Source organism: Cervus elaphus, unplaced genomic scaffold, assembly GCF_910594005.1.
Source record: "Cervus elaphus unplaced genomic scaffold, mCerEla1.1, whole genome shotgun sequence".
NCBI classification, from domain to species: domain Eukaryota; kingdom Metazoa; phylum Chordata; class Mammalia; order Artiodactyla; family Cervidae; genus Cervus; species Cervus elaphus.
Window position 1 is genome coordinate 832,420 of NW_025316783.1, and position 141,789 is coordinate 974,208.

The window sequence follows — 141,789 nt, forward strand, 5'->3', positions numbered from 1 at the left end:
GTATTCCTCTGGAGTCGAAGCCAGGGACTAACCTCTCATCTCGAGTTGATTTTTGGTCCACGGAGCTCTTTCGTGTTGCTACAGTGACCTCAGGATCCCTCTAGCCTTGAAACAGTGTTCTTGGGGTTTCTCTGGAGTGCCATCAAGGAAATCAAGGCTCCTTTCATGTGTGATGTGCAACACGGAATTGCTCTGCACGCAGTGCAGGGGAATCGGGCCTCATCTCGCGGCGAGGGGGAAGTCTCATGGTTTTTCTCGAGTTGCGGCGGGAACCTGGGGTATATTCTCGAGTTACGACGGGGATGGCCCTTCAACACACGTGTTTGTTCAGCGATGTCAGACTCCTGCCTAGTTGCGAGGGACAACTCGGGATTCTCCTCGAGGCTTGGCAGGGCAATTGGGACGCCTCTCCAGCTGAGGTGGGAGACCAAGGGTCCCTTTCCACGTGCCAGAGGAATCCTGGGACTCCGATCAAGTTTCACGAGGAGTCAGGCATCGTCTCCTTTGGAGGCACTGATCTCCGCGTACCTCTGGAGTTTTCAAAGGATGTGAGGCCTCCGGTCGCGATGAGGTGGGGAACTAGGTCATTCTCTGTGGTCTTCACAGGGGATTCAGACATCCTTTCGTCTTGGGAGATGCAAGACGAGCCTGCATTCAAGTCACTGCAGGAATATCCGGCCTATTTCGAGTCAGGGAATCGCGGTCTCCATTCCACTTGAGGCCGCAAACTCAGGGTCCCTCTCACATAGCTAGAGCTGAGAGAAGCCTCCTCTTGAGGTGCTTGTGGTAAGGTGGTATTCCTCTGGAGTCGAAGCCAGGGACTAACCTTTCATCTCGAGTTGATTTTTGGTCCACGGAGCTCTTTCGTGTTGCTACAGTGACCTCAGGATCCCTCTAGCCTTGAAACAGTGTTCTTGGGGTTTCTCTGGAGTGCCATCAAGGAAATCAAGGCTCCTTTCATGTGTGATGTGCAACACGGAATTGCTCTGCACGCAGTGCAAGGGAATCGGGCCTCATCTCGCGGCGAGGGGGAAGTCTCATGGTTTCTCTCGAGTTGCGGCGGGAACCTGGGGTATATTCTCGAGTTACGACGGGGATGGCCCTTCCACACACGTGTTTGTTCAGCTACGTCAGACTCCTGCCTAGTTGCGAGGGACAAATCGGGATTCTCCTCGAGGCTTGGCAGGGCAATTGGGACGCCTCTCCAGCTGAGGTGGGAGACCAAGGGTCCCTTTCCACGTGCCAGAGGAATCCTGGGACTCCGATCAAGTTTCACGAGGAGTCAGGCATCGTCTCCTTTGGAGGCACTGATCTCCGCGTACCTCTGGAGTTTTCAAAGGATGTGAGGCCTCCGGTCGCCATGAGGTGGGGAACTAGGTCTTTCTCTGTGGTCTCCACAGGGGATTCAGACATCCTTTCGTCTTGGGAGATGCAAGACGAGCCTGCATTCAAGTCACTGCAGGGATATCCGGCCTATTTCGAGTCAGGGCATCGCGGTCTCCATTCCACTTGAGGCCGCAAACTCAGGGTCCCTCTCACATACCTAGAGCTGAGAGAAGCCTCCTTTGACGTGCTTGTGGTAAGGTGGTATTCCTCTCGAGTCGAAGCCAGGGACTAACCGCTCATCTCGAGTTGATTTTTGGTCCACGGAGCTCTTTCGTGTTGCTACAGTGACCTCAGGATCGCTCAACCTTGAAACAGTGTTCTTGGGGTTTATCTGGAGTGCCATCAAGGAAATCAAGGCTCCTTTCATGTGTGATGTGCAACCCGGAATTGCTCTGCACGCAGTGCAGGGGAATCGGGCCTCATCTCGCGGCGAGGGGGAAGTCTCATGGTTTTTCTCGAGTTGCGGCGGGAACCTGGGGTATATTCTCGAGTTACAACGGGGATGGCCCTTCCACCCACGTGTTTGTTCAGCGACGTCAGGACTCCTGCCTAGTTGCGAGGGACAACTCGGGATTCTCCTCGAGGCTTGGCAGGGCAATTGGGACGCCTCTCCAGCTGAGGCGGGAGACCAAGGGTCCCTTTCCACGTGCCACAGGAATCCTGGGACTCCTATCAAGTTTCACGAGGAGTCAGGCATCGTCTCCTTTGGAGGCACTGATCTCCGCGTACCTCTAGAGTTTTCAAAGGATGTGAGGCCTCTGGTCGCGATGAGGTGGGGAACTAGGTCTTTCTCTGTGGTCTCCACAGGGGATTCAGAAATCCTTTCGTCTTGGGAGATGCAAGACGAGCCTGCATTCAAGTCACTGCAGGGATATCCGGCCTTATTTCGAGTCAGGGCATCGCGGTCTCCATTCCACTTGAGGCCGCAAACTCAGGGTCCCTCTCACATAGCTAGAGCTGAGAGAAGCCTCCTCTTGAGGTGCTTGTGGTAAGGTGGTATTCCTCTGGAGTCGAAGCCAGGGACTAACCTCTCATCTCGAGTTGATTTTTGGTCCACGGAGCTCTTTCGTGTTGCTACAGTGACCTCAGGATCCCTCTAGCCTTGAAACACTGTTCTTGGGGTTTCTCTGGAGTGCCATCAAGGAAATCAAGGCTCCTTTCATGTGTGATGTGCAACACGGAATTGCTCTGCACGCAGTGCAGGGGAATCGGGCCTCATCTCGCGGCGAGGGGGAAGTCTCATGGTTTTTCTCGAGTTGCGGCGTGAACCTGGGGTATATTCTCGAGTTACGATGGGGATGGCCCTTCCACCCACGTGTTTGTGCAGCGACGTCAGAACTTCAGCCTAGGTGCGAGGGACAACTCGGGATTCTCCTCGAGGCTTGGCAGGGCAATTGGGACGCCTCTCCAGCTGAGGCGGGAGACCAAGGGTCCCTTTCCACGTGCCAGAGGAATCCTGGGACTCCGATCAAGTTTCACGAGGAGTCAGGCATCGTCTCCTTTGGAGGCACTGATCTCCGCGTACCTCTGGAGTTTTCAAAAGATGTGAGGCCTCCGGTCGCCATGAGGTGGGGAACTAGGTCTTTCTCTGTGGTCTCCACAGGAGATTCAGACATCCTTTTGTCTTGGGAGATGCAAGACGAGCCTGCATTCAAGTCACTGCAGGGATATCCGGCCTATTTCGAGTCAGGGCATCGCGGTCTCCATTCCACTTGAGGCCGCAAACTCAGGGTCCCTCTCACATACCTAGAGCTGAGAGAAGCCTCCTCTTGAGGTGCTTGTGGTAAGGTGGTATTCCTCAGGAGTCGAAGCCAGGGACTAACCGCTCATCTCGAGTTGATTCTGGGTCCACGGAGCTCTTTCGTGTTGCTGCAGTGACCTCAGGATCGCTCAACCTTGAAACAGTGTTCTTGGGGTTTATCTGGAGTGCCATCAAGGAAATCAAGGCTCCTTTCATGTGTGATGTGCAACACGGAATTGCTCTGCACGCAGTGCAGGGGAATCGGGCCTCATCTCGCGGCGAGGGGGAAGTCTCATGGTTTTTCTCGAGTTGCGGCGGGAACCTGGGGTATATTCTCGAGTTACAACGGGGATGGCCCTTCCACCCACGTGTTTGTTCAGCGACGTCAGGACTCCTGCCTAGTTGCGAGGGACAACTCGGGATTCTCCTCGAGGCTTGGCAGGGCAATTGGGACGCCTCTCCAGCTGAGGCGGGAGACCAAGGGTCCCTTTCCACGTGCCACAGGAATCCTGGGACTCCTATCAAGTTTCACGAGGAGTCAGGCATCGTCTCCTTTGGAGGCACTGATCTCCGCGTACCTCTGGAGTTTTCAAAGGATGTGAAGCCTCCGGTCGCGTTGAGGTGGGGAACTAGGTCATTCTCTGTGGTCTCCACAGGGGATTCAGACATCCTTTCCTCTTGGGAGATGCAAGACGAGCCTGCATTCAAGTCACTGCAGGAATATCCGGCCTTATTTCACGTCAGGGCATTGCGGTGTCCATTCCACTTGAGGCCGCAAACTCAGGGTCCCTCTCACATACCTAGAGCTGAGAGAAGCTTCCTCTTGAGGTGCTTGTGGTAAGGTGGTATTCCTCTGGAGTCGAAGCCAGGGACTAACCTCTCATCTCGAGTTGATTTTTGATCCACGGAGCTCTTTCGTGTTGCTACAGTGACCTCAGGATCCCTCTAGCCTTGAAACAGTGTTCTTGGGGTTTCTCTGGAGTGCCATCAAGGAAATCAAGGCTCCTTTCATGTGTGATGTGCAACACGGAATTGCTCTGCACGCAGTGCAGGGGAATCGGGCCTCATCTCGCGGCGAGGGGGAAGTCTCATGGTTTTTCTCGAGTTGCGGCGGGAACCTGGGGTATATTCTCGAGTTACGACGGGGATGGCCCTTCAACACACGTGTTTGTTCAGCGATGTCAGACTCCTGCCTAGTTGCGAGGGACAACTCGGGATTCTCCTCGAGGCTTGGCAGGGCAATTGGGACGCCTCTCCAGCTGAGGTGGGAGACCAAGGGTCCCTTTCCACGTGCCAGAGGAATCCTGGGACTCCGATCAAGTTTCACGAGGAGTCAGGCATCGTCTCCTTTGGAGGCACTGATCTCCGCGTACCTCTGGAGTTTTCAAAGGATGTGAGGCCTCCGGTCGCGATGAGGTGGGGAACTAGGTCTTTCTCTGTGGTCTCCACAGGGGATTCAGACATCCTTTCGTCTTGGGAGATGCAAGACGAGCCTGCATTCAAGTCACTGCAGGGATATCCGGCCTATTTCGAGTCAGGGCATCGCGGTGTCCATTCCACTTGAGGCCGCAAACTCAGGGTCCCTCTCACATACCTAGAGCTGAGAGAAGCCTCCTCTTGAGGTGCTTGTGGTAAGGTGGTATTCCTCTCGAGTCGAAGCCAGGGACTAACCGCTCATCTCGAGTTGATTTTTGGTCCACGGAGCTCTTTCGTGTTGCTACAGTGACCTCAGGATCGCTCAACCTTGAAACAGTGTTCTTCGGGTTTATCTGGAGTGCCATCAAGGAAATCAAGGCTCCTTTCATGTGTGATGTGCAACACGGAATTGCTCTGCACGCAGTGCAGGGGAATCGGGCCTCATCTCGCGGCGAGGGGGAAGTCTCATGGTTTTTCTCGAGTTGCGGCGGGAACCTGGGGTATATTCTCGAGTTACAACGGCGATGGCCCTTCCACCCACGTGTTTGTTCAGCGACGTCAGGACTCCTGCCTAGTTGCGAGGGACAACTCGGGATTCTCCTCGAGGCTTGGCAGGGCAATTGGGACGCCTCTCCAGCTGAGGCGGGAGACCAAGGGTCCCTTTCCACGTGCCACAGGAATCCTGGGACTCCTATCAAGTTTCACGAGGAGTCAGGCATCGTCTCCTTTGGAGGCACTGATCTCCGCGTACCTCTGGAGTTTTCAAAGGATGTGAGGCCTCCGGTCGCGATGAGGTGGGGAACTAGGTCATTCTCTGTGGTCTCCACAGGGGATTCAGACATCCTTTCGTCTTGGGAGATGCAAGACGAGCCTGCATTCAAGTCACTGCAGGAATATCCGGCCTTATTTCGCGTCAGGGAATCGCGGAGTCCATTCCACTTGAGGCCGCAAACTCAGGGTCCCTCTCACATACCTAGAGCTGAGAGAAGCCTCCTCTTGAGGTGCTTGTGGTAAGGTGGTATTCCTCTGGAGTCGAAGCCAGGGACTAACCTCTCATCTCGAGTTGATTTTTGGTCCACGGAGCTCTTTCGTGTTGCTACAGTGACCTCAGGATCCCTCTAGCCTTGAAACAGTGTTCTTGGGGTTTCTCTGGAGTGCCATCAAGGAAATCAAGGCTCCTTTCATGTGTGATGTGCAACACGGAATTGCTCTGCACGCAGTGCAGGGGAATCGGGCCTCATCTCGCGGCGAGGGGGAAGGCTCATGGTTTTTCTCGAGTTGCGGCGGGAACCTGGGGTATATTCTCGAGTTACGACGGGGATGGCCCTTCCACACACGTGTTTGTTCAGCGACGTCAGGACTCCTGCCTAGTTGCGAGGGACAACTCGGGATTCTCCTCGAGGCTTGGCAGGGCAATTGGGACGCCTCTCCAGCTGAGGTGGGAGACCAAGGGTCCCTTTCCACGTGCCAGAGGAATCCTGGGACTCCGATCAAGTTTCACGAGGAGTCAGGCATCGTCTCCTTTGGAGGCACTGATCTCCGCGTACCTCTGGAGTTTTCAAAGGATGTGAGGCCTCCGGTCGCCATGAGGTGGGGAACTAGGTCTTTCTCTGTGGTCTCCACAGGGGATTCAGACATCCTTTCGTCTTGGGAGATGCAAGACGAGCCTGCATTCAAGTCACTGCAGGGATATCCGGCCTATTTCGAGTCAGGGCATCGCGGTCTCCATTCCACTTGAGGCCGCAAACTCAGGGTCCCTCTCACATAGCTAGAGCTGAGAGAAGCCTCCTCTTGAGGTGCTTGTGGTAAGGTGGTATTCCTCTGGAGTCGAAGCCAGGGACTAACCTCTCATCTCGAGTTGATTTTTGGTCCACGGAGGTCTTTCATGTTGCTACAGTGTCCTCAGGTTCCCTCTAGCCTTGAAACAGTGTTCTTGGCGTTTCTCTGGAGTGCCATCAAGGAAATCAAGGCTCCTTTCATGTGTGATGTGCAACACAGAATTGCTCTGCACGCAGTGCAGGGGAATCGGGCCTCATCTCGCGGCGAGGGGGAAGTCTCATGGTTTTTCTCGAGTTGCGGCGGGAACCTGGGGTATATTCTCGAGTTACGACGGGGATGGCCCTTCCACCCACGTGTTAGTTCAGCGACGGCAGGACTCCTGCCTAGTTGCGAGGGACAACTCGGGATTCTCCTCGAGGCTTGGCAGGGCAATTGGGACGCCTCTCCAGCTGAGGCGGAAGACCAAGGGTCCCTTTCCACGTGCCACAGGAATCCTGGGACTCCTATCAAGTTTCACGAGGAGTCAGGCATCGTCTCCTTTGGAGGCACTGATCTCCGCGTACCTCTGGAGTTTTCAAAGGATGTGAGGCCTCCGGTCGCGATGAGGTGGGGAACTAGGTCTTTCTCTGTGGTCTCCACAGGGGATTCAGACATCCTCTCTTCTTGGGAGATGCAAGATGAGCCTGCATTCAAGTCACTGCAGGAATATCCGGCCTTATTTCGCGTCAGGGAATCGCGGAGTCCATTCCACTTGAGGCCGCAAACTCAGGGTCCCTCTCACATAGCTAGAGCTGAGAGAAGCCTCCTCTTGAGGTGCTTGTGGTAAGGTGGTATTCCTCTGGAGTCGAAGCCAGGGACTAACCTCTCATCTCGATTTGATTTTTGGTCCACGGAGCTCTTTCGTGTTGCTACAGTGACCTCAGGATCCCTCTAGCCGTGAAACAGTGTTCTTGGGGTTTCTCTGGAGTGCCATCAAGGAAATCAAGGCTCCTTTCATGTGTGATGTGCAACACGGAATTGCTCTGCACGCAGTGCAGGGGAATCGGGCCTCATCTCGCGGCGAGGGGGAAGTCTCATGGTTTTTCTCGAGTTGCGGCGGGAACCTGGGGTGTATTTTCGAGTTACGATGGGGATGGCCCTTCCACCCACGTGTTTGTTCAGCGACGTCAGGAATTCAGCCTAGGTGCGAGGGACAACTCGGGATTCTCCTCGAGGCTTGGCAGGGCAATTGGGACGCCTCTCCAGCTGAGGTGGGAGACCAAGGGTCCCTTTCCACGTTCCAGAGGAATCCTGGGACTACTATCAAGTTTCACGAGGAGTCAGGCATCGTCTCCTTTGGAGGCACTGATCTCCGCGTACCTCTGGAGTTTTCAAAGGATGTGAGGCCTCCGGTCGCGATGAGGTGGGGAACTAGGTCTTTCTCTGTGGTCTCCACAGGGGATTCAGACATCCTTTCGTCTTGGGAGATGCAAGACGAGCCTGCATTCAAGTCACTGCAGGGATATCCGGCGTATTTCGAGTCAGGGCATCGCGGTCTCCATTCCACTTGAGGCCGCAAACTCAGGGTCCCTCTCACATACCTAGAGCTGAGAGAAGCCTCCTCTTGAGGTGCTTGTGGTAAGGTGGTATTCCTCTGGAGTCGAAGCCAGGGACTAACCTCTCATCTCGAGTTGATTTTTGGTCCACGGAGCTCTTTCGTGTTGCTACAGTGACCTCAGGATCCCTCAACCTTGAAACAGTGTTCTTGGGGTTTCTCTGGAGTGCCATCAAGGAAATCAAGGCTCCTTTCATGTGTGATGTGCAACACGGAATTGCTCTGCACGCAGTGCAGGGGAATCGGGTCTCATCTCGCGGCGAGGGGGAAGTCTCAAGGTTTTTCTCGAGTTGCGGCGGGAACCTGCAGTATATTTTCGAGTTACGACGGGGATGGCCCTTCCACCCACGTGTTTCTTCAGCTACGGCAGGACTCCTGCCTAGTTGCGAGGGACAACTCGGGATTCTCCTCGAGGCTTGGCAGGGCAATTGGGACGCCTCTCCAGCTGAGGCGGGAGACCAAGGGTCCCTTTCCAGGTGCCACAGGAATCCTGGGACTCCTATCAAGTTTCACGAGGAGTCAGGCATCGTCTCCTTTGGAGGCACTGATCTCCGCGTACCTCTGGAGTTTACAAAGGATGTGAGGCCTCCGGTCGCGATGAGGTGGGGAACTAGGTCTTTCTCTGTGGTCTCCACAGGGGATTCAGACATCCTTTCGTCTTGGGAGATGCAAGACGAGCCTGCATTCAAGTCACTGCAGGGATATCCGGCCTTATTTGGAGTCAGGGCATCGCGGTGTCCATTCCACTTGAGGCCGCAAACTCAGGATCCCTCTCACATACATAGAGCTGAGAGAAGCCTCCTCTTGATGTGCTTCTGGTAAGGTGGTATTCCTCTGGAGTTGAAGCCAGGGACTAACCTCTCATCTCGAGTTGATTTTTGGTCCACGGAGCTCTTTCGTGTTGCTACAGTGACCTCGGGATTCCTCTAGCCTTGAAACAGTGTTCTTGGGGTTTCTCTGGAATGCCATCAAGGAAATCAAGGCTCCTTTTATGTGTGATGTGCAACACGGAATTGCTCTGCACGCAGTGCAGGGGAATCGGGCCTCATCTCGTGTCGAGGGGGAAGTCTCATGGTTTTTCTCGAGTTGCAGCGGGAACCTGGGGTATATTCTCGAGTTACGACGGGGATGGCCCTTCCACACACGTGTTTCTTCAGCGACGTCAGACTCCTGCCTAGTTGCGAGGGACAACTCGGGATTCTCCTCGAGGCTTGGCAGGGCAATTGGGACGCCTCTCCAGCTGAGGCGGGAGACCAAGGGTCCCTTTCCACGTGCCACAGGAATCCTGGGACTCCTATCAAGTTTCACGAGGAGTCAGGCATCGACTCCTTTGGAGGCACTGATCTCCGCGTACCTCTGGAGTTTTCAAACGATGTGAGGCCTCCGGTCGCCATGAGGTGGGGAACTAGGTCTTTCTCTGTTGTCTCCACAGGGGATTCAGACATCCTTTCGTCTTGGGAGATGCAAGACAAGCCTGCATTCAAGTCACTGCAGGGATATCCGGCCTTATTTCGATTCAGGGCATCGCGGTCTCCATTCCACTTGAGGCCGCAAACTCAGGGTCCCTCTCACATACATAGAGCTGAGAGAAGCCTCCTCTTGAGGTCCTTGTGGTAAGGTGGTATTCCTCTGGAGTCGAAGCCGGGGACTAACCTCTCATCTCGAGTTGATTTTTGGTCCACGGAGCTCTTTCATGTTGCTACAGTGAGCTCAGGATCCCTCAACCTTGAAACAGTGTTCTTGGGGTTTCTCTGGAGTGCCATCAAGGAAATCAAGGCTCCTTTCATGTGTGATGTGCAACACAGAATTGCTCTGCACGCAGTGCAGGGGAATCGGGCCTCATCTCGCGGCGAGGGGGAAGTCTCATGGTTTTTCTCGAGTTGCGGCGGGAACCTGCAGTATATTCTCGAGTTACGACGGGGATGGCCCTTCCACACACGTGTTTGTTCAGTGACGGAAGGACTCCTGCCTAGTTGCGAGGGACAACTCGGGATTCTCCTCGAGGCTTGGCAGGGCAATTGGGACGCCTCTCCAGCTGAGGCGGGAGACCAAGTGTCCCTTTCCACGTGCCACAGGAATCCTGGGACTCCTATCAAGTTTCACGAGGAGTCAGGCATCGTCTCCTTTGGAGGCACTGATCTCCGCATACCTCTGGAATTTTCAAAGGATGTGAGGCCTCCGGTCGCGATGAGGTGGGGAACTAGGTCTTTCTCTGTGGTCTCCACAGGGGATTCAGACATCCTCTCGTCTTGGAAGATGCAAGATGAGCCTGCATTCAAGTCACTGCAGGGATATCCGGCCTTATTTCGAGTCAGGGCATCGCGGTGTCCATTCCACTTGAGGCCGCAAACTCAGGATCCCTCTCACATACATAGAGCTGAGAGAAGCCTCCTCTTGATGTGCTTCTGGTAAGGTGGTATTCCTCTGGAGTCGAAGCCAGGGACTAACCTCTCATCTCGAGTTGATTTTTGGTCCACGGAGCTCTTTCGTGTTGCTACAGTGACCTCGGGATTCCTCTAGCCTTGAAACAGTGTTCTTGGGGTTTCTCTGGAGTGCCATCAAGGAAATCAAGGCTCCTTTTATGTGTGATGTGCAACACGGAATTGCTCTGCACGCAGTGCAGGGGAATCGGGCCTCATCTCGTGTCGAGGGGGAAGTCTCATGGTTTTTCTCGAGTTGCGGCGGGAACCTGGGGTATATTCTCGAGTTACGACGGGGATGGCCCTTCCACACACGTGTTTCTTCAGCGACGTCAGACTCCTGCCTAGTTGCGAGGGACAACTCGGGATTCTCCTCGAGGCTTGGCAGGGCAATTGGGACGCCTCTCCAGCTGAGGCGGGAGACCAAGGGTCCCTTTCCACGTGCCACAGGAATCCTGGGACTCCTATCAAGTTTCACGAGGAGTCAGGCATCGAATCCTTTGGAGGCACTGATCTCCGCGTACCTCTGGAGTTTTCAAACGATGTGAGGCCTCCGGTCGCCATGAGGTGGGGAACTAGGTCTTTCTCTGTGGTATCCACAGGGGATTCAGACATCCTTTCGTCTTGGGAGATGCAAGACGAGCCTGCATTCAAGTCACTGCAGGGATATCCGGCCTTATTTCGAGTCAGGGCATCGCGGTGTCCATTCCACTTGAGGCCGCAAACTCAGGGTCCCTCTCACATACATAGAGCTGAGAGAAGCCTCCTCTTGAGGTCCTTCTGGTAAGGTGGTATTCCTCTGGAGTCGAAGCCGGGGACTAACCTCTCATCTCGAGTTGATTTTTGGTCCACGGAGCTCTTTCATGTTGCTACAGTGACCTCAGGATCCCTCAACCTTGAAACAGTGTTCTTGGGGTTTCTCTGGAGTGCCATCAAGGAAATCAAGGCTCCTTTCATGTGTGATGTGCAACACAGAATTGCTCTGCACGCAGTGCAGGGGAATCGGGCCTCATCTCGCGGCGAGGGGGAAGTCTCATGGTTTTTCTCGAGTTGCGGCGGGAACCTGCAGTATATTCTCGAGTTACGACGGGGATGGCCCTTCCACACACGTGTTTGTTCAGTGACGGAAGGACTCCTACCTAGTTGCGAGGGACAACTCGGGATTCTCCTCGAGGCTTGGCAGGGCAATTGGGACGCCTCTCCAGCTGAGGCGGGAGACCAAGTGTCCCTTTCCACGTGCCACAGGAATCCTGGGACTCCTATCAAGTTTCACGAGGAGTCAGGCATCGTCTCCTTTGGAGGCACTGATCTCCGCGTACCTCTGGAATTTTCAAAGGATGTGAGGCCTCCGGTCGCGATGAGGTGGGGAACTAGGTCTTTCTCTGTGGCCTCCACAGGGGATTCAGACATCCTCTCGTCTTGGGAGATGCAAGACGAGCCTGCATTCAAGTCACTGCAGGGATATCCGGCCTTATTTCGAGTCAGGGCATCGCGGTGTCCATTCCACTTGAGGCCGCAAACTCAGGGTCCCTTTCACATACCTAGAGCTGAGAGAAGCCTCCTCTTGAGGTGCTTGTGGTAAGGTGGTATTCCTCTGGAGTCGAAGCCAGGGACTAACCTCTCACCTCGAGTTGATTCATGCTCCACGGAGCTCTTTTGTGCTGCTACAGGGACCTCAGGATCCCTCCAGCCTTGAAACAGTGTTCTTGGGGTTTCTCTGGAGTGCCATCAAGGAAATCAAGGCTCCTTTCATTTGTGATGTGCAACACGGAATTGCTCTGCACGCAGTGCAGGGGAATCGGGCCTCATCTCGCGGCGAGGGGGAAGTCTCATGGTTTTTCTCGAGTTGCGGCGGGAACCTGGGGTATATTCTCGAGTTACGACGGGGATGGCCCTTCCACCCACGTGTTTCTTCAGCGACGGCAGGACTCCTGCCTAGTTGCGAGGGACAACTCGGGATTCTCCTCGAGGCTTGGCAGGGCAATTGGGACGCCTCTCCAGCTGAGGCGGGAGACCAAGGGTCCCTTTCCACGTGCCACAGGAATCCTGGGACTCCTATCAAGTTTCACGAGGAGTCAGGCATCGTCTCCTTTGGAGGCACTGATCTCCGCGTACCTCTGGAGTTTTCAAAGGATGTGAGGCCTCCGGTCGCGATGATGTGGGGAACTAGGTCATTCTCTGTGGTCTCCACAGGGGATTCAGACATCCTTTCGTCTTGGGAGATGCAAGACGAGCCTGCATTCAAGTCACTGCAGGAATATCCGGCCTTATTTCGCGTCAGGGAATCGCGGAGTCCATTCCACTTGAGGCCGCAAACTCAGGGTCCCTCTCACATAGCTAGAGCTGAGAGAAGCCTCCTCTTGAGGTGCTTGTGGTAAGGTGGTATTCCTCTGGAGTCGAAGCCAGGGACTAACCTCTCATCTCGAGTTGATTTTTGGTCCACGGAGCTCTTTCGTGTTGCTACAGTGACCTCAGGATCCCTCTAGCCTTGAAACAGTGTTCTTGGGGTTTCTCTGGAGTGCCATCAAGGAAATCAAGGCTCCTTTCATGTGTGATGTGCAACACGGAGTTCCTCTGCACGCAGTGCAGGGGAATCGGGCCTCATCTCGCGGCGAGGGGGAAGTCTCATGGTTTTTCTCGAGTTGCGGCGGGAACCTGGGGTATATTTTCGAGTTACGATGGGGATGGCCCTTCCACCCACGTGGTTGTTCAGCGACGTCAGGAATTCAGCCTAGGTGAGAGGGACAACTCGGGATTCTCCTCGAGGCTTGGCAGGGCAATTGGGACGCCTCTCCAGCTGAGGCGGGAGACCAAGGGTCCCTTTCCACGTTCCAGAGGAATCCTGGGACTCCTATCAAGTTTCACGAGGAGTCAGGCATCGTCTCCTTTGGAGGCACTGATCTCCGCGTACCTCTGGAGTTTTCAAAGGATGTGAGGCCTCCGGTCGCGATGAGGTGGGGAACTAGGTCTTTCTCTGTGGTCTCCACAGGGGATTCAGACATCCTTTCGTCTTGGGAGATGCAAGACGAGCCTGCATTCAAGTCACTGCAGGGATATCCGGCGTATTTCGAGTCAGGGCATCGCGGTCTCCATTCCACTTGAGGCCGCAAACTCAGGGTCCCTCTCACATACCTAGAGCTGAGAGAAGCCTCCTCTTGAGGTGCTTGTGGTAAGGTGGTATTCCTCTGGAGTCGAAGCCAGGGACTAACCTCTCATCTCGAGTTGATTTTTGGTCCACGGAGCTCTTTCGTGTTGCTACAGTGACCTCAGGATCCCTCAACCTTGAAAAAGTGTTCTTGGGGTTTCTCTGGAGTGCCATCAAGGAAATCAAGGCTCCTTTCATGTGTGATGTGCAACACGGAATTGCTCTGCACGCAGTGCAGGGGAATCGGGCCTCATCTCGCGGCGAGGGGGAAGTCTCATGGTTTTTCTCGAGTTGCGGCGGGAACCTGGGGTATATTCTCGAGTTACGACGGGGATGGCCCTTCCACCCACGTGTTAGTTCAGCGACGGCAGGACTCCTGCCTAGTTGCGAGGGACAACTCGGGATTCTCCTCGAGGCTTGTCAGGGCAATTGGGACGCCTCTCCAGCTGAAGCGGGAGACCAAGGGTCCCTTTCCACGTGCCACAAGAATCCTGGGACTCCTATCAAGTTTCACGAGGAGTCAGGCATCGTCTCCTTTGGAGGCACTGATCTCCGCGTACCTCTGGAGTTTACAAAGGATGTGAGGCCTCCGGTCGCCATGAGGTGGGGAACTAGGTCTTTCTCTGTGGTCTCCACAGGGGATTCAGACATCCTTTCGTCTTGGGAGATGCAAGACGAGCCTGCATTCAAGTCACTGCAGGGATATCCGGCCTTATTTCGCGTCAGGGCATCGCGGTGTCCATTCCACTTGAGGCCGCAAACTCAGGGTCCCTCTCACATACATAGAGCTGAGAGAAGTCTCCTCTTGAGGTGCTTCTGGTAAGGTGGCATTCCTCTGGAGTCGAAGCCAGGGACTAACCTCTCATCTCGAGTTGATTTTTGGTCCACGGAGCTCTTTCGTGTTGCTACAGTGACCTCGGGATTCCTCTAGCCTTGAAACAGTGTTCTTGGGGTTTCTCTGGAGTGCCATCAAGGAAATCAAGGCTCCTTTTATGTGTGATGTGCAACACGGAATTGCTCTGCACGCAGTGCAGGGGAATCGGGCCTCATCTCGTGTCGAGGGGGAAGTCTCATGGTTTTTCTCGAGTTGCGGCGGGAACCTGGGGTATATTCTCGAGTTACGACGGGGATGGCCCTTCCACACACGTGTTTCTTCAGCGACGTCAGGACTCCTGCCTAGTTGCGAGGGACAACTCGGGATTCTCCTCGAGGCTTGGCAGGGCAATTGGGACGCCTCTCCAGCTGAGGCGGGAGACCAAGGGTCCCTTTCCACGTGCCACAGGAATCCTGGGACTCCTATCAAGTTTCACGAGGAGTCAGGCATCGTCTCCTTTGGAGGCACTGATCTCCGCGTACCTCTGGAGTTTTCAAGGGTTGTGAGGCCTTCGGTCGCGATGAGGTGGGGAACTAGGTGTTTCTCTGTGGTCTCCACAGGGGATTCAGACATCCTTTCGTCTTGAGAGATGCAAGACGAGCCTGCATTCAAGTCACTGCAGGGATATCCGGCCGTATTTCAAGCCAGGGCATCGTGGTGTCCATTCCACTTGAGGCAGCAAACTCAGGGTCCCTCTCACATACCTAGAGCTGAGAGAAGCCTCCTCTTGAGGTGCTTGTGGTAAGGTGGTATTCCTCTGGAGTCGAAGCCAGGGACTAACCTCTCATCTCGAGTTGATTTTTGGTCCACGGAGCTCTTTCGTGTTGCTACAGTGACCTCAGGATCCCTCTAGCCTTGAAACAGTGTTCTTGGGGTTTCTCTGGAGTGCCATTAAGGAAATCAAGGCTCCTTTCATGTGTGATGTGCAACACGGAATTGCTCTGCACGCAGTGCAGGGGAATCGGGCCACATCTCGCGGCGCGGGGGAAGTCTCATGGTTTTTCTCGAGTTGCGGCGGGAACCTGGGGTATATTCTCGAGTTACGATGGGGATGGCCCTTCCACCCACGTGTTTGTTCAGCGACGTCAGACTCCTGCCTAGTTGCGAGGGACAACTCGGGATTCTCCTCGAGGCTTGGCAGGGCAATTGGGACGCCTCTCCAGCTGAGGCGGGAGACCAAGGGTCCCTTTCCACGTGCCACAGGAATCCTGGGACTCCTATCAAGTTTCACGAGGAGTCAGGCATCGTCTCCTTTGGAGGCACATTTCTCCGTGTACCTCTGGAGTTTTCAAGGGATGTGAGGCCTCCGGTTGCGATGGGGTGGGGAACTAGGTCTTTCTCTGTGGTTTCCACAGGGGATTCAGACATCCTTTCGTCTTGGGAGATGCAAGACGAGCCTGCATTCAAGTCACTGCAGGGATATCCGGCCTTATTTCGAGTCAGGGCATCGCGGTCTCCATTCCACTTAAGGCCGCAAACTCAGGGTCCTCTCACATACCTAGAGCTGATAGAAGCCTCCTCTTGAGGTGCTTGTGGTAAGGTGGTATTCCTCTGGAGTCGAAGCCAGGGACTAACCTCTCATCTCGAGTTGATTTTTGGTCCACGGAGCTCTTTCGTGTTGCTACAGTGACCTCAGGATCCCTCTAGCCTTGAAACAGTGTTCTTGGGGTTTCTCTGGAGTGCCATCAAGGAAATCAAGGCTCCTTTCTTGTTTGATGTGCAACACGGAATTGCTCTGCATGCAGTGCAGGGGAATCGGGCCTCATCTCATGGCGAGGGGGAAGTCACATTGTTTTTCTCGAGTTGCGGCGGGAACCTGGGGTATATTCTCGAGTTACGACGGGGATGGCCCTTCCACCCACGTGTTTGTTCAGCGACGTCAGGACTCCTGCCTAGTTGCGAGGGACAACTCGGGATTCTCCTCTAGGCTTGGCAGGGCAATTGGGACGCCTCTCCATCTGAGGCGGGAGACCAAGTGTCCCTTTCCACGTGCCACAGGAATCCTGGGACTCCTATCAAATTTCACGAGGAGTCAGGCATCGTCTCCTTTGGAGGCACTGATCTCCGCGTACCTCTGGAGTTTTCAAAGGATGTGAGGCCTCCGGTCGCCATGAGGTGGGGAACTAGTTCTTTCTCTGTGGTCTCCACAGGGGATTCACACATCCTTTCATCTTGGGAGATGCAAGACGAGCCTGCATTCAAGTCACTGCAGGGATATCCGGCCTTATTTCGAGTCACGGCATCGCGGTATCCATTCCACTTGAGGCCGCAAACTCAGGGTCCCTCTCACATAGCTAGAGCTGAGAGAAGCCTCCTCTTGAGGTGCTTGTGGTAAGGTGGTATTTCTCTGGAGTCGAAGCCAGGGACTAACCTCTCATCTCGAGTTGATTTTTGGTCCACGGAGCTCTTTCGTGTTGCTACAGTGACCTCAGGATCCCTGTAGCTTTGAAACAGTGTTCTTGAGGTTTCTCTGGAGTGCCATCAAGGAAATCAAGGCTCCTTTCATGTGTGATGTGCAACACGGAATTGCTCTGCACGCAGTGCAGGGGAATCGGGCCTCATCTCGCGGCGAGGGGGAAGTCTCATGGTTTTTCTCGAGTAGCGGCGGGAACCTGGGGAATATTCTCGAGTTACGACGGGGATGGCCCTTCCACACACGTGTTTGTTCAGCGACGTCAGGACTCCTGCCTAATTGCGAGGGACAACTCGGGATTCTCCTCGAGGCTTGGCAGGGCAATTGGGACGCCTCTCCAGCTGAGGCGGGAGACCAAGGGTCCCTTTCCAGGTGCCACAGGAATCCTCGCAATCCTATCAAGTTTCACGAGGAGTCAGGCATCGTCTCCTTTGGAGGCACTGATCTCCGCGTACCTCTGGAGTTTTAAAAGGATGTGAGGCCTCCGGTCGCGATGAGGTGGGGAACTAGGTCTTTCTCTGTGGTCTCCACATGGGATTCAGACATCCTTTCGTCTTGGGAGATGCAAGACGAGCCTGCATTCAAGTCACTGCAGGAATATCCGGCCTTATTTCGAGTCAGGGCATCGCGGTGTCCATTCCACTGGAGGCCGCAAATTCAGGGTCCCTCTCACATACCTAGAGCTGAGAGAAGCCTCCTCTTGAGGTGCTTGTGGTAAAGTGGTATTCCCCTAGAGTCGAAGCCAGGGACTAACCTCTCATCTCGAGTTGATTTTTGGTCCACGGAGCTCTTTCGTGTTGCTACAGTGACCTCAGGATCCCTCTAGCCTTGAAACAGTGTTCTTGGGGTTTCTCTGGAGTGCCATCAAGGAAATCAAGGCTCCTTTCATGTGTGATGTGCAACACGGAATTGCTCTGCACGCAGTGCAGGGGAATCGGGCCTCATCTCGCGGTGAGGGGGCAGTCTCATGGTTTTTCTCGAGTTGCGGCGGGAACCTGGGGAATATTCTCGAGTTACGAGGGGATGGCCCTTCCACCCACGTGTTTGTTCAGCGACGTCAGGACTCCTGCCTAGTTGCGAGGGACAACTCGGGATTCTCCTCGAGGCTTGGCAGGGCAATTGGGACGCCTCTCCAGGTGAGGCGGGAGACCAAGGGTCCCTTTCCACGTGCCACAGGAATCCTGGGACTCCTATCAAGTTTCACGAGGAGTCAGGCATCGTCTCCTTTGGAGGCACTGATCTCCGCGTACCTCTAGAGTTTTCAAGGGATGTGAGGCCTCCGGTCGCGATGAGCTGGGGAACTGGGTCTTTCTCTGTGGTCTCCACAGGGGATTCAGACATCCTTTCGTCTTGGGAGATGCAAGACGAGCCTGCATTCAAGTCGCTGCAGGGATATCCGGCCTTATTTCGAGTCAGGGCATCGCGGTGTCCATTCCACTTGAGGCCGCAAACTCAGGGTCCCTCTCACATAGCTAGAGCTGAGAGAAGCCTCCTCTTGAGGTGCTTGTGGTAAGGTGGTATTCCTCTGGAGTCGAAGCCAGGGAGTAACCTCTCATCTCGAGTTGATTTGTGGTCCACGGAGCTCTTTCGTGTTGCTAGAGTGACCTCAGGATCCCTCTAGCCTTGAAACAGTGTTCTTGGGGTTTCTCTGGAGTGCCACCAAGGAAATCAAGGCTCCTTTCATGTGTGATGTGCAACACGGAATTACTCTGCACGCAGTGCAGGGGAATCGGGCCTCATCTCGCGGCGAGGGGGATATCTCATGGTTTTTCTCGACTTGCGGCAGGAACCTGGGGTATATTCTCGAGTTACGACGGGGATGGCCCTTCCACCCACGTGTTTCTTCAGCGACGTCAGGATTCCTGCCTAGATGCGAGGGACAACTCGGGATTCTCCTCGAGGCTTGGCAGGGCAATTGGGACGCCTCTCCAGCTGAGGCGGGAGACCAAGGGTCCCTTTCCACGTGCCACAGCAATCTTGGGACTCCTATCAAGTTTCACAAGGAGTCAGGCATCGTCTCCTTTGGAGGCACTGATCTCCGCGTACCTCTGGAGTTTTCAAGGGTTGTGAGGCCTTCGGTCGCGATGAGGTGGGGAACTATGTCTTTCTCTGTGGTCTCCACAGGGGATTCAGACATCCTTTCGTCTTGAGAGATGCAAGACGAGCCTGCATTCAAGTCACTGCAGGGATATCCGGCCGAATTTCAAGCCAGGGCATCGTGGTGTCCATTCCACTTGAGGCCGCAAACTCAGGGTCCCTCTCACATACCTAGAGCTGAGAGAAGCCTCCTCTTGAGGTGCTTGTGGTAAGGTGGTATTCCTCTGGAGTCGAAGCCAGGGACTAACCTCTCATCTCGAGTTGATTTTTGGTCCACGGAGCTCTTTCGTGTTGCTACAGTGACCTCAGGATCCCTCTAGCCTTGAAAGAGTGTTCTTGGGGTTTCTCTGGAGTGCCATTAAGGAAATCAAGGCTCCTTTCATGTGTGATGTGCAACACGGAATTGCTCTGCACGCAGTGCAGGGGAATCGGGCCTCATCTCGCGGCGCGGGGGAAGTCTCATGGTTTTTCTCGAGTTGCGGCGGGAACCTGGGGTATATTCTCGAGTTACGATGGGGATGGCCCTTCCACCCACGTGTTTGTTCAGCGACGTCAGACTCCTGCCTAGTTGCGAGGGACAACTCGGGATTCTCCTCGAGGCTTGGCAGGGCAATTGGGACGCCTCTCCAGCTGAGGCGGGAGACCAAGGGTCCCTTTCCACGTGCCACAGGAATCCTGGGACTCCTATCAAGTTTCACGAGGAGTCAGGCATCGTCTCCTTTGGAGGCACTGATCTCCGTGTACCTCTGGAGTTTTCAAGGGATGTGAGGCCTCCGGTCGCGATGAGGTGGGGAACTAGGTCTTTCTCTGTGGTTTCCACAGGGGATTCAGACATCCTTTCGTCTTGGGAGATGCAAGACGAGCCTGCATTCAAGTCACTGCAGGGATATTCGGCCTTATTTCGCGTCAGGGCATCGCGGTGTCCATTCCACTTGAGGCCGCAAACTCAGGGTCCTCTCACATACCTAGAGCTGAGAGAAGCCTCCTCTTGAGGTGCTTGTGGTAAGGTGGTATTCCTCTGGAGTCGAAGCCAGGGACTAAGCTCTCATCTTGAGTTGATTTTTGTTCCACAGAGCTCTTTCGTGTTGCTACAGTGACCTCAGGATTCCTCTAGCCTTGAAACAGTGTTCTTGGGGTTTCGTTGGAGTGCCGTCAAGGAAATCAAGGCTCCTTTCATGTGTGATGTGCAACACGGAATTGCTCTGCACGCAGTGCAGGGGAATCGGGCCTCATCTCGCGGCGAGGGGGAAGTCTCATGGTTCTTCTCGAGTTGCGCCGGGAACCTGGGGTATATTCTCGAGTTACGACGGGGATGGCCCTTCCACATCGTGTTTGTTCAGCGACGTCAGGACTCCTCCCTAGTTGCGAGGGACAACTCGGGGTTCTCCTCGAGGCTTGGCAGGGCAATTGGGACGCCTCTCCAGCTGAGACGGGAGACCAAGGGTCCCTTTCCAGGTGCCACAGGAATCCTGGCAATCCTATCAAGTTTCACGAGGAGTCAGGCATCGTCTCCTTTGGAGGCACTGATCTCCGCGTACCTCTGGAGTTTTCAAAGGATGTGAGGCCTCCGGTCGCGATGAGGTGGGGATCTAGGTCTTTCTCTGTGGTCTCCACAGGGGATTCAGACATCCTTTCGTCTTGGGAGATGCAAGACGAGCCTGCATTCAAGTCACTGCAGGGATATCCGGCCTTATTTCGAGCCAGGGCATCGCGGTGTCCATTCCACTTGAGGCCGCAAACTCAGGGTCCCTCTCACATAGCTAGAGCTGAGAGAAGCCTCCTCTTGAGGTGCTTGTGGTAAGGTGGTATTCCTCTGGAGTCGAAGCCAGGGACTAACCTCTCATCTCGAGTTGATTTTTGGTCCACGGAGCTATTTCGTGTTGCTACAGTGACCTCAGGATCCCTCTAGCCTTGAAACAGTGTTCTTGGGGTTTCTCTGGAGTGCCATCAAGGAAATAAAGGCTCCTTTCATGTGTGATGTGCAACAAGGAATTGCTCTGCACGCAGTGCAGGGGAATCGGGCCTCATCTCACGGCGAGGGGGAAGTCTTCTGGTTTTTCTCGAGTTGCGGCGGGAACCTGGGGTATATTCTCGAGTTACTACGGGGATGGACCTTCCACCCACGTGTTTGTTCAGTGACGTCAGGACTCCTGCCTAGTTGCGAGGGACAACTCGGGATTCTCCTCGAGGCTTGGCAGGGCAATTGGGACGCCTCTCCAGCTGAGGCGGGAGACCAAGGGTTCCTTTCCACGTGCCACAGGAATCCTGGGACTCCTATCAAGTTTCACGAGAAGTCAGGCATCGTCTCCTTTGGAGGCACTGATCTCCGCGTACCTCTGGAGTTTTCAAAGGATGTGAGGCCTCCGGTCGCGATGAGGTGGGGAACTAGGTCTTTCTCTGTGGTCTCCACAGGGGATTCAGACATCCTTTCGTCTTGGGAGATGCAAGACGAGCCTGCATTCAAGTCACTGCAGGGATATCCAGCCTTATTTCGAGCCAGGGCATCGCGGTGTCCATTCCACTTGAGGCCCCAAACTCAGGGTCCCTCTCACATAGCTAGAGCTGAGAGAAGCCTCCTCTTGAGGTGCTTGTGGTAAGGTGGTATTCCTCTGGAGTCGAAGCCAGGGACTAACCTCTCATCTCGAGTTGATTTGTGGTCCACGGAGCTCTTTCGTGTTGCTACAGTTACCTCAGGATCCCTCTAGCCTTGAAACAGTGTTCTTGGGGTTTCTCTGGAGTGCCATCAAGGAAATCAAGGCTCCTTTCATGTGTGATGTGCAACACGGAATTGCTCTGCGCGCAGTGCAGGGGAATTGGGCCTCATCTCGCGGTGAGGGGGAAGTCTCATGGTTTTTCTCGAGTTGCGGCGGGAACCTGGGGTATATTCTCGAGTTACGACGGGGATGGCCCTTCCACACACGTGTTTGTTCAGCGACGTCAGGACTCCTGCCTAGTTGCGAGGGACAACTCGGGATTCTCCTCGAGGCTTGGCAGGGCAATTGGGACGCCTCTCCAGCTGAGGCGGGAGACCAAGGGTCCCTTTCCAGGTGCCACAGGAATCCTGGGACTCCTATCAAGTTTCACGAGGAGTCAGGCATCGTCTCCTTTGGAGGCACTGATCTCCACGTACCTCTGGAGTTTTCAAAGGATGTGAGGCCTCCGGTCGCGATGAGGTGGGGATCTAGGTCTTTCTCTGTGGTCTCCACAGGGGATTCAGACATCCTTTCGTCTTGGGAGATGCAAGACGAGCCTGCATTCAAGTCACTGCAGGGATATCCGGCCTTATTTCGAGCCAGGGCATCGCGGTGTCCATTCCACTTGAGGCCGCAAACTCAGGGTCCCTCTCACATAGCTAGAGCTGAGAGAAGCCTCCTCTTGAGGTGCTTGTGGTAAGGTGGTATTCCTCTGGAGTCGAAGCCAGGGACTAACCTCTCATCTCGAGTTGATTTTTGGTCCACGGAGCTATTTCGTGTTGCTACAGTGACCTCAGGATCCCTCTAGCCTTGAAACAGTGTTCTTGGGGTTTCTCTGGAGTGCCATCAAGGAAATAAAGGCTCCTTTCATGTGTGATGTGCAACAAGGAATTGCTCTGCACGCAGTGCAGGGAAATCGGGCCTCATCTCACGGCGAGGGGGAAGTCTTCTAGTTTTTCTCGAGTTGCGGCGGGAACCTGGGGTATATTCTCGAGTTACTACGGGGATGGACCTTCCACCCACGCGTTTGTTCAGTGACGTCAGGACTCCTGCCTAGTTGCGAGGGACAACTCGGGATTCTCCTCGAGGCTTGGCAGGGCAATTGGGACGCCTCTCCAGCTGAGGCGGGAGACCAAGGGTTCCTTTCCACGTGCCACAGGAATCCTGGGACTCCTATCAAGTTTCACGAGAAGTCAGGCATCATCTCCTTTGGAGGCACTGATCTCCGCGTACCTCTGGAGTTTTCAAAGGATGTGAGGCCTCCGGTCGTGATGAGGTGGGGAACTAGGTCTTTCTCTGTGGTCTCCACAGGGGATTCAGACATCCTTTCGTCTTGGGAGATGCAAGACGAGCCTGCATTCAAGGCACTGCAGGGATATCCGGCCTTATTTCGAGCCAGGGCATCGCGGTGTCCATTCCACTTGAGGCCCCAAACTCAGGGTCCCTCTCACATAGCTAGAGCTGAGAGAAGCCTCCTCTTGAGGTGCTTGTGGTAAGGTGGTATTCCTCTGGAGTCGAAGCCAGGGACTAACCTCTCATCTCGAGTTGCTTTGTGGTCCACGGAGCTCTTTCGTGTTGCTACAGTTACCTCAGGGTCCCTCTAGCCTTGAAACAGTGTTCTTGGGGTTTCTCTGGAGTGCCATCAAGGAAATCAAGGCTCCTTTCATGTGTGATGTGCAACACGGAATTGCTCTGCGCGCAGTGCAGGGGAATTGGGCCTCATCTCGCGGTGAGGGGGAAGTCTCATGGTTTTTCTCGAGTTGCGGCGGGAACCTGGGGTATATTCTCGAGTTACGACGGGGATGGCCCTTCCACACACGTGTTTGTTCAGCGACGTCAGGACTCCTGCCTAGTTGCGAGGGACAACTCGGGATTCTCCTCGAGGCTTGGCAGGGCAATTGGGACGCCTCTCCAGCTGAAGCGGGAGACCAAGGGTCCCTTTCCAGGTGCCACAGGAATCCTGGGACTCCTATCAAGTTTCACGAGGAGTCAGGCATCGTCTCCTTTGGAGGCACTGATCTCCGCGTACCTCTGGAGTTTTCAAAGGATGTGAGGCCTCCGGTCGCCATGAGGTGGGGAACTAGGTCTTTCTCTGTGGTCTCCACAGGGGATTCAGACATCCTTTCGTCTTGGGAGATGCAAGACGAGCCTGCATTCAAGTCACTGCAGGGATATCCGGCCTTATTTCGAGTCAGGGCATCGCGGTGTCCATTCCGCTTGAGCCCGCTAACTCAGGGTCCCTCTCACATACCTAGAGCTGAGAGAAGCCTCCTCTTGAGGTGCTTGTGGTAAGGTGGTATTCCTCTGGAGTCGAAGCCAGGGACTAACCTCTCATCTCGAGTTGATTTTTGGTCCACGGAGCTCTTTCGTGTTGCTACAGTGACCTCAGGATCCCTCTAGCCTTGAAACGGTGTTCTTGGGGTTTCTCTGGAGTGCCATCAAGGAAATCAAGGCTCCTTTCATGTGTGATGTGCAACACGGAATTGCTCTGCACGCAGTGCAGGGGAATCGGGCCTCATCTCGCGGCGAGGGGGAAGTCTCATGGTTTTTCTCGAGTTGCGGCGGGAACCTGGGGAATATTCTCGAGTTACGACGGGGATGGCCCTTCCACACAAGTGTTTGTTCAGTGACGTCAGGACTCCTGCCTAGTTGCGAGGGACAACTCGGGATTCTCCTCGAGGCTTGGCAGGACAATTGGGACGCCTCTCCAGCTGAGCCGGGAGACCAAGGGTCCCTTTCCAGGTGCCACAGGAATCCTGGCAATCCTATCAAGTTTCACGAGGAGTCAGGCATCGTCTCCTTTGGAGGCACTGATCTCCGCGTACCTCTGGAATTTTCAAAGGATGTGAGGCCTCCGGTCGCGATGAGGTGGGGAACTAGGTCTTTCTCTGTGTTCTCCACAGGGGATTCAGACATCCTTTCGTCTTGGGAGATGCAAGACGAGCCTGCATTCAAGTCAGTGCAGGGATATCCGGCCTCATTTCGAGTCAGGGCATCGCGGTTTCCATTCCACTTGAGGCCACAAACTCAGGGTCCCTCTCACATACCTAGAGCTGAGAGAAGCCTCCTCTTGAGGTGCTTGTGGTAAGGTGGTATTCCTCTGGAGTTGAAGCCAGGGACTAACCTCTCATCTCGAGTTGATTTGTGGTCCACGGAGCTCTTTCGTGTTGCTACAGTGACCTCAGGATCCCTCTAGCCTTGAAACAGTGTTCTTGGGGTTTCTCTGGAGTGCCATCAAGGAAATCAAGGCTCCTTTCTTGTTTGATGTGCAACACGGAATTGCTCTGCATGCAGTACAGGGGAATCGGGCCTCATCTCATGGCGAGGGGGAAGTCTCATTGTTTTTCTCGAGTTGCGGCGGGAACCTGGGGTATATTCTCGAGTTGCGACGGGGATGGCCCTTCCACCCACGTGTTTGTTCAGCGACGTCAGGACTCCTGCCTAGTTGCGAGGGACAACTCGGGATTCTCCTCGAGGCTTGGCAGGGCAATTGGGACGCCTCTCCAGCTGAGGCGGCAGACCAGGGTCCCTTTCCACGTTCCACAGGAATCCTGGGACTCCTATAAAATTTCACGAGGAGTCAGGCATCGTCTCCTTTGGAGGCACTGATCTCCGCGTACCTCTGGAGTTTTCAAAGGATGTGAGGCCTCCGGTCGCCATGAGGTGGGGAACTAGTTCTTTCTCTGTTGTCTCCACAGGGGATTCACACATCCTTTCATCTTGGGAGATGCAAGACGAGCCTGCATTCAAGTCACTGCAGGGATATCCGGCCTTATTTCGAGTCACGGCATCGCGGTATCCATTCCACTTGCGGCCGCAAACTCAGGGTCCCTCTCACATAGCTAGAGCTGAGAGAAGCCTCCTCTTGAGGTGCTTGTGGTAAGGTGGTATTTCTCTGGAGTCGAAGCCAGGGACTAACCTCTCATCTCGAGTTGATTTTTCGTCCACGGAGCTCTTTCGTGTTGCTACAGTGACCTCAGGATCCCTGTAGCTTTGAAACAGTGTTCTTGGGGTTTCTCTGGAGTGCCATCAAGGAAATCAACGCTCCTTTCATGTGTGATGTGAAACACGGAATTGCTCTGCACGCAGTGCAGGGGAATCGGGCCTCATCTCGCGGCGAGGGGGAAGTCTCATGGTTTTTCTCGAGTTGCGGCGGGAACCTGGGGAATATCCTCGAGTTACGACGGGGATGGCCCTTCCACACACGTGTTTGTTCAGTGACGTCAGGACTCCTGCCTAATTGCGAGGGACAACTCGGGATTCTCCTCGAGGCTTGGCAGGGCAATTGGGACGCCTCTCCAGCTGAGGCGGGAGACCAAGTGTCCCTTTCCAGGTGCCACAGGAATCCTGGCAATCCTATCAAGTTTCAAGAGGAGTCAGGCATCGTCTCCTTTGGAGGCACTGATCTCCGCGTACCTCTGGAGTTTTCAAAGGATGTGAGGCCTCCGGTCGCGATGAGGTGGGGAACTAGGTCTTTCTCTGTGGTCTCCACATGGGATTCAGACATCCTTTCGTCTTGGGAGATGCAAGACGAGCCTGCATTCAAGTCACTGCAGGGATATCCGGCCTTATTTCGAGTCAGGGCATTGCGGTGTCCATTCCACTGGAAGCCGCAAATTCAGGGTCCCTCTCACATACCTAGAGCTGAGAGAAGCCTCCTCTTGAGGTGCTTGTGGTAATGTGGTATTCCTCTGGCGTCAAAGCCAGGGACTAACCTCTCATCTCGAGTTGATTTTTGGTCCACGGAGCTCTTTCGTGTTACTACAGTCGCCTCAGGATCCCTCCAGCCTTGAAACAGTGTTCTTGGGGTTTCTCTGGAGTGCCATCAAGGAAATCAAGGCTCCTTTCATGTGTGATGTGCAACACGGAATTGCTCTGCACGCAGTGCAGGGGAATCGGGCCTCATCTCGCGGTGAGGGGGCAGTCTCATGGTTTTTCTCGAGTTGCGGCGGGAACCTGGGGAATATTCTCGAGTTACGAGGGGATGGCCCTTCCACCCACGTGTTTGTTCAGTGACGTCAGGACTCCTGCCTAGTTGCGAGGGACAACTCGGGATTCTCCTCGAGGCTTGGCAGGGCAATTGGGACGCCTCTCCAGCTGAGGCGGGAGACCAAGGGTCCCTTTCCACGTGCCACAGGAATCCTGGGACTCCTATCAAGTATCACGAGGAGTCAGGCATCGTCTCCTTTGGAGGCACTGATCTCCGCGGACCTCTGGAGTTTTCAAAGGATGTGAGGCCTCCGGTCGCCATGAGGTGGGGAACTAGGTCTTTCTCTGTGGTCTCCACAGGGGATTCAGACATCCTTTCGTCTTGGGAGATGCAAGACGAGCCTGCATTCAAGTCACTGCAGGGATATCCGGCCTTATTTCGAGTCAGGGCATCGCGGTGTCCATTCCACTTGAGCCCGCTAACTCAGGGTCCCTCTCACATACCTAGAGCTGAGAGAAGCCTCCTCTTGAGGTGCTTGTGGTAAGGTGGTATTCCTCTGGAGTCGAAGCCAGGGACTAACCTCTCATCTCGAGTTGATTTTTGGTCCACGGAGCTCTTTCGTGTTGCTACAGTGACCTCAGGATCCCTCTAGCCTTGAAACGGTGTTCTTGGGGTTTCTCTGGAGTGCCATCAAGGAAATAAAGGCTCCTTTCATGTGTGATGTGCAACACGGAATTGCTCTGCACGCAGTGCAGGGGAATCGGGCTTCATCTCGCGGCGAGGGGGAAGTCTCATGGTTTTTCTCGAGTTGCGGCGGGAACCTGGGGTATATTCTCGAGTTACGACGGGGATGGCCCTTCCACACACGTGTTAGTTCAGCGACGGCAGGACTCCTGCCTAGTTGCGAGGGACAACTCGGGATTCTCCTCGAGGCTTGGCAGGGCAATTGGGACGCCTCTCCAGCTGAGGCGGGAGACCAAGGGTCCCTTTCCACGTGCCATAGGAATCCTGGGACTCCTATCAAGTTTCACGAGGAGTCAGGCATCGTCTCCTTTGGAGGCACTGATCTCCGCATACCTCTGGAGTTTTCAAAAGATGTGAGGCCTCCGGTCGCGATGAGGTGGGGAACTAGGTCTTTCTCAGTGGTCTCCACATGGGATTCAGACATCCTTTCGTCGGGAGATGCAAGACGAGCCTGCATTCAAGTCACTGCAGGGATATCCGGCCTTATTTCGAGTCAGGGCATCGCGGTGTCCATTCCACTGGAGGCCGCAAATTCAGGGTCCCTCTCACATACCTAGAGCTGAGAGAAGCCTCCTCTTGAGGTGCTTGTGGTAAGGTGGTATTCCTCTGGAGTCGAAGCCAGGAACTAAGCTCTCATCTCGAGTTGATTTTTGGTCCACGGAGCTCTTTTGTGTTGCTACAGTGACCTCAGGGTCCCTCTAGCCTTGAAACAGTGTTCTTGGGGTTTCTCTGGAGTGCCATCAAGGAAATCAAGGCTCCTTTCATGTGTGATGTGCAACACGGAATTGCTCTGCACGCATTGCAGGGGAATCGGGCCTCATCTCGCGGCGAGGGGGAAGTCTCATGGTTTTTCTCGAGTTGCAGCGGGAACCTGGGGTATATTCTCGAGTTACGACGGGGATGACCCTTCCAACCAAGTGTTTGTTCAGCGAAGTCAGGACTCCTGCCTAGTTGCGAGGGACAACTCGGGGTTCTCCTCCAGGCTTGGCAGGGCAATTGGGACGCCTCTCCAGCTGAGGAGGGAGACCAAGGGTCCCTTTCCACGTGCCACAGGAATCCTGGGACTCCTATCAAGTTCCACGAGGAGTCAGGCATCGTCTCCTTTGGAGACACTGATCTCTGCGTACCTCTGGAGTTTTCAAAGGATGTGAGGCCTCTGGTCGCCATGAGGTGGGGAACTAGGTCTTTCTCTGTGGTCTCCACAGGGGATTCAGAAATCCTTTCGCCTTGGGAGATGCAAGACGAGCCTGCATTCAAGTCACTGCAGGGATATCCGGCCTTATTTCGAGTCAGGGCATCGCGGTGTCCATTCCACTTGAGGCCGCAAACTCAGGGTCCCTCTCACATACCTAGAGCTGAGAGAAGCCTCCTCTTCAGGTGCTTGTGGTAAGGTGGTATTCCTCTGGAGTCGAAGCCAGGGACTAACCTCTCATCTCGAGTTGATTTGTGGTCCACGGAGCTCTTTCGTGTTGCTACAGTGACCTCGGGATCCCTCTAGCCTTGAAACAGTGTTCTTGGGGTTTCTCTGGAGTGCCATCAAGGAAATCAAGGCTCCTTTCATGTGTGATGTGCAACACGGAATTGCTCTGCACGCAGTTCAGGGGAATCGGGCCTCATCTCGCGGCGAGGGGGAAGTCTCATGGTTTTTCTCGAGTTGCGATGGGAACCTGGGGTATAGTCTCGAGTTACGACGGGAATGGCCCTTCCACACACGTGTTTCTTCAGCGACGTCAGGACTCCTGCCTAGTTGCGAGGGACAACTCGGGATTCTCCTCGAGGCTTGGCAGGGCAATTGGGACGCCTCTCCAGCTGAGGCGGGAGACCAAGGGTCCCTTTCCACGTGCCACAGGAATCCTGGGACTCCTATAAGTTTCACGAGGAGTCAGGCATCGTCTCCTTTGGAGGCACTGATCTCCGCGTACCTCTGGAGTTTTCAAAGGATGTGAGGCCTCCGGTCGCGATGAGGTAGGGAAATAGGTCTTTCTCTGTGGTCTCCACAGGGGATTCAGACATCCTTTCGTCCTGGGAGATGCAAGACGAGCCTGCATTCAAGTCACTGCAGGGATATCCGGCCTTATTTCGAGCCAGGGCATCGCGGTGTCCATTCCACTTGAGGCTGCAAACTCAGGGTCCCTCTCACATACCTCAAGCTGAGAGAAGCCTCCTCTTGAGGTGCTTGTGGTAAGGTGGTATTCCTCTGGAGTCGAAGCCAGGGACTAACCTCTCATCTCGAGTTGATTTTTGGTCCATGGAGCTCTTTCGTGTTGCTACAGTGACCTCGGGATTCCTCTAGCCTTGAAACAGTGTTCTTGGGGTTTCTCTGGAGTGCCATCAAGGAAATCAAGGCTCCTTTTATGTGTGATGTGCAACACGGAATTGCTCTGCACGCAGTGCAGGGGAATCGGGCCTCATCTCGCGGCGAGGGGGAAGTCTCATGGTTTTTCTCGAGTTGCGGCGGGAACCTGGGGTATATTCTCGAGTTACGACGGGGATGGCCCTTCCACCCACGTGTTTCTTCAGCGACGGCAGGACTCCTGCCTAGTTGCGAGGGACAACTCGTTATTCTCCTCGAGGCTTGGCAGGGCAATTGGGACGCCTCTCCAGCTGAGGCGGGAGACCAAGGGTCCCTTTCCACGTGCCACAGGAATCCTGGGACTCCTATCAAGTTTCACGAGGAGTCAGGCATCGTCTCCTTTGGAGGCACTGATCTCCGCGAACCTCTGGAGTTTTCAAAGGATGTGAGGCCTCCGGTCGCGATGAGGTGGGGATCTAGGTCTTTCTCTGTGGTCTCCACAGGGGATTCAGACATCCTTTCGTCTTGGGAGATGCAAGACGAGCCTGCATTCAAGTCACTGCAGGGATATCCGGCCTTATTTCGAGCCAGGGCATCGCGGTGTCCATTCCACTTGAGGCCGCAAACTCAGGGTCCCTCTCACATAGCTAGAGCTGAGAGAAGCCTCCTCTTGAGGTGCTTGTGGTAAGGTGGTATTCCTCTGGAGTCGAAGCCAGGGACTAACCTCTCATCTCGAGTTGATTTTTGGTCCACGGAGCTATTTCGTGTTGCTACAGTGACCTCAGGATCCCTCTAGCCTTGAAACAGTGTTCTTGGGGTTTCTCTGGAGTGCCATCAAGGAAATAAAGGCTCCTTTCATGTGTGATGTGCAAGACGGAATTGCTCTGCACGCAGTGCAGGGGAATCGGGCCTCATCTCACGGCGAGGGGGAAGTCTTCTGGTTTTTCTCGAGTTGCGGCGGGAACCTGGGGTATATTCTCGAGTTACTATGGGGATGGACCTTCCACCCACGTGTTTGTTCAGTGACGTCAGGACTCCTGCCTAGTTGCGAGGGACAACTCGGGATTCTCCTCGAGGCTTGGCAGGGCAATTGGGACGCCTCTCCAGCTGAGGCGGGAGACCAAGGGTTCCTTTCCACGTGCCACAGGAATCCTGGGACTCCTATCAAGTTTCATGAGAAGTCAGGCATCGTCTCCTTTGGAGGCACTGATCTCCGCGTACCTCTGGAGTTTTCAAAGGATGTGAGGCCTCCGGTCGCGATGAGGTGGGGAACTAGGTCTTTCTTTGTGGTCTCCACAGGGGATTCAGACATCCTTTCGTCTTGGGAGATGCAAGACGAGCCTGCATTCAAGTCACTGCAGGGATATCCGGCCTTATTTCGAGCCAGGGCATCGCGGTGTCCATTCCACTTGAGGCCCCAAACTCAGGGTCCCTCTCACATAGCTAGAGCTGAGAGAAGCCTCCTCTTGAGGTGCTTGTGGTAAGGTGGTATTCCTCTGGAGTCGAAGCCAGGGACTAACCTCTCATCTCGAGTTGATTTGTGGTCCACGGAGCTCTTTCGTGTTGCTACAGTGACCTCAGGATCCCTCTAGCCTTGAAACGGTGTTCTTGGGGTTTCTCTGGAGTGCCATCAAGGAAATCAAGGCTCCTTTCATGTGTGATGTGCAACACGGAATTGCTCTGCACGCAGTGCAGGGGAATCGGGCCTCATCTCGCGGCGAGTGGGAAGTCTCATGGTTTTTCTCGAGTTGCGGCGGGAACCTGGGGAATATTCTCGAGTTACGACGGGGATGGCCCTTCCACACAAGTGTTTGTTCAGTGACGTCAGGACTCCTGCCTAATTGCGAGGGACAACTCGGGATTCTCCTCGAGGCTTGGCAGGGCAATTGGGACGCCTCTCCAGCTGAGGCGGGAGACCAAGTGTCCCTTTCCAGGTGCCACAGGAATCCTGGCAATCCTATCAAGTTTCAAGAGGAGTCAGGCATCGTCTCCTTTGGAGGCACTGATCTCCGCGTACCTCTGGAGTTTTCAAAGGATGTGAGGCCTCCGGTCGCGATGAGGTGGGGAACTAGGTCTTTCTCTGTGGTCTCCACATGGGATTCAGACATCCTTTCGTCTTGGGAGATGCAAGACGAGCCTGCATTCAAGTCACTGCAGGGATATCCGGCCTTATTTCGAGTCAGGGCATTGCGGTGTCCATTCCACTGGAAGCCGCAAATTCAGGGTCCCTCTCACATACCTAGAGCTGAGAGAAGCCTCCTCTTGAGGTGCTTGTGGTAAGGTGGTATTCCTCTGGAGTCGAAGCCAGGGACTAACCTCTCATCTCGAGTTGATTTTTGGTCCACGGAGCTCTTTCGTGTTGCTACAGTGACCTCAGGATCCCGCCAGCCTTGAAACAGTGTTCTTGGGGTTTCTCTGGAGTGCCATCAAGGAAATCAAGGCTCCTTTCATGTGTGATGTGCAACACGGAATTGCTCTGTACGCAGTGCAGGGAAATCGGGCCTCATCTCGCGGTGAGGGGGCAGTCTCATGGTTTTTCTCGAGTTGCGGCGGGAACCTGGGGAATATTCTCGAGTTACGAGGGGATGGCCCTTCCACCCACGTGTTTGTTCAGTGACGTCAGGACTCCTGCCTAGTTGCGAGGGACAACTCGGGATTCTCCTCGAGGCTTGGCAGGGCAATTGGGACGCCTCTCCAGCTGAGGCGGGAGACCAAGGGTCCCTTTCCACGTGCCACAGGAATCCTGGGACTCCTATCAAGTATCACGAGGAGTCAGGCATCGTCTCCTTTGGAGGCACTGATCTCCGCGTACCTCTGGAGTTTTCAAAGGATGTGAGGCCTCCGGTCGCCATGAGGTGGGGAACTAGGTCTTTCTCTGTGGTCTCCACAGGGGATTCAGACATCCTTTCGTCTTGGGAGATGCAAGACGAGCCTGCATTCAAGTCACTGCAGGGATATCCGGCCTTATTTCGAGTCAGGGCATCGCGGTGTCCATTCCACTTGAGCCCGCTAACTCAGGGTCCCTCTCACATACCTAGAGCTGAGAGAAGCCTCCTCTTGAGGTGCTTGTGGTAAGGTGGTATTCCTCTGGAGTCGAAGCCAGGGACTAACCTCTCATCTCGAGTTGATTTTTGGTCCACGGAGCTCTTTCGTGTTGCTACAGTGACCTCAGGATCCCTCTAGCCTTGAAACGGTGTTCTTGGGGTTTCTCTGGAGTGCCATCAAGGAAATAAAGGCTCCTTTCATGTGTGATGTGCAACACGGAATTGCTCTGCACGCAGTGCAGGGGAATCGGGCTTCATCTCGCGGCGAGGGGGAAGTCTCATGGTTTTTCTCGAGTTGCGGCGGGAACCTGGGGTATATTCTCGAGTTACGACGGGGATGGCCCTTCCACACACGTGTTAGTTCAGCGACGGCAGGACTCCTGCCTAGTTGCGAGGGACAACTCGGGATTCTCCTCGAGGCTTGGCAGGGCAATTGGGACGCCTCTCCAGCTGAGGCGGGAGACCAAGGGTCCCTTTCCACGTGCCACAGGAATCCTGGGACTCCTATCAAGTTTCACGAGGAGTCAGGCATCGTCTCCTTTGGAGGCACTGATCTCCGCATACCTCTGGAGTTTTCAAAGGATGTGAGGCCTCCGGTCGCGATGAGGTGGGGAACTAGGTCTTTCTCAGTGGTCTCCACATGGGATTCAGACATCCTTTCGTCGGGAGATGCAAGACGAGCCTGCATTCAAGTCACTGCAGGGATATCCGGCCTTATTTCGAGTCAGGGCATCGCGGTGTCCATTCCACTGGAGGCCGCAAATTCAGGGTCCCTCTCACATACCTAGAGCTGAGAGAAGCCTCCTCTTGAGGTGCTTGTGGTAAGGTGGTATTCCTCTGGAGTCGAAGCCAGGAACTAAGCTCTCATCTCGAGTTGATTTTTGGTCCACGGAGCTCTTTTGTGTTGCTACAGTGACCTCAGGATCCCTCTAGCCTTGAAACAGTGTTCTTGGGGTTTCTCTGGAGTGCCATCAAGGAAATCAAGGCTCCTTTCATGTGTGATGTGCAACACGGAATTGCTCTGCACGCATTGCAGGGGAATCGGGCCTCATCTCGCGGCGAGGGGGAAGTCTCATGGTTTTTCTCGAGTTGCAGCGGGAACCTGGGGTATATTCTCGAGTTACGACGGGGATGACCCTTCCAACCAAGTGTTTGTTCAGCGAAGTCAGGACTCCTGCCTAGTTGCGAGGGACAACTCGGGGTTCTCCTCGAGGCTTGGCAGGGCAATTGGGACGCCTCTCCAGCTGAGGAGGGAGACCAAGGGTCCCTTTCCACGTGCCACAGGAATCCTGGGACTCCTATCAAGTTCCACGAGGAGTCAGGCATCGTCTCCTTTGGAGACACTGATCTCTGCGTACCTCTGGAGTTTTCAAAGGATGTGAGGCCTCTGGTCGCAATGAGGTGGGGAACTAGGTCTTTCTCTGTGGTCTCCACAGGGGATTCAGAAATCCTTTCGTCTTGGGAGATGCAAGACGAGCCTGCATTCAAGTCACTGCAGGGATATCCGGCCTTATTTCGAGTCAGGGCATCGCGGTGTCCATTCCACTTGAGGCCGCAAACTCAGGGTCCCTCTCACATACCTAGAGCTGAGAGAAGCCTCCTCTTCAGGTGCTTGTGGTAAGGTGGTATTCCTCTGGAGTCGAAGCCAGGGACTAACCTCTCATCTCGAGTTGATTTTTGGTCCACGGAGCTCTTTCGTGTTGCTACAGTGACCTCGGGATCCCTCTAGCCTTGAAACAGTGTTCTTCGGGTTTCTCTGGAGTGCCATCAAGGAAATCAAGGCTCCTTTCATGTGTGATGTGCAACACGGAATTGCTCTGCACGCAGTGCAGGGGAATCGGGCCTCATCTCGCGGCGAGGGGGAAGTCTCATGGTTTTTCTCGAGTTGCGGCGGGAACCTGGGGTAGAGTCTCGAGTTACGACGGGAATGGCCCTTCCACACACGTGTTTCTTCAGCGAAGTCAGGTCTCCTGCCTAGTTGCGAGGGACAACTCGGGATTCTCCTCGAGGCTTGGCAGGGCAATTGGGACGCCTCTCCAGCTGAGGCGGGAGACCAAGGGTCCCTTTCCACGTGCCACAGGAATCCTGGGACTCCTATAAGTTTCACGAGGAGTCAGGCATCGTCTCCTTTGGAGGAACTGATCTCCGCGTACCTCTGGAGTTTTCAAAGGATGTGAGGCCTCCGGTCGCGATGAGGTAGGGAAATAGGTCTTTCTCTGTGGTCTCCACAGGGGATTCAGACATCCTTTCGTCTTGGGAGATGCAAGACGAGCCTGCATTCAAGTCACTGCAGGGATATCCGGCCTTATTTCGAGCCAGGGCATCGCGGTGTCCATTCCACTTGAGGCCGCAAACTCAGGGTCCCTCTCACATACCTCAAGCTGAGAGAAGCCTCCTCTTGAGGTGCTTGTGGTAAGGTGGTATTCCTCTGGAGTCGAAGCCAGGGACTAACCTCTCATCTCGAGTTGATTTTTGGTCCACGGAGCTCTTTCGTGTTGCTACAGTGACCTCGGGATTCCTCTAGCCTTGAAACAGTGTTCTTGGGGTTTCTCTGGAGTGCCATCAAGGAAATCAAGGCTCCTTTTATGTGTGATGTGCAACACGGAATTGCTCTGCACGCAGTGCAGGGGAATCGGGCCTCATCTCGTGTCGAGGGGGAAGTCTCATGGTTTTTCTCGAGTTGCGGCGGGAACCTGGGGTATATTCTCGAGTTACGACGGGGATGGCCCTTCCACCCACGTGTTTCTTCAGCGACGGCAGGACTCCTGCCTAGTTGCGAGGGACAACTCGTTATTCTCCTCGAGGCTTGGCAGGGCAATTGGGACGCCTCTCCAGCTGAGGCGGGAGACCAAGGGTCCCTTTCCACGTGCCACAGGAATCCTGGGACTCCTATCAAGTTTCACGAGGAGTCAGGCATCGTCTCCTTTGGAGGCACTGATCTCCGCGTACCTCTGGAGTTTTCAAAGGATGTGAGGCCTCCGGTCGCGATGAGGTGGGGATCTAGGTCTTTCTCTGTGGTCTCCACAGGGGATTCAGACATCCTTTCGTCTTGGGAGATGCAAGACGAGCCTGCATTCAAGTCACTGCAGGGATATCCGGCCTTATTTCGAGCCAGGGCATCGCGGTGTCCATTCCACTTGAGGCCGCAAACTCAGGGTCCCTCTCACATAGCTAGAGCTGAGAGAAGCCTCCTCTTGAGGTGCTTGTGGTAAGGTGGTATTCCTCTGGAGTCGAAGCCAGGGACTAACCTCTCATCTCGAGTTGATTTTTGGTCCACCGAGCTATTTCGTGTTGCTACAGTGACCTCAGGATCCCTCTAGCCTTGAAACAGTGTTCTTGGGGTTTCTCTGGAGTGCCATCAAGGAAATAAAGGCTCCTTTCATGTGTGATGTGCAACAAGGAATTGCTCTGCACGCAGTGCAGGGGAATCGGGCCTCATCTCACGGCGAGGGGGAAGTCTTCTGGTTTTTCTCGAGTTGCGGCGGGAACCTGGGGTATATTCTCGAGTTACTACGGGGATGGACCTTCCACCCACGTGTTTGTTCAGTGACGTCAGGACTCCTGCCTAGTTGCGAGGGACAACTCGGGATTCTCCTCGAGGCTTGGCAGGGCAACTGGGACGCCTCTCCAGCTGAGGCGGGAGACCAAGGGTCCCTTTCCACGTGCCACAGGAATCCTGGGACTCCTATCAAGTTTCACGAGAAGTCAGGCATCATCTCCTTTGGAGGCACTGATCTCCGCGTACCTCTGGAGTTTTCAAAGGATGTCAGGCCTCCGGTCGCGATGAGGTGGGGAACTAGGTCTTTCTCTGTGGTCTCCACAGGGGATTCAGACATCCTTTCGTCTTGGGAGATGCAAGACGAGCCTGCATTCAAGTCACTGCAGGGATATCCGGCCTTATTTCGAGCCAGGGCATCGCGGTGTCCATTCCACTTGAGGCCCCAAACTCAGGGTCCCTCTCGCATAGCTAGAGCTGAGAGAAGCCTCCTCTTGAGGTGCTTGTGGTAAGGTGGTATTCCTCTGGAGTCGAAGCCAGGGACTAACCTCTCATCTCGAGTTGATTTTTGGTCCACGGAGCTCTTTCGTGTTGCTACAGTGACCTCAGGATCCCTCTAGCCTTGAAACGGTGTTCTTGGGGTTTCTCTGGAGTGCCATCAAGGAAATCAAGGCTCCTTTCATGTGTGATGTGCAACACGGAATTGCTCTGCACGCAGTGCAGGGGAATCGGGCCTCATCTCGCGACGAGGGGGAAGTCTCATGGTTTTTCTCGAGTTGCGGCGGGAACCTGGGGAATATTCTCGAGTTACGACGGGGATGGCCCTTCCACACAAGTGCTTGTTCAGTGACGTCAGGACTCCTGCCTAGTTGCGAGGGACAACTCGGGATTCTCCTCGAGGCTTGGCAGGACAATTGGGACGCCTCTTCAGCTGAGGCGGGAGACCAAGGGTCCCTTTCCAGGTGCCACAGGAATCCTGGCAATCCTATCAAGTTTCACGAGGAGTCAGGCATCGTCTCCTTTGGAGGCACTGATCTCCGCGTACCTCTGGAATTTTCAAAGCATGTGAGGCCTCCGGTCGCGATGAGGTGGGGAACTAGGTCTTTCTCTGTGTTCTCCACAGGGGATTCAGACATCCTTTCGTCTTGGGAGATGCAAGACGAGCCTGCATTCAAGTCAGTGCAGGGATATCCGGCCTCATTTCGAGTCAGGGCATCGCGGTTTCCATTCCACTTGAGGCCGCAAACTCAGGGTCCCTCTCACATACCTAGAGCTGAGAGAAGCCTCCTCTTCAGGTGCTTGTGGTAACGTGGTATTCCTCTGGAGTTGAAGCCAGGGACTAACCTCTCATCTCGAGTTGATTTTTGGTCCACGGAGCTCTTTCGTGTTGCTACAGTGACCTCAGGATCCCTCTAGCCTTGAAACAGTGTTCTTGGGGTTTCTCTGGAGTGCCATCAAGGAAATCAAGGCTCCTTTCTTGTTTGATGTGCAACACGGAATTGCTCTGCATGCAGTACAGGGGAATCGGGCCTCATCTCATGGCGAGGGGGAAGTCTCATGGTTTTTCTCGAGTTGCGGCGGGAACCTGGGGAATATCCTCGAGTTACGACGGGGATGGCCCTTCCACACACGTGTTTGTTCAGTGACGTCAGGACTCCTGCCTAATTGCGAGGGACAACTCGGGATTCTCCTCGAGGCTTGGCAGGGCAATTGGGACGCCTCTCCAGCTGAGGTGGGAGACCAAGTGTCCCTTTCCAGGTGCCACAGGAATCCTGGCAATCCTATCAAGTTTCACGAGGAGTCAGGCATCGTCTCCTTTGGAGGCACTGATCTCCGCGTACCTCTGGAGTTTTCAAAGGATGTGAGGCCTCCGGTCGCGATGAGGTGGGGAACTAGGTCTTTCTCTGTGGTCTCCACATGGGATTCAGACATCCTTTCGTCTTGGGAGATGCAAGACGAGCCTGCATTCAAGTCACTGCAGGGATATCCGGCCTTATTTCGAGTCAGGGCATTGCGGTGTCCATTCCACTGGAAGCCGCAAATTCAGGGTCCCTCTCACATACCTAGAGCTGAGAGAAGCCTCCTCTTGAGGTGCTTGTGGTAAGGTGGTATTCCTCTGGAGTCGAAGCCAGGGACTAACCTCTCATCTCGAGTTGATTTTTGGTCCACGGAGCACTTTCATGTTGCTACAGTGACCTCAGGATCCCTGTAGCCTTGAAACAGTGTTCTTGGGGTTTCTCTGGAGTGCCATCAAGGAAATCAAGGCTCCTTTCATGTGTGATGTGCAACACGGAATTGCTCTGCACGCAGTGCAGGAGAATCGGGCCTCATCTCGCGGCGAGGGGGAAGTCTCATGGTTTTTCTCGAGTTGCGGCGGGAACCTGGGGAATATTCTCGAGTTACGACGGGGATGGCCCTTCCACACAAGTGTTTGTTCAGTGACGTCAGGACTCCTGCCTAGTTGCGAGGGACAACTCGGGATTCTCCTCGAGGCTTGGCAGGGCAATTGGGACGCCTCTCCAGCTGAGGCGGGAGACCAAGGGGCCCTTTCCACGTGCCACAGGAATCCTGGGACTCCTATCAATTTTCATGAGGAGTCAGGCATCGTCTCCTTTGGAGGCACTGATCTCCGCGTACCTTTGAAGTTTACAAGGGATGTGAGGCCTCCGGTCGCGATGAGCTGGGGAATTTTTCTCTGTGGTCTCCACAGGGGATTCAGACATCCTTTCGTCTTGGGAGATGCAAGACGAGCCTGCATTCAAGTCACTGCAGGGATATCCGGCCTTATTTCGAGTCAGGGCATCGCGGTGTCCATTCCACTTGAGCCCGCTAACTCAGGGTCCCTCTCACATACCTAGAGCTGAGAGAAGCCTCCTCTTGAGGTGCTTGTGGTAAGGGTGGTATTTCCTCTGGAGTCGAAGCCAGGGACTAACCTCTCATCTCGAGTTGATTTTTGGTCCACGGAGCTCTTTCGTGTTGCTACAGTGACCTCAGGATCCCTCTAGCCTTGAAACGGTGTTCTTGGGGTTTCTCTGGAGTGCCATCAAGGAAATCAAGGCTCCTTTCATGTGTGATGTGCAACACGGAATTGCTCTGCACGCAGTGCAGGGGAATCGGGCTTCATCTCGCGGCGAGGGGGAAGTCTCATGGTTTTTCTCGAGTTGCGGCGGGAACCTGCGGTATATTCTCGAGTTACGACGGGGATGGCCCTTCCACACACGTGTTAGTTCAGCGACGGCAGGACTCCTGCCTAGTTGCGAGGGGACAACTCGGGATTCTCCTCGAGGCTTGGCAGGGCAATTGGGACGCCTCTCCAGCTGAGGCGGGAGACCAAGGGTCCCTTTCCACGTGCCACAGGAATCCTGGGACTCCTATCAAGTTTCACGAGGAGTCAGGCATCGTCTCCTTTGGAGGCACTGATCTCCGCGTACCTCTGGAGTTTTCAAAGGATGTGAGGCCTCCGGTCGCGATGAGGTGGGGAACTACGTCTTTCTCTGTGGTCTCCACATGGGATTCAGACATCCTTTCGTCTTGGGAGATTGCAAGACGAGCCTGCATTCAAGTCACTGCAGGGGATATCCGGCCTTATTTCGAGTCAGGGCATCGCGGTGTCCATTCCACTGGAGGCCGCAAATTCAGGGTCCCTCTCACATACCTAGAGCTGAGAGAAGCCTCCTCTTGAGGTGCTTGTGGTAAGGTGGTATTCCTCTGGAGTCGAAGCCAGGAACTAAGCTCTCATCTCGAGTTGATTTTTGGTCCACGGAGCTCTTTTGTGTTGCTACAGTGACCTCAGGATCCCTCTAGCCTTGAAACAGTGTTCTTGGGGTTTCTCTGGAGTGCCATCAAGGAAATCAAGGCTCCTTTCATGTGTGATGTGCAACACGGAATTGCTCTGCACGCAGTGCAGGGGAATCGGGCCTCATCTCGCGGCGAGGGGGAAGTCTCATGGTTTTTCTCGAGTTGCAGCGGGAACCTGGGGTATATTCTCGAGTTACGACGGGGATGGCCCTTCCAACCAAGTGTTTGTTCAGCGAAGTCAGGACTCCTGCCTAGTTGCGAGGGACAACTCGGGGTTCTCCTCGAGGCTTGGCAGGGCAATTGGGACGCCTCTCCAGCTGAGGAGGGAGACCAAGGGTCCCTTTCCACGTGCCACAGGAATCCTGGGACTCCTATCAAATTTCACGAGGAGTCAGGCATCGTCTCCTTTGGAGGCACTGATCTCCGCGTACCTCTGGAGTTTTCAAAGGATGTGAGGCCTCCGGTCGCCATGAGGTGGGGAACTAGTTCTTTCTCTGTTGTCTCCACAGGGGATTCACACATCCTTTCATCTTGGGAGATGCAAGACGAGCCTGCATTCAAGTCACTGCAGGGATATCCGGCCTTATTTCGAGTCACGGCATCGCGGTATCCATTCCACTTGCGGCCGCAAACTCAGGGTCCCTCTCACATAGCTAGAGCTGAGAGAAGCCTCCTCTTGAGGTGCTTGTGGTAAGGTGGTATTTCTCTGGAGTCGAAGCCAGGGACTAACCTCTCATCTCGAGTTGATTTTTGTTCCACGGAGCTCTTTCGTGTTGCTACAGTGACCTCAGGATCCCTGTAGCTTTGAAACAGTGTTCTTGATGTTTCTCTGGAGTGCCATCAAGGAAATCAAGGCTCCTTTCATGTGTGATGTGCAACACGGAATTGCTCTGCACGCAGTGCAGGGGAATCGGGCCTCATCTCGCGGCGAGGGGGAAGTCTCATGGTTTTTCTCGAGTTGCGGCGGTAACCTGGGGAATATCCTCGAGTTACGACGGGGATGGCCCTTCCACACACGTGTTTGTTCAGTTACGTCAGGACTCCTGCCTAATTGCGAGGGACAACTCGGGATTCTCCTCGAGGCTTGGCAGGGCAAATGGGACGCCTCTCCAGCTGAGGCGGGAGACCAAGTGTCCCTTTCCAGGTGCCACAGGAATCCTGGCAATCCTATCAAGTTTCACGAGGAGTCAGGCATCGTCTCCTTTGGAGGCACTGATCTCCGCGTACCTCTGGAGTTTTCAAAGGATGTGAGGCCTCCGGTCGCGATGAGGTGGGGAACTAGGTCTTTCTCTGTGGTCTCCACATGGGATTCAGACATCCTTTCGTCTTGGGAGATGCAAGACGAGCCTGCATTCAAGTTACTGCAGGGATATCCGGCCTTATTTCGAGTCAGGGCATTGCGGTGTCCATTCCACTTGAGGCCGCAAATTCAGGGTCCCTCTCACATACCTAGAGCTGAGAGAAGCCTCCTCTTGAGGTGCTTGTGGTAATGTGGTATTCCTCTGGAGTCGAAGCCAGGGACTAACCTCTCATCTCGAGTTGATTTTTGGTCCACGGAGCTCTTTCGTGTTGCTACAGTGGCCTCAGGATCCCTCCAGCCTTGAAACAGTGTTCTTGGAGTTTCTCTGCAGTGCCATCAAGGAAATCAAGGCTCCTTTCATGTGTGATGTGCAACACGGAATTGCTCTGCACGCAGTGCAGGGGAATCGGGCCTCATCTCGCGGTGAGGGGGCAGTCTCATGGTTTTTCTCGAGTTGCGGCGGGAACCTGGGGATTATTCTCGAGTTACGAGGGGATGGCCCTTCCACCCACGTGTTTGTTCAGTGACGTCAGGACTCCTGCCTAGTTGCGAGGGACAACTCGGGATTCTCCTCGAGGCTTGGCAGGGCAATTGGGACGCCTCTCCAGCTGAGGCGGGAGACCAAGGGGCCCTTTCCACGTGCCACAGGAATCCTGGGACTCCTATCAATTTTCATGAGGAGTCAGGCATCGTCTCCTTTGGAGGCACTGATCTCCGCGTACCTTTGAAGTTTACAAGGGATGTGAGGCCTCCGGTCGCGATGAGCTGGGGAACTAGGTCTTTCTCTGTGGTCTCCCCAGGGGATTCAGACATCCTTTCGTCTTGGGAGATGCAAGACGAGCCTGCATTCAAGTCACTGCAGGGATATTCGGCCTTATTTCGAGTCAGGGCATCGCGGTGTCCATTCCACTTGAGGCCGCAAACTCAGGGTCCCTCTCACATAGCTAGAGCTGAGAGAAGCCTCCTCTTGAGGTGCTTGTGGTAAGGTGGTATTCCTCTGGAGTCGAAGCCAGGGACTAACCTCTCATCTCGAGTTGATTTTTGGTCCACGGAGCACTTTCATGTTGCTACAGTGACCTCAGGATCCCTGTAGCCTTGAAACATTGTTTTTGGGGTTTCTCTGGAGTGCCATCAAGGAAATCAAGGCTCCTTTCATGTGTGATGTGCAACACGGAATTGCTCTGCACGCAGTGCAGGGGAATCGGGCCTCATCTCGCGGCGAGGGGGAAGTCTCATGGTTTTTCTCGAGTTGCGGCGGGAACCTGGGGAATATTCTCGAGTTACGACGGGGATGGCCCTTCCACACAAGTGTTTGTTCAGTGACGTCAGGACTCCTGCCTAGTTGCGAGGGACAACTCGGGATTCTCCTCGAGGCTTGGCAGGGCAATTGGGACGCCTCTCCAGCTGAGGCGGGAGACCAAGTGTCCCTTTCCAGGTGCCACAGGAATCCTGGCAATCCTATCAAGTTTCAAGAGGAGTCAGGCATCGTCTCCTTTGGAGGCACTGATCTCCGCGTACCTCTGGAGTTTTCAAAGGATGTGAGGCCTCCGGTCGCGATGAGGTGGGGAACTAGGTCTTTCTCTGTGGTCTCCACATGGGATTCAGACATCCTTTCGTCTTGGGAGATGCAAGACGAGCCTGCATTCAAGTCACTGCAGGGATATCCGGCCTTATTTCGAGTCAGGGCATTGCGGTGTCCATTCCACTGGAAGCCGCAAATTCAGGGTCCCTCTCACATACCTAGAGCTGAGAGAAGCCTCCTCTTGAGGTGCTTGTGGTAAGGTGGTATTCCTCTGGAGTCGAAGCCAGGGACTAACCTCTCATCTCGAGTTGATTTTTGGTCCACGGAGCTCTTTCGTGTTGCTACAGTGACCTCAGGATCCCGCCAGCCTTGAAACAGTGTTCTTGGGGTTTCTCTGGAGTGCCATCAAGGAAATCAAGGCTCCTTTCATGTGTGATGTGCAACACGGAATTGCTCTGTACGCAGTGCAGGGAAATCGGGCCTCATCTCGCGGTGAGGGGGCAGTCTCATGGTTTTTCTCGAGTTGCGGCGGGAACCTGGGGAATATTCTCGAGTTACGAGGGGATGGCCCTTCCACCCACGTGTTTGTTCAGTGACGTCAGGACTCCTGCCTAGTTGCGAGGGACAACTCGGGATTCTCCTCGAGGCTTGGCAGGGCAATTGGGACGCCTCTCCAGCTGAGGCGGGAGACCAAGGGTCCCTTTCCACGTGCCACAGGAATCCTGGGACTCCTATCAAGTATCACGAGGAGTCAGGCATCGTCTCCTTTGGAGGCACTGATCTCCGCGTACCTCTGGAGTTTTCAAAGGATGTGAGGCCTCCGGTCGCCATGAGGTGGGGAACTAGGTCTTTCTCTGTGGTCTCCACAGGGGATTCAGACATCCTTTCGTCTTGGGAGATGCAAGACGAGCCTGCATTCAAGTCACTGCAGGGATATCCGGCCTTATTTCGAGTCAGGGCATCGCGGTGTCCATTCCACTTGAGCCCGCTAACTCAGGGTCCCTCTCACATACCTAGAGCTGAGAGAAGCCTCCTCTTGAGGTGCTTGTGGTAAGGTGGTATTCCTCTGGAGTCGAAGCCAGGGACTAACCTCTCATCTCGAGTTGATTTTTGGTCCACGGAGCTCTTTCGTGTTGCTACAGTGACCTCAGGATCCCTCTAGCCTTGAAACGGTGTTCTTGGGGTTTCTCTGGAGTGCCATCAAGGAAATAAAGGCTCCTTTCATGTGTGATGTGCAACACGGAATTGCTCTGCACGCAGTGCAGGGGAATCGGGCTTCATCTCGCGGCGAGGGGGAAGTCTCATGGTTTTTCTCGAGTTGCGGCGGGAACCTGGGGTATATTCTCGAGTTACGACGGGGATGGCCCTTCCACACACGTGTTAGTTCAGCGACGGCAGGACTCCTGCCTAGTTGCGAGGGACAACTCGGGATTCTCCTCGAGGCTTGGCAGGGCAATTGGGACGCCTCTCCAGCTGAGGCGGGAGACCAAGGGTCCCTTTCCACGTGCCACAGGAATCCTGGGACTCCTATCAAGTTTCACGAGGAGTCAGGCATCGTCTCCTTTGGAGGCACTGATCTCCGCATACCTCTGGAGTTTTCAAAGGATGTGAGGCCTCCGGTCGCGATGAGGTGGGGAACTAGGTCTTTCTCAGTGGTCTCCACATGGGATTCAGACATCCTTTCGTCGGGAGATGCAAGACGAGCCTGCATTCAAGTCACTGCAGGGATATCCGGCCTTATTTCGAGTCAGGGCATCGCGGTGTCCATTCCACTGGAGGCCGCAAATTCAGGGTCCCTCTCACATACCTAGAGCTGAGAGAAGCCTCCTCTTGAGGTGCTTGTGGTAAGGTGGTATTCCTCTGGAGTCGAAGCCAGGAACTAAGCTCTCATCTCGAGTTGATTTTTGGTCCACGGAGCTCTTTTGTGTTGCTACAGTGACCTCAGGATCCCTCTAGCCTTGAAACAGTGTTCTTGGGGTTTCTCTGGAGTGCCATCAAGGAAATCAAGGCTCCTTTCATGTGTGATGTGCAACACGGAATTGCTCTGCACGCATTGCAGGGGAATCGGGCCTCATCTCGCGGCGAGGGGGAAGTCTCATGGTTTTTCTCGAGTTGCAGCGGGAACCTGGGGTATATTCTCGAGTTACGACGGGGATGACCCTTCCAACCAAGTGTTTGTTCAGCGAAGTCAGGACTCCTGCCTAGTTGCGAGGGACAACTCGGGGTTCTCCTCGAGGCTTGGCAGGGCAATTGGGACGCCTCTCCAGCTGAGGAGGGAGACCAAGGGTCCCTTTCCACGTGCCACAGGAATCCTGGGACTCCTATCAAGTTCCACGAGGAGTCAGGCATCGTCTCCTTTGGAGACACTGATCTCTGCGTACCTCTGGAGTTTTCAAAGGATGTGAGGCCTCTGGTCGCAATGAGGTGGGGAACTAGGTCTTTCTCTGTGGTCTCCACAGGGGATTCAGAAATCCTTTCGTCTTGGGAGATGCAAGACGAGCCTGCATTCAAGTCACTGCAGGGATATCCGGCCTTATTTCGAGTCAGGGCATCGCGGTGTCCATTCCACTTGAGGCCGCAAACTCAGGGTCCCTCTCACATACCTAGAGCTGAGAGAAGCCTCCTCTTCAGGTGCTTGTGGTAAGGTGGTATTCCTCTGGAGTCGAAGCCAGGGACTAACCTCTCATCTCGAGTTGATTTTTGGTCCACGGAGCTCTTTCGTGTTGCTACAGTGACCTCGGGATCCCTCTAGCCTTGAAACAGTGTTCTTCGGGTTTCTCTGGAGTGCCATCAAGGAAATCAAGGCTCCTTTCATGTGTGATGTGCAACACGGAATTGCTCTGCACGCAGTGCAGGGGAATCGGGCCTCATCTCGCGGCGAGGGGGAAGTCTCATGGTTTTTCTCGAGTTGCGGCGGGAACCTGGGGTAGAGTCTCGAGTTACGACGGGAATGGCCCTTCCACACACGTGTTTCTTCAGCGAAGTCAGGTCTCCTGCCTAGTTGCGAGGGACAACTCGGGATTCTCCTCGAGGCTTGGCAGGGCAATTGGGACGCCTCTCCAGCTGAGGCGGGAGACCAAGGGTCCCTTTCCACGTGCCACAGGAATCCTGGGACTCCTATAAGTTTCACGAGGAGTCAGGCATCGTCTCCTTTGGAGGAACTGATCTCCGCGTACCTCTGGAGTTTTCAAAGGATGTGAGGCCTCCGGTCGCGATGAGGTAGGGAAATAGGTCTTTCTCTGTGGTCTCCACAGGGGATTCAGACATCCTTTCGTCTTGGGAGATGCAAGACGAGCCTGCATTCAAGTCACTGCAGGGATATCCGGCCTTATTTCGAGCCAGGGCATCGCGGTGTCCATTCCACTTGAGGCCGCAAACTCAGGGTCCCTCTCACATACCTCAAGCTGAGAGAAGCCTCCTCTTGAGGTGCTTGTGGTAAGGTGGTATTCCTCTGGAGTCGAAGCCAGGGACTAACCTCTCATCTCGAGTTGATTTTTGGTCCACGGAGCTCTTTCGTGTTGCTACAGTGACCTCGGGATTCCTCTAGCCTTGAAACAGTGTTCTTGGGGTTTCTCTGGAGTGCCATCAAGGAAATCAAGGCTCCTTTTATGTGTGATGTGCAACACGGAATTGCTCTGCACGCAGTGCAGGGGAATCGGGCCTCATCTCGTGTCGAGGGGGAAGTCTCATGGTTTTTCTCGAGTTGCGGCGGGAACCTGGGGTATATTCTCGAGTTACGACGGGGATGGCCCTTCCACCCACGTGTTTCTTCAGCGACGGCAGGACTCCTGCCTAGTTGCGAGGGACAACTCGTTATTCTCCTCGAGGCTTGGCAGGGCAATTGGGACGCCTCTCCAGCTGAGGCGGGAGACCAAGGGTCCCTTTCCACGTGCCACAGGAATCCTGGGACTCCTATCAAGTTTCACGAGGAGTCAGGCATCGTCTCCTTTGGAGGCACTGATCTCCGCGTACCTCTGGAGTTTTCAAAGGATGTGAGGCCTCCGGTCGCGATGAGGTGGGGATCTAGGTCTTTCTCTGTGGTCTCCACAGGGGATTCAGACATCCTTTCGTCTTGGGAGATGCAAGACGAGCCTGCATTCAAGTCACTGCAGGGATATCCGGCCTTATTTCGAGCCAGGGCATCGCGGTGTCCATTCCACTTGAGGCCGCAAACTCAGGGTCCCTCTCACATAGCTAGAGCTGAGAGAAGCCTCCTCTTGAGGTGCTTGTGGTAAGGTGGTATTCCTCTGGAGTCGAAGCCAGGGACTAACCTCTCATCTCGAGTTGATTTTTGGTCCACCGAGCTATTTCGTGTTGCTACAGTGACCTCAGGATCCCTCTAGCCTTGAAACAGTGTTCTTGGGGTTTCTCTGGAGTGCCATCAAGGAAATAAAGGCTCCTTTCATGTGTGATGTGCAACAAGGAATTGCTCTGCACGCAGTGCAGGGGAATCGGGCCTCATCTCACGGCGAGGGGGAAGTCTTCTGGTTTTTCTCGAGTTGCGGCGGGAACCTGGGGTATATTCTCGAGTTACTACGGGGATGGACCTTCCACCCACGTGTTTGTTCAGTGACGTCAGGACTCCTGCCTAGTTGCGAGGGACAACTCGGGATTCTCCTCGAGGCTTGGCAGGGCAACTGGGACGCCTCTCCAGCTGAGGCGGGAGACCAAGGGTCCCTTTCCACGTGCCACAGGAATCCTGGGACTCCTATCAAGTTTCACGAGAAGTCAGGCATCATCTCCTTTGGAGGCACTGATCTCCGCGTACCTCTGGAGTTTTCAAAGGATGTCAGGCCTCCGGTCGCGATGAGGTGGGGAACTAGGTCTTTCTCTGTGGTCTCCACAGGGGATTCAGACATCCTTTCGTCTTGGGAGATGCAAGACGAGCCTGCATTCAAGTCACTGCAGGGATATCCGGCCTTATTTCGAGCCAGGGCATCGCGGTGTCCATTCCACTTGAGGCCCCAAACTCAGGGTCCCTCTCGCATAGCTAGAGCTGAGAGAAGCCTCCTCTTGAGGTGCTTGTGGTAAGGTGGTATTCCTCTGGAGTCGAAGCCAGGGACTAACCTCTCATCTCGAGTTGATTTTTGGTCCACGGAGCTCTTTCGTGTTGCTACAGTGACCTCAGGATCCCTCTAGCCTTGAAACGGTGTTCTTGGGGTTTCTCTGGAGTGCCATCAAGGAAATCAAGGCTCCTTTCATGTGTGATGTGCAACACGGAATTGCTCTGCACGCAGTGCAGGGGAATCGGGCCTCATCTCGCGACGAGGGGGAAGTCTCATGGTTTTTCTCGAGTTGCGGCGGGAACCTGGGGAATATTCTCGAGTTACGACGGGGATGGCCCTTCCACACAAGTGCTTGTTCAGTGACGTCAGGACTCCTGCCTAGTTGCGAGGGACAACTCGGGATTCTCCTCGAGGCTTGGCAGGACAATTGGGACGCCTCTTCAGCTGAGGCGGGAGACCAAGGGTCCCTTTCCAGGTGCCACAGGAATCCTGGCAATCCTATCAAGTTTCACGAGGAGTCAGGCATCGTCTCCTTTGGAGGCACTGATCTCCGCGTACCTCTGGAATTTTCAAAGCATGTGAGGCCTCCGGTCGCGATGAGGTGGGGAACTAGGTCTTTCTCTGTGTTCTCCACAGGGGATTCAGACATCCTTTCGTCTTGGGAGATGCAAGACGAGCCTGCATTCAAGTCAGTGCAGGGATATCCGGCCTCATTTCGAGTCAGGGCATCGCGGTTTCCATTCCACTTGAGGCCGCAAACTCAGGGTCCCTCTCACATACCTAGAGCTGAGAGAAGCCTCCTCTTCAGGTGCTTGTGGTAACGTGGTATTCCTCTGGAGTTGAAGCCAGGGACTAACCTCTCATCTCGAGTTGATTTTTGGTCCACGGAGCTCTTTCGTGTTGCTACAGTGACCTCAGGATCCCTCTAGCCTTGAAACAGTGTTCTTGGGGTTTCTCTGGAGTGCCATCAAGGAAATCAAGGCTCCTTTCTTGTTTGATGTGCAACACGGAATTGCTCTGCATGCAGTACAGGGGAATCGGGCCTCATCTCATGGCGAGGGGGAAGTCTCATGGTTTTTCTCGAGTTGCGGCGGGAACCTGGGGAATATCCTCGAGTTACGACGGGGATGGCCCTTCCACACACGTGTTTGTTCAGTGACGTCAGGACTCCTGCCTAATTGCGAGGGACAACTCGGGATTCTCCTCGAGGCTTGGCAGGGCAATTGGGACGCCTCTCCAGCTGAGGTGGGAGACCAAGTGTCCCTTTCCAGGTGCCACAGGAATCCTGGCAATCCTATCAAGTTTCACGAGGAGTCAGGCATCGTCTCCTTTGGAGGCACTGATCTCCGCGTACCTCTGGAGTTTTCAAAGGATGTGAGGCCTCCGGTCGCGATGAGGTGGGGAACTAGGTCTTTCTCTGTGGTCTCCACATGGGATTCAGACATCCTTTCGTCTTGGGAGATGCAAGACGAGCCTGCATTCAAGTCACTGCAGGGATATCCGGCCTTATTTCGAGTCAGGGCATTGCGGTGTCCATTCCACTGGAAGCCGCAAATTCAGGGTCCCTCTCACATACCTAGAGCTGAGAGAAGCCTCCTCTTGAGGTGCTTGTGGTAAGGTGGTATTCCTCTGGAGTCGAAGCCAGGGACTAACCTCTCATCTCGAGTTGATTTTTGGTCCACGGAGCACTTTCATGTTGCTACAGTGACCTCAGGATCCCTGTAGCCTTGAAACAGTGTTCTTGGGGTTTCTCTGGAGTGCCATCAAGGAAATCAAGGCTCCTTTCATGTGTGATGTGCAACACGGAATTGCTCTGCACGCAGTGCAGGAGAATCGGGCCTCATCTCGCGGCGAGGGGGAAGTCTCATGGTTTTTCTCGAGTTGCGGCGGGAACCTGGGGAATATTCTCGAGTTACGACGGGGATGGCCCTTCCACACAAGTGTTTGTTCAGTGACGTCAGGACTCCTGCCTAGTTGCGAGGGACAACTCGGGATTCTCCTCGAGGCTTGGCAGGGCAATTGGGACGCCTCTCCAGCTGAGGCGGGAGACCAAGGGGCCCTTTCCACGTGCCACAGGAATCCTGGGACTCCTATCAATTTTCATGAGGAGTCAGGCATCGTCTCCTTTGGAGGCACTGATCTCCGCGTACCTTTGAAGTTTACAAGGGATGTGAGGCCTCCGGTCGCGATGAGCTGGGGAACTAGGTTTTTCTCTGTGGTCTCCACAGGGGATTCAGACATCCTTTCGTCTTGGGAGATGCAAGACGAGCCTGCATTCAAGTCACTGCAGGGATATCCGGCCTTATTTCGAGTCAGGGCATCGCGGTGTCCATTCCACTTGAGCCCGCTAACTCAGGGTCCCTCTCACATACCTAGAGCTGAGAGAAGCCTCCTCTTGAGGTGCTTGTGGTAAGGTGGTATTCCTCTGGAGTCGAAGCCAGGGACTAACCTCTCATCTCGAGTTGATTTTTGGTCCACGGAGCTCTTTCGTGTTGCTACAGTGACCTCAGGATCCCTCTAGCCTTGAAACGGTGTTCTTGGGGTTTCTCTGGAGTGCCATCAAGGAAATCAAGGCTCCTTTCATGTGTGATGTGCAACACGGAATTGCTCTGCACGCAGTGCAGGGGAATCGGGCTTCATCTCGCGGCGAGGGGGAAGTCTCATGGTTTTTCTCGAGTTGCGGCGGGAACCTGCGGTATATTCTCGAGTTACGACGGGGATGGCCCTTCCACACACGTGTTAGTTCAGCGACGGCAGGACTCCTGCCTAGTTGCGAGGGACAACTCGGGATTCTCCTCGAGGCTTGGCAGGGCAATTGGGACGCCTCTCCAGCTGAGGCGGGAGACCAAGGGTCCCTTTCCACGTGCCACAGGAATCCTGGGACTCCTATCAAGTTTCACGAGGAGTCAGGCATCGTCTCCTTTGGAGGCACTGATCTCCGCATACCTCTGGAGTTTTCAAAGGATGTGAGGCCTCCGGTCGCGATGAGGTGGGGAACTACGTCTTTCTCTGTGGTCTCCACATGGGATTCAGACATCCTTTCGTCTTGGGAGATGCAAGACGAGCCTGCATTCAAGTCACTGCAGGGATATCCGGCCTTATTTCGAGTCAGGGCATCGCGGTGTCCATTCCACTGGAGGCCGCAAATTCAGGGTCCCTCTCACATACCTAGAGCTGAGAGAAGCCTCCTCTTGAGGTGCTTGTGGTAAGGTGGTATTCCTCTGGAGTCGAAGCCAGGAACTAAGCTCTCATCTCGAGTTGATTTTTGGTCCACGGAGCTCTTTTGTGTTGCTACAGTGACCTCAGGATCCCTCTAGCCTTGAAACAGTGTTCTTGGGGTTTCTCTGGAGTGCCATCAAGGAAATCAAGGCTCCTTTCATGTGTGATGTGCAACACGGAATTGCTCTGCACGCAGTGCAGGGGAATCGGGCCTCATCTCGCGGCGAGGGGGAAGTCTCATGGTTTTTCTCGAGTTGCAGCGGGAACCTGGGGTATATTCTCGAGTTACGACGGGGATGGCCCTTCCAACCAAGTGTTTGTTCAGCGAAGTCAGGACTCCTGCCTAGTTGCGAGGGACAACTCGGGGTTCTCCTCGAGGCTTGGCAGGGCAATTGGGACGCCTCTCCAGCTGAGGAGGGAGACCAAGGGTCCCTTTCCACGTGCCACAGGAATCCTGGGACTCCTATCAAATTTCACGAGGAGTCAGGCATCGTCTCCTTTGGAGGCACTGATCTCCGCGTACCTCTGGAGTTTTCAAAGGATGTGAGGCCTCCGGTCGCCATGAGGTGGGGAACTAGTTCTTTCTCTGTTGTCTCCACAGGGGATTCACACATCCTTTCATCTTGGGAGATGCAAGACGAGCCTGCATTCAAGTCACTGCAGGGATATCCGGCCTTATTTCGAGTCACGGCATCGCGGTATCCATTCCACTTGCGGCCGCAAACTCAGGGTCCCTCTCACATAGCTAGAGCTGAGAGAAGCCTCCTCTTGAGGTGCTTGTGGTAAGGTGGTATTTCTCTGGAGTCGAAGCCAGGGACTAACCTCTCATCTCGAGTTGATTTTTGTTCCACGGAGCTCTTTCGTGTTGCTACAGTGACCTCAGGATCCCTGTAGCTTTGAAACAGTGTTCTTGATGTTTCTCTGGAGTGCCATCAAGGAAATCAAGGCTCCTTTCATGTGTGATGTGCAACACGGAATTGCTCTGCACGCAGTGCAGGGGAATCGGGCCTCATCTCGCGGCGAGGGGGAAGTCTCATGGTTTTTCTCGAGTTGCGGCGGTAACCTGGGGAATATCCTCGAGTTACGACGGGGATGGCCCTTCCACACACGTGTTTGTTCAGTTACGTCAGGACTCCTGCCTAATTGCGAGGGACAACTCGGGATTCTCCTCGAGGCTTGGCAGGGCAAATGGGACGCCTCTCCAGCTGAGGCGGGAGACCAAGTGTCCCTTTCCAGGTGCCACAGGAATCCTGGCAATCCTATCAAGTTTCACGAGGAGTCAGGCATCGTCTCCTTTGGAGGCACTGATCTCCGCGTACCTCTGGAGTTTTCAAAGGATGTGAGGCCTCCGGTCGCGATGAGGTGGGGAACTAGGTCTTTCTCTGTGGTCTCCACATGGGATTCAGACATCCTTTCGTCTTGGGAGATGCAAGACGAGCCTGCATTCAAGTTACTGCAGGGATATCCGGCCTTATTTCGAGTCAGGGCATTGCGGTGTCCATTCCACTTGAGGCCGCAAATTCAGGGTCCCTCTCACATACCTAGAGCTGAGAGAAGCCTCCTCTTGAGGTGCTTGTGGTAATGTGGTATTCCTCTGGAGTCGAAGCCAGGGACTAACCTCTCATCTCGAGTTGATTTTTGGTCCACGGAGCTCTTTCGTGTTGCTACAGTGGCCTCAGGATCCCTCCAGCCTTGAAACAGTGTTCTTGGAGTTTCTCTGCAGTGCCATCAAGGAAATCAAGGCTCCTTTCATGTGTGATGTGCAACACGGAATTGCTCTGCACGCAGTGCAGGGGAATCGGGCCTCATCTCGCGGTGAGGGGGCAGTCTCATGGTTTTTCTCGAGTTGCGGCGGGAACCTGGGGATTATTCTCGAGTTACGAGGGGATGGCCCTTCCACCCACGTGTTTGTTCAGTGACGTCAGGACTCCTGCCTAGTTGCGAGGGACAACTCGGGATTCTCCTCGAGGCTTGGCAGGGCAATTGGGACGCCTCTCCAGCTGAGGCGGGAGACCAAGGGGCCCTTTCCACGTGCCACAGGAATCCTGGGACTCCTATCAATTTTCATGAGGAGTCAGGCATCGTCTCCTTTGGAGGCACTGATCTCCGCGTACCTTTGAAGTTTACAAGGGATGTGAGGCCTCCGGTCGCGATGAGCTGGGGAACTAGGTCTTTCTCTGTGGTCTCCCCAGGGGATTCAGACATCCTTTCGTCTTGGGAGATGCAAGACGAGCCTGCATTCAAGTCACTGCAGGGATATTCGGCCTTATTTCGAGTCAGGGCATCGCGGTGTCCATTCCACTTGAGGCCGCAAACTCAGGGTCCCTCTCACATAGCTAGAGCTGAGAGAAGCCTCCTCTTGAGGTGCTTGTGGTAAGGTGGTATTCCTCTGTAGTCGAAGCCAGGGACTAACCTCTCATCTCGAGTTGATTTTTGGTCCACGGAGCACTTTCATGTTGCTACAGTGACCTCAGGATCCCTGTAGCCTTGAAACATTGTTTTTGGGGTTTCTCTGGAGTGCCATCAAGGAAATCAAGGCTCCTTTCATGTGTGATGTGCAACACGGAATTGCTCTGCACGCAGTGCAGGGGAATCGGGCCTCATCTCGCGGCGAGGGGGAAGTCTCATGGTTTTTCTCGAGTTGCGGCGGGAACCTGGGGAATATTCTCGAGTTACGACGGGGATGGCCCTTCCACACAAGTGTTTGTTCAGTGACGTCAGGACTCCTGCCTAGTTGCGAGGGACAACTCGGGATTCTCCTCGAGGCTTGGCAGGGCAATTGGGACGCCTCTCCAGCTGAGGCGGGAGACCAAGGGTCCCTTTCCAGGTGCCACAGGAATCCTGGCAATCCTATCAAGTATCACGAGGAGTCAGGCATCGTCTCCTTTGGAGGCACTGATCTCCGCGTACCTCTGGAGTTTTCAAAGGATGTGAGGCCCCGGTCGCCATGAGGTGGGGAACTAGGTCTTTCTCTGTGGTCTCCACAGGGGATTCAGACATCCTTTCGTCTTGGGAGATGCAAGACGAGCCTGCATTCAAGTCACTGCAGGGATATCCGGCCTTATTTCGAGTCAGGGCATCGCGGTGTCCATTCCACTTGAGCCCGCTAACTCAGGGTCCCTCTCACATACCTAGAGCTGAGAGAAGCCTCCTCTTGAGGTGCTTGTGGTAAGGTGGTATTCCTCTGGAGTCGAAGCCAGGGACTAACCTCTCATCTCGAGTTGATTTTTGGTCCACGGAGCTCTTTTGTGTTGCTACAGTGACCTCAGGATCCCTCTAGCCTTGAAACAGTGTTCTTGGGGTTTCTCTGGAGTGCCATCAAGGAAATCAAGGCTCCTTTCATGTGTGATGTGCAACACGGAATTGCTCTGCACGCAGTGCAGGGGAATCGGGCCTCATCTCGCGGCGAGGGGGAAGTCTCATGGTTTTTCTCGAGTTGCGGCGGGAACCTGGGGTATATTCTCGAGTTACGACGGGGATGGCCCTTCCAACCAAGTGTTTGTTCAGCGAAGTCAGGACTCCTGCCTAGTTGCGAGGGACAACTCGGGGTTCTCCTCGAGGCTTGGCAGGGCAATTGGGATGCCTCTCCAGCTGAGGAGGGAGACCAAGGGTCCCTTTCCACGTGCCACAGGAATCCTGGGACTCCTATCAAGTTCCACGAGGAGTCAGGCATCGTCTCCTTTGGAGACACTGATCTCTGCGTACCTCTGGAGTTTTCAAAGGATGTGAGGCCTCTGGTCGCGATGAGGTGGGGAACTAGGTCTTTCTCTGTGGTCTCCACAGGGGATTCAGAAATCCTTTCGTCTTGGGAGATGCAAGACGAGCCTGCATTCAAGTCACTGCAGGGATATCCGGCCTTATTTCGAGTCAGGGCATCGCGGTTTCCATTCCACTTGAGGCCGCAAACTCAGGGTCCCTCTCACATACCTAGAGCTGAGAGAAGCCTCCTCTTCAGGTGCTTGTGGTAAGGTGGTATTCCTCTGGAGTCGAAGCCAGGGACTAACCTCTCATCTCGAGTTGATTTTTGGTCCACGGAGCTCTTTCTTGTTGCTACAGTGACCTCGGGATCCCTCTAGCCTTGAAACAGTGTTCTTCGGGTTTCTCTGGAGTGCCATCAAGGAAATCAAGGCTCCTTTCATGTGTGATGTGCAACACGGAATTGCTCTGTACGCAGTGCAGGGGAATCGGGCCTCATCTCGCGGCGAGGGGGAAGTCTCATGGTTTTTCTCGAGTTGCGGCGGGAACCTGGGGTATATTCTCGAGTTACGACGGGAATGGCCCTTCCACACACGTGTTTCTTCAGCGACGTCAGGACTCCTGCCTAGTTGCGAGGGACAACTCGGGATTCTCCTCGAGGCTTGGCAGGGCAATTGGGACGCCTCTCCAGCTGAGGCGGGAGACTAAGGGTTCCTTTCCACGTGCCACAGGAATCCTGGGACTCCTATCAAGTTTCACGAGGAGTCATGCATCGTCTCCTTTGGAGGAACTGATCTCCGCATACCTCTGGAGTTTTCAAAGGATGTGAGGCCTCCGGTCGCGATGAGGTAGGGAAATAGGTCTTTCTCTGTGTTCTCCACAGGGGATTCAGACATCCTTTCGTCTTGGGAGATGCAAGACGAGCCTGCATTCAAGTCACTGCAGGGATATCCGGCCTTATTTCGAGTCAGGGCATCACGGTGTCCATTCCACTTGAGGCCGCAAACTCAGGGTCCCTCTCACATACCTCAAGCTGAGAGAAGCCTCCTCTTGAGGTGCTTGTGGTAAGGTGGTATTCCTCTGGAGTCGAAGCCAGGGACTAACCTCTCATCTCGAGTTGATTTTTGGTCCACGGAGCTCTTTCGTGTTGCTACAGTGACCTCGGGATTCCTCTAGCCTTGAAACAGTGTTCTTGGGGTTTCTCTGGAGTGCCATCAAGGAAATCAAGGCTCCTTTTATGTGTGATGTGCAACACGGAATTGCTCTGCACGCAGTGCAGGGGAATCGGGCCTCATCTCGTGTCGAGGGGGAAGTCTCATGGTTTTTCTCGAGTTGCGGCGGGAACCTGGGGTATATTCTCGAGTTACGACGGGGATGGCCCTTCCACCCACGTGTTTCTTCAGCGACGGCAGGACTCCTGCCTAGTTGCGAGGGACAACTCGTTATTCTCCTCGAGGCTTGGCAGGGCAATTGGGACGCCTCTCCAGCTGAGGCGGGAGACCAAGGGTCCCTTTCCACGTGCCACAGGAATCCTGGGACTCCTATCAAGTTTCACGAGGAGTCAGGCATCGTCTCCTTTGGAGGCACTGATCTCCGCATACCTCTGGAGTTTTCAAAGGATGTGAGGCCTCCGGTCGCGATGAGGTGGGGAACTAGGTCTTTCTCTGTGGTCTCCACAGGGGATTCAGACATCCTTTCGTCTTGGGAGATGCAAGACGAGCCTGCATTCAAGTCACTGCAGGGATATCCGGCCTTATTTCGAGTCAGGGCATCGCGGTCTCCATTCCACTTGAGGCCGCAAACTCAGGGTCCCTCTCACATACCTAGAGCTGAGAGAAGCCTCCTCTTGAGGTGCTAGTGGTAAGGTGGTATTCCTCTGGAGTCGAAGCCAGGGACTAACCTCTCATCTCGAGTTGATTTTTGGTCCACGGAGCTCTTTCGTGTTGCTACAGTTACCTCAGGATCCCTCTAGCCTTGAAACAGTGTTCTTGGTGTTTCTCTGGAGGGCCATCAAGGAAATCAAGGCTCCTTTCATGTGTGATGTGCAACACGGAATTGCTCTGCACGCAGTGCAGGGGAATTGGTCCTCATCTCGCAGCGATGGGGAAGTCTCATGGTTTTTCTCGAGTTGAGGCGGGAACCTGGGGTATATTCTCGAGTTACGACGGGGATGGCCCTTCCACACACGTGTTTGTTCAGCGACGTCAGGACTCCTGCCTAGTTGCGAGGGACAACTCGCGATTCTCCTCGAGGCTTGGCAGGGCAATTGGGACGCCTCTCCAGCTGAGGCGGGAGACCAAGGGTCCCTTTCCACGTGCCACAGGAATCCTGTGACTCCTATCAAGTTTCACGAGGAGTCAGGCATCGTCTCCTTTGGAGGCACTGATCACCGCGTACTTCTGAAGTTTTCAAAGGATGTGAGGCCTCCGGTGGCGATGAGGTGGGGAACTAGGTCTTTCTCTGTGGTCTCCACAGGGGATTCAGACATCCTTTCGTCTTGGGAGATGCAAGACGAGCCTGCATTCAAGTCACTGCAGGGATATCCGGCCTTATTTCGAGTCAGGGCATCGCGGTGTCCATTCCACTTGAGGCCGCAAACTCAGGGTCCTTCTCACATACCTAGAGCTGAGAGAAGCCTCCTCTTGAGGTGCTTGTGGTAAGGTGGTATTCCTCTGGAGTCGAAGCCAGGGACCAACCCCTCTTCTCGAGTTGATTTTTGGTCCACGGAGCTCTTTCGTGTTACTACAGTGACCTCAAGATCCCTCTAGCCTTGAAACAGTGTTCTTGGGGTTTCTCTGGAGTGCCATCAAGGAAATCAAGCCTCCTTTCATGTGTGATGTGCCACACGGAATTGTTCTGCATGCAGTGCAGGGTATCGGGCCTCATGTCGGGGAGAGGGGGAAGCCTCATGGTTTTTCTCGAGTTGCGGCGGGAACCTGGGGTATATTCTTGAATTACGACGGGGATGGCCCTTCCACCCACGTGTTTGTTCAGCGACGTCAGGACTCCTGCCTAGTTGCGAGGGACAACTCGGGATTCTCCTCGAGGCTTGGCAGGGCAATTGGGACGCCTCTCCAGCTGAGGCGGGAGACCAAGGGTCCCTTTCCACGTGCCACAGGAATCCTGGACTCCTATCAAGTTTAACGAGGAGTCAGGCATCGTCTCCTTTGGAGGCACTGATCTCCGCGTACCTCTGGAATTTTCAAAGGATGTGAGGCCTCCGGTAACGATGAGGTGGTTAACTAGGTCTTTCTCGGTGGTCTCCTCAGGGGATTCAGACATCCTTTCGTCTTGGGAGATGCAAGATGAGCCTGCATTCAAGTCACTGCAGGGATATCCAGCCTTATTTCGAGTCAGGGCATCGCGGTGTCCATTCCACTTGAGGCAGCAAACTCAGGGTCCCTCTCACATACCTAGAGCTGAGAGAAGCCTCCTCTTGAGGTGCTTGTGGTAAGGTGGTATTCCTCTGGAGTCGAAGCCAGGGACTACCGTCTCATCTCGAGTTGATTTTTGGTCCACGGAGCTCTTTCGTGTTGCTACAGTGACCTCAGGATCCCTCTAGCCTTGAAACAGTGTTCTTGGGGTTTCTCTGGAGTGCCATCAAGGAAATCAAGGCTCCTTTCATGTGTGATGTGCCACACACAATTGCTCTGCACGCAGTGAAGGGGAATCGGGCCTCATCTCGCGGCGAGGGGGAAGTCTCATGGTTTTTCTCGAGTTGCGATGGGAACCTGGGGTATATTCTCGAGTTACGAAGGGAATGGCCCTTCCACACTCGTGTTTGTTCAGCGACGACAGGACTCCTGCCTAGTTGTGAGGGAAAATTCGGGATTCGCCTCGAGCCATGGCAGGGCAATTGGGACGCCTCACCAGCTGAGGCGGGAGACCAAGGGTCCCTTTCCATGTGCCACAGGAATCCTGGGACTCCTATCAAGTTTCACGAGGAGTCAGGCATCGTCTCCTTTGGAGGCACTGATCTCCGCGTACCTCTGGAGTTTTCAAAGGATGTGAGGCCTCCGGTCGCGATGAGGTGGGGAACTAGGTCTTTCTCTGTGGTCTCCCCAGGGGACTCAGACATCCTTTCGTCTTGGGAGATGCAAGACGAGCCTGCATTCATGTCACTGCAGGGATATCCGGCCTTATTTCGAGTCAGGGCATCGCGGTGTCCATTCCACTTGAGGCCGCAAACTCAGGGTCCCTCTCACATACCTAGAGCTGAGAGAAGACTCCTCTTTAGGTGCTTGTGGTAAGGTGGTATTTCTCTGGAGTCGAACCTAGGGATTAACCTCTCATTTCGAGTTGATTTTTGGTCCACGGAGCTTTTTCGTGTTGCTACAGTGACCTCAGGATGCCTCTAGCCTTGAAACAGTGTTCTTGGGGTTTCTCTGGAGTGCCATCAAGGAAATCTAGGCTCCTTTCATGTGTGATGTGCAACACGGAATTGCTCTGCACGCAGTGCAGGGTATCGGGCCTCATTTTGCGGCGATGGGGAAGTATCATGGATTTTTTCGGGTTGCGATGGGAACCTGGGGTATATTCTCGAGTTACGACGGAGACGGCCCTTCCACCTACGTGTTTGTTCAGCGACGTCAGGACTCCTGCCTAGTTGCGAGGGACAACTCGGGATTCTCCTCGAGGCTTGCCAGGGCAATTGGGACGCCTCTCCAACTGAGGCGGGAGACCAAGGGTCCCTTTCCACGTGCCACAGGAATCCTGGGACTCCTATCAATTTTCACGAGGAGTCAGGCATCGTCTCCTTTGGAGGCACTGATCTCCGTGTACCTCTGGAGTTTTCAAAGGATGTGAGGCCTCCGGTCGCCATGAGGTGGGGAACTAGGTCTTTTTCTGTGGTCTCCACAGGGGAGTCAGACATCCTTTCGTCTTGGGAGATGCAAGACGAGCCTGCATTCAAGTCACTGCAGGGATATCCGGCCTTATTTCGAGTCAGGGCATCGCGGTGTCCATTCCACTTGAGGCCGCAAACTCAGGGTCCCTCTCACATACCTAGAGCTGAGAGAAGCCTCCTCTTGAGGTGCTTGTGGTAAGGTGGTATTCCTCTGGAGTCGAACCTAGGGACTAGCCTCACATCTCGAGTTGATTTTTGGTCCACGGAGCTCTTTCGTGTTGCTACAGTGACCTCAGCATCCCTCTAGCCTTGAAACTGTGTTCTTGGGGTTTCTCTGGAGTGCCATCAAGGAAATCATGGCTCCTTTCATGTGTGATGTGCAACACGGAATTGCTCTGCACGCAGTGCAGGGTATCGGGCCTCATTTTGCGGCGAGGTGCAAGTCTCATGGTTTTTCTCGAGTTGCGATGGGAACCTGGTGTTTATTCTCGAGTTACGACGGGGATGGCCCTTCCACACACGTGTTTGTTCAGCGACGTCAGGACTCCTGCCTAGTTGCGAGGGACAGTCGGGATTCTCCTCGAGGCTTGGCAGGGCAATTGGGACGCCTGTCCAACTGAGGCGGGAGACCAAGGGTCCCTTTCCACGTGCCACAGGAATCCTGGGACTCCTATCAAGTTTCACGAGGAGTCAGGCATCGTCTCCTTTGGAGGCACTGATCTCCGCGTACCTCTGGAGTTTTCAAAGGATGCGAGGCCTCCGGTCGCGATGAGGTGGGGAACTAGGTCTTTCTCTGTGGTCTCCAGAGGGGATTCAGACATCCTTTCATCTTGGGAGATGCAAGACGAGCCTGCATTCAAGTCACTGCAGGGATATCCGGCCTTATATCGAGTCAGGGCATCGCGGTGTCCATTCCACTTGAGGCCGCAAACTCAGGGTCCCTCTCACATACCTAGAGCTGAGAGAAGCCTCCTCTTGAGGTGCTAGTGGTAAGGTGGTATTCCTCTGGAGTCGAAGCCAGGGACTAACCTCTCATCTCGAGTTGATTTTTGGTCCACGGAGCTCTTTCGTGTTGCTACAGTGACGTCAGGATCCCTCTAGCCTTGAAATAGTGTTCTTGGGGTTTCTCTGGAGTGCCATCAAGGAAATCAAGGCTCCTTTCATGTGTGATGTGCAACACGGAATTGCTCTGCACGCAGTGCAGGGGAGTTGTCCTCATCTCGCAGCGATGGGGAAGTCTCATGGTTTTTCTCGAGTTGCGGCGGGAACCTGGGGTATATTCTCGAGTTACGACGGGGATGGCCCTTCCACACACGTGTTTGTTCAGCGACGTCAGGACTCCTGCCTAGTTGCGAGGGACAACTCGGGATTCTCCTCGAGGCTTGGCAGGGCAATTGGGACGCCTCTCCAGCTGAGGCGGGAGACCAAGGGTCCCTTTCCACGTGCCACAGGAATCCTGGGACTCCTATCAACTTTCACGAGGAGTCAGGCATCGTCTCCTTTGGAGGCACTGATCTCCGCATACCTCTGGAGTTTTCAAAGTATGTGAGGCCTCCGGTCGCGATGAGGTGGGGAACTAGGTCTTTCTCTGTGGTCTCCACAGGGGATTCAGACATCCTTTCGTCTTGGGAGATGTATGACGAGCCTGCATTCAAGTCACTGCAGGGATATCCGGCCTTATTTCGAGTCAGGGCATCGCGGTGTCCATTCCACTTGAGGCCGCAAACTCAGGGTCCCTCTCACATACCTAGAGCTGAGAGAAGCCTCCTCTTGAGGTGCTTCTGGTAAGGTGGTATTCCTCTGGAGTCGAAGCCAGGGACTAACCTCTCATCTCGAGTTGATTTTTGGTCCACGGAGCTCTTTCCTGTGGCTACAGTGACCTCAGGATCCCTCTATCCATGAAACAGGGTTCTTGGGGTTTCTCTGGAGTGCCATCAAGAAAATCAAGGCTCCTTTCATGTGTGATGTGCAACACGGAATTGCTCTGCACGCAGTGCACGGGAATCGGGCGTCATCTCGCGGCGAGGGGGAAGTCTCATGGTTTTTCTCGATTTGCGGCGGGAACCTGGGGTATATTTTCGAGGTACGACGGGAATGGCCCTTCCACACACGTGTTTCTTCAGCGACGTCAGGACTCCTACCTAGTTGTGAGGGAAAACTTGGGATTCTCCTCGAGGCTTGGCAGGGCAATTGGGACGCCTCTCCAGGTGAGGCGGGAGACCAAGGGTCCCTTTCCACGTGCCACAGGAATCCTGGGACTCCTATCAAGTTTCACGAGGAGTCAGGCATCGTCTCCTTTGGAGGCACTGATCACCGCGTACTTCTGAAGTTTTCAAAGGATGTGAGGCCTCCGGTCGCGATGAGGTGGGGAACTAGGTCTTTCTCTGTGGTCTCCACAGGGGATTCAGACATCCTTTCGTCTTGGGAGATGCAAGACGAGCCTGCATTCAAGTCACTGCACGGATATCCGGCCTTATTTCGAGTCAGGGCATCGCGGTGTCCATTCCACTTGAGGCCACAAACTCAGGGTCCCTCTCACATAGCTAGAGCTGAGAGAAGCCTCCTCTTGAGGTGCTTGTGGTAAGGTGGTATTCCTCTGGAGTCGAAGCCAGGGACTAACCTCTCATCTCGAGTTGATTTTTGGTAAACGGAGCTCTTCAGTGTGGCTACAGTGACCTCAGGAGCACTCTGGCCTTGGAACAGTGTTCTTGGGGTTTCTCTGGAGTGCCATCAAGGAAATCAAGGCTCCTTTCATGTGTGATGTGCAACACGGAATTACTCTGCATGCATTGCAGAGGAATCGGGCATCATTTTGCGGCGAGGGAGAAATCTCATGGTTTTTCTCGAGTTGCGGAGGGAACCTGGGATATATTCTCGAGTTACGACGGGGAGGGCCCTTCCACCCACGTGTTTGTTCAGCCATGTCAGAACTCCTGCCTAGTTACGAGGGACAACTCGGGATTCTCCTCGAGGCTTGGCAGGGCAATTGGGACGCCTCTCCAGCTGAGGCGGGAGACCAAGGGTCCCTTTCCACGTGCCACAGGAATCCTGGGACTCCTATCAAGTTTCACGAGGAGTCAGGCATCGTCTCCTTTGGAGGCACTGATCTCCGCGTACCTCTGGAGTTTTCAAAGGATATGAGGCTTCCGGTCGCGATGAGGTGGGGAACTAGGTCTTTCTCTGTGGTCTCCACAGGGGATTCAGACATCCTTTCGTCGTGGGAGATGCAAGACGAGCCTGCATTCAAGTCACTGCAGGAATATCCGGCCTTATTTCGAGTCAGGGCATCGCGATGTCCATTCCACTGGAGGCTGCAAACTCAGGGCTCCTCTCACATACCTAAAGCTGCGAGAAGCTTCCTCTTGAGGTGCTTGTCGTAAGCTGGTATTCCTCTGGAGTCGAAGTTAGGGACTAACCTCTCATCTCGAGTTGATTTTTGGTCCACGGAGCTCTTTCGTGTAGCTACAGTGACCTCAGGATCCCTCTAGCCTTGAAACAGTGTTCTTGGGGTTTCTCTGGAGTGCCATCAAGGAAATCAAGGCTCCTTTCATGTGTGATGTGCAACACGGAATTGCTCTGCACGCAGAGTAGGGGAATCGGGCCTCATCTCGCGGCGAGGGGGAAGTCTCATGGTTTTTCTCGATTTGCGGCGGGAACCTGGGCTATATTCTCGAGTTACGACGGGGATGGCCCTTCCACCCACGTGTTTCTTCAGCCGCGTCAGGACTCCTGCCTAGTTGCGAGGGACAACTCGGGATTCTCCTCGAGGCTTGGCAGGGCAATTGGGACGCCTCTCCAGCTGAGGCGGGAGACCAAGGGTTCCTTTCCACGTGCCACAGGAATCCTGGGACTCCTATCAAGTTTCACGAGGAGTCAGGCATCGTCTCCTTTGGAGGCACTGATCTCCGCGTACCTCTGGAGTTTTCAAAGGATGAGAGGCCTCCGGTCGCAATGAGGTGAGGAACTAGGTCTTTCTCTGTGGTCTCCACAGGGGATTCAGACATCCTTTCATCTTGGGAGATGCAAGACGAGCCTGCATTCAAGTCACTGCAGGGATATCCGGCCTTATTTCGAGTCAGGGCATCGCGGTGTCCATTCCACTTGAGGCCGCAAAATCAGGGTCCCTCTCACATACCTAGAGCTGAGAGAAGCCTCCTCTTGAGGTGCTTGTGGTAAGGTGGTATTCCTCTGGAGTCCAAGCCAGGGACTAACCTCTCATCTCGAGTTGATTTTTGGTCCACGGAGCTCTTTCGTGTTGCTACAGTGACCTCAGGATCCCTCTGGCCTTGAAACAGTGTTCTTGGGGTTTCTCTGGAGTGCCATCAAGGAAATCAAGGCTCCTTTCATGTGTGATGTGCAGCACCGAATTGCTCTGCATGCAGTGCAGGGGAATCGGGCCTCATCTCACGGCGAGGGGGAAGTCTCATGGATTTTCTCGAGTTGCGGCCGGAACCTGGGGTATATTCTCGAGTTACGAGGCGGATGGTCCTTCCAACCACCTGTTTCTTCAGCGACGTCAGGACTCCTGCCTAGTTGCGAGGGACAACTCGGGATTCTCCTCGAGGCTTGGCAGGGCAATTGGAACGCCTCTCCAGCTGAGGCGAGAGACGAAGGGTCCCTTTCCACGTGCCGCAGGAATCCTGGGACTCCTATCAAGTTTGACGAGGAGTCAGGCATCATCTCCTTTGGAGGCACTGATCTCCGCTTACCTCTGGAGTTTTCAAAGGATGTGAGGCCTCCGGTCGCGATGAGGTGGGGAACTAGGTCTTTCTCTGTGGTCTCCACAGGGGATTCAGACATCCTTTCGTCGTGGGAGATGCAAGACGAGCCTGCATTCAAGTCACTGCAGGGATATCCGGCCTTATTTCGAGTCAGGGCATCGCGGTATCCATTCCACTTGAGGCTGCAAACTCAGGGTTCCTCTCACATACCTAAAGCTGCGAGAAGCTTCCTCTTGAGGTGCTTGTGGTAAGGTGGTATTCCTCTGGAGTCGAAGCCAGGGACTAACCTCTCATCTCGAGTTGATTTTTGGTCCACGTAGCTCTTTAGTGTGGCTACAGTGACCTCAGGACCCCTCTAGCCTTGGAACAGTGTTCTTGGGGTTTCTCTGGAGTGCCATCAAGGAAATCAAGGCTCCTTTCATGTGTGATGTGCAACATGGAATTGCTCTGCACGCAGTGCAAGGGAATCGGGCCTCATCTCGTGTCGAGGGGGAAGTCTCATGGTTTTTCTCGAGTTGCGGCGGGAACCTGGGGTATATTCTCGAGTTACGACGGGGATGGCCCTTCCACACACGTGTTTGTTCAGCCGCGTCAGGACTCCTGCCTAGTTGTGTGGGACAACGCGGGATTCTCCTCGAGGCTTGGCAGGGCAATTGGAACGCGTCTCCAGCTGAGGCGGGAGACCAAGGGTCCCTTTCCACGTGCCACAGCAATCCTGGGATTCATATCAAGTTTCACGAGGAGTCAGGCATCGTCTCCTTTGGAGGCACTGATCTCCGCGTACCTCTGGAGTTTTCAAAGGATGTGAGGCCTCCGGTCGCGATGAGGTGGGGAACTAGGTCTTTCTCTGTGGTCTCCACAGGGGATTCAGACATCCTTTCGTCTTGGGAGATGCAAGACGAGCCTGCATTCAAGTCACTGCACGGATATCCGGCCTTATTTCGAGTCAGGGCATCGCGGTGTTCATTCCACTTGAGGCCGCAAAATCAGGGTCCCTCTCACATACCTAGACCTGAGAGAAGCCTCCTCTTGAGGTGCTTGTGGTAAGGTGGTATTCCTCTGGAGTCGAAGCCAGTGACTAACCTCTCATCTCGATTTGATTTTTGGTCCACGGAGCTCTTTCGTGTTGCTACAGTGACCTCAGGATCCCTCTAGCCTTGAAACAGTGTTCTTGGGGTTTCTCTGGATTGCCATCAAGGAAATCAAGGATCCTTTCATGTGTGATGTGCAGCACCGAATTGCTCTGCATGCAGTGCAGGGGAATCGGGCCTCATCTCACGGCCAGGGGGAAGTCTCATGGATTTTCTCGAGTTGCAGCGGGAACCTGGGATATATTCTCGAGTTACGACGCGGATGGTCCTTCCACTCACGTGTTTCTTCAGCGATGTCAGGACTCCTGCCTAGTTGCGAGGGACAACTCGGGATTCTCCTCGAGGATTGGCAGGGCAATTGGGACGCCTCTCCAGCTGAGACGGGAGACCAAGGGTCCCTTTCCACGTGCCGCAGGAAGCCTGGGACTCCTATCAAGTTTCACGAGGAGTCAGGCATCGTCTCCTTTGAGGCACTAATCTCCGCATACCTCTGGAGATTTCAAAGGATGTGAGGCCTCCGGTCGCGATGAGGTGAGGAACTAGGTCTTTCTCTGTGGTCTCCACAGGGGATTCAGACACCCTTTCGTCTTGGGAGATGCAATACGAGCCTGCATTCAAGTCACTGCAGGGATATCCGGCCTTACTTCGCGTCAGGGCATCGTGGTGCCTATTCCACTTGAGGCCGCAAACTCAGGGTCCCTCTCACATACATACAGCTGAGAGAAGCCTCCTCTTGAGGTGCTTGTGGTAAGGTGGTATTCCTCTGGAGTCGAAGCCAGGGACTAACCTCTCATCTCGAGTTGATTTTTGGTCCACGGAGCTCTTTCGTGTTGCTACAGTGACCTGAGGATCCCTCAACCTTGAAACAGTGTTCTTGGGATTTCTCTGGAGTGCCATCAAGGAAATCAAGGCTCCTTTCATGTGTGATGTGCAACACGGAATTGCTCTGCACGCAGTGCAGGGGAATCGGGCCTCATCTCGCGGCGAGGGGGAAGTCTCATGGTTTTTCTCGAGTTGCGGCGGGAACCTGGGGTATATTCTCGAGTTACGACGGGGATGGCCCTTCCACCCACGTGTTTGTTCAGCGACGTCAGGACTCCTGCTTAGTTGCGAGGGACAACTCGGGATTCTCCTCGAGGCTTGGCAGGGCAATTGGGACGCCTCTCCAGCTGAGGCGGGAGACCAAGGGTCCCTTTCCACGTGCCACAGGAATCCTAGGACTCCTATCAAGTTTCACTAGGAGTCAGGCATCGTCTCCTTTGGAGGCACTGATCTCCGCGTACCTCTGGAGTTTTCAAAGGATGTGAGGCCTCCGGTCGCGATGAGGTGGGAACTAGGTCTTTCTCTGTGGTCTCCACAGGGGATTCAGACATCCTTTCGTCTTGGGAGATGCAAGACGAGCCTGCATTCAAGTCACTGCAGGGATATCCGGCTTTATTTCGCGTCAGGGCATCGCGGTGTCCATTCCACTTGAGGCCGCAAACTCAGGGTCCCTCTCACATAGCTAGAGCTGAGAGAAGCCTCCTCTTGAGGTGCTTGTGGTAAGGTGGTATTCCTCTGGAGTCGAATCCAGGGACTAACCTCTCATCTCGAGTTGATTCATGGTCCACGGAGCTCTTTCGTGCTGCTACAGGGACCTCAGGATCCCTCCAGCCTTGAAACAGTGTTCTTGGGGTTTCTCTGGAGTGCCATCAAGGAAATCAAGGCTCCTTTCATGTGTGATGTGCAACACGGAATTGCTCTGCACGCAGTGCAGGGGAATCGGGCCTCATCTCGCGGCGAGGGGGAAGTCTCATGGTTTTTCTCGAGTTGCGGCGGGAACCTGGGGTATATTCTCGAGTTACGACGGGTCTGGCCCTTCCACCCACGTGTTTGTTCAGCACCGTCAGGACTCCTGCCTAGTTGCGAGGGACAACTCGGGATTCTCCTCGAGGCTTGGCAGGGCAATTGGGACGCCTCTCCAGCTGAGGCGGGAGACCAAGGGTCCCTTTCCACGTGCCACAGGAATCCTGGGACTCCTATCAAGTTTCACGAGGGGTCAGGCATCGTCTCCTTTGAGGCACTAATCTCCGCATACCTCTGGAGTTTTCAAAGGATGTGAGGCCTCCGGTCGCGATGAGGTGGGGAACTAGGTCTTTCTCTGTGGTCTCCACAGGGGATTCAGACATCCTTTCGTCTTGGGAGATGCAAGACGAGCCTGCCTTCAAGTCACTGCAGGGATATCCGGCCTTATTTCGAGTCAGGGCATCACGGTGTCCATTCCACTTGAGGCCGCAAACTCAGGGTCCCTCTCACATAGCTAGAGCTGAGAGAAGCCTCCTCTTGAGGTGCTTGTGGTAAGGTGGTATTCCTCTGGAGTCGAAGCCAGGTACTAACCTCTCATCTCGAGTTGATTCATGGTCCACGGAGCTCTTTCGTGCTGATACAGGGATCTCAGGATGCCTCCAGCCTTGAAACAGTGTTCTTGGGGTTTCTCTGGAGTGCCATCAAGGAAATCAAGGCTCCTTTCATTTGTGATGTGCAACACGGAATTGCTCTGCACGCAGTGCAGGGGAATCGGGCCTAATCTCGCGGCGAGGGGGAAGTCTCATGGTTTTTCTCGAGTTGCGGCGGGAACCTGGGGTGTATTCTCGAGTTACGACGGGGATGGCCCTTCCACCCACGTGTTTGTTCAGCGACGTCAGGACCCCTGCCTAGTTGCGAGGGACAACTCGGGATTCTCCTCGAGGCTTGGCAGGGCAATTGCGACGCCTCTCCAGATGAGGCTGGAGACCAAGGGTCCCTTTCCACGTGCCACAGGAATCCTGGGACTCCTATCAAGTTTCACGAGGAGTCAGGCATCGTCTCCTTTGGAGGCACTGATCTCCGCGTACCTCTGGAGTTTTCAAAGAATGTGAGGCCTCCGGTCGCAATGAGGTGGGGAACTAGGTCTTTCTCTGTGGTCTCCACAGGGGATTCAGACATCCTTTCGTCTTGGGAGATGCAAGATGAGCCTGCACTCAAGTCACTGCAGGGATATCCGGCCTTATTTCGAGTCAGGGCATCGCGGTCTCCATTCCACTTGAGGCCGCAAACTCAGGGTCCCTCTCACATACCTAGAGCTGAGAGAAGCCTCCTCTTGAGGTGCTTGTGGTAAGGTGGTATTCCTCTGGAGTCGAAGCCAGGGACTAACCTCTCATCTCGAGTTGATTTTTGGTCCACGGAGCTCTTTCGTGTTGCTACAGTGACCTCAGGATCCCTCTAGCCTTGAAACAGTGATCTTGGGGTTTCTCTGGAGTGCCATCAAGGAAATCAAGGCTCCTTTCATGTGTGATGTGCAACACGGAATTGCTCTGCACGCAGTGCAGGGGAATCGGGCCTCATCTCGCGGCGAGGGGGAGGTCTCATGGTTTTTCTCGAGTTGCGGCGGGAACCTGGGGAATACTCTCGAGTTACGAGGGGATGGCCCTTCCACCCACGTGTTTCTTCAGCGACGTCAGGACTCCTGCCTAGTTGCGAGGGACAACTCGGGATTCTCCTCGAGGCTTGGCAGGGCAATTGGGACGCCTCTCCAGCTGAGGCGGGAGACCAAGTGTCCCTTTCCACGTGCCACAGGAATCCTGGGACTCCTATCAAGTTTCACGAGAAGTCAGGCATCGTCTCCTTTGGAGGCACTGATCTCTGCGTACCTCTGGAGTTTTCAAAGGATGTGAGGCCTCCGGTCGTGATGAGGTGGGGAACTAGGTCATTCTCTGTGGTCTCCACAGGGGATTCAGACATCCTTTCGTCTTGGGAGATGCAAGACGAGCCTGCATTCAAGTCACTGCAGGGATATCCGGCCTTATTTCGCGTCAGGGAATCGCGGTGTCCATTCCACTTGAGGCCGCAAACTCAGGGTCCCTCTCACATACCTAGAGCTGAGAGAAGCCTCCTCTTACGGTGCTTGTGGTAAGGTGGTATTCCTCTGGAGTCGAAGCCAGGGACTAACCTCTCATCTCGAGTTGATTTTTGGTCCACGGAGCTCTTTCGTGTTGCTACAGTGACCTCAGGATCCCTCAACCTTGAAACAGTGTTCTTGGGGTTTCTCTGGAGTGCCATCAAGGAAATCAAGGCTCCTTTCATGTGTGATGTGCAACACAGAATTGCTCTGCACGCAGTGCAGCGGAATCGGGCCTCATCTCGCGGCGAGGGGGAAGTCTCATGGCTTTTCTCGAGTTGCGGCGGGAACCTGCGGTATATTCTCGAGTTACGACGGGGATGGCACTTCCACACACGTGTTAGTTCAGCGACGGCAGGACTCCTGCCTAGTTGCGAGGGACAAATCGGGATTTTCCTCGAGGCTTGGCAGGGCAATTGGGACGCCTCTCCAGGTGAGGCGGGAGACCAAGGGTCCCTTTCCACGTGCCAGAGGAATCCTGGGTCTCCTATCAAGTTTCACGAGGGGTCAGGCATCGTCTCCTTTGAGGCACTAATCTCCGCATACCTCTGGAGATTTCAAAGGATGTGAGGCCTCCGGTCGCGATGAGGTGAGGAACTAGGTCTTTCTCTGTGGTCTCCTCAGGGGATTCAGACACCCTTTCGTCTTGGGAGATGCAATACGAGCCTACATTCAAGTCACTGCAGGGATATCCGGCCTTACTTCGCGTCAGGGCATCGTGGTGCCTATTTCACTTGAGGCCGCAAACTCAGGGTCCCTCTCACATACCTAGAGCTGAGAGAAGCCTCCTCTTGAGGTGCTTGTGGTAAGGTGGTATTCCTCTGGAGTCGAAGCCAGGGACTAACCTCTCATCTCGAGTTGATTTTTGGTCCACGGAGCTCTTTCGTGTTGCTACAGTGACCTGAGGATCCCTCAACCTTGAAACAGTGTTCTTGGGATTTCTCTGGAGTGCCATCAAGGAAATCAAGGCTCCTTTCATGTGTGATGTGCAACACGGAATTGCTCTGCACGCAGTGCAGGGGAATCGGGCCTCATCTCGCGGCGAGGGGGAAGTCTCATGGTTTTTCTCGAGTTGCGGCGGGAACCTGGGGTATATTCTCGAGTTACGACGGGGATGGCCCTTCCACCCACGTGTTTGTTCAGCGACGTCAGGACTCCTGCTTAGTTGCGAGGGACAACTCGGGATTCTCCTCGAGGCTTGGCAGGGCAATTGGGACGCCTCTCCAGCTGAGGCGGGAGACCAAGGGTCCCTTTCTACGTGCCACAGGAATCCTGGGACTCCTATCAAGTTTCACTAGGAGTCAGGCATCGTCTCCTTTGGAGGCACTGATCTCCGCGTACCTCTGGAGTTTTCAAAGGATGTGAGGCCTCCGGTCGCGATGAGGTGGGAACTAGGTCTTTCTCTGTGGTCTCCACAGGGGATTCAGACATCCTTTCGTCTTGGGAGATGCAAGACGAGCCTGCATTCAAGTCACTGCAGGGATATCCGGCTTTATTTCGCGTCAGGGCATCGCGGTGTCCATTCCACTTGAGGCCGCAAACTCAGGGTCCCTCTCACATAGCTAGAGCTGAGAGAAGCCTCCTCTTGAGGTGCTTGTGGTAAGGTGGTATTCCTCTGGAGTCGAATCCAGGGACTAACCTCTCATCTCGAGTTGATTCATGGTCCACGGAGCTCTTTCGTGCTGCTACAGGGACCTCAGGATCCCTCCAGCCTTGAAACAGTGTTCTTGGGGTTTCTCTGGAGTGCCATCAAGGAAATAAAGGCTCCTTTCATGTGTGATGTGCAACACGGAATTGCTCTGCACGCAGTGCAGGGGAATCGGGCCTCATCTCGCGGCGAGGGGGAAGTCTCATGGTTTTTCTCGAGTTGCGGCGGGAACCTGGGGTATATTCTCGAGTTACGACGGGTCTGGCCCTTCCACCCACGTGTTTGTTCAGCACCGTCAGGACTCCTGCCTAGTTGCGAGGGACAACTCGGGATTCTCCTCGAGGCTTGGCAGGGCAATTGGGACGCCTCTCCAGCTGAGGCGGGAGACCAAGGGTCCCTTTCCACGTGCCACAGGAATCCTGGGACTCCTATCAAGTTTCACGAGGGGTCAGGCATCGTCTCCTTTGGGCACTAATCTCCGCATACCTCTGGAGTTTTCAAAGGATGTGAGGCCTCCGGTCGCGATGAGGTGGGGAACTAGGTCTTTCTCTGTGGTCTCCACAGGGGATTCAGACATCCTTTCGTCTTGGGAGATGCAAGACGAGCCTGCCTTCAAGTCACTGCAGGGATATCCGGCCTTATTTCGAGTCAGGGCATCGCTGTGTCCATTCCACTTGAGGCCGCAAACTCAGGGTCCCTCTCACATAGCTAGAGCTGAGAGAAGCCTCCTCTTGAGGTGCTTGTGGTAAGGTGGTATTCCTCTGGAGTCGAAGCCAGGTACTAACCTCTCATCTCGAGTTGATTCATGGTCCACGGAGCTCTTTCGTGCTGATACAGGGATCTCAGGATGCCTCCAGCCTTGAAACAGTGTTCTTGGGGTTTCTCTGGAGTGCCATCAAGGAAATCAAGGCTCCTTTCATGTGTGATGTGCAACACGGAATTGCTCTGCACGCAGTGCAGGGTATCGGGCCTTATTTTGCATCTAGGGGGAAGTCTCATGGTTTTTCTCGAGTTGCGATGGGAACCTGGGGTATATTCTCGAGTTACGACGGGGATGGCCCTTCCACCCACGTGTTTGTTCAGCCATGTCCGTACTCCTGCCTAGTTGCGAGGGACAACTCTGGATTCTCCTCAAGGCTTGGAAGTGCAATTGGGACGCCTCTCCAGCTGAGGCGGGAGACCAAGGTTCCCTTTCCACGTGCCACAGGAATCCTGTGACTCCTATCAAGTTTCACGAGGAGTCAGGCATCGTCTCCTTTGGAGGCACTGATCTCCGCGTACCTCTGGAGTTTTCAAAGGATGTGAGGCCTCCGGTCGCAATGAGGTGGGGAACTAGGTCTTTCTCTGTGGTCTCCACAGGGGATTCAGACATCCTTTCATCTTGGGAGAAGCAAGACGAGCCTGCATTCAAGTCACTGCAGGGATATCCGGCCTGATTTCGAGTCAGGGCATCGCGGTCTCCATTCCACTTGAGGCCGCAAACTCAGAGTCCCTCTCACATCCATAGAGCTGAGAGAAGCCTCCTCTTGAGGTGCTTGTGGTAAGGTGGTATTCCTCTGGAGTCGAAGCCAGGGACTAACCTCTCATCTCGAGTTCATTTTTGGTCCACAGAGCTCTTTCGTGTTGCTACAGTGACCTCAGGATCCCTCAACCTTGAAACAGTGTTCTTGGGGTTTCTCTGGAGTGCCATCAAGGAAATCAAGGCTCCTTTCATGTGTGATGTGCAACACGGAATTGCTCTGCACGCAGTGCAGGGTATCGGGCCTTATTTTGCATCGAGGGGGAAGTCTCATGGTTTTTCTCGAGTTGCGGCGGGAACCTGGGGTATATTCTCGAGTTACGACGGGGATGGCCCTTCCACCCACGTGTTTGTTCAGCGACGTCCGGACTCCTGCCCAGTTGCGAGGGACAACTCGGGATTTTCCTCGAGGCTTGGCAGGGCAATTGGGACGCCTCTCCAGCTGAGGCGGGAGACCAAGGGTCCCTTTCCACGTGCCACAGGAATCCTGGGACTCCTATCAAGTTTCACGAGGAGTCAGGCATCGTCTCCTTTGGAGGCACTGATCTCCGCGTACCTCTGGAGTTTTCAAAGGATGTGAGGCCTCCGGTCGCGATGAGGTGGGGAACTAGGTCTTTCTCTGTGGTCTCCACAGGGGATTCAGACATCCTTTCGTGTTGGGAGATGCAATACGAGCCTGCATTCAAGTCACTGCAGGGATATCCGGCCTTATTTCGAGTCACGGCATCGCGGTCTCCATTCCACTTGAGGCCGCAAACTCAGGGTCCCTCTCACACACCCTGAGCTGAGAGAAGCCTCCTCTTGAGGTGCTTGTGGAAAGGTGGTATTCCTCTGGAGTCGAAGCCAGGGACTAACCTCTCATCTCGAGTTGATTTTTGGTCCACGGAGCTCTTTCGTGTTGCTACAGTGACCTCAGGATCCCTCAACCTTGAAACAGTGTTCTTGGGGTTTCTCTGGAGTGCCATCAAGGAAATCAAGGCTCCTTTCATGTGTGATGTGCAACACGCAATTGCTCTGCACGCAGTGTAGCGGAATCGGGCCTCATCTCGCGGCGAGGGGGAAGTCTCATGATTTTTCTCGAGTTGCGGCGGGAACCTGGGGTATATTCTCGAGTTAGGACGGGGATGGCCCTTCCACACACGTGTTTGTTCAGCGACGTCAGGACTCCTGCCTAGTTGCGACGGACAACTCGGGATACTCCTCGAGGCTTGGCAGGGCAATTGGGACGCCTCTCCAGCTGAGGCGGGATACCAAGGGTCCCTTTCCACGTGCCAGAGGAATCCTGGGTCTCCTATCAAGTTTCACGAGGAGTCAGGCATCGTCTCCTTTGGAGGCACTGATCTCCGCGTACCTCTGGAGTTTTCAAAGGATGTGAGGCCTCCGGTCGCGATGAGGTGGGGAACTAGGTCTTTCTCTGTGGTCTCCACAGGGGATTCAGACATCCTTTCGTCTTGGGAGATGCAAGACGAGCCTGCATTCAAGTCACTGCAGGGATATCCGGCCTGATTTCGAGTCAGGGCATCGCGGTCTCCATTCCACTTGAGGCGGCAAACTCAGGGTCCCTCTCACATACATAGAGCTGAGAGAAGCCTCCTCTTGAGGTGCTTGTGGTAAGGTGGTATTCCTCTGGAGTCGAAGTCAGGGACTAACCTCTCATCTCGAGTTGATTTTTGGTCCACGGAGCTCTTTCCTGTTGCTACAGTGACCTCAGGGTCCCTCTAGCCTTGAAACAGTGTTCTTGGGGTTTCTCTGTAGTGCCATCAAGAAAATCAAGGCTCCTTTCATGTGTGATGTGCAACACGGAATTGCTCTGCACGCAGTGCAGGGGAATCGGGCCTCATCTCACGGCGAGGGGGAAGTCTCATGGTTTTTCTCGAGTTGCGGCGGGACCCTGGGGTATATTCTCGAGTTACGACGGGGATGGCCCTTCCACCCACGTGTTTGTTCATCGACGTCAGACTCCTGCCTAGATGCGAGGGAAAACTCGGGATTCCCCTCGAGGCTTGGCAGGGCAATTGGGACGCCTCTCCAGCTGAGGCGGGAGACCAAGTGTCCCTTTCCACGTGCCACAGGAATCCGGGGACTCCTATCATGTTTCACGAGGAGTCAGGCATCGTCTCCTTTGGAGGCACTGATCTCCGCGGACCTCTGGAGTTTTCAAAGGATGTGAGGCCTCCGGTCGCCATGAGGTGGGGAACTAGGTCTTTCTCTGCGATCTCCACAGGGGATTCAGACATTCGTTCATTTTGGGAGATGCAAGACGAGCCTGCATTCAAGTCGCTGCAGGGATATCCGGCCTTATTTCGAGTCAGGGCATCGCGGTGTCCATTCCACTTGAGGCCGCAAACTCAGGGTCCCTCTCACATACCTAGAGCTGAGAGAAGCCTCCTCTTGAGGTGCTTGTGGTAAGGTGGTATTCCTCTGGAGTCGAAGCCAGGGACTTACCTCTCATCTCGAGTTGATTTTTGGTCCACGGAGCTCTTTCGTGTTGCTACAGTGACCTCAGGATCCCTCTAGCCTTGAAACACTGTTCTTTGGGTTTCTCTGGAGTGCCATCAAGGAAATTAAGACTCCTTTCATGTGTGATGTGCAACACGGAATTGCTCTGCACGCAGTGCAGGGGAATCGGCCCTCATCTCGGGGCGAGGGGGAAGTCTCATGGTTTTTCTCGAGTTGCGGCTGGAACCTGGGGTATATTCTCCAGTTACGACGGGGATGGCCCTTCCACGCACGTGTTCGTTCAGTGATGTCAGGACTCCTGCCTAGTTGCGAGGGACAACTCGGGATTCTCCTCGAGGCTTGGCAGGGCAATTGGGACCCCTCTCCAGCTGAGGCGGGAGACCAAGTGTCCCTTTCCACGTGCCACAGGAATCCTGGGACTCCTATCAAGTTTCACGAGGAGTCAGGCATCGTCTCCTTTGGAGGCACTGATCTCCGTTTCCCTCTGGAGTTTTCAAAGGATGTGAGGCCTCCGGTCGCGATGATGTGGGGAAATGGGTCTTTCTCTGTGGTCTCCACAGGGGATTCAGACAACCTTTCGTCTTGGGAGATGCAAGACGAGCCTGCATTCAAGTCACTGCAGGCATATCCGGTCTTACTTCGAATCAGGGCATCGCAGTGTCCATTCCACTTGAGGCCGCAAACTCAGGGTTCCTCTCACATACCTAGAGCTGAGAGAAGCCTCCTCTTGAAGTGCTTGTGGTAAGGTGGTATTCCTCTGGAGTCGAATCCAGGGACTAACCTCTCATCTCGAGTTGATTTTTGGTCCACGGAGCTCTTTCGTGTTGCTACAGTGACCTCAGGATCCCTCTAGCCTTGAAACAGTGTTCTTGGGCTTTCTCTGGTGTGCCATCAAGGAAATCAAGGCTCCTTTCCTGTGTGATGTGCAACACGGAATTGCTCTGCACGCAGTGCACGGGAATCGGGCGTCATCTCGCGGCGAGGGGGAAGTCTCATGGTTTTTCTCGATTTGCGGCGGGAACCTGGGGTATATTTTCGAGTTACGACGGGAATGGCCCTTCCACACATGTGTTTCTTCAGCGACGTCAGGACTCCTACCTAGTTGTGAGGGAAAACTCGGGATTCTCCTCGAGGCTTGGCAGGGCAATTGGGACGCCTCTCCAGGTGAGGCGGGAGACCAAGGGTCCCTTTCCACGTGCCACAGGAATCCTGGGACTCCTATCAAGTTTCACGAGGAGTCAGGCATCGTCTCCTTTGGAGGCACTGATCACCGCGTACTTCTGAAATTTTCAAAGGATGTGAGGCCTCCGGTCGCGATGAGATGGGGAACTAGGTCTTTCTCTGTGGTCTCCACAGGGGATTCAGACATCCTTTCGTCTTGGGAGATGCAAGACGAGCCTGCATTCAAGTCACTGCACGGATATCCGGCCTTATTTCGAGTCAGGGCATCGCGGTGTCCATTCCACTTGAGGCCACAAACTCAGGGTCCCTCTCACATAGCTAGAGCTGAGAGAAGCCTCCTCTTGAGGTGCTTGTGGTAAGGTGGTATTCCTGTGGAGTCGAAGCCAGGGACTAACCTCTCATCTCGAGTTGATTTTTGGTAAACGGAGCTCTTCAGTGTGGCTACAGTGACCTCAGGAGCACTCTGGCCTTGGAACAGTGTTCTTGGGGTTTCTCTGGAGTGCCATCAAGGAAATCAAGGCTCCTTTCATGTGTGATGTGCAACACGGAATTACTCTGCATGCATTGCAGTGGAATCGGGCATCATTTTGCGGCGAGGGAGAAATCTCATGGTTTTTCTCGAGTTGCGGAGGGAACCTGGGATATATTCTCGAGTTACGACGGGGAGGGCCCTTCCACCCACGTGTTTGTTCAGCCATGTCAGAACTCCTGCCTAGTTACGAGGGACAACTCGGGATTCTCCTCGAGGCTTGGCAGGGCAATTGGGACGCCTCTCCAGCTGAGGCGGGAGACCAAGGGTCCCTTTCCACGAGCCACAGGAATCCTGGGACTCCTATCAAGTTTCACGAGGAGTCAGGCATCGTCTCCTTTGGAGGCACTGATCTCCGCGTACCTCTGTAGTTTTCAAAGGATATGAGGCTTCCGGTTGCGATGAGGTGGGGAACTAGGTCTTTCTCTGTGGTCTCCACAGGGGATTCAGACATCCTTTCGTCGTGGCAGATGCAAGACGAGCCTGCATTCAAGTCACTGCAGGGATATCCGGCCTTATTTCGAGTCAGGGCATCGCGGTCTCCATTCCACTTGAGGCCGCAAACTCAGGGTCCCTCTCACACACCCTGAGCTGAGAGAAGCCTCCTCTTGAGGTGCTTGTGGAAAGGTGGTATTCCTCTGGAGTCGAAGCCAGGGACTAACCTCTCATCTCGAGTTGATTTTTGGTCCACGGAGCTCTTTCGTGTTGCTACAGTGACCTCAGGATCCCTCAACCTTGAAACAGTGTTCTTGGGGTTTCTCTGGAGTGCCATCAAGGAAATCAAGGCTCCTTTCATGTGTGATGTGCAACACGCAATTGCTCTGCACGCAGTGTAGCGGAATCGGGCCTCATCTCGCGGCGAGGGGGAAGTCTCATGATTTTTCTCGAGTTGCGGCGGGAACCTGGGGTATATTCTCGAGTTAGGACGGGGATGGCCCTTCCACACACGTGTTTGTTCAGCGACGTCAGGACTCCTGCCTAGTTGCGACGGACAACTCGGGATTCTCCTCGAGGCTTGGCAGGGCAATTGGGACGCCTCTCCAGCTGAGGCGGGATACCAAGGGTCCCTTTCCACGTGCCAGAGGAATCCTGGGTCTCCTATCAAGTTTCACGAGGAGTCAGGCATCGTCTCCTTTGGAGGCACTGATCTCCGCGTACCTCTGGAGTTTTCAAAGGATGTGAGGCCTCCGGTCGCGATGAGGTGGGGAACTAGGTCTTTCTCTGTGGTCTCCACAGGGGATTCAGACATCCTTTCGTCTTGGGAGATGCAAGACGAGCCTGCATTCAAGTCACTGCAGGGATATCCGGCCTGATTTCGAGTCAGGGCATCGCGGTCTCCATTCCACTTGAGGCGGCAAACTCAGGGTCCCTCTCACATACATAGAGCTGAGAGAAGCCTCCTCTTGAGGTGCTTGTGGTAAGGTGGTATTCCTCTGGAGTCGAAGTCAGGGACTAACCTCTCATCTCGAGTTGATTTTTGGTCCACGGAGCTCTTTCGTGTTGCTACAGTGACCTCAGGGTCCCTCTAGCCTTGAAACAGTGTTCTTGGGGTTTCTCTGTAGTGCCATCAAGAAAATCAAGGCTCCTTTCATGTGTGATGTGCAACACGGAATTGCTCTGCACGCAGTGCAGGGGAATCGGGCCTCATCTCACGGCGAGGGGGAAGTCTCATGGTTTTTCTCGAGTTGCGGCGGGACCCTGGGGTATATTCTCGAGTTACGACGGGGATGGCCCTTCCACCCACGTGTTTGTTCATCGACGTCAGACTCCTGCCTAGATGCGAGGGAAAACTCGGGATTCCCCTCGAGGCTTGGCAGGGCAATTGGGACGCCTCTCCAGCTGAGGCGGGAGACCAAGTGTCCCTTTCCACGTGCCACAGGAATCCGGGGACTCCTATCATGTTTCACGAGGAGTCAGGCATCGTCTCCTTTGGAGGCACTGATCTCCGCGGACCTCTGGAGTTTTCAAAGGATGTGAGGCCTCCGGTCGCCATGAGGTGGGGAACTAGGTCTTTCTCTGCGATCTCCACAGGGGATTCAGACATTCGTTCATTTTGGGAGATGCAAGACGAGCCTGCATTCAAGTCGCTGCAGGGATATCCGGCCTTATTTCGAGTCAGGGCATCGCGGTGTCCATTCCACTTGAGGCCGCAAACTCAGGGTCCCTCTCACATACCTAGAGCTGAGAGAAGCCTCCTCTTGAGGTGCTTGTGGTAAGGTGGTATTCCTCTGGAGTCGAAGCCAGGGACTTACCTCTCATCTCGAGTTGATTTTTGGTCCACGGAGCTCTTTCGTGTTGCTACAGTGACCTCAGGATCCCTCTAGCCTTGAAACACTGTTCTTTGGGTTTCTCTGGAGTGCCATCAAGGAAATTAAGACTCCTTTCATGTGTGATGTGCAACACGGAATTGCTCTGCACGCAGTGCAGGGGAATCGGCCCTCATCTCGGGGCGAGGGGGAAGTCTCATGGTTTTTCTCGAGTTGCGGCTGGAACCTGGGGTATATTCTCCAGTTACGACGGGGATGGCCCTTCCACGCACGTGTTCGTTCAGTGATGTCAGGACTCCTGCCTAGTTGCGAGGGACAACTCGGGATTCTCCTCGAGGCTTGGCAGGGCAATTGGGACCCCTCTCCAGCTGAGGCGGGAGACCAAGTGTCCCTTTCCACGTGCCACAGGAATCCTGGGACTCCTATCAAGTTTCACGAGGAGTCAGGCATCGTCTCCTTTGGAGGCACTGATCTCTGTGTCCCTCTGGAGTTTTCAAAGGATGTGAGGCCTCCGGTCGCGATGATGTGGGGAAATGGGTCTTTCTCTGTGGTCTCCACAGGGGATTCAGACAACCTTTCGTCTTGGGAGATGCAAGACGAGCCTGCATTCAAGTCACTGCAGGCATATCCGGTCTTACTTCGAATCAGGGCATCGCAGTGTCCATTCCACTTGAGGCCGCAAACTCAGGGTTCCTCTCACATACCTAGAGCTGAGAGAAGCCTCCTCTTGAAGTGCTTGTGGTAAGGTGGTATTCCTCTGGAGTCGAATCCAGGGACTAACCTCTCATCTCGAGTTGATTTTTGGTCCACGGAGCTCTTTCGTGTTGCTACAGTGACCTCAGGATCCCTCTAGCCTTGAAACAGTGTTCTTGGGCTTTCTCTGGTGTGCCATCAAGGAAATCAAGGCTCCTTTCCTGTGTGATGTGCAACACGGAATTGCTCTGCACGCAGTGCACGGGAATCGGGCGTCATCTCGCGGCGAGGGGGAAGTCTCATGGTTTTTCTCGATTTGCGGCGGGAACCTGGGGTATATTTTCGAGTTACGACGGGAATGGCCCTTCCACACATGTGTTTCTTCAGCGACGTCAGGACTCCTACCTAGTTGTGAGGGAAAACTCGGGATTCTCCTCGAGGCTTGGCAGGGCAATTGGGACGCCTCTCCAGGTGAGGCGGGAGACCAAGGGTCCCTTTCCACGTGCCACAGGAATCCTGGGACTCCTATCAAGTTTCACGAGGAGTCAGGCATCGTCTCCTTTGGAGGCACTGATCACCGCGTACTTCTGAAATTTTCAAAGGATGTGAGGCCTCCGGTCGCGATGAGATGGGGAACTAGGTCTTTCTCTGTGGTCTCCACAGGGGATTCAGACATCCTTTCGTCTTGGGAGATGCAAGACGAGCCTGCATTCAAGTCACTGCACGGATATCCGGCCTTATTTCGAGTCAGGGCATCGCGGTGTCCATTCCACTTGAGGCCACAAACTCAGGGTCCCTCTCACATAGCTAGAGCTGAGAGAAGCCTCCTCTTGAGGTGCTTGTGGTAAGGTGGTATTCCTGTGGAGTCGAAGCCAGGGACTAACCTCTCATCTCGAGTTGATTTTTGGTAAACGGAGCTCTTCAGTGTGGCTACAGTGACCTCAGGAGCACTCTGGCCTTGGAACAGTGTTCTTGGGGTTTCTCTGGAGTGCCATCAAGGAAATCAAGGCTCCTTTCATGTGTGATGTGCAACACGGAATTACTCTGCATGCATTGCAGTGGAATCGGGCATCATTTTGCGGCGAGGGAGAAATCTCATGGTTTTTCTCGAGTTGCGGAGGGAACCTGGGATATATTCTCGAGTTACGACGGGGAGGGCCCTTCCACCCACGTGTTTGTTCAGCCATGTCAGAACTCCTGCCTAGTTACGAGGGACAACTCGGGATTCTCCTCGAGGCTTGGCAGGGCAATTGGGACGCCTCTCCAGCTGAGGCGGGAGACCAAGGGTCCCTTTCCACGAGCCACAGGAATCCTGGGACTCCTATCAAGTTTCACGAGGAGTCAGGCATCGTCTCCTTTGGAGGCACTGATCTCCGCGTACCTCTGTAGTTTTCAAAGGATATGAGGCTTCCGGTTGCGATGAGGTGGGGAACTAGGTCTTTCTCTGTGGTCTCCACAGGGGATTCAGACATCCTTTCGTCGTGGCAGATGCAAGACGAGCCTGCATTCAAGTCACTGCAGGGATATCCGGCCTTATTTCGAGTCAGGGCATCGCGATGTCCATTCCACTGGAGGCTGCAAACTCAGGGCTCCTCTCACATACCTAAAGCTGCGAGAAGCTTCCTCTTGAGGTGCTTGTCGTAAGCTGGTATTCCTCTGGAGTCGAAGTTAGGGACTAACCTCTCATCTCGAGTTGATTTTTGGTCCACGGAGCTCTTTCGTGTAGCTACAGTGACCTCAGGATCCCTCTAGCCTTGAAACAGTGTTCTTGGGGTTTCTCTGGAGTGCCATGAAGGAAATCAAGGCTCCTTTCATGTGTGATGTGCAACACGGAATTGCTCTGCACGCAATGTAGGGGAATCGGGCCTCATCTCGCGGCGAGGGGGAAGTCTCATGGTTTTTCTCGATTTGCGGCGGGAACCTGGGCTATATTCTCGAGTTACGACGGGGATGGTCCTTCCACCCACGTGTTTCTTCAGCGACGTCAGGACTCCTGCCTAGTTGCGAGGGACAACTCGGGATTCTCCTCGAGGCTTGGCAGGGCAATTGGGACGCCTCTCCAGCTGAGGCCGGAGACCAAGGGTCCCTTTCCACGTGCCACAGGAATCCTGGGACTCCTATCAAGTTTCACGAGGAGTCAGCCATCGTCTCCTTTGGAGGCACTGATCTCCGCGTACCTCTGGAATTTTCAAAGGATGTGAGGCCTCCGGTCACAATGAGGTTGGTAACTAGGTCTTTCTCTCTGGTCTCCACAGGGGATTCAGACATCCTTTTGTCTTGGGAGATGCAAGACGAGCCTGCCTTCAAGTAACTGCAGGGATATCCGGCCTTATTTCTAGTCAGGGCATCGCGGTCTCCATTCCACTTGAGGCCGCAAAATCAGGGTCCCTCTCACATACCTAGAGCTGAGAGAAGCCTCCTCTTGAGGTGCTTGTGGTAAGGTGGTATTCCTCTGGAGTCGAAGCCAGGGACTAACCCCTCATCTCGAGTTGATTTTTGGTCCACGGAGCTCTTTCGTGTTGCTACAGTGACCTCAGGTTCCCTCTAGCCTTGAAACAGTGTTCATGGGGTTTCTCTGGAGGGCCATCAAGGAAATCAAGGCTCCTTTCATGTGTGATATGCAACACGGAATTGCTCTGCACGCAGTGTAGGGGAATCGGGCCTCATATCGCGACGAGGGGAAAGTCTCATGGTTTTTCTCGAGTTGCGGCGGGAACCTGGGGTATATTCTCGAGTTACGACGGGGATGGCCCTTCCACACACGTGTTTGTTCAGCCATGTCAGGACTCCTGGCTAGGTGCGAGGGACAACTCGGGATTCTCCTCGAGGATTGGCAGGGCAATTGGGACGCCTCTCCAGCTGAGGTGGGAGACCAAGGGTCCCTTTCCATGTGCCACAGCAATCCTGGGATTCCTATCAAGTTTCACGAGGAGTCAGGCATCGTCTCCTTTGGAGGCACTGATCTCCGCGTACCTCTGGAGTTTTCAAAGGATGTGAGGCCTCCGGTCGCGATGAGGTGGGGAACTAGGTCTTTCTCTGTGGTCTCCACAGGGGATTCAGACATCCTTTCGTCTTGGGAGATGCAAGACGAGCCTGCATTCAAGTCACTGCAGGGATATCCGGCCTTATTTCGAGTCAGGGCATCGCGGTGTTCATTCCACTTGAGGCCGCAAAATCAGGGTCCCTCTCACATAGCTAGAGCTGAGAGAAGCCTCCTCTTGAGGTGCTTGTGGTAAGGTGGTATTCCTCTGGAGTCGAAGCCAGTGACTAACCTCTCATCTCGAGTTGATTTTTGGTCCACGGAGCTCTTTCGTGTTGCTACAGTGACCTCAGGATCCCTCTAGCCTTGAAACAGTGTTCTTGGGGTTTCTCTGGAGTGCCATCTAGGAAATCAAGGCTCCTTTCATGTGTGATGTGCAACACGGAATTGCTCTGCACGCAGTGTAGGGGAATCGGGCCTCATCTCGCGGCGAGGGGGAAGTCTCATGGTTTTTCTCGAGTTGCGGCGGGAACCTGGGGTATATTCTTGAGTTACGACGGGGATGGCCCTTGGACCCACGTGTTTGTTCAGCCGCGTCAGGACTCCTGCCTAGTTGCGAGGGACAACTCGGGATTCTCCTCGAGGCTTGGCAGGGCATTTGGGACGCCTCTGCAGCTGAGGCGGGAGACCAAGGTTCCCTTTCCACGTGCCACAGGAATCCTGGGACTCCTATCAAGTTTCACGAGGAGTCAGGCATCGTCTCCTTTGGAGGCACTGATCTCCGCGTACCTCTGGAGTTTTCAAAGGATGTGAGGCCTCCGGTCGCGATGAGGTGTGGAACTAGGTCTTTCTCTGTGGTCTCCACAGGGGATTCAGGCATCCTTTCGTCTTGGGAGATGCAAGACGAGCCTGCATTCAAGTCACTGCACTTATATCCGGCCTTATTTCGAGTCAGGGCATCGCGGTGTCCATTCCACTTGAGGCCGCAAACTCAGGGTCCCTCTCACATACCTAGAGCTGAGAGAAGCCTCCTCTTGAGGTGCTTGTGGTAAGGTGGTATTCCTCTGGAGTCGAAGCCAGGGACTAACCTCTCATCTCGAGTTGATTTTTGGTCGACGGAGCTCTTTCGTGTTGCTACAGTGACCTCAGGATCCCTCTAGCCTTGAAACAGTGTTCTTGGGGTTTCTCTGGAGTGCCATTAAGGAAATCAAGGCTCCTTTCATGTGTGATGTGCAACACGGAATTACTCTGCACGCAGTGCTGGGGAATCGGGCCTCATCTCGCGGCGAGGGGGAATTCTCATGGTTTTTCTCGAGTTGCGGCGGGAACCTGGGGTATATTCTCGAGTTACGACGGGGATGGCCCTTCCACCCACGTGTTTGTTCAGCGACGTCAGGACTCCTGCCTAGTTGCGAGGGACAACTCGGGATTCTCCTCGAGGTTTGGCAGGGCAAGTGGGACGCCTCTCCAGCTGAGGGGGGAGACCAAGAGTCCCTTTCCACGTGCCACAGGAATCTTGGGACTCATATCAAGTTTCACGAGGAGTCAGGCATCGTCTCCTTTGGAGGCACTGATCTCCCCGTACCTCTGGAGTTTTCAAAGGATGTGAGCCCTCCGGTCGTGATGAAGTTGGGATCTATGTCTTTCTCTGTGGTCTCCACAGGGGATACAGACATCCTTTCGTCTTGGGAGATGCAAGACGAGCCTGCATTCAAGTCACTGCAGGGATATCAGGCCTTATTTCGAGTCAGGGCATCGCGGTGTCCATTCCACTTGAGGCCGCAAAATCAGGGTCCCTCTCACATAGCTAGAGCTGAGAGAAGCCTCCTCTTGAGGTGCTTGTGGTAAGGTGGTATTCCTCTGGAGTCGAAGGCAGGGACTAACCTCTCATCTCGAGTTGATTTTTGGTCCACGGAGCTCTTTCGTGTTGCTACAGTGACCTCAGGATCCCTCTAGCCTTGAAACAGTGTTCTTGGGGTTTCTCTGGAGTGCCATCAAGGAAATCAGGGCTCCTTTCATGTGTGATGTGCAACACGGAATTGCGCTGCACGCAGTGCAGGGGAATCGGGCCTCATCTCGCGGCGAGGGGGAAGTCTCATGATTTTTCTCGAGTTGCGGCGGGAACCTGGGGTATATTCTCGAGTTACGACGGGGATGGCCCTTCCACACACGTGTTTGTTCAGCAACAGCAGGACTCCTGCCTAGTTGCGAGGGACTACTCGGGATTCTCCTCGAGGCTTGGCAGGGCAATTGGGACGCCTCTCCAGCTGAGGCGGGAGACCAAGGGTCCCTTTCCACATGCCACAGGAATCCTGGGACTCCTATCAAGTTTCACGAGGAGTCAGGCATCATCTCCTTTGGAGGCACTGATCTCTGCGTACCTCTGGAATTTTCAAAGGATGTGAGGCTTCCGGTCGCGATGAGGTGGGGTACTCAGTCTTTCTCTGTGGTCTCCACAGGGGATTCAGACATCCTTTCGTCTTGGGAGATGCAAGACGAGCCTGCATTCAAGTCACTGCAGGGATATCCGGCCTTATTTCGAGTCAGGGCATCGCGGTGTCCATTCCACTTGAGGCCGCAAACTCAGGGTCCCTCTCACATACCTAGAGCTGAGAGAAGCCTCCTCTTGAGGTGCTTGTGGTAAGGTGGTATTCCTCTGGAGTCGAAGCCAGGGACTAACCTCTCATCTCGAGTTGATTTTTGGTCGACGGAGCTCTTTCGTGTTGCTACAGTGACCTCAGGATCCCTCTAGCCTTGAAACAGTGTTCTTGGGGTTTCTCTGGAGTGCCATTAAGGAAATCAAGGCTCCTTTCATGTGTGATGTGCAACACGGAATTACTCTGCACGCAGTGCTGGGGAATCGGGCCTCATCTCGCGCCGAGGGGGAATTCTCATGGTTTTTCTCGATTTGCGGCGGGAACCTGGGGTATATTCTCGAGTTACGACGGGGATGGCCCTTCCACCCACGTGTTTGTTCAGCGACGTCAGGACTCCTGCCTAGTTGCGAGGGACAACTCGGGATTCTCCTCGAGGTTAGGCAGGGCAATTGGGACGCCTCTCCAGCTGAGGGGGGAGACCAAGAGTCCCTTTCCACGTGCCACAGGAATCTTGGGACTCATATCAAGTTTCACGAGGAGTCAGGCATCGTCTCCTTTGGAGGCACTGATCTCCCCGTACCTCTGGAGTTTTCAAAGGATGTGAGCCCTCCGGTCGTGATGAAGTTGGGATCTATGTCTTTCTCTGTGGTCTCCACAGGGGATACAGACATCCTTTCGTCTTGGGAGATGCAAAACGAGCCTGCATTTAAGTCACTGCAGGGATATCAGGCCTTATTTCGAGTCAGGGCCTCGCGGTGTCCATTCCACTTGAGGCCGCAAAATCAGGGTCCCTCTCACATAGCTAGAGCTGAGAGAAGCCTCCTCTTGAGGTGCTTGTGGTAAGGTGGTATTCCTCTGGAGTCGAAGGCAGGGACTAACCTCTCATCTCGAGTTGATTTTTGGTCCACGGAGCTCTTTCGTGTTGCTACAGTGACCTCAGGATCCCTCTAGCCTTGAAACAGTGTTCTTGGGGTTTCTCTGGAGTGCCATCAAGGAAATCAGGGCTCCTTTCATGTGTGATGTGCAACACGGAATTGCGCTGCACGCAGTGCAGGGGAATCGGGCCTCATCTCGCGGCGAGGGGGAAGTCTCATGGTTTTTCTCGAGTTGCGGCGGGAACCTGGGGTGTATTCTCGAGTTACGACGGGGATGGCCCTTCCACACACGTGTTTGTTCAGCAACAGCAGGACTCCTGCCTAGTTGCGAGGGACTACTCGGGATTCTCCTCGAGGCTTGGCAGGGCAATTGGGACGCCTCTCCAGCTGAGGCGGGAGACCAAGTGTCCCTTTCCACGTGCCACAGGAATCCTGGGACTCCTATCAAGTTTCACGAGGAGTCAGGCATCATCTCCTTTGGAGGCACTGATCTCTACGTACCTCTGGAATTTTCAAAGGATGTGAGGCTTCCGGTCGCGATGAGGTGGGGTACTCAGTCTTTCTCTGTGGTCTCCACAGGGGATTCAGACATCCTTTCGTCTTGGGAGATGCAAGACGAGCCTGCATTCAAGTCACTGCAGGGATATCCAGCCTTATTTCGAGTCAGGGCATCGCGGTGTCCATTCCACTTGAGGCCGCAAACTCAGGGTCCCTCTCACATACCTAGAGCTGAGAGAAGCCTCCTCTTGAGGTGCTTGTGGTAAGGTGGTATTCCTCTGGAGTCGAAGCCAGGGACTAACCTCTCATCTCGAGTTGATTTTTGGTCCCCGTAGTTCTTTTGTGTTGCTACAGTGACCTCAGGGTCCCTCTAGCCTTGAAACAGTGTTCTTGGGGTTTCTCTGGAGTGCCATCAAGGAAATCAAGGCTCCTTTCATGTGTGATGTGCAACACGCAATTGCTCTGAACGCAGTGCAGGGGAATCGGGCCTCAATTCGCGGCGAGGGGGAAGTCTCATGGTTTTTCTCAGGTTGCGGCGGGAACCTGGGGTATATTCTCGAGTTACGACGGGGATGGCCCTTTCACCCACGTGTTTGTTCAGCGACGTCAGGACTCCTGCCTAGTTGCGAGGGACAACTCGGGATTCTCCTCGAGGCTTGGCAGGGCAATTGGGACGCCTCTCCAGCTGAGGCGGGAGACGAAGGGTCCCTTTCCACGTGCCACAGGAATCCTGGGACTCCTATCAAGTTTCAGGAGGAGTCAGGCATCGTCTCCTTTGGAGGCACTGATCTCCGCGTACCTCTGGAGTTTTCAAAGGATGTGAGGCCTCCGGTCACGATGAGGTGGGGAACTAGGTCTTTCTCTGTGGTCTCCACAGGGGATTCAGACATCCTTTCGTCTTGGGAGATGCAAGACGAGCCTGCATTCAAGTCACTGCAGGGATATCCGGCCTTATTTCGAGTCAGGGCATCGCGGTGTCCATTCCACTTGAGGCCGCAAACTCAGGGTCCCTCTCACATACCTAGAGCTGAGAGAAGCCTCCTCTTGAGGTGCTTGTGGTAAGGTGGTATTCCTCTGGAGTCGAAGCCAGGGACTAACCTCTCATCTCGAGTTGATTTTTGGTCCACGGAGCTCTTTAGTGTGGATACAGTGACCTCAGGATCCCTCTATCCTTGAGACAGTGTTCTTGGGGTTTCTCTGGAGTGCCATCAAGGAAATCAAGGCTCCTTTCATGTGTGATGTGCAACACGGAATTGCTCTGGATGCAGTGCAGGGGAATCGGGCCTCATCTCGCGGCGAGGGGGAAGTCTCATGGTTTTTCTCGAGTTACGGCGGGAACCTGGGGAATGTTCTCGAGTTACGAGGGGATGGCCCTTCCACCCACGTGTTTCTTCAGCGACGTCAGGACTCCTGCCTAGTTGCGAGGGACAACTCGGGATTCTCCTCGAGGCTTGGCAGGGCAATTGGGACGCCTCTCCAGCTGAGGCGGGAGACCAAGGGTCCCTTTCCACGTGCCACAGGAATCCTGGGACTCCTATCAAGTTTCACGAGGAGACAGGCATCGTCTCCTTTGGAGGCACTGATCTCCGCGTACCTCTGGAGTTTTCAAAGGATGTGAGGCCTCCGATCGCCATGAGGTAGGGAACTAGGTCTTTCTCTGTGGTCTCCACAGGGGATTCAGACATCCTTTCGTCTCGGGAGATGCAAGACGAGCCTGCATTCAAGTCACTGCAGGGATATCCGGCCTTATTTCGAGTCAGGGCATCGCGGTGTCCATTCCACTTGAGGCCGCAAACTCAGGGTCCCTCTCACATACCTAGAGCTGAGAGAAGCCTCCTCTTGAGGTGCTTGTGGTAAGGTGGTATTCCTCTGGAGTCGAAGCCAGGGACTAACCTCTCATCTCGAGTTGATTTTTGGTCCACGGAGCTCTTTCGTGTTCCTACAGTGACCTCAGGATCCCTCTACCCTTGAAACAGTGTTCTTGGGGTTTCTCTGGAGTGCCATCAAGGAAATCAAGGCTCCTTTCATGTGTGATGTACCACACGGAATTGCTCTGCATGCAGTGCAGGGGAATCGGGCCTCAATTCGCGGCGAGGGGGAAGTCTCATGGTTTTTCTCGAGTTGCGGCGGGAACCTGGGGTATATTCTCGAGTTACGACGGGGATGGCCCTTCCACCCACGTGTTTGTTCAGCGACGTCAGGACTCCTGCCTAGTTGCGAGGGACAACTCGGGATTCTCCTCGAGGCTTGGCAGGGCAATTGGGACGCCTCTCCAGCTGAGGCGGTAGACCAAGGGTCCCTTTCCACGTGCCACAGGAATCCTGGGACTCCTATCAAGTTTCAGGAGGAGTCAGGCATCGTCTCCTTTGGAGGCACTGATCTCCGCGTACCTCTGGAGTTTTCAAAGGATGTGAGGCCTCCGGTCGCGATGAGGTGGAGAACTAGGTCTTTCTCTGTGGTCTCCACAGGGGATTCAGACATCCTTTCGTCTTGGGAGATGCAAGACGAGCCTGCATTCAAGTCACTGCAGGGATATCCGGCCTTATTTCGAGTCAGGGCATCACGGTGTCCATTCCACTTGAGGCTGCAAACTCAGGGTCCCTCTCACATACCTAGAGCTGAGAGAAGCCTCCTCTTGAGGTGCTTGTGGTAAGGTGGTATTCCTCTGGAGTCGAATCCAGGGACTAACCTCTCATCTCGAGTTGATTTTTGGTCCACGGAGCTCTTTCGTGTTGCTACAGTGACCTCAGGATCCCTCTAGCCTTGAAACAGTGTTCTTGGGGTTTCTCTGGAGTGCCATCAAGGAAATCAAGGCTCCTTTCATGTGTGATGTGCAACACGGAATTGCTTTACATGCAGTGCAGGGGAATCGGGCCTCATCTCGCGGCAAGGGGGAAGTCTCATGGTTTTTCTAGAGTTGCGGCGGGAAACTGGGGAATATTCTCGAGTTACGAGGGGATGGCCCTTCCACCAATGTGTTTCTTCTGCGACGTCAGGACTCCTGCCTAGTTGCGAGGGACAACTCGGGATTCTCCTCGAGGCTTGGCAGGGCAATTGGGACGCCTCTCCAGCTGAGGCGGGAGACCAAGTGTCCCTTTCCACGTGCCACAGGAATCCTGGGACTCCTATCAAGTTTCACGAGGAGTCAGGCATCGTCTCCTTTGGAGGCACTGATCTCCGCGTCCCTCTGGAGTTTTCAAAGGATGTGAGGCCTCCGGTCGCCATGATGTAGGGAACTAGGTCTTTCTCTGTGGTCTCCACAGGGGATTCAGACATCCTTTCGTCTTGGGAGATGCAAGACGAGCCTGCATTCAAGTCACTGCAGGGATATCCGGCCTTATTTCGATTCAGGGCATCACGGTGTCCATTCCACTTGAGGCCGCAAACTCAGGGTCCCTCTCACATAGCTAGAGCTGAGAGAAGCCTCCTCTTGAGGTGCTTGTGGTAAGGTGGTATTCCTCTGGAGTCGAAGCCAGGGACTAACCTCTCATCTCGAGTTGATTTTTGGTCCACGGAGCTCTTTCGTGTTGCTACAGTGACCTCAGGATCCCTCTAGCCTTGAAACAGTGATCTTGGGGTTTCTCTGGAGTGCCATCAAGGAAATCAAGGCTCCTTTCATGTGTGATGTGCAACACGGAATTGCTCTGCACGCAGTGCAGGGGAATCGGGCCTCATCTCGCGGCGAGGGGGAAGTCTCATGGTTTTTCTCGAGTTGCGGCGGGAACCTGGGGAATACTCTCGAGTTACGAGGGGATGGCCCTTCCACCCACGTGTTTCTTCAGCGACGTCAGGACTCCTGCCTAGTTGCGAGGGACAACTCGGGATTCTCCTCGAGGCTTGGCAGGGCAATTGGGACGCCTCTCCAGCTGAGGCGGGAGACCAAGTGTCCCTTTCCACGTGCCACAGGAATCCTGGGACTCCTATCAAGTTTCACGAGAAGTCAGGCATCGTCTCCTTTGGAGGCACTGATCTCTGCGTACCTCTGGAGTTTTCAAAGGATGTGAGGCCTCCGGTCGTGATGAGGTGGGGAACTAGGTCATTCTCTGTGGTCTCCACAGGGGATTCAGACATCCTTTCGTCTTGGGAGATGCAAGACGAGCCTGCATTCAAGTCACTGCAGGGATATCCGGCCTTATTTCGCGTCAGGGAATCGCGGTGTCCATTCCACTTGAGGCCGCAAACTCAGGGTCCCTCTCACATACCTAGAGCTGAGAGAAGCCTCCTCTTACGGTGCTTGTGGTAAGGTGGTATTCCTCTGGAGTCGAAGCCAGGGACTAACCTCTCATCTCGAGTTGATTTTTGGTCCACGGAGCTCTTTCGTGTTGCTACAGTGACCTCAGGATCCCTCAACCTTGAAACATGTTCTTTGGGTTTCTCTGGAGTGCCATCAAGGAAATCAAGGCTCCTTTCATGTGTGATGTGCAACACAGAATTGCTCTGCACGCAGTGCAGCGGAATCGGGCCTCATCTCGCGGCGAGGGGGAAGTCTCATGGTTTTTCTCGAGTTGCGGCGGGAACCTGCGGTGTATTCTCGAGTTACGACGGGGATGGCACTTCCACACAGGTGTTAGTTCAGCGACGGCAGGACTCCTGCCTAGTTGCGAGGGACAAATCGGGATTCTCCTCGAGGCTTGGCAGGGCAATTGGGACGCCTCTCCAGCTGAGGCGGGAGACCAAGAGTCCCTTTCCACGTGCCACAGGAATCCTGTGACTCCTATCAAGTTTCACGAGGGGTCAGGCATCGTCTCCTTTGAGGCACTAATCTCCGCATACCTCTGGAGATTTCAAAGGATGTGAGGCCTCCGGTCGCGATGAGGTGAGGAACTAGGTCTTTCTCTGTGGTCTCCACAGGGGATTCAGACACCCTTTCGTCTTGGGAGATGCAATACGAGCTTGCATTCAAGTCACTGCAGGGATATCCGGCCTTACTTCGCGTCAGGGCATCGTGGTGCCTATTCCACTTGAGGCCGCAAACTCAGGGTCCCTCTCACATACCTAGAGCTGAGAGAAGCCTCCTCTTGAGGTGCTTGTGGTAAGGTGGTATTCCTTTGGAGTCGAAGCCAGGGACTAACCTCTCATCTCGAGTTGATTTTTGGTCCACGGAGCTCTTTCGTGTTGCTACAGTGACCTGAGGATCCCTCAACCTTGAAACAGTGTTCTTGGGATTTCTCTGGAGTGCCATCAAGGAAATCAAGGCTCCTTTCATGTGTGATGTGCAACACGGAATTGCTCTGCACGCAGTGCAGGGGAATCGGGCCTCATCTCGCGGCGAGGGGGAAGTCTCATGGTTTTTCTCGAGTTGCGGCGGGAACCTGGGGTATATTCTCGAGTTACGACGGGGATGGCCCTTCCACCCACGTGTTTGTTCAGCGACGTCAGGACTCCTGCCTAGTTGCGAGGGACAACTCGGGATTCTCCTCGAGGCTTGGCAGGGCAATTGGGACGCCTCTCCAGCTGAGGCGGGAGACCAAGGGTCCCTTTCCACGTGCCACAGGAATCCTGGGACTCCTATCAAGTTTCACGAGGAGTCAGGCATCGTCTCCTTTGGAGGCACTGATCTCCGCGTACCTCTGGAGTTTTCAAAGGATGTGAGGCCTCCGGTCGCGATGAGGTGGGAACTAGGTCTTTCTCTGTGGTCTCCACAGGGGATTCAGACATCCTTTCGTCTTGGGAGATGCAAGACGAGCCTGCATTCAAGTCACTGCAGGGATATCCGGCTTTATTTCGCGTCAGGGCATCGCGGTGTCCATTCCACTTGAGGCCGCAAACTCAGGGTCCCTCTCACATAGCTAGAGCTGAGAGAAGCCTCCTCTTGAGGTGCTTGTGGTAAGGTGGTATTCCTCTGGAGTCGAATCCAGGGACTAACCTCTCATCTCGAGTTGATTCATGGTCCACGGAGCTCTTTCGTGCTGCTACAGGGACCTCAGGATCCCTCCAGCCTTGAAACAGTGTTCTTGGGGTTTCTCTGGAGTGCCATCAAGGAAATAAAGGCTCCTTTCATGTGTGATGTGCAACACGGAATTGCTCTGCACGCAGTGCAGGGGAATCGGGCCTCATCTCGCGGCGAGGGGGAAGTCTCATGGTTTTTCTCGAGTTGCGGCGGGAACCTGGGGTATATTCTCGAGTTACGAGGGGTCTGGCCCTTCCACCCACGTGTTTGTTCAGCGCCGTCAGGACTCCTGCCTAGTTGCGAGGGACAACTCGGGATTCTCCTCGAGGCTTGGCAGGGCAATTGGGATGCCTCTCCAGCTGAGGCGGGAGACCAAGTGTCCCTTTCCACGTGCCAGAGGAATCCTGGGTCTCCTATCAAGTTTCACGAGGGGTCAGGCATCGTCTCCTTTGAGGCACTAATCTCCGCATACCTCTGGAGTTTTCAAAGGATGTGAGGCCTCCGGTCGCGATGAGGTGGGGAACTAGGTCTTTCTCTGTGGTCTCCACAGGGGATTCAGACATCCTTTCGTCTTGGGAGAAGCAAGACGAGCCTGCATTCAAGTCACTGCAGGGATATCCCGCCTGATTTCGAGTCAGGGCATCGCGGTCTCCATTCCACTTGAGGCCGCAAACTCAGAGTCCCTCTCACATCCATAGAGCTGAGAGAAGCCTCCTCTTGAGGTGCCTGTGGTAAGGTGGTATTCCTCTGGAGTCGAAGCCAGGGACTAACCTCTCATCTCGAGTTGATTTTTGGTCCACGGAGCTCTTTCGTGTTGCTACAGTGACCTCAGGATCCCTCAACCTTGAAACAGTGTTCTTGGGGTTTCTCTGGAGTGCCATCAAGAAAATCAAGGCTCCTTTCATGTGTGATGTGCAACACGGAATTGCTCTGCACGCAGTGTAGCGGAATCGGGCCTCATCTCGCGGCGAGGGGGAAGTCTCATGGTTTTTCTCGAGTTGCGGCGGGAACCTGGGGTATATTCTCGAGTTACGACGGGGATGGCCCTTCCACCCACGTGTTTGTTCAGCGACTGCAGGACTCCTGCCTAGTTGCGAGGGACAACTCGGGATTCTCCTCGAGGCTTGGCAGGGCAATTGGGACGCCTCTCCAGCTGAGGCGGGATACCAAGTGTCCCTTTCCACGTGCCAGAGGAATCCTGGGTCTCCTATCAAGTTTCACGAGGAGTCAGGCATCATCTCCTTTGGAGGCACTGATCTCCGCGTACCTCTGGAGTTTTCAAAGGATGTGAGGCCTCCGGTCGCGATGAGGTGGGGAACTAGGTCTTTCTCTGTGGTCTCCACAGGGGATTCAGACATCCTTTCGTCTTGGGAGATGCAAGACGAGCCTGCATTCAAGTCACTGCAGGGATATCCGGCCTGATTTCGAGTCAGGGCATCGCGGTCTCCATTCCACTTGAGGCGGCAAACTCAGGGTCCCTCTCACATACATAGAGCTGAGAGAAGCCTCCTCTTGAGGTGCTTGTGGTAAGGTGGTATTCCTCTGGAGTCGAAGCCAGGGACTAACCTCTCATCTCGAGTTGATTTTTGGTCCACGGAGCTCTTTCGTGTTGCTACAGTGACCTCAGGGTCCCTCTAGCCTTGAAACAGTGTTCTTGGGGTTTCTCTGGAGTGCCATCAAGAAAATCAAGGCTCCTTTCATGTGTGATGTGCAACACGGAATTGCTCTGCACGCAGTGCAGGGGAATCGGGCCTCATCTCACGGCGAGGGGGAAGTCTCATGGTTTTTCTCGAGTTGCGGCGGGACCCTGGGGTATATTCTCGAGTTACGACGGGGATGGCCCTTCCACCCACGTGTTTGTTCATCGACGTCAGACTCCTGCCTAGTTGCGAGGGAAAACTCGGGATTCCCCTCGAGGCTTGGCAGGGCAATTGGGACGCCTCTCCAGCTGAGGCGGGAGACCAAGTGTCCCTTTCCACGTGCCACAGGAATCCGGGGACTCCTATCATGTTTCACGAGGAGTCAGGCATCGTCTCCTTTGGAGGCACTGATCTCCGCGGACCTCTGGAGTTTTCAAAGGATGTGAGGCCTCCGGTCGCCATGAGGTGGGGAACTAGGTCTTTCTCTGCGATCTCCACAGGGGATTCAGACATTCGTTCATTTTGGGAGATGCAAGACGAGCCTGCATTCAAGTCGCTGCAGGGATATCCGGCCTTATTTCGAGTCAGGGCATCGCAGTGTCCATTCCACTTGAGGCCGCAAACTCAGGGTCCCTCTCACATACCTAGAGCTGAGAGAAGCCTCCTCTTGAGGTGCTTGTGGTAAGGTGGTATTCCTCTGGAGTTGAAGCCAGGGACTTACCTCTCATCTCGAGTTGATTCTTGGTCCACGGAGCTCTTTCATGTTGCTACAGTGACCTCAGGATCCCTCTAGCCTTGAAACACTGTTCTTTGGGTTTCTCTGGAGTGCCATCAAGGAAATTAAGACTCCTTTCATGTGTGATGTGCAACACGGAATTGCTCTGCACGCAGTGCAGGGGAATCGGCCCTCATCTCGGGGCGAGGGGGAAGTCTCATGGTTTTTCTCGAGTTGCGGCTGGAACCTGGGATATATTCTCGAATTACGATGGTGATGGCCCGTCCACGCACGTGTTTGTTCAGTGATGTCAGGACTCCTGCCTAGTTGCGAGGGAAACCTCGGGATTCTCCTCGAGGCTTGGCAGGGCAATTGGGACGCCTCTCCAGCTGAGGCGGGAGACCAAGTGTCCCTTTCCACGTGCCACAGGAATCCTGGGACTCCTATCAAGTTTCACGAGGAGTCAGGCATCGTCTCCTTTGGAGGCACTGATCTCCGTGTCCCTCTGGAGTTTTCAAAGGATGTGAGGCCTCCGGTCGCGATGATGTGGGGAAATGGGTCTTTCTCTGTGGTCTCCACAGGGGATTCAGACATTCTTTCGTCTTGGGAGATGCAAGACGAGCCTGCATTCAAGTCAGTGCAGGCATATCCGGTCTTACTTCGAATCAGGGCATCGCAGTGTCCATTCCACTTGAGGCCGCAAACTCAGGGTCCCTCTCACATACCTAGAGCTGAGAGAAGCCTCCTCTTGAGGTGCTTGTGGTAAGGTGGTATTCCTCTGGAGTCGAAGCCAGGGACTAACCTCTCATCTCGAGTTGATTTTTGGTCCACGGAGCTCTTTCGTGTTGCTACAGTGACCTCAGGATCCCTCTAGCCTTGAAACAGTGTTCTTGGGCTTTCTCTGGTGTGCCATCAAGGAAATCAAGGCTCCTTTCCTGTGTGATGTGCAACACGGCATTGCTCTGCACGCAGTGCAGGGGAATCGGGCCTCATCTCGCGGCGAGGGGGAAGTCTCATGGTTTTTCTCGAGTTGCGGCGGGAACCTGGGGTATATTCTCGAGTTACGACGGGGATCGCCCTTCCACACACCTGTTTGTTCAGCGACGTCAGGACTCCTGCCTAGTTGCGAGGGACAACTCGGGATTCTCCTTGCGGCTTGGCAGGGCAATTGGGACGCCTCTCCAGCTGAGGCGGGAGACCAAGGGTCCCTTTCCACGTGCCACAGGAATCCTGGGACTCCTATCAAGTTTCACGAGGAGTCAGGCATCGTCTCCTTTGGAGGCACTGATCTCCGCGTCCCTCTGGAGTTTTCAAACGATGTGAGGCCTCCGGTCGCCATGAGGTGAGGAACTAGGTCTTTCTCTGTGGTCTCCACAGGGGATTCAGACATCCTTTCGTCTTGGGAGATGCAAGTCGAGCCTGCATTCAAGTCACTGCAGGCATATCCAGCCTTTCTACAAGTCAGGGCATCGCGGTGTCCATTCCACTTGAGGCCGCAAACTCAGGGTCCCTCTCACATACCTAGAGCTGAGAGAAGCCTCCTCTTGAGGTGCTTGTGGTAAGGTGGTATTCCTCTGGAGTCGAAGCCAGGGACTAATCTCTCATCTCGAGTTGATTTTTGGTCCACGGAGCTCTTTCGTGTTGCTACAGTGACCTCAGGATCCCTCTAGCCTTGAAACAGTGTTCTTGGGATTTCTCTGGAGTGCCATCAAGGTAATCAAGGCTCCTTTCCTGTGTGATGTGCAACACGGCATTGCTCTGCACGCAGTGCAGGGGAATCGGGCCTCATCTCACGGCGAGGGGGAAGTCTCATGGTTTTTCTCGAGTTGCGGCGGGAACCTGGGGTATATTGTCGAGTTACGACGGGGATGCCCATTCCACACACCTGTTTGTTCAGCGAAGTCTGGACTCCTGCATAGTTGCGAGGGACAACTCGGGATTCTCCTCGAGGCTTGGCAGGGCAATTGGGACGCCTCTCCAGCTGAGGCGGGAGACCAAGGGTCCCTTTCCACGTGCCACAGGAATCCTGGAACTCCTATCAAGTTTCCCGAGGAGTCAGGCATCATCTTCTTTGGAGGCACTGATCTCCGCGTCCCTCTGGAGTTTTCCAAGGATGTGAGGCCTCCAGTCGCGATGAGGTGGGGAACTAGGTCTTTCTCTGTGGTCTCCACAGGGGATTCAGACATCCTTTCGTCTTGGGAGATGCAAGACGAGCCTGCATTCAAGTCACTGCAGGCATATCCGGCCTTATTTCGCGTCAGGGCATCGCGGTGTCCATTCCACTTGAGGCCGCAAACTCAGGTTCCCTCTCACATAGCTAGAGCTGAGAGAAGCCTCCTCTTGAGGTGCTTGTGGTAAGGTGGTATTCCTCTGGAGTCGAAGCAAGGGACTAACCTCTCATCTCGAGTTGATTTGTGGTCCATGGAGCTCTTTCTTGTTGCTACAGGGACCTCAGGATCCCTCTAGCCTTGAAACAGTGTTCTTGGTGTTTCTCTGGAGTGCCATCAAGGAAATCAAGGCTCATTTCCTGTGTGATTTGCAACACGGCATTGCTCGGCACGCAGTGCTGGGGATTCGGGCATCATCTCGCGGCGAGGGGGAAGTCTCATGGTTTTTCTCGAGTTGCGGCGGGAACCTGGGGTATATTCTCGAGTTACGACGGGGATGTCCCTTCCACACACCTGTTTGTACAGCGACGTCAGGACTTCTGCCTTGTTGCGAGGGACAACTCGGGATTCTCCTCGAGGCTTGGCAGGGCAATTGGGACACCTCTGCAGCTGAGGCGGGAGACCAAGGGTCCCTTTCCACGTGCCATAGGAATCCTGGGACTTCTATCAAGTTTCACGAGGAGTCAGGCATCGACTCCTTTGGAGGCAATGATCTCCGAGTCCCTCTGGAGTTTTCAAAGGATGTGACGCCTCAGGTCGCGATGAGGTGGGGAACTAGGTCTTTCTCTGTGGTCTCCACAGGGAATTCAGACATCCTTTCGTCTTGGGAGATGCAAGACGAGCCTGCATTGAAGTCACTGCAGGCATATCCGGCCATATTTCGAGTCAGGGCATCGCGGTCTCCATTCCACTTGAGGCCGCAAACTCAGGGTCCCTCTCACATAGCTAGAGCTGAGAGAAGCCTCCTCTTGAGGTGCTTGTGGTAAGGTGGTATTCCTCTGGAGTCGAAGCCAGGGACTAACCTCTCATCTCGAGTTGATTTTTGGTCCACAGAGCTCTTTAGTGTTGATACAGTGACCTCAGGATCCCTCTAGCCTTGAAACAGTGTTCTTGGGGTTTCTCTGGAGTGCCATCAAGGAAACCAAAGCTCATTCCCTGTGTGATTTGCAACACGGCATTGCTTGGCACGCAGTGCTGGGGATTCGGGCATCATCTTGCGGCGAGGGGGAAGTCTCATGGTTTTTCTCGAGTTGCGGAGGAAACCTGGGGTATATTCTCGAGTTACGACGGGGAAGGCCCTTCCACACACCTGTTTGTTCAGCGACGTCAGGACTCCTGCCTAGTTGCGAGGGACAACTCGGGATTCTCCTCGAGGCTTGGCAGGGCAATTGGGACGCCTCTCCAGCTGAGGCGGGAGACCAAGGGTCCCTTTCCACGTGCCACAGAAATTTTTGACTCCTATCAAGTTTCACGAGGAGTCAGGCATCGTGTCCTTTGGAGGCACTCATCTCCACGTCCCTCTGGAATTTTCAAAGGATGTGAGGCCTCCGGTCGCGATGAGGTGGGGAACTAGGTCTTTCTCTGTGGTCTCCACAGGGGATTCAGACATCCTTTCGTCTTGGGAGATGCAAGACGAGTCTGCATTCAAGTCACTGCAGGCATATCCGGCCTTATTTCGAGTCAGGGCATCGTGGTGTCCATTCCACTTGAGGCCGCAAACTCAGGGTCCCTCTCACATACTTAGAGCTGAGAGAAGCCTCCACTTGAGGTGCTTGTGTTAAGGTGGTATTCCTCTGGAGTCGAAGCCAGGCACGAACCTCTCATCTCGAGTTGATTTTTGGTCCACGGAGCTCTTTCGTGTTGCTACAGTGACCTCAGGATCCCTCTAGCCTTGAAACAGTGTTCTTGGGCTTTCTCTGGTGTGCCATCAAGGAAATCAAGGCTCCTTTCCTGTGTGATGTGCAACACGGCATTGCTCTGCACGCAGTGCAGGGGAATCGGGCCTCATCTCGCGGCGAGGGGGAAGTCTCATGGTTTTTCTCGAGTTGCGGCGGGAACCTGGGGTATATTCTCGAGTTACGACGGGGATCGCCCTTCCACACACCTGTTTGTTCAGCGACGTCAGGACTCCTGCCTAGTTGCGAGGGACAACTCGGGATTCTCCTTGCGGCTTGGCAGGGCAATTGGGACGCCTCTTCAGCTGAGGCGGGAGACCAAGGGACCCTTTTCACGTGCCACAGGAATCTTGGGACCCCTATCAAGTTTCCCGAGCAGTCAGGCATCGTCTCCTTTGGAGGCACTGATCTCCGCGTCCCTCTGGAGTTTTCAAAGGATGTGAGGCCTACGGTGGTGATGAGGTGGGGAACTAGGTCTTTATCTGTGTTCTCCACAGGGGATTCAGACAACCTTTCGTCTTGGGAGATGCAAGACGAGCCTGCATTCAAGTCACTGCAGGGATATCCGGCCTTATTTCAAGTCAGGGCATCGCGATGTCCATTCCACTTGAGGCCGCAAACTCAGGGTCCCTCTCACATACCTAGAGCTGAGAGAAGCCTCCTGTTGAGGTGCTTGTGGTAAGGTGGTATTCCTCTGGAGTCGAAGCCAGGGACTAACCTCTCATCTCGAGTTGATTTTTGGTCCACGGAGCTCTTTCGTGTTGCTACAGTGACCTCAGGATCCCTCTAGCCTTGAAACAGTGTTCTTGGGGTATCTCTGGAGTGCCATCAATGAAATCAAGGCTCCTTTCCTGTGTGATGTACAACACGGCATTGCTCTGCACGCAGTGCAGGGGAATCGGGCCTCATCTCGCGGCGAGGGGGAAGTCTCATGGTTTTTCTCCAGTTGCGGAGGGAACCTGGGGTATATTCTTGAGTTACGACGGGGATGGCCCTTCCACACACGTGTTTGTTCAGCGACGTCAGGACTCCTGCCTAGTTGCGAGGGACAACTCGGGATTCTCCTCGAGGCTTGGCAGGGCAATTCGACGCCTCTCCAGCTGAGGCGGGAGACCAAGGGTCCCTTTCCACGTGCCACAGGAATCCTGGGACTCCGATCAAGTTTCACGAGGAGTCAGGCATCGTCTCCTTTGGAGGCACTGATCTCCGCGTACCTCTGGTGTTTTCAAAGGATGTGAGGCCTCCGGTCGCGATGAGGTGGGGAAGTAGGTCTTTCTCTGTGGGCTCCACAGGGGATTCAGACATCCTTTCGTCTTGGGAGATGCAAGACGAGCCTGCATTCAAGTCACTGCAGGGATATCCGGCCTTATTTCGAGTCAGGGCATCGCGGTGTCCATTCCACTGGAGGCCGCAAAATCAGGGTCCCTCTCACATACCTAGAGCTGAGAGAAGCCTCCTCTTGAGGTGCTTGTGGTAAGGTGGTATTCCTCTGGAGTCGAAGCCAGGGACTAACCTCTCATCTCGAGATGATTTTTGGTCCACGGAGATCTTTCGTGTTGCTACAGTGACCTCAGGATCCCTCTAGCCTTGAAACAGTGTTCTTGGGGTTTCTCTGGAGTGCCATCAAGGAAATCAAGGCTCCTTTCCTGTGTGATGTGCAACACGGCACTGCTCTGCATGCAGTGCAGGGGAATCCGGCCTCATCTTCTGGCAAGGGGGAAGTCTCACGGTTTTTCTTGAGTTGCGGCGGGACCTGGGGTATATTCTCGAGTTACGACGGGGATGGCCCTTCCACACACGTGTTTGTTCAGCGACGTCAGGACTCCTGCCTAGTTGAGAGGGACAACTCGGGATTCTCCTCGAGGCTTGGCAGGGCAATTGGGACGCCTCTCCAGCCGAGGCGGGAGACCAAGTGTCCCTTTCCACGTGCCACAGGTATCCTGCGACTCCTATCAAGTTTCACGAGGAGTCAGGCATCGTCTCTTTGGAGGCACTGATCTCCGTGTCCCTCTGGAGTTTTCAAAGGATTGTGAGGCCACCGCTCACGATGAGGTGGGGAGCTAGGTCTTTCCCTGTGGTCTCCACAGGGGATTCAGACATCCTTTCGTCTTGGGAGATGCAAGACGAGCCTGCATTCAAGTCACTGCAGGCATATTTGGCCTTATTTCGAGTCAGGGCATCGCGGTGTCCATTCCACTTGAGGCCGCAAACTCAGGGTCCCTCTCACATACCTAGAGCTGAGAGAAGCCTCCTCTTGAGGTGCTTGTGGTAAGGTGGTATTCCTATGGAGTCGAAGTCAGGGATTAACCTCTCATCTCGGGTTGATTTTTGGTCCACGGAGCTCTTTCGTGTTGCTACAGTGACCTCAGGATCCCTCTAGCCTTGAAACAGTGTTGTTGGGCTTTCTCTGGAGTGCCATCAAGGAAATCAAGGCTCCTTTCCTGTGTGATGTGCAACAGGGCATTGCTCTGCACGCAGTGCAGGGGAATCGGGCCTCTTCTCACGGCGAGGGGGAAGTCTCATGGTTTTTCTCGAGTTGCGGCGGGGACCTGGGGTAGATTCTCGAGATACGACGGGGATGGCCCTTCCACACACGTGTTTGTTCAGCGACGTCAGAACTCCTGCCTAGTTGCGAGGGACAACTCGGGATTCTCCTCGAGGCTTGGCAGGGCAATTGGGACGCCTCTCCAGCTGAGGCGGGAGACCAAGGGTCCCTTTCCACGTGCCACAGGAATCCTGGGACTCCTATCAAGTTTCACGAGGAGTCAGGCATCGTCTCCTTTGGAGGCACTGATCTCCGCGTCCCTCTGGAGTTTTCAAAGGATGTGAGGCCTCCGGTCGCGATGAGGTGGGGAACTAGGTCTTTCTCTGTGGTCTCCACAGGGGATTCAGACATCCTTTCGTCTTGGGAGATGCAAGTCGAGCCTGCATTCAAGTCACTGCAGGCATATCCAGCCTTACTTCAAGTCAGGGCATCGCGGTGTCCATTCGACTTGAGGCTGCAAACTCAGGGTCCCTCTCACATACCTAGAGCTGAGAGAAGCCTCCTCTTGAGGTGCTTGTGGTAAGGTGGTATTCCTCTGGAGTCGAAGCCAGGGACTAATCTCTCATCTCGAGTTGATTTTTGGTTCACCGAGCTCTTTCGTGTTGCTACAGTGACCTCAGCATCCCTCTAGCCTTGAAACAGTGTTTTTGGGATTTCTGTGGAGTGCCATCAAGGTAATCAAGGCTCCTTTCCTGTGTGATGTGCAACACGGCATTGCTCTGCACGCAGTGCAGGGGAATCGGGCCTCATCTCGCGGCGAGGGGGAAGTCTCATGGTTTTTCTCGAGTTGCGGCGGGAACCTGGGGTATATTCTCGAGTTACTACAGGTATGGCCCTTCCACACACGTATTTGTTCAGCGAGGTCAGGACTCCTGCCTAGTTGCGAGGGACAACTCGGGATTCTCCTCGAGGCTTGGCAGGGCAATTGGGACGCCTCAACAGCTGAGGCGGGAGACCAAGGGTCCCTTTCCATGTGCCACAGGAATCCTGGGACTCCTATCAAGTTTCACGAGGAGTCAGGCATCGTCTCCTTTGGAGGCACTGATCTCTGCATCCCTCTGGAATTTTCAAAGGATGTGAGGCCTCCGGTCGCGATGAGGTGGGGAACTAGGTCTTTCTCTGTGGTCTCCTCAGGGGATTCAGACATCCTTTCGTCTTTGGAGATGCAAGACGAGCCTGCATTCAAGTCCCTGCAGGCATATCCGGCCTTAATTCGAGTCAGGGCATCGCGATGTGCATTCCACTTGAGGCCGCAAACTCAGGGTCCCTCTCACATACCTAGAGCTGAGAGAAGCCTCCTCTTGAGGTGCTTTTGGTAAGGTTGTATTCCTCTGGAGTTGACGCCAGGCACTAACCTCTCATCTCGAGTTGACATTTGGCCCACGGAGCTCTTTCGTGTTGCTACAGTGACCTTAGGATCCCTCTATCCTTCAAACAGTTTTCTTGGGGTTTCTCTGGAGTGCCATTAAGGAAATTAAGGCTCCTTTCCTGTGTGATGTGCAACACGGCATTGCTCTGCACGCAGTGTATGGGAATCGGGCCTCATATCGCGGCGAGGTGGAAGTCTCATGGTTTTTCTCGAGTTGCGGCGGGAACCTGGGGTATATTGTCGAGTTACGACGGGGATGGCCCTTCACACACGTGTTTTTTCGGCGACTTCAGGACTCCTGCCTAGTTGCGAGGGACAACTCGGGATTCTCCTCGAGGCTTGGCAGGGCAATTGGGACGCCTCTCCAGCTGAGGCGGGAGACCAAGGGTCCCTTTCCACGTGCCACAGGAATCCTGGGACTCCTATCAAGTTTCACGAGGAGTCAGGCATCGTCTCCTTTGGAGGCACTGATCTCCGCGTCCCTCTGGAGTTTTCAAACGATGTGAGGCCTCCGGTCGCCATGAGGTGAGGAACTAGGTCTTTCTCTGTGGTCTCCACAGGGGATTCAGACATCCTTTCGTCTTGGGAGATGCAAGTCGAGCCTGCATTCAAGTCACTGCAGGCATATCCAGCCTTTCTACAAGTCAGGGCATCGCGGTGTCCATTCCACTTGAGGCCGCAAACTCAGGGTCCCTCTCACATACCTAGAGCTGAGAGAAGCCTCCTCTTGAGGTGCTTGTGGTAAGGTGGTATTCCTCTGGAGTCGAAGCCAGGGACTAACCTCTCATCTCGAGTTGATTTTTGGTCCACGGAGCTCTTTCGTGTTGCTACAGTGACCTCAGGATCCCTCTAGCCTTGAAACAGTGTTCTTGGGATTTCTCTGGAGTGCCATCAAGGTAATCAAGGCTCCTTTCCTGTGTGATGTGCAACACGGCATTGCTCTGCACGCAGTGCAGGGGAATCGGGCCTCATCTCACGGCGAGGGGGAAGTCTCATGGTTTTTCTCGAGTTGCGGCGGGAACCTGGGGTATATTGTCGAGTTACGACGGGGATGCCCATTCCACACACCTGTTTGTTCAGCGAAGTCTGGACTCCTGCCTAGTTGCGAGGGACAACTCGGGATTCTCCTCGAGGCTTGGCAGGGCAATTGGGACGCCTCTCCAGCTGAGGCGGGAGACCAAGGGTCCCTTGCCACGTGCCACAGGAATCCTGGAACTCCTATCAAGTTTCACGAGGAGTCAGGCATCATCTCCTTTGGAGGCACTGATATCCGCGTCCCTCTGGAGTTTTCCAAGGATGTGAGGCCTCCAGTCGCGATGAGGTGGGGAACTAGGTCTTTCTCTGTGGTCTCCACAGGGGATTCAGACATCCTTTCGTCTTGGGAGATGCAAGACGAGCCTGCATTCAAGTCACTGCAGGGATATCCGGCCTTATTTCAAGTCAGGGCATCGCGATGTCCATTCCACTTGAGGCCGCAAACTCAGGGTCCCTCTCACATACCTAGAGCTGAGAGAAGCCTCCTGTTGAGGTGCTTGTGGTAAGGTGGTATTCCTCTGGAGTCGAAGCCAGGGACTAACCTCTCATCTCGAGTTGATTTTTGGTCCACGGAGATCTTTCGTGTTGCTACAGTGACCTCAGGATCCCTCTAGCCTTGAAACAGTGTTCTTGGGGTATCTCTGGAGTGCCATCAATGAAATCAAGGCTCCTTTCCTGTGTGATGTACAACACGGCATTGCTCTGCACGCAGTGCAGGGGAATCGGGCCTCATCTCGCGGCGAGGGGGAAGTCTCATGGTTTTTCTCCAGTTGCGGAGGGAACCTGGGGTATATTCTTGAGTTACGACGGGGATGGCCCTTCCACACACGTGTTTGTTCAGCGACGTCAGGACTCCTGCCTAGTTGCGAGGGACAACTCGGGATTCTCCTCGAGGCTTGGCAGGGCAATTCGACGCCTCTCCAGCTGAGGCGGGAGACCAAGGGTCCCTTTCCACGTGCCACAGGAATCCTGGGACTCCGATCAAGTTTCACGAGGAGTCAGGCATCGTCTCCTTTGGAGGCACTGATCTCCGCGTACCTCTGGTGTTTTCAAAGGATGTGAGGCCTCCGGTCGCGATGAGGTGGGGAAGTAGGTCTTTCTCTGTGGTCTCCACAGGGGATTCAGACATCCTTTCGTCTTGGGAGATGCAAGACGAGCCTGCATTCAAGTCACTGCAGGGATATCCGGCCTTATTTCGAGTCAGGGCATCGCGGTGTCCATTCCACTGGAGGCCGCAAAATCAGGGTCCCTCTCACATACCTAGAGCTGAGAGAAGCCTCCTCTTGAGGTGCTTGTGGTAAGGTGGTATTCCTCTGGAGTCGAAGCCAGGGACTAACCTCTCATCTCGAGATGATTTCTGGTCCACGGAGATCTTTCGTGTTTCTACAGTGACCTCAGGATCCCTCTAGCCTTGAAACAGTGTTCTTGGGGTTTCTCTGGAGTGCCATCAAGGAAATCAAGGCTCCTTTCCTGTGTGATGTGCAACACGGCACTGCTCTGCATGCAGTGCAGGGGAATCCGGCCTCATCTTCTGGCAAGGGGGAAGTCTCACGGTTTTTCTTGAGTTGCGGCGGGACCTGGGGTATATTCTCGAGTTACGACGGGGATGGCCCTTCCACACACGTGTTTGTTCAGCGACGTCAGGACTCCTGCCTAGTTGAGAGGGACAACTCGGGATTCTCCTCGAGGCTTGGCAGGGCAATTGGGACGCCTCTCCAGCCGAGGCGGGAGACCAAGTGTCCCTTTCCACGTGCCACAGGTATCCTGCGACTCCTATCAAGTTTCACGAGGAGTCAGGCATCGTCTCTTTGGAGGCACTGATCTCCGCGTCCCTCTGGAGTTTTCAAAGGATTGTGAGGCCACCGCTCACGATGAGGTGGGGAGCTAGGTCTTTCCCTGTGGTCTCCACAGGGGATTCAGACATCCTTTCGTCTTGGGAGATGCAAGACGAGCCTGCATTCAAGTCACTGCAGGCATATTTGGCCTTATTTCGAGTCAGGGCATCGCGGTGTCCATTCCACTTGAGGCCGCAAACTCAGGGTCCCTCTCACATACCTAGAGCTTAGAGAAGCCTCCTCTTGAGGTGCTTGTGGTAAGGTGGTATTCCTCTGGAGTCGAAGTCAGGGATTAACCTCTCATCTCGGGTTGATTTTTGGTCCACGGAGCTCTTTCGTGTTGCTACAGTGACCTCAGGATCCCTCTAGCCTTGAAACAGTGTTGTTGGGCTTTCTCTGGAGTGCCATCAAGGAAATCAAGGCTCCTTTCCTGTGTGATGTGCAACAGGGCATTGCTCTGCACGCAGTGCAGGGGAATCGGGCCTCTTCTCACGGCGAGGGGGAAGTCTCATGGTTTTTCTCGAGTTGCGGCGGGGACCTGGGGTAGATTCTCGAGATACGACGGGGATGGCCCTTCCACACACGTGTTTGTTCAGCGACGTCAGAACTCCTGCCTAGTTGCGAGGGACAACTCGGGATTCTCCTCGAGGCTTGGCAGGGCAATTGGGACGCCTCTCCAGCTGAGGCGGGAGACCAAGGGTCCCTTTCCACGTGCCACAGGAATCCTGGGACTCCTATCAAGTTTCACGAGGAGTCAGGCATCGTCTCCTTTGGAGGCACTGATCTCCGCGTCCCTCTGGAGTTTTCAAAGGATGTGAGGCCTCCGGTCGCGATGAGGTGGGGAACTAGGTCTTTCTCTGTGGTCTCCACAGGGGATTCAGACATCCTTTCGTCTTGGGAGATGCAAGTCGAGCCTGCATTCAAGTCACTGCAGGCATATCCAGCCTTACTTCAAGTCAGGGCATCGCGGTGTCCATTCGACTTGAGGCTGCAAACTCAGGGTCCCTCTCACATACCTAGAGCTGAGAGAAGCCTCCTCTTGAGGTGCTTGTGGTAAGGTGGTATTCCTCTGGAGTCGAAGCCAGGGACTAATCTCTCATCTCGAGTTGATTTTTGGTTCACCGAGCTCTTTCGTGTTGCTACAGTGACCTCAGCATCCCTCTAGCCTTGAAACAGTGTTTTTGGGATTTCTGTGGAGTGCCATCAAGGTAATCAAGGCTCCTTTCCTGTGTGATGTGCAACACGGCATTGCTCTGCACGCAGTGCAGGGGAATCGGGCCTCATCTCGCGGCGAGGGGGAAGTCTCATGGTTTTTCTCGATTTGCGGCGGGAACCTGGGGTATATTCTCGAGTTACTACAGGTATGGCCCTTCCACACACGTATTTGTTCAGCGAGGTCAGGACTCCTGCCTAGTTGCGAGGGACAACTCGGGATTCTCCTCGAGGCTTGGCAGGGCAATTGGGACGCCTCAACAGCTGAGGCGGGAGACCAAGGGTCCCTTTCCATGTGCCACAGGAATCCTGGGACTCCTATCAAGTTTCACGAGGAGTCAGGCATCGTCTCCTTTGGAGGCACTGATCTCTGCATCCCTCTGGAATTTTCAAAGGATGTGAGGCCTCCGGTCGCGATGAGGTGGGGAACTAGGTCTTTCTCTGTGGTCTCCTCAGGGGATTCAGACATCCTTTCGTCTTTGGAGATGCAAGACGAGCCTGCATTCAAGTCCCTGCAGGCATATCCGGCCTTAATTCGAGTCAGGGCATCGCGATGTCCATTCCACTTGAGGCCGCAAACTCAGGGTCCCTCTCACATACCTAGAGCTGAGAGAAGCCTCCTCTTGAGGTGCTTTTGGTAAGGTTGTATTCCTCTGGAGTTGACGCCAGGCACTAACCTCTCATCTCGAGTTGACATTTGGCCCACGGAGCTCTTTCGTGTTGCTACAGTGACCTTAGGATCCCTCTATCCTTCAAACAGTTTTCTTGGGGTTTCTCTGGAGTGCCATTAAGGAAATTAAGGCTCCTTTCCTGTGTGATGTGCAACACGGCATTGCTCTGCACGCAGTGTATGGGAATCGGGCCTCATATCGCGGCGAGGTGGAAGTCTCATGGTTTTTCTCGAGTTGCGGCGGGAACCTGGGGTATATTGTCGAGTTACGACGGGGATGGCCCTTCACACACGTGTTTTTTCGGCGACTTCAGGACTCCTGCCTAGTTGCGAGGGACAACTCGGGATTCTCCTCGAGGCTTGGCAGGGCAATTGGGACGCCTCTCCAGCTGAGGCGGGAGACCAAGGGTCCCTTTCCACGTGCCACAGGAATCCTGGGACTCCTATCAAGTTTCACGAGGAGTCAGGCATCGTCTCCTTTGGAGGCACTGATCTCCGCGTCCCTCTGGAGTTTTCAAACGATGTGAGGCCTCCGGTCGCCATGAGGTGAGGAACTAGGTCTTTCTCTGTGGTCTCCACAGGGGATTCAGACATCCTTTCGTCTTGGGAGATGCAAGTCGAGCCTGCATTCAAGTCACTGCAGGCATATCCAGCCTTTCTACAAGTCAGGGCATCGCGGTGTCCATTCCACTTGAGGCCGCAAACTCAGGGTCCCTCTCACATACCTAGAGCTGAGAGAAGCCTCCTCTTGAGGTGCTTGTGGTAAGGTGGTATTCCTCTGGAGTCGAAGCCAGGGACTAACCTCTCATCTCGAGTTGATTTTTGGTCCACGGAGCTCTTTCGTGTTGCTACAGTGACCTCAGGATCCCTCTAGCCTTGAAACAGTGTTCTTGGGATTTCTCTGGAGTGCCATCAAGGTAATCAAGGCTCCTTTCCTGTGTGATGTGCAACACGGCATTGCTCTGCACGCAGTGCAGGGGAATCGGGCCTCATCTCACGGCGAGGGGGAAGTCTCATGGTTTTTCTCGAGTTGCGGCGGGAACCTGGGGTATATTGTCGAGTTACGACGGGGATGCCCATTCCACACACCTGTTTGTTCAGCGAAGTCTGGACTCCTGCCTAGTTGCGAGGGACAACTCGGGATTCTCCTCGAGGCTTGGCAGGGCAATTGGGACGCCTCTCCAGCTGAGGCGGGAGACCAAGGGTCCCTTGCCACGTGCCACAGGAATCCTGGAACTCCTATCAAGTTTCCCGAGGAGTCAGGCATCATCTCCTTTGGAGGCACTGATATCCGCGTCCCTCTGGAGTTTTCCAAGGATGTGAGGCCTCCAGTCGCGATGAGGTGGGGAACTAGGTCTTTCTCTGTGGTCTCCACAGGGGATTCAGACATCCTTTCGTCTTGGGAGATGCAAGACGAGCCTGCATTCAAGTCACTGCAGGCATATCCGGCCTTATTTCGCGTCAGGGCATCGCGGTGTCCATTCCACTTGAGGCCGCAAACTTAGGTTCCCTCTCACATAGCTAGAGCTGAGAGAAGCCTCCTCTTGAGGTGCTTGTGGTAAGGTGGTATTCCTCTGGAGTCGAAGCAAGGGACTAACCTCTCATCTCGAGTTGATTTGTGGTCCATGGAGCTCTTTCTTGTTGCTACAGGGACCTCAGGATCCCTCTAGCCTTGAAACAGTGTTCTTGGTGTTTCTCTGGAGTGCCATCAAGGAAATCAAGGCTCATTTCCTGTGTGATTTGCAACACGGCATTGCTCGGCACGCAGTGCTGGGGATTCGGGCATCATCTCGCGGCGAGGGGGAAGTCTCATGGTTTTTCTCGAGTTGCGGCGGGAACCTGGGGTATATTCTCGAGTTACGACGGGGATGTCCCTTCCACACACCTGTTTGTACAGCGACGTCAGGACTTCTGCCTAGTTGCGAGGGACAACTCGGGATTCTCCTCGAGGCTTGGCAGGGCAATTGGGACACCTCTGCAGCTGAGGCGGGAGACCAAGGGTCCCTTTCCACGTTCCATAGGAATCCTGGGACTTCTATCAAGTTTCACGAGGAGTCAGGCATCGACTCCTTTGGAGGCAATGATCTCCGCGTCCCTCTGGAGTTTTCAAAGGATGTGACGCCTCAGGTCGCGATGAGGTGGGGAACTAGGTCTTTCTCTGTGGTCTCCACAGGGAATTCAGACATCCTTTCGTCTTGGGAGATGCAAGACGAGCCTGCATTGAAGTCACTGCAGGCATATCCGGCCATATTTCGAGTCAGGGCATCGCGGTGTCCATTCCACTTGAGGCCGCAAACTCAGGGTCCCTCTCACATAGCTAGAGCTGAGAGAAGCCTCCTCTTGAGGTGCTTGTGGTAAGGTGGTATTCCTCTGGAGTCGAAGCCAGGGACTAACCTCTCATCTCGAGTTGATTTTTGGTCCACAGAGCTCTTTAGTGTTGATACAGTGACCTCAGGATCCCTCTAGCCTTGAAACAGTGTTCTTGGGGTTTCTCTGGAGTGCCATCAAGGAAACCAAAGCTCATTCCCTGTGTGATTTGCAACACGGCATTGCTTGGCACGCAGTGCTGGGGATTCGGGCATCATCTTGCGGCGAGGGGGAAGTCTCATGGTTTTTCTCGAGTTGCGGAGGAAACCTGGGGTATATTCTCGAGTTACGACGGGGAAGGCCCTTCCACACACCTGTTTGTTCAGCGACGTCAGGACTCCTGCCTAGTTGCGAGGGACAACTCGGAATTCTCCTCGAGGCTTGGCAGGGCAATTGGGACGCCTCTCCAGCTGAGGGGGGAGACCAAGAGTCCCTTTCCACGTGCCACAGGAATTCTTGGACTCCTATCAAGTTTCACGAGGAGTCAGGCATCGTCTCCTTTGGAGGCACTGATCTCCACGTCCCTCTTGAATTTTCAAAGGATGTGAGGCCTCCGGTCGCGATGAGGTAGGGAACTAGGTCTTTCTCTGTGGTCTCCACAGGGGATTCAGACATCCTTTCATCTTGGGAGATGCAAGACGAGTCTGCATTCAAGTCACTGCAGGCATATCCGGCCTTATTTCGAGTCAGGGCATCGCGGTGTCCATTCCACTTGAGGCCGCAAACTCAGGGTCCCTCTCACATACCTAGAGCTGAGAGAAGCCTCCTCTTGAGGTGCTTGTGGTAAGGTGGTATTCCTCTGGAGTCGAAGCCAGGGACTAACCTCTCATCTCGAGTTGATTTGTGGTCCACGGAGCTCTTTCCTGTTGCTACAGTGACCTCAGGATCCCTCTAGCCTTGAAACAGTGTTCTTGGGGTTTCTCTGGAGTGCCATCAAGGAAATCAAGGCTCCCGTCCTGTGTGATGTAGAACACGGCATTGCTCTGCACGCAGTGCAGGGGATCGGGCCTCATCTCGCGGCGAGGGGGAAGTCTCATGGGTTTTCTCGAGTTGCGGCCGGAACCTGGGGTAAATTCTCGAGTTACGACGGGGATGGCCCTTCCACACACGTGTTTGTTCAGCGACGTCAGGACTCCTGCCTAGTTGCGAGGGACAACTCGGGATTCTCCTCGAGGCTTGGCAGGGCAATTGGGACGCCTCTCCAGCTGAGGCGGGAGACCAAGGGTCCCTTTCCACGTGCCACAGGAATCCTGGGACTCCTAACAAGTTTCACGAGGAGTCAGGCATCGTCTCCTATGGAGGCACTGATCTCCGCGTCCCTCTGGAATTTTCAAAGGATGTGAGGCTTCCGGTCGCGATGAGGTGGGGAACTAGGTCTTTCTCTGTGGTCTCCACAGGGGATTCAGACATCCTTTCGTCTTGGGAGATGCAAGACGAGCCTGCATTCAAGTCCCCGCAGGCATATCCGGCCATATTTCGAGTCAGGGCATCGCGGTGTCCATTCCACTTGAGGCCGCAAACTCTGAGTCCCTCTCACATACCTAGAGCTGAGAGAAGCCTCCTCTTGAGGTGCTTGTGGTAAGGTGGTATTCCTCTGGAGTCGAAGACAGGCAAGAAACTCTCATCTCGAGTTGATTTTTGGTCCACGGAACTCTTTCGTGTTGCTACAGTGACCTCAGAATCCCTCTAGCCTTGAAACAGTGTTCTTGGGGTTTCTCTGGAGTGCCATCAAGGAAATCAAGGCTCCTTTCCTGTGTGATGTGCAACAGGGCATTGCTCTGCACGCAGTGCAGGGGAATCGGGCCTCATCTCGCAGGGAGGGGGAAGTCTCATGGTTTTTCTCGAGTTGCGGCGGGAACCTGGGGCAGATTCTCGAGTTACGACGGGGATGGCCCTTCCACACACGTGTTTGTTCAGCGACGTCAGAACTCCTGCCTAGTTGCGAGGGACAATTCGGGATTCTCCTCGAGGCTTGGCAGGGCAATTGGGACGCCTCTCCAGCTGAGGCGGGAGACCAAGGGTCCCTTTCCACGTGCCACAGGAATCCTGGGATTCATATCAAGTTTCACGAGGAGTCAAGAATCGTCTCCTTTACAGGCACTGATCTCCGTGTCCCTCTGGAGTTTTCAAAGGATGTGAGGCCTCCGGTCGCGATGAGGTGGGGAACTAGGTCTTTCTCTGTGGTCTCCACAGGGGATTCAGACATCCTTTCGTCTTGGAGATGCAAGACGAGCCTGCATTCAAGTCACTGCAGGGATATCCGGCCTTATTTCGAGTCAGGGCATCGCGGTGTCCATTCCACTTGAGGCCGCAAACTCAGGGTCCCTCTCACATACCTAGAGCTGAGAGAAGCCTCCTCTTGAGGTGCTTGTGGTAAGGTGGTATTCCTCTGGAGTCGAAGCCAGGGACTAATCTCTCATCTCGAGTTGATTTGTGGTCCACGGAGCTCTTTCGTGTTGCTACAGTGACCTCAGGATCCCTCTAGCCTTGAAACAGTGTTCTTGGGGTTTCTCTGGAGTGCCATCAAGGAAATCAGGGCTCCTTTCCTGTGTGATGTGCAACACGGCATTGCTCTGCACGCAGTGCAGGGGAATCGGGCCTCATCTCGCGGCGAGGGGGAAGTCTCATGGTTTTTCTCGAGTTGCGGCGAGAACCTGGGGTATATTCTCGAGTTACGACGGGGATGGCCCTTCCACACACGTGTTTGATCAGTGACGTCAGGACTCCTGCCTAGTTGCGAGGGACAACTCGGGATTCTCCTCGAGGCTTGGCAGGGCAATTGGGACGCCTTTCCAGCTGAGGCGGGAGACCAAGTATCCCTTTCCACGTGCACAGGAATCCTGGAACTCCTATCAAGTTTCACGAGGAGTCAGGCATCGTCTACTTTGTAGGCACTGATCTCCGCATACCTCTGGAATTTTCAAAGGATGTGAGGCCTCCGGTCGCGATGAGGTGGGGAACTAGGTCTTTCTCTGTGGTCTCCACAGGGGATTCAGACATCCTTTCGTTTTGGGAGATGCAAGACGAGCCTGCATTCAAGTCACCACAGGCATATCCGGCCTTATTTCGAGTCAGGGCATCGCGGTGTCCATTCCACTTGAGGCCGCAAACTCAGGGTCCCTCTCACATACCTAGAGCTGAGAGAAGCCTCCTCTTGAGGTGCTTGTAGTAAGGTGGTATTCCTCTGGAGTCGAAGAGAGGGACTAACCTCTCATCTCAAGTTGATTTTTGGTCCACGGAGCTCTTTCGTGTTGCTACAGTGAACTCAGGATCCCTCTAGCCTTGAAACAGTGTTCTTGGGGTTTCTCTGGAGTGCCATCAAGGAAATCAAGGCTCCTTTCCTGTGTGATGTGCAACACGGCATTGCTCTGCACGCAATGCAGGGGAATCGGGCCTCATCTCACGGCGAGGGGGAAGTCTCATGGTTTTTCTCGAGTTGCGGCGGGAACCTGGGGTATATTCTCGAGTTAAGACGTGGATGGCCCTTCCACACACGTGTTTGTTCAGCGACGTCAGGACTCCTGCCTAGTTGCGAGGGACAACTCGGGATTCTCCTCGAGCCGTGGCAGGGCAATTGGGAGGCCTCTCCAGCTGAGGCGGGAAACCAAGGGTCCCTTTACACGTGCCACAGGAATCCTGTGACTCCTATCAAGTTTCACGAGGAGTCAGGCATCGTCTCCTTTGGAGGCACTGATCTCCGCGTCCCTCTGGAGTTTTCAAAGGATGTGAGGCCTCCGGTCCCGAAGAGGTGGGGAACTAGGTCTTTCTCTGTGGTCTCCACAGGGAATTCAGACATCCTTTCGTCTTGGGAGATGCAAGACGAGCCTGCATTCAAGTCACTGCAGGCATATCCGGCCTTATTTCGAGTCAGGGCATCGCGGTGTCCATTCCACTTGAGGCCGCAAACTCAGGGTCACTCTCACATACCTAGAGCTGAGAGAAGCTTCTTCTTGAGGTGCTTCTGGTACGGTGGTATTCCTCTGGAGTCGAAGCCAGACACCAACCTCTCATCTCGAGTTGATTTTTGGTCCACGGAGCTCTTTCGTGTTGCTACAGTGACCTCAGGATCCCTCTAGCCTTGAAACAGTGTTCTTGGGGTTTCTCTGGAGTGCCATCAAGAAAATCAAGGCTCCTTTCCTGTGTGATGTGCAACACGGCATTGCTCTGCACGCAGTGCAGGGGAATCGGGCCTCATCTCACGGCGAGGGGGAAGTCTCATGGTTTTTCTCGAGTTGCGGCGAGAACCTGGGGTATATTCTCGAGTTAAGACGGGGATGGCCCTTCCACACACCTGTTTGTTCAGCGACGTCAGGACTCCTGCCTAGTTGCGAGGGACCACTCGGGATTCTCCTCGAGGCTTGGCAGGGCAATTGGGACGCCTCTCCAGCTGAGGCGGGAGACCAAGGGTCCCTTTCCACGTGCCACAGGAATCCTGGGACTTCTATCAAGTTTCACGAGGAGCCAGGCATCGTCTGCTTTGGAGGCACTGATCTCCGCGTCCCTCTGGAGTTTTCAAAGGATGTGAGGCCTCCGGTCACGATGAGGTGGGGAACTAGGTCTTTGTCTGTGGTCTCCACAGGGGATTCAGACATCCTTTCGTCTTGGGAGATGCAAGACGAGCCTGCATTCAAGTCACCGCAGGCATATCTGGCCTTATTTCGAGTCACGGCATCACGGTGTCCATTCCACTTGAGGCCGCAATCTCAGGGTCCCTCTCACATACCTAGAGCTGAGAGAAGCCTCTTCTTGAGGTGCTTGTGGTAAGGTGGTTTCCTCTGGAGTCGAAGCCAGGGACTACCCTCTCATCTCTATTTGATTTTTGGTCCACGGAGCTCTTTCATGTGGCTACAGTGACCTCAGGATCCCTCTAGCCTTGAAACAGTGTTCTTGGGTTTCTATGGAGTGCCATCAAGGAAATCAAGGCTCCTTTCATGTGTGATGTGCAACACGGAATTGCTCTGCACGCAGTGCAGGGGAATCGGGCCTCATCTCGCGGCGAGGGGGAAGTCTCATGGTTTTTCTCGAGTTGCGATGGGAACCTGGGGTATATTCTCGAGTTAAGACGGGGATGGCCCTTCCACACACGTGTTTCTTTAGTAACCTCAGGACTCCTGCCTAGTTGCGAGGGACAACTCGGGATTCTCCTCGAGGCTTGGCAGGGCAATTGGGACGCCTCTGCAGCTGAGGCGGGAGACCAAGGGTCCCTTTCCACGTGCCACAGGAATCCTGGGACTCCTATCAAGTTTCACGAGGAGTCAGGCATCGTCTCCTTTGGAGGCACTGATCTCCGCGTCCCTCTGGAGTTTTCAAAGGATGTGAGGCCTCCGGTCGCGATGAGGTGGGGAACTAGGTCTTTCTCTGTGGTCTCCACAGGGGATTCAGACATCCTTTCGTCTTGGGAGATGCAAGACGAGCCTGCATTCAAGTCACTGCAGGGATATCCGGCCTTATTTTGAATCAGGGCATCGCGGTGTCCATTCCACTTGAGACTGCAAACTCTGGGTCACTCTCACATACCTAGAGCTGAGAGAAGCCTCCTCTTGAGATGCTTGTGGTAAGGTGGTATTCCTCTGGTGTCGAAGCCAGGGAATAACCTCTCATCTCGAGTTGATTTTTGGTCCACGGAGCTCTTTCGTGTTGCTACAGTGACCTCAGGATCCCTCTAGCCTTGAAACAGTGTTCTTGGCGTTTTTCTGGAGTGCCATCAAGGAAATCAAGGCTCCTTTCATGTGTGATGTGCAAAACGGAATTGCTCTGCACGCAGTGCAGGGGAATCGGGCCTCATCTCGCGGTGAAGGGGAAGTCTCATGGTTTTTCTCGAGTTGCAGCGGGAACCTGGTGTATATTCTCGAGTTACGACGGGGATGGCTCTTCCACCCACGTGTTTGTTCAGCGACGTCATGACTCCTGCCTAGTTGCCAGGGACAACTCGGGATTCTCCTCAAGGCTTGGCAGGGCAAATGGGACTCCTCTCCAGCTGAGGCGGGAGACCAAGTGTCCCTTTCCACGTGCCACAGGAATCCTGGGACTCCTATCAAGTTTCACGAGGAGTCAGGCATCGTCTCCTTTGGAGGCACTGATCTTTCGCGTACCTCTGTAGTTTTCAAAGGATGTGAGGCCTCCAGGCGCGATGAGGTGGGGAACTAGGTTTTTCTCTGTGGTCTCCACAGGGGATTCAGACATCCTTTCGTCTTGGGAGATGCAAGACGAGCCTGCATTCAAGTCACTGCAGGGATATCCGGCCTTATTTCGAGTCAGGGCGTCCCGGTGTCCATTCCACTTGAGGCCACAAACTCAGGGTCCCTTTCACATAGCTAGAACTGAGAGAAGCCTCCTCTTGAGGTGCTTGTGGTAAGGTGGTATTCCTCTGGAGTCGAAGCCAGGGACTAACCTCTCATCTCGAGTTGATTTGTGGTCCACGGAGCTCTTTCGTGTTGCTACAGTGACCTCAGGATCCCTCTAGCCTTGAAACAGTGTTCTTGGGGTTTCTCTGGAGTGCCACCAAGGAAATCAAGGCCCCTTTCAAGTGTCATGTGCAACTCGGAATTGCTGTGCACATAGTGCAGGGGAATCGGGCCTCACCTCGCGGCGAGGGGGAAGTCTCATGGTTTTTCTCGAGTTGCGGCGGGAACCTGGGGTATATTCTCGCGTTACGAATGGGATGGCCCTTCCACCCACGTGTTTGTTCAGCGACGGCAGGACTCCTGCCTAGTTGCGACGGACAACTCGGGATTCTCCTCGAGGCTTGGCAGGGCAATTGGGACGCCACTCCAGCTGAGGCGGGAGTCCAAGGGTCCCTTTCCACGTGCACAGGAATCCTGGGACTCCTATCAAGTTTCACGAGGAGTCAGGCATCCTCTCCTTTGGAGGCACTGATCTCCGCGTACCTCTGGAGTTTTCAAAGGATGTGAGGCCTCCGGTCACGATGAGGTGGGGAACTAGGTCTTTCTCTGAGGTCTCCACAGGGGATTCAGACATTCTTTCGTCTTGGGAGATGCAAGACGAGCCTGCATTCAAGTCACTGCAGGGATATCCGGCCTTATTTCGCGTCAGGGCATCGCGGTGTCCATTCCACTTGAGGCCGCAAACTCAGGGTCCCTCTCACATACCTAGAGCTGAGAGAAGCCTCCTCTTGAGGTGCTTGTGGTAAGGTGGTATTCCTCTGGAGTCGAAGCCAGGGACTAACCTCTCATCTCGAGATCATTTTTGGTCCACGGAGCTCTTTCGTGTTGCTACAGTGACCTCAGGATCCCTCTAGCCTTGAAACAGTGTTCTTGGGGTTTCTCTGGAGTGCCATCAAGGAAATCAAGGGTCCTTTCATGTGTGATGTGCAACACGGAATTGCTCTGCACGCAGTGCAGGGGAATCGGGCCTCATCTCGCGGCGAGGTGGAAGTCTCATGGTTTTTCTCGAGTTGCGGCGGGAACCTGGGGTATATTCTCGAGTTACGACGGGGATGGCCCTTCCACTCACGTGTTTGTTCAGCGACGTCAGGACTCCTGCCTAGTTGCGAGGGACAACTCGGGATTCTCCTCGAGGCTTGGCAGGGCAATTGGGACGCCTCTCCAGCTGAGGCGGGAGACCAAGGGTCCCTTTCCACGTGCCACAGGAATCCTGGGACTCCTATCAAGTTTCACGAGGAGCCAGGCATCGTCTCCTTTGGAGGCACTGATCTCCGCGTACCTCTGGAGTTTTCAAAGGATGTGAGGCCTCCGGTCGCGATGAGGTGGGGAACTAGGTCATTCTCTGTGGTCTCCACAGGGGATTCAGACATCCTTTCGTCTTGGGAGATGCAAGACGAGCCTGCATTCAAGTCACTGCAGGGATATCCGGCCTTATTTTGCGTCAGGGCATCGCGGTGTCCATTCCACTTGAGGCCGCAAATTCAGGGTCCCTCTCACATACCTAGAGCTGAGAGAAGCCTCCTCTTGAGGTGCTTGTGGTAAGGTGGTATTCCCCTGGAGTAGAAGCCAGGGACTAACCTCTCATCTCGAGTTGATTTTTGGTCCACGGAGCTCTTTCGTGTTGCTACAGTGACCTCAGGATCCCTCAACCTTGAAACAGTGTTCTTGGGGTTTCTCTGGAGTGCCATCAAGGAAATCAAGGCTCCTTTCATGTGTGATGTGCAAGACGGAATTGCTCTGCATGCAGTGCAGGGGAATCGGGCCTCATCTTGTGGCGAGGGGGAAGTCTCATGGTTTTTCTCGAGTTGCGGCGGGAACCTGGGGTATATTCTCGAGTTACGACGGGGATGGCCCTTCCACCCACGTGTTTGTTCAGCTACGTCAGGACTCCTGCCTAGTTGCGAGGGACAACTCGGGATTCTCCTCGAGGCTTGGCAGGGCAATTGGGACGCCTCTCCAGCTGAGGTGGGAGACCAAGGGTCCCTTTCCACGTGCCACAGGAATCCTGGGACTCCTATCAAGTTTCACGAGGAGTCAGGCATCGTCTCCTTTGGAGGCACTGATCTCCGCGTACCTCTGGAGTTTTCAAATGATATGAGGCCTCCGGTCGCAATGAGGTGGGGAACTAGGTCATTCTCTGTGGTCTCCACAGGGGATTCAGACATCCTTTCGTCTTGGGAGATGCAAGACGAGCCTGCATTCAAGTCACTGCAGGGATATCCGGCCTTATTTCGCGTCAGGGCATCGCGGTGTCCATTCCACTTGAGGCGGCAAACTCAGGGTCCCTCTCACATACCTAGAGCTGAGAGAAGCCTCCTCTTGAGGTGCTTGTGGTAAGGTGGTATTCCCCTGGAGTCGAAGCCAGGGACTAACCTCTCATCTCGAGTTGATTTTTGGTCCACGGAGCTCTTTCGTGTTGCTACAGTGACCTCAGGATCCCTCTAGCCTTGAAACAGTGTTCTTGGGGTTTCTCTGGAGTGCCATCAAGGAAATCAAGGCTCCTTTCATGTGTGATGTGCAACACGGAATTGCTCTGCAGGCAGTGCAGGGGAATCTGGCCTCATCTCGCGGCGAGGGGGAAGTCTCATGGTTTTTCTCGAGTTGAGGCGGGAACCTGGGGTATATTCTCGAGTTACGATGGGGATGGCCCTTCCACCCACGTGTTTGTTCAGCGACGTCAGGACTCCTCCCTAGTTTCGAGGGACAACTCGGGATTCTCCTCGAGGCTTGGCAGGGCAATTGGGACGCCTCTCCAGCTGAGGCGGGAGACCAAGGGTCCCTTTCCACGTGCCACAGGAATCCTGGGACTCCTATCAAGTTTCACGAGGAGTCAGGCATCGTCTCCTTTGGAGGCACTGATCTCCGCGTACCTCTGGAGTTTTCAAAGGATGTGACGCCTCCGATCGCCATGAGGTGGGGAACTAGGTCTTTCTCTGTGGTCTCCACAGGGGATTCAGACATCCTTTCGTCTTGGGAGATGCAAGACGAGCCTGCATTCAAGTCACTGCAGGGATATCCGGCCTTATTTCGAGTCAGGGCATCGCGGTGTCCATTCCACTTGAGGCCGCAAACTCAGCACATAGCTAGAGCTGAGAGAAGCCTCCTCTTGAGGTGCTTGTGGTAAGGTGGTATTCCTATGGAGTCGAAGCCAGGGACTAACCTCTCATCTCGAATTGATTTGTGGTCCACGGAGCTCTTTCATGTTGCTAGAGTGACCTCAGGATCCCTCTAGCCTTGAAACAGTGTTCTTGGGGTTTCTCTGGAGTGCCACCAAGGAAATCAAGGCCCCTTTCAAGTGTCATGTGCAACTCGGAATTGCTGTGCACATAGTGCAGGGGAATCGGGCCTCACCTCGCGGCGAGGGGGAAGTCTCATGGTTTTTCTCGAGTTGCGGCGGGAACCTGGGGTATATTCTCGCGTTACGAATGGGATGGCCCTTCCACCCACGTGTTTGTTCAGCGACGGCAGGACTCCTGCCTAGTTGCGACGGACAACTCGGGATTCTCCTCGAGGCTTGGCAGGGCAATTGGGACGCCACTCCAGCTGAGGCGGGAGTCCAAGGGTCCCTTTCCACGTGCACAGGAATCCTGGGACTCCTATCAAGTTTCACGAGGAGTCAGGCATCCTCTCCTTTGGAGGCACTGATCTCCGCGTACCTCTGGAGTTTTCAAAGGATGTGAGGCCTCCGGTCACGATGAGGTGGGGAACTAGGTCTTTCTCTGAGGTCTCCACAGGGGATTCAGACATTCTTTCGTCTTGGGAGATGCAAGACGAGCCTGCATTCAAGTCACTGCAGGGATATCCGGCCTTATTTCGCGTCAGGGCATCGCGGTGTCCATTCCACTTGAGGCCGCAAACTCAGGGTCCCTCTCACATACCTAGAGCTGAGAGAAGCCTCCTCTTGAGGTGCTTGTGGTAAGGTGGTATTCCTCTGGAGTCGAAGCCAGGGACTAACCTCTCATCTCGAGATCATTTTTGGTCCACGGAGCTCTTTCGTGTTGCTACAGTGACCTCAGGATCCCTCTAGCCTTGAAACAGTGTTCTTGGGGTTTCTCTGGAGTGCCATCAAGGAAATCAAGGGTCCTTTCATGTGTGATGTGCAACACGGAATTGCTCTGCACGCAGTGCAGGGGAATCGGGCCTCATCTCGCGGCGAGGTGGAAGTCTCATGGTTTTTCTCGAGTTGCGGCGGGAACCTGGGGTATATTCTCGAGTTACGACGGGGATGGCCCTTCCACTCACGTGTTTGTTCAGCGACGTCAGGACTCCTGCCTAGTTGCGAGGGACAACTCGGGATTCTCCTCGAGGCTTGGCAGGGCAATTGGGACGCCTCTCCAGCTGAGGCGGGAGACCAAGGGTCCCTTTCCACGTGCCACAGGAATCCTGGGACTCCTATCAAGTTTCACGAGGAGCCAGGCATCGTCTCCTTTGGAGGCACTGATCTCCGCGTACCTCTGGAGTTTTCAAAGGATGTGAGGCCTCCGGTCGCGATGAGGTGGGGAACTAGGTCATTCTCTGTGGTCTCCACAGGGGATTCAGACATCCTTTCGTCTTGGGAGATGCAAGACGAGCCTGCATTCAAGTCACTGCAGGGATATCCGGCCTTATTTTGCGTCAGGGCATCGCGGTGTCCATTCCACTTGAGGCCGCAAATTCAGGGTCCCTCTCACATACCTAGAGCTGAGAGAAGCCTCCTCTTGAGGTGCTTGTGGTAAGGTGGTATTCCCCTGGAGTAGAAGCCAGGGACTAACCTCTCATCTCGAGTTGATTTTTGGTCCACGGAGCTCTTTCGTGTTGCTACAGTGACCTCAGGATCCCTCAACCTTGAAACAGTGTTCTTGGGGTTTCTCTGGAGTGCCATCAAGGAAATCAAGGCTCCTTTCATGTGTGATGTGCAAGACGGAATTGCTCTGCATGCAGTGCAGGGGAATCGGGCCTCATCTTGTGGCGAGGGGGAAGTCTCATGGTTTTTCTCGAGTTGCGGCGGGAACCTGGGGTATATTCTCGAGTTACGACGGGGATGGCCCTTCCACCCACGTGTTTGTTCAGCTACGTCAGGACTCCTGCCTAGTTGCGAGGGACAACTCGGGATTCTCCTCGAGGCTTGGCAGGGCAATTGGGACGCCTCTCCAGCTGATGCGGGAGACCAAGGGTCGCTTTCCACGTGCCACAGGAATCCTGGGACTCCTATCAAGTTTCACAAGGAGTCAGGCATCGTCTCCTTTGGAGGCACTGATCTCCGTGTACCTCTGAAGTTTTGAAAGGATGTGAGGCCTCCGGTCGCGAATAGGTGGGAAACTAGGTCTTTCTCTGTGGTCTCCACAGGGGATTCAGACATCCTTTCATCTTGGGAGATGCAAGACGAGCCTGCATTCAAGTCACTGCAGGGATATCCGGCCTTATTTCGAGTCAGGGCATCGCGGTGTCCATTCCACTTGAGGCCGCAAACTCAGGGTCCCTCTCACATACCTAGAGCTGAGAGAAGCCTCCTCTTGAGGTGCTTGTGGTAAGGTGGTATTCCTCTGGAGTCGAAGCCAGGGACTAACCTCTCATCTCGAGTTGATTTTTGGTCCACGGAGCTCTTACGTGTTGCTACAGTGACCTCAGTATCCCTCCACCTTGAAACAGTGTTCTTGAGGTTTCTCTGGAGTGCCATCAAGGAAATCAAGGGTCCTTTCATGTGTGATGTGCAACACGGAATTGCTCTGCACGCAGTGCAGGGGAATCGGGCCTCACCTCGCGGCGAGGGGGAAGTCTCATGGTTTTTCTCGAGTTGCGGCGGGAACCTGGGGTATATTCTCGAGTTACGACGGGGATGGCCCTTCCACCCACGTGTTTGTTCAGCGACGGCAGGACTCCTGCCTAGTTGCGACGGACAACTCGGGATTCTCCTCGAGGCTTGGCAGGGCAATTGGGACGCCACTCCAGCTGAGGCGGGAGTCCAAGGGTCCCTTTCCACGTGCACAGGAATCCTGGAACTCCTATCAAGTTTCACGAGGAGTCAGGCATCCTCTCCTTTGGAGGCACTGATCTCCGCGTACCTCTGGAGTTTTCAAAGGATGTGAGGCCTCCGGTCACGATGAGGTGGGGAACTAGGTCTTTCTCTGAGGTCTCCACAGGGGATTCAGACATTCTTTCGTCTTGGGAGATGCAAGACGAGCCTGCATTCAAGTCACTGCAGGGATATCCGGCCTTATTTCGCGTCAGGGCATCGCGGTGTCCATTCCACTTGAGGCCGCAAACTCAGGGTCCCTCTCACATACCTAGAGCTGAGAGAAGCCTCCTCTTGAGGTGCTTGTGGTAAGGTGGTATTCCTCTGGAGTCGAAGCCAGGGACTAACCTCTCATCTCGAGATCATTTTTGGTCCACGGAGCTCTTTCGTGTTGCTACAGTGACCTCAGGATCTCTCTAGCCTTGAAACAGTGTTCTTGGGGTTTCTCTGGAGTGCCATCAAGGAAATCAAGGGTCCTTTCATGTGTGATGTGCAACACGGAATTGCTCTGCACGCAGTGCAGGGGAATCGGGCCTCATCTCGCGGTGAGGTGGAAGTCTCATGGTTTTTCTCGAGTTGCGGCGGGAACCTGGGGTATATTCTCGAGTTACGACGGGGATGGCCCTTACACCCACGTGTTTGTTCAGCGACGTCAGGACTCCTGCCTAGTTGCGAGGGACAACTCGGGATTCTCCTCGAGGCTTGGCAGGGCAATTGGGACGCCTCTCCAGCTGAGGCGGGAGACCAAGGGTCCCTTTCCACGTGCCACAGGAATCCTGGGACTCCTATCAAGTTTCACGAGGAGTCAGGCATCGTCTCCTTTGGAGGCACTGATCTCCGCGTACCTCTGGAGTTTTCAAAGGATGTGAGGCCTCCGGTCGCGATGAGGTGGGGAACTAGGTCATTCTCTGTGGTCTCCACAGGGGATTCAGACATCCTTTCGTCTTGGGAGATGCAAGACGAGCCTGCATTCAAGTCACTGCAGGGATATCCGGCCTTATTTTGCGTCAGGGCATCGCGGTGTCCATTCCACTTGAGGCCGCAAATTCAGGGTCCCTCTCACATACCTAGAGCTGAGAGAAGCCTCCTCTTGAGGTGCTTGTGGTAAGGTGGTATTCCCCTGGAGTCGAAGCCAGGGACTAACCTCTCATCTCGAGTTGATTTTTGGTCCACGGAGCTCTTTCGTGTTGCTACAGTGACCCCAGGATCCCTCAACCTTGAAACAGTGTTCTTGGGGTTTCTCTGGAGTGCCATCAAGGAACTCAAGGCTCCTTTCATGTGTGATGTGAAACATGGAATTTCTCTGGACGCAGTGCACGGGAATCGGGCCTCATCTCGCGGCGAGGGGGAAGTCTCATGGTTTTTCTCGAGTTGCGGCGGGAACCTGGGGTATATTCTCGAGTTACGACGGTGATGGCCCTTCCACCCACGTGTTTGTTCAGCGACGTCAGGACTCCTGCCTAGTTGCGAGGGACAACTCGGGATTCTCCTCGAGGCTTGGCAGGGCAATTGGGACGCCTCTCCAGGTGAGGGGGGAGACCAAGGGTCCCTTTCCACGTGCCACAGGAATCCTGGGACTCCTATCAAGTTTCACGAGGAGTCAGGCATCGTCTCCTTTGGAGGCACTGATCTCCGCGTACCTCTGGAGTTTTCAAAGGATGTGAGGCCTCCGGTCGCCATGAGGTGGGGAACTAGGTCTTTCTCTGTGGTCTCCACAGGGGATTCAGACATCCTTTCGTCTTGGGAGATGCAAGACGAGCCTGCATTCAAGTCACTGTAGGGATATACGGCCTTATTTCGAGTCAGGTCATCGCGGTCTCCATTCCACTTGAGGCCGCAAACTCAGGGTCCCTCTCACATACATAGAGCTGAGAGAAGCCTCGTCTTGAGGTGCTTGTGGTAACGTGGTATTCCTCTGGAGTCGAAGCCAGGGACTAACCTCTCATCTCGAGTTGATTTTTGGTCCACGAAGCTCTTTCGTGTTGCTACAGTGACCTCAGGATCCCTCAACCTTGAAACAGTGTTCTTGGGGATTCTCTGGAGTGCCATCAAGGAAATCAAGGCTCCTTTCATGTGAGATGTGCAACACGGAATTGATCTGCAGGCAGTGCAGGGGAATCGGGCCTCATCTCGCGGCGAGGGGGAAGTCTCATGGTTTTTCTCGAGTTGCGGCGGGAACCTGGGGTATATTCTCGAGTTACGACGGGGATGGCCCTTCCACCCACGTGTTAGTTCAGCGACGGCAGGACTCCTGCCTAGTTGCGAGGGACAACTCGGGATTCTCCTCGAGGCTTGGCAGGGCAATTGTGACGCCTCTCCAGCTGAGGCGGGAGACCAAGGGTCCCTTTCCACGTGCCACAGGAATCCTGGGACTCCTATCAAGTTTCACGAGGAGTCAGGCATCATCTCCTTTGGAGGCACTGATCTCCGCGTACCTCTGGAGGTTTCAAAGGATGTGAGGCCTCCGGTCGCGATGAGGTGGGGAACTAGGTCTTTCTCTGTGGTCTCCACAGGGGATTCAGACATCCTTTCGTCTTGGGAGATGCAAGACGAGCCTGCATTCAAGTCACTGCAGGGATATCCGGCCTTATTTCGCGTCAGGGCATCGCGGGGTCCATTCCACTTGAGGCCGCAAACTCAGGGTCCCTCTCACATACCTAGAGCTGAGAGAAGCCTCCTCTTGAGGTGCTTGTGGTAAGGTGGTATTCCTCTGGAGTCGAAGCCAGGGACTAACCTCTCATCTCGAGTTGATTCTGGGTCCACGGAGCTCTTTCGTGTTGCTACAGTGACCTCAGGATCCCTCTAGCCTTGAAACAGTGTTCTTGGAGTTTCTCTGGAGTGCCATCAAGGAAATCAAGGCTCCTTTCATGTGTGATGTGCAAGACGGAATTGCTCTGCACGCAGTGCAGGGGAATCGGGTCTCATCTTGTGGCGAGGGGGAAGTCTCATGGTTTTTCTCGAGTTGCGGCGGGAACCTGGGGTATATTCTCGAGTTACGACGGGGATGGCCCTTCCACACACGTGTTTGTTCAGCGACGTCAGGACTCCTGCCTTGTTGCGAGGGACAACTCGGGATTCTCCTCGAAGTTTGGCAGGGCAATTGGGACGCCTCTCCAGCTGAGGCGGGAGACCAAGGGTCCCTATCCACGTGCCAGAGCAATCCTGGTACTCCTATCAAGTTTCATCAGGAGTCAGGCATCGTCCCTTTTGGAGGCACTGATCTCCGCGTATCTCTGGAGTTTTCAAAGGATGTGAGGCCTCCGGTCGCCATGAGGTGGGGAACTAGGTCTTTCTCTCTAGTCTAAACAGGGGATTCAGACATCCTTTCATCTTGGGAGATGCAAGACAAGCCGGCATTCAAGTCACTGCAGAGACATCTCGCCTTATTTCGAGTCAGGGCATCGCGGTGTCCATTCCACTTGAGGCCGCACACTCAGGGTCCCTCTCACATACCTAAATCTGAGAGACGCCTCCTCTTGAGGTGCTTGTGGTAAGGTGGTATTCCTCTGGAGTCGAAGCCAGGGACTATCCTCTCATCTCAAGTTGATTTTGGCCTACGGAGCTCTTTCGTGTTGCTACAGTGACCTCAGGATACCTCTAGCCTTGAAACAGTGTTCTTGGGGTTTCTCTGGAGTGCCATCAAGGAAATCAAGGCTCCTTTCATGTGTGATGTGCAAGACGGAATTGCTCTGCACGCAGTGCAGGTTAATCGGGCCTCATCTCGCGGCGAGGGGGAAGTCTCATGGTTTTTCTCGAGTTGCGGCGGGAACCTGGGGTATATTCTCGAGTTACGACGGGGATGGCCCTTCCACCCACGTGTTTGTTCAGCGACGTCAGGACTCCTGCCTAGTTGCGAGGGACAACTCGGGATTCTCCTCGAGGCTTGGCAGGGCAATTGTGACGCCTCTCCAGCTGAGGCGGGAGACCAAGGGTCCCTTTCCACGTGCCACAGGAATCCTGGGACTCCTATCAAGTTTCACGAGGAGTCAGGCATCGTCTCCTTTGGAGGCACTGATCTCCGCGTACCTCTGGAGTTTTCAAAGGATGTGAGGCCTCCGGTCACGATGAGGTGGGGAACTAGGTCTTTCTCTGTGGTCTCCACAGGGGATTCAGACAACCTTTCGTCTTGGGAGATGAAAGACGAGCCTGCATTCAAGTCACTGCAGGGATATCCGGCCTTATTTTGCGTCAGAGCATCGCGGTGTCCATTCCACTTGAGGCCACAAAATCAGGGTCCCTCTCACATACCTATAGCTGAGAGAAGCCTCCTCTTGAGGTGCTTGTGGTAAGGTGGTATTCCTCTGGAGTCGAAGCCAGGGACTAACCTCTCATCTCGAGTTGATTTTTGGTCCACGGAGCTCTTTCGTGTTGCTACAGTGACCTCAGGATCCCTCTAGCCCTGTAACAGTGTTCTTGGGGTTTCTCTGGAGTGCCATCAAGGAAATCAAGGCTCCTTTCATGTGTGATGTGCAACACGGAATTGCTCTGCACGCAGTGCAGGTTAATCCGGCCTCATCTCGCGGCGAGGGGGAAGTCTCATGGTTTTTCTCGAGTTGCGGCGGGAACCTGGGGTATATTCTCGAGTTATGACGGGGATGGCCCTTCCACACACGTGTTTGTTCAGGGACGTCAGGACTCCTGCCTAGTTGCGAGGGACAACTCGGGATTCTCCTCGAGGCTTGACAGGGCAATTGGGACGCCTCTCCAGCTGAGGCGGGAGACCAAGGGTCCCTTTCCACGTGCCACAGGAATCCTGGGACTCCTATCAAGTTTCACGAGGAGTCAGGCATCGTCTCCTTTGGAGGCACTGATCTCCGCGTACCTCTGGAGTTTTCAAAGGATGTGAGGCCTCCGGTCGCCATGAGGTGGGGAACTAGGTCTTTCTCTGTGGTCTCCACAGGGCATTCAGACATCCTTTCATCTTGGGAGATGGAATACGAGCCTGCATTCAAGTCACTGCAGGGATATCCGGCCTTATTTCGAGTCAGGGCATCGCGGTGTCCATTCCACTTGAGGCCGCAAACTCAGGGTCCCTCTCACATACCTAGAGCTGAAAGAAGCCTCCTCTTGAGGTGCTTGTGGTAAGGTGGTATTCCTCTGGAGTCGAAGCCAGGGACTAACCTCTCATTTCGAGTTGATTTTTGGTCCACGGAGCTCTTTCATGTTGCTACAGTGACCTCTGGATCCCTCTAGCCTAGAAACAGTGTTCTTGGGGTTTCTCTGGAGTGCCATCAAGGAAATCAAGGCTCCTTTCATGTGTGATGGGCAACACGGAAATGCTCTGCACGCAGTGAAGGGGAATCGGGCCTCATCTCGCGGCGAGGGGGAAGTCTCATGGTTTTTCTCGAGTTGCGGCAGGAACCTGGGGTATATTCTCGAGTTACGATGGGGATGGCCCTTCTACACACGTGTTTGTTCAGCGATGGCAGGACTCCTGCCTAGTTGCGAGGGACAACTCCGGATTCTCCTCGAGGCTTGGCAGGGCAATTGGGACGCCTCTCCAGCTGAGGCGGGAGACCAAGTGTCCCTTTCCATGTGCCACAGGAATCCTGGGACTCCTATCAAGTTTCACGAGGAGTCAGGCATCGTCTCCTTTGGAGGCACTGATCTCCGCGTACCTCTGGAGTTTTCAAAGGATGTGAGGCCTCCGGTCTCCGTGAGGTGGGGAACTAGGTCTTTCTCTGTGGTCTCCACAGGGGATTCAGACGTCCTTTCATCTTGGGAGATGCAAGACGAGCCTGCATTCAATTCACTGCAGGGATATCCGGCCTTATTTCGCGTCAGGGCATCGCAGTGTCCATTCCACATGAGTCCGCAAAATCAGGGTGCCTCTCACATACCTAGAGCTGAGAGAAGCCTCCTCTTGAGGTGCTTGTGGTAAGGTGGTATTCCTCTGGAGTCGAAGCCAGGGACTAACCTCTCATCTCGAGTTGATTTTTGGTCCACGGACCTCTTTGGTGTTGCTACAGTAACCTCAGGATCCCTCTAGCCTTGAAACAGTGTTTTTGGGGTTTCTCTGGAGTGCCATCAAGGAAATCAAGGCTCCTTTCATGTTTGATGTGCAATACGGAATTGCTCTGCATGCAGTGCAGGAGAATCGGGCCTCATCTCGCGGCGAGGGGGAAGTCTCATGGTTTTTCTCGAGTTGCGGCAGGACCCTGTGGTATATTCTCGAGTTATGACGGGGATGGCCCTTCCACCCACGTGTTTGTTCAGCGACGTCAGGACTCCTGCCTATTTGCGAGGGACAACTCGGGATTCTCCTCGAGGCTTGGCAGGGCAATTGGGACGCCTCTCCAGCTGAGGCGGGAGACCAAGGGTCCCTTTCCATGTGCCACAGGAATCCTGGGACTCCTATCAAGTTTCACGAGGAGTCAGGCATCGTCTCCTTTGGAGGCACTGATCTCCGCGTACCTCTGGAGTTTTCAAAGGATGTGCGGCCTCCGGTCGCGATGAGGTGGGGAACTAGATCTTTCTCTGAGGTCTCCACAGGGGATTCAGACATCCTTTCGTCCTGTGAGATGCAAGACGCGCCTGCATTCAAGTCACTGCAGGGATATCCGGCCTTATTTCGAGTCAGGGCATCGCGGTGTCCATTCCACTTGAGGCCACAAACTCAGCACATAGCTAGAGCTGAGAGAAGCCTCCTCTTGAGGTGCTTGTGGTAAGGTGGTATTCCTCTGGAGTCGAAGCCAGGGACTAACCTCTCATCTCGAGTTGATTTTTGGTCCACGGAGCTCTTTCGTGTTGCTACAGTGACCTCAGGATCCCTCTAGCCTTGAAACAGTGTTCTTGGGGTTTCTCTGGAGTGCCATCAAGGAAATCAAGGCTCCTTTCATGTGTGATGTGCAACACGGAAATGCTCTGCACGCAGTGCAGGGGAATCGGGCCTCATCTCGCGGCGAGGGGGAAGTCTCATGGTTTTACTCGAGTTGCGGCGGGAACCTGGGGTATATTCTCGAGTTACGTCGGGGATGGCCCTCACACACACGTGTTTGTTCAGCGATGGCAGGACTCCTGCCTAGTTGCGAGGGACAACACGGGATTCTCCTCGAGGCTTGGCAGGGCAATTGGGACGCCTCTCCAGCTGAGGCGGGAGACCAAGGGTCCCTTTCTACGTGCACAGGAATCCTGGGACTCCTGTCAAGTTTCACGAGGAGTCAGGCCTCGTCTCCTTTGGAGGCACTGATCTCCGCGTACCTCTGGAGTTTTCAAAGGATGTGAGGCCTCCGGTCGCGATGAGGTGGGGAACTAGGTCTCTCTCTGTGGTCTCCACAGGGGATTCAAACATCCTTTCATCTTGGGAGATGCAAGACGAGCCTACATTCAAGTCACTGCAGGGATATCCGGCCTTATTTCGAGTCAGGGCATCGCGGTGTCCATTCCACTTGAGGCCGCAAACTCAGGGTCCCTCTCACATACCTAGAGCTGAGAGAAGCCTCCTCTTGAGGTGCTTGTGGTAAGGTGGTATTCCTCTGGAGTCGAAGCCAGGGACTAACCTCTCATCTCGAGTTGATTTGTGGTCCACGGAGCTCTTTTGTTTTGCTAGAGTGACCTCAGGATCCCTCTAGCCTTGAAACAGTGTTCTTGGGGTTTCTCTGGAGTGCCACCAAGGAAATCAAGGCTCCTTTCATGTGTGATGTGCAACACGGAATTGCTCTGCACGCAGTGCAGGGGAATCGGGCCTCATCTCGAGGCGAGGGGGAAGTCTCATGGTTTTTCTCGAGTTGCGGCGGGAACCTGGGGTATATTCTCGAGTTACAACGGGGATGGCCCTTCCACCCACGTGTTTGTTCAGCGACGTCAGGACTCCTGCCTAGTTGCGAGGGACAACTCGGGATTCTCCTCGAGGCTTGGCAGGGCGATTGGGACGCCTCTCCAGCTGAGGCGGGAGACCAAGTGTCCCTTTCCATGTGCCACAGGAATCCTGGGACTCCTATCAAGTTTCACGAGGAGTCAGGCATCGTCTCCTTTGGAGGCACTTATCTCCGCGTACCTCTGGAGTTTTCAAAGGATGTGAGGCCTCCGGTCTCGATGAGGTGGGGAACTAGGTCTTTCTCTGTGGTCTCCACAGGGGATTCAGACATCCTTTCATCTTGGGAGATGCAAGACGAGCCTGCATTCAAGTCACTGCAGGGATATCCGGCCTTATTTCGCGTCAGTGCATCGCGGTGTCCATTCCACTTGAGTCCGCAAAATCAGGGTCCCTCTCACATACCTAGAGCTGAGAGAAGCCTCCTCTTGAGGTGCTTGTGGTAAGGTGGTATTCCTCTGGAGTCGAAGCCAGGAACAAACCTCTCATCTCGAGTTGATTTTTGGTCCACGGACCTCTTTCGTGTTGCTACAGTGACCTCAGGATCCCTCTAGCCTTGAAACAGTGTTCTTGGGGTTTCTCTGGAGTGCCATCAAGGAAATCAAGGCTCCTTTCATGTTTGATGTGCAATACGGAATTGCTCTGCATGCAGTGCAGGAGAATCGGGCCTCATCTCGCGGCGAGGGCGAAGTCTCATGGTTTTTCTCGAGTTGCGGCGGGACCCTGGGGTATATTCTCGAGTTATGACGGGAATGGCCCTACCACCCACGTGTTTGTTCAGCGACGTCAGGACTCCTGCCTATTTGCGAGGGACAACTCGGGATTCTCCTCGAGGCTTGGCAGGGCAATTGGGACGCCTCTCCAGCTGAGGCGGCTGACCAAGTGTCCCTTTCCACGTGCACAGGAATCCTGGGAATCCTATCAAGTTTCACGAGGAGTCAGGCATCGTCTCCTTTGGAGGCACTGATCTCCGCGTACCTCTGAAGTTTTCAAAGGATGTGAGGCCTCCGGTCGCGATGAAGTGGGGAACTAGGTCTTTCTCTGTGGTCTCCACAGGGGATTCAGACATCCTTTCGTCTTGGGAGATGCAAGACGAGCCTGCATTCAAGTCACTGTCGGGATATACGGCCTTATTTCGAGTCAGGGCATCGCGGTGTCCATTCCACTTGAGGCCGCAAACTCAGCACATAGCTAGAGCTGAGAGAAGCCTCCTCTTGAGGTGCTTGTGGTAAGGTGGTATTCCTATGGAGTCGAAGCCAGGGACTAACCTTTCATCTCGAGTTGATTTGTGGTCCACGGAGCTCTTTCATGTTGCTAGAGTGACCTCAGGATCCCTCTAGCCTTGAAACAGTGTTCTTGGGGTTTCTCTGGAGTGCCACCAAGGAAATCAAGGCTCCTTTCAAGTGTGATCTGCAACTCGGAATTGCTCTGCACGCAGTGCAGGGGAATCGGGCCTCATCTCGCGGCGAGGGGTAAGTCTCATGGTTTTTCTCGAGTTGCGGCGGGAACCTGGGGTATATTCTCGAGTTACGACTGGGAAGGCCCTTCCACCCACATGTTTGTTCAGCGAAGTCAGGTCTCCTGCCTAGTTGCGAGGGACAACTCGGGATTCTCCTCGAGGCTTGGCAGAGCAATTGGGACGCCTCTCCAGCTGAGGCGGGAGACCAAGGGTCCCTTTCCATGTGCCACAGGAATCCTGGGACTCCTATCAAGTTTCACGAGGAGTCAGGCATCGTCTCCTTTGGAGGCACTGATCTCCACGTACCTCTGGAGTTTTCCAAGCATATGAGGCCTCCGGTCGCCATGAGGTGGGGAACTAGGTCTTTCTCTGTGGTCTCCACAGGGGATTCAGACATCCTTTCATCTTGGGAGATTCCAGACGAGCCTGCATTCAAGTCACTGCAGGGATATCAGGCCTTATTTCGCGTCATGGCATCGCAGTGTCCATTCCACTTGATTCCGCAAATTCAGGGTACCTCTCACATACCTAGAGCTGAGAGAAGCCTCCTCTTGAGCTGCTTGTGGTAAGGTGGTATTCCTCTGGAGTCGAAGCCAGGGACAAACCTCTCATCACGAGTTGATTTTTGGTCCACGGACCTCTTTCTTGCTGCTACAGTAACCTCAGGATCCCTCTAGCCTTGAAACAGTGTTCTTGGGGTTTCTCTGGAGTGCCATCACGGAAATCAAGGCTCCTTTCATGTGTGATGTGCAACACGGAATTGCTCTGCACGCAGTGCAGGGGAATCGGGCCTCATCTCGCGGCGAGGTGGAAGTCTCATGGTTTTTCTCGAGTTGTGGCGGGAACCTGGGGTATATTCTCGAGTTACGACGTGGATGGCCCTTCCACCCACGTGTTTGTTCAGCGACTGCAGGACTCCTGCCTAGTTGATAGGGACAACTCGGGATTCTCCTCGAGGCTTGGCAGGGCAATTGGGACGCCTCTCCAGCTGAGGCGGGAGACCAAGGGTCCCATTCCACGTGCCACAGGAATCCTGGGACTCCTATCAAGTTTCACGAGGAGTCAGGCATCGTCTCCTTTGGAGGCACTGATCTCCGCATACCTCTGGAGTTTTCAAAGGATGTGAGGCCTCCGGTCGCAATGAGGTGGGGAACTACGTCTTTCTCTGTGGTCTCCACAGGGGATTCAGACATCCTTTCGTCTTGGGAGATGCAAGACGAGCCTGCATTCAAGTCACTGCAGGGATATCCGGCTTTATTTCGAGTCAGGGCATCGCAGTGTCCATTCCACTTGAGGCCGCAAACTTAGGGTCCCTCTCACATACCTAGAGCTGAGAGAAGCCTCCTCTTGAGGTGCTTGTGGTGAGGTGGTATTCCTCTGGAGTCGAAGCCAGGGACTAACCTCTCATCTCGAGTTGATTTTTGGTCCACGGAGCTCTTTCGTGTTGCTACAGTGACCTCAGGATCCCTCTGGCCTTGAAACAGTGTTGTTGGGGTTTCTCTGGAGTGCAACCAAGGAAATCAAGGCTCCTTTCATGTGTGATGTGCAACACGGAATTGCTCTGCACGCAGTGCAGGGGAATCGGGCCTCATATCGCGGGGAGTGGGAAGTCTCATGGTTTTTCTCGAGTTGCGGCGGGAACCTGGGGTATATTCTCGAGTTACGACGGGGATGGCCCTTCCACCCACGTGTTTGTTCAGCGACGTCAGGACTCCTGCCTAGTTGCGAGGGACAACTCGGGATTCTCCTCGAGGCTTGGCAGGGCAATTGGGACACCTCTCCAGCTGAGTCGGGAGACCAAGGGTCCCATTCCACGTGCACAGGTATTCTGGGACTCCTATCAAGTTTCACGTGGAGTCAGGCATCGTCTCCTTTGGAGGCACTGATCTCCGCGTACCTCTGAAGTTTTCAAAGGATGTGAGGCCTCCGTTCGCGATGAGGTGGGGAAGTAGGTCATTCTCTGTGGTCTCCCCAGGGGATTCAGACAGCCTTTCGTCTTGGGAGATGCAAGAGGAGCCTGCATTCAAGTCACTGCAGGGATATCCGGCCTTATTTCGAGTCAGGGAATCGCGGTGTCCATTCCACTTGAGGCCGCAAACTCAAGGTCCCTCTCACATACCTAGAGCTGAGAGAAGCCTCCTCTTGAGGTGCTTGTGGTAAGGGGGTTTTCCTCTGGAGTCGAAGCCAGGGACTAACCTCTCATCTCGAGTTGATTTTTGGTCCACGGACCTCTTTCGTGTTGCTACAGTAACCACAGGATTCCTCTAGCCTTGAAACAGTGTTCTTGGGGTTTCTCTGGAGTGCCATCAGGGAAATCAAGGCTCCTTTCATGTTTGATGTGCAATACGGAATTGCTCTGCATGCAGTGCAGGAGAATCGGGCCTCATCTCGCGGCGAGGGGGAAGTCTCATGGTTTTTCTCGAGTTGCGGCGGGAACCTGGGGTATATTCTCGAGTTATGACGGGAATGGCCCTACCACCCACGTGTTTGTTCAGCGACGTCAAGACTCCTGCCTATTTCCGACTGACAACTCGGGATTCTACTCGAGGCTTGGCAGGGCAATTGCGACGCCTCTCCAGCTGAGGTGGGAGACCAAGGGTCCCTTTCCATGTGCCACAGGAATCCTGGGACTCCTATCAAGTTTCACGAGGAGTCAGGCATCGTCGCCTTTGGAGGCACTGATCTCCACGTACCTCTGAAGTTTTCAAAGGATGTGAGGCCTCCGGTCGCGATGAGGTGGGGAACTAGGTCTTTCTCTGTGGTCTCCACAGGGGATTCAGACATCCTTTCATCTTGGGAGATTCCAGACGAGCCTGCATTCAAGTCACTGGAGGGATATCAGGCCTTATTTCGCGTCATGGCATCGCAGTGTCCATTCCACGTGAGTCCGCAAATTCAGGGTCCCTCTCACATACCTAGAGCTGAGAGAAGCCTCCTCTTGAGCTGCTTGTGGTAAGGTGGTATTCCTCTGGAGTCGAAGCCAGGGACAAACCTCTCATCACGAGTTGATTTTTGGTCCACGGACCTCTTTCTTGCTGCTACAGTAACCTCAGGATCCCTCTAGCCTTGAAACAGTGTTCTTGGGGTTTCTCTGGAGTGCCATCAAGGAAATCAAGGCTCCTTTCATGTGTGATGTGCAACACGGAATTGCTCTGCACGCAGTGCAGGGGAATCGGGCCTCATCTCGCGGCGAGGTGGAAGTCTCATGGTTTTTCTCGAGTTGCGGCGGAAACCTGGGGTATATTCTCGAGTTACGATGGGGATGGCCCTTATACCCACGTGTTTGTTCAGCGACTGCAGGACTCCTGCCTAGTTGATAGGGACAACTCGGGATTCTCCTCGAGGCTTGGCAGGGCAATTGGGACGCTTCTCCAGCTGAGGCGGGAGACCAAGTGTCCCTTTCCACGTGCCACAGGAATCCTGGGACTCCTATCAAGTTTCAAGAGGAGTCAGGCATCGTCTCCTTTGGAGGCACTGATCTCCGCGTACCTCTGGAGTTTTCAAAGGATGTGAGGCCTCCGGTCGCAATGAGGTGGGGAACTACGTCTTTCTCTGTGGTCTCCACAGGGGATTCAGACATCCTTTCGTCTTGGGAGATGCAAGACGAGCCTGCATTCAAGTCACTGCAGGGATATCCGGCTTTATTTCGAGTCAGGGCATCGCAGTGTCCATTCCACTTGAGGCCGCAAACTTAGGGTCCCTCTCACATACCTAGAGCTGAGAGAAGCCTCCTCTTGAGGTGCTTGTGGTGAGGTGGTATTCCTGTGGAGTCGAAGCCAGGGACTAACCTCTCATCTCGAGTTGATTTTTGGTCCACGGAGCTCTTTCGTGTTGCTACAGTGACCTCAGGATCCCTCTAGCCTTGAAACAGTGTTGTTGGGGTTTCTCTGGAGTGCAACCAAGGAAATCAAGGCTCCTTTCATGTGTGATGTGCAACACGGAATTGCTCTGCACGCAGTGCAGGGGAATCGGGCCTCATATCGCGGGGAGTGGGAAGTCTCATGGTTTTTCTCGAGTTGTGGCGGGAACCTGGGGTATATTCTCGAGTTACGACGGGGATGGCCCTTCCACCCACGTGTTTGTTCAGCGACGTCAGGACTCCTGCCTAGTTGCGAGGGACAACTCGGGATTCTCCTCGAGACTTGGCAGGGCAATTGGGACACCTCTCCAGCTGAGTCGGGAGACCAAGGGTCCCATTCCACGTGCACAGGTATTCTGGGACTCCTATCAAGTTTCACGTGGAGTCAGGCATCGTCTCCTTTGGAGGCACTGATCTCCGCGTACCTCTGAAGTTTTCAAAGGATGTGATGCCTCCGTTCGCGATGAGGTGGGGAAGTAGGTCATTCTCTGTGGTCTCCCCAGGGGATTCAGACAGTCTTTCGTCTTGGGAGATGCAAGAGGAGCCTGCATTCAAGTCACTGCAGGGATATCCGGCCTTATTTCGAGTCAGGGCATCGCGGTGTCCATTCCACTTGAGGCCGCAAACTCAAGGTCCCTCTCACATACCTAGAGCTGAGAGAAGCCTCCTCTTGAGGTGCTTGTGGTAAGGTGGTCTTCCTATGGAGTCGAAGCCAGGGACTAACCTCTCATCTCGAGTTGATTTGTGGTCCACGGAGCTCTTTCATGTTGCTAGAGTGACCTCAGGATCCCTCTAGCCTTGAAACAGTGTTCTTGGGGTTTCTCTGGAGTGCCACCAAGGAAATCAAGGCTCCTTTCAAGTGTGATGTGAAACTCGGAATTGCTCTGCACGCAGTGCAGGAGAATCGGGCCTCATATCGCGGCGAGGGGGAAGTCTCATGGTTTTTCTCGAGTTGCGGCGGGAACCTGGGGTATATTCTCGAGTTACGACTGGGATGGCCCTTCCACCCACATGTTTGTTCAGCGACGTCAGGACTCCTGCCTAGTTGCGAGGGACAACTCGGGATTCTCCTCGAGGCTTGGCAGGGCAATTGGGACGCCTCTCCAGCTGAGGCGGGAGACCAAGGGTCCCTTTCCACGTGCCACAGGAATCCTGGGACTCCTATCAAGTTTCACGAGGAGTCAGGCATCGTCTCCTTTGGAGGCACTGATCTCCGCGTACCTCTGGAGTTTTCAAAGTATGTGAGGCCTCCGGTCGCGATGAGGTGGGGAACTAGATCTTTCTCTGAGGTCTCCACAGGGGATTCAGACATCCTTTCGTCTTGGGAGAGGCAAGACGCGCCTGCATTCAAGTCACTGCAGGGATATCCGGCCTTATTTCGAGTCAGGGCATCGCGGTGTCCACTCCACTTGAGGCCGCAAACTCAGGGTCCCTCTCACATACCTAGAGCTGAGAGAAGCCTCCTCTTCAGGTGCTGGTGGTAAGGTGGTATACCTCTGGAGTCGAAGCCAGGGACTAACCTCTCATCTCGAGTTGATTTTTGGTCCACGGAGCTCTTTCGTGTTGCTACAGTGGCCTCAGGATTCCTCTAGCCTTGAAACAGTGTTCTTGGGGTTTCTCTGGAGTGCCATCAAGGAAATTAAGGCTCCTTTCAAGTGTGATGTGCAACACCGAATTGCTCTGCACGCAGTGCAGGGGAATCGGGCCTCATATCGCGGCGAGGGGGAAGTCTCATGGTTTTTCTCGAGTTGCGGCGGGAACCTGCGGTATATTCTCGAGTTACGACGGGGATGGCCCTACCACCCACGTGTTTGTTCAGCGACGTCAGGACTCCTGCCTAGTTGCGAGGGACAACTCGGGATTCTCCTCGAGGCTTGGCAGGGCAATTGGGACGCCTCTCGACATGAGGCGGGAGACCAAGGGTCCCTTTCCACGTGCCACGGCAATCCTGGGACTCCTATCAAGTTTCACGAGGAGTCAGGCATCGTCTCCTTTGGAGGCACTGATCTCCGCGTACCTCTGGAATTTTAAAAGGTTGTGAGGCCTCCGGTCGCGATGAGGTGGGGAACTAGGTCTTTTTCTGTGGTCTCAACAGGGGATTCAGACATCCTTTCGTCTTGGGAGATGCAAGACGAGCCTGCATTCAAGTCACTGCAGGGATATCCGGCCTTATTTCGAGTCAGGGCATCGCGGTGTCCATTCCACTTGAGGCCGCAAACTCAGCACATAGCTAGAGCTGAGAGAAGCCTCCTCTTGAGGTGCTTGTGGTAAGGTGGTATTCCTCTGGAGTCGAAGCCAGGGACTAACCTCTCATCTCGAGTTGATTTTTGGTCCACTGAGCTCTTTCATGTTGCTACAGTGACCTCTGGATCCCTCTAGCCTTGAAACAGTGTTCTTGGGGTTTCTCTGGAGTGCCATCAAGGAAATCAAGGCTCCTTTCATGTGTGATGGGCAACACGGAAATGCTCTGCACGCAGTGCAGCGGAATCGGGCCTCATCTCGCGGCGAGGGGGAAGTCTCATGGTTTTTCTCGAGTTGCGGCGGGAACCTGGGGTATATTCTCGAGTTACGATGGGGATGGCCCTTCTACACACGTGTTTGTTCAGCGATGGCAGGACTCCTGCCTAGTTGCGAGGGACAACTCAGGATACTCCTCGAGGCTTGGCAGGGCAATTGGGACGCCTCTCCAGCTGAGGCGGGAGACCAAGTGTCCCTTTCCATGTGCCACAGGAATCCTGGGACTCCTATCAACTTTCACGAGGAGTCAGGCATCGTCTCCTTTGGAGGCACTGATCTCCTCGTACCTCTGGAGTTTTCAAAGGATGTGAGGCCTCCTGTCGCGATGAGGTGGGGAACTAGGTTTCTCTCTGTGGTTTCCACAGGGGATTCAGACATCCTTTCGTCTTGGGAGATGCAAGACGAGCCTACATTCAAGTCACTGCAGGGATATCCGGCCTTATTTCGAGTCAGGGCATCGCGGTGTCCATTCCACTTGAGGCCGCAAACTCAGGGTCCCTCTCACATACCTAGAGCTGAGAGAAGCCTCCTCTTGAGGTGCTTGTGGTAAGGTGGTATTCCTCTGGAGTCGAAGCCAGGGACTAACCTCTCATCTCGAGTTGATTTTTGGTCCACGGAGCTCTTTCGTGTTGCTACAGTGACCTCAGGATCCCTCTAGCCTTGAAACAGTGTTCTTCGGGTTTCTCTGGAGTGTCATCAAGGAAATTAAGCCTCCTTTCAGGTGTGATGTGCAACACGGAATTGCTCTGCACGCAGTGCAGGGGAATCGGGCCTCATCTCGCGGCGAGGGGGAAGTCTCATGGTTTTTCTCGAGTTGCGGCGGGAACCTTTGGTATATTCTCGAGTTACGACGGGGATGGCCCTTCCACCCACGTGTTTGTTCAGCGACGTCAGGACTCCTGCCTAGTTGCGAGGGACAACTCGGGATTCTCCTCGAGGCTTGGCAGGGCAATTGGGACGCCTCTCCAGCTGAGGCGGGAGACCAAGTGTCCCTTTCCACGTGCCACAGGAATCCTGTGACTCCTATCAAGATTCACGAGGAGTCAGGCATCGTCTCCTTTGGAGGCACTGATCTCCGCGTACCTCTGGAGTTTTCAAAGAATGTGAGGCCTCCGGTCGCCATGAGGTGGGGAACTAGGTCTTTCTCTGTGGTCTCCACAGGGCATTCAGACATCCTTTCATCTTGGGAGATGGAAGACGAGCCTGCATTCAAGTCACTGCAGGGATATCCGGCCTTATTTCGAGTCAGGGCATCGCGGTGTCCATTCCACATGAGGCCGCAAACTCAGGGTCCCTCTCACATACCTAGAGCTGAGAGAAGCTTCCTCTTGAGGTGCTTGTAGTAAGGTGGTATTCCTCTGGAGGCGAAGCCAGGGACTAACCTCTCATTTCGAGTTGATTTTTGGTCCACGGAGCTCTTTCATGTTGCTACAGTGACCTCTGGATCCCTCTAGCCTAGAAACAGTGTTCTTGGGGTTTCTCTGGAGTGCCATCAAGGAAATCAAGGCTCCTTTCATGTGTGATGGGCAACACGGAAATGCTCTGCACGCAGTGCAGCGGAATCGGGCCTCATCTCGCGGCGAGGGGGAAGTCTCATGGTTTTTCTCGAGTTGCGGCGGGAACCTGGGGTATATTCTCGAGTTACGATGGGGATGGCCCTTCTACAAACGTGTTTGTTCAGCGATGGCAGGACTCCTGCCTAGTTGCGAGGGACAACTCCGGATTCTCCTCGAGGCTTGACAGGGCAATTGGGACGCCTCTCCAGCTGAGGCGGGAGACCAAGTGTCCCTTTCCATGTGCCACAGGAATCCTGGGACTCCTATCAACTTTCACGAGGAGTCAGGCATCGTCTCCTTTGGAGGCACTGATCTCCGCGTACCTCTGGAGTTTTCAAAGGATGTGAGGCCTCCGGTCTCCGTGAGGTGGGGAACTAGGTCTTTCTCTGTGGTCTCCACAGGGGATTCAGACGTCCTTTCATCTTGGGAGATGCAAGACGAGCCTGCATTCAATTCACTGCAGGGATATCCGGCCTTATTTCGCGTCAGGGCATCGCAGTGTCCATTCCACATGAGTCCGCAAAATCAGGGTCCCTCTCACATACCTAGAGCTGAGAAAAGCATCCTCTTGAGGTGCTTGTGGTAAGGTGGTATTCCTCTGGAGTCGAATCCAGGGACTAACCTCTCATCTCGAGTTGATTTTTGGTCCACGGACCTCTTTGGTGTTGCTACAGTAACCTCAGGATCCCTCTAGCCTTGAAACAGTGTTTTTGGGGTTTCTCTGGAGTGCCATCAAGGAAATCAAGGCTCCTTTCATGTTTGATGTGCAATACGGAATTGCTCTGCATGCAGTGCAGGAGAATCGGGCCTCATCTCGCGGCGAGGGGGAAGTCTCATGGTTTTTCTCGAGTTGCGGCAGGACCCTGTGGTATATTCTCGAGTTATGACGGGGATGGCCCTTCCACCCACGTGTTTGTTCAGCGACGTCAGGACTCCTGCCTATTTGCGAGGGACAACTCGGGATTCTCCTCGAGGCTTGGCAGGGCAATTGGGACGCCTCTCCAGCTGAGGCGGGAGACCAAGTGTCCCTTTCTTTGTGCCACAGGAATCCTGGGACTCCTATCAAGTTTCACGAGGAGTCAGGCATCGTCTCCTTTGGAGGCACTGATCTCCGCGTACCTCTGGAGTTTTCAAAGGATGTGCGGCCTCCGGTCGCGATGAGGTGGGGAACTAGATCTTTCTCTGAGGTCTCCACATGGGATTCAGACATCCTTTCGTCCTGTGAGATGCAAGACGCGCCTGCATTCAAGTCACTGCAGGGATATCCGGCCTTATTTCGAGTCAGGGCATCGCGGTGTCCATTCCACTTGAGGCCACAAACTCAGCACATAGCTAGAGCTGAGAGAAGCCTCCTCTTGAGGTGCTTGTGGTGAGGTGGTATTCCTCTGGAGTCGAAGCCAGGGACTAACCTCTCATCTCGAGTTGATTTTTGGTCCACGGAGCTCTTTCGTGTTGCTACAGTGACCTCAGGATCCCTCAACCTTGAAACAGTGTTCTTGGGGTTTCTCTGGAGTGCAACCAAGGAAATCAAGGCTCCTTTCATGTGTGATGTGCAACACGGAATTGCTCTGCACGCAGTGCAGGGGAATCGGGCCTCATATCGCGGGGAGTGGGAAGTCTCATGGTTTTTCTCGAGTTGCGGCGGGAACCTGGGGTATATTCTCGAGTTACGACGGGGATGGCCCTTCCACCCACGTGTTTGTTCAGCGACGTCAGGACTCCTGCCTAGTTGCGAGGGACAACTCGGGATTCTCCTCGAGGCTTGGCAGGGCAATTGGGACACCTCTCCAGCTGAGTCGGGAGACCAAGGGTCCCATTCCACGTGCACAGGTATTCTGGGACTCCTATCAAGTTTCACGTGGAGTCAGGCATCGTCTCCTTTGGAGGCACTGATCTCCGCGTACCTCTGAAGTTTTCAAAGGATGTGAGGCCTCCGTTCGCGATGAGGTGGGGAAGTAGGTCATTCTCTGTGGTCTCCCCAGGGGATTCAGACAGCCTTTCGTCTTGTTAGATGCAAGAGGAGCCTGCATTCAAGTCACTGCAGGGATATCCGGCTTTATTTCGAGTCAGGGCATCCCGGTGTCCATTCCACTTGAGGCCGCAAACTCAAGGTCCCTCTCACATACCTAGAGCTGAGAGAAGCCTCCTCTTGAGGTGCTTGTGGTAAGGGGGTTTTCCTCTGGAGTCGAAGCCAGGGACTAACCTCTCATCTCGAGTTGATTTTTGGTCCACGGACCTCTTTCGTGTTGCTACAGTAACCTCAGGATTCCTCTAGCCTTGAAACAGTGTTCTTGGGGTTTCTCTGGAGTGCCATCAGGGAAATCAAGGCTCCTTTCATGTTTGATGTGCAATACGGAATTGCTCTGCATGCAGTGCAGGAGAATCGGGCCTCATCTCGCGGCGAGGGGGAAGTCTCATGG